Below are 144179 nucleotides of genomic sequence, written 5' to 3' on the forward strand. Positions count from 1 at the left end.
CACAAAATTCAGCCTCCCTTTTGAGGACCTCAGCTGGCATCATGGACTGTTTTTATGGATACAGGTCAGCTCTGTATCTGTAGATTTGCTACAAATACACCTCTGACTTCCTAATTTTAGGGACAAGGAGCTAGCCATCCTGAAAACCTTTGTTCTTGAATGTTGCTCCCTGCCATCAGGTGAGTGTGGCAGTCCTCCAAAAATTTCCAGCAGAAGTTGTCAATGGCACTGCTTAAGTTCTGCATCCAGAAGGTGACAATCTTTTATGACGAATAACAATAAAGACACAGAACAACAGATATCTGCACATCTTGGTTGCAGGAAAGAAACGTTAGCTCCATTAAAAGGTAGCTTTATGTCTCCCACACTCCAAGTCACATTTAATACTCTCACCAATGTGCTGCAGGCTTGGTGGTCTAGAGATTTATTCTCAAGAAAATACACCAAACCTGGGGGAAGAGGGGGCAGGTGAAGAATGCTACAGGGATAGCTAATGTTTTTCAGATGCAGAAGTTCCAAGAACAGTGTTATGATCCTTTTACTGGGCAAAGAGAAGCAATTTGAAGTTTTAACAGATCTGCCTGCAAAAGCAGTCATGTCTTGCACGGCCTCCCTGCTTCTTGGTGAATTTGCTGTCGGTTCTTCCCCAAGCAAAGGTGAATACCTACACAATCACCTCAAAGGGTACCAATCAGACTACCCTGGTCTGTCAACAAAACCCCCAGGGAGCCTTCCTTGTAATATCCTTGTAATATCAAGGTAATATCCTTGAGGAAAATAGAACACAAAATAAGGAACGACAGCCTACCTAGAAGATTTACATCGTAACAGTCATGATCTTAAGAGATTACATCTGTCCTTTATCCAAAATTCTCAGAAAAGTATTTCAAAAAGAACATTTTAAATTGTAGAAGGGTTTTGCTACAATAAGACTGATTCTCTTTTGGGAGTCATATACACTATGATATTTGCATTATTTAACTTAGCTTTGTTTTTCAGAGACGTAATGTGCTAGATGATATTTCAGCATAGACTATATGTAGTCTCAAACTCTGGAAGTAGAAACTGTGGAAAAATCTACAGAAGCTGAAGAATGGTGAGGCATGGCTGGTTAATGTATGAAAATCACTTCAGCAACACTGTTAAAATTATTAGCTAGATACTTTATAGATTTTAGGACTTGCATAAAAGTCTGATTCAGAATTTAAAAAAATCTCTCCTCCTTGCAGTAATTCTCATATGTCTCTCTGGATGTAGATGGCAGGATGGAAATAAGATGCAGAAGATCAGTCCCCAGGGAAAGCATTGATAATGGTGAGGCCATTCGGATTTCTAGACTTGGAGTCCAAGTTAAGAAGCCAGGAAAGCAGCCACTTTGAAAGCAGCCAGGAAAGGAGCCTGCTTTTTAACAGAATCAAGCCAGGACTCAGGAATGGGGAAAACAAAAATTGTATCATTCTTGGGAGATTAGACTACTTTGCAAAATTAACCTTCCACAGGCGAGCTGCCTGTAACTCAAATTCATCCTGAGATTCTTTTGGATCCCATCAGCAAAGCAATGCTCCCTTCCCCATACAGCATAGCCAAAATGAAAAGAGGGTTCTTTTCAAAACCCATCTAACAGATGATCTGCCCTGCATTTTGCTAACCTCACTTTACCTCCTTGCTCTTGACCGCTATGAAACAGTGCTTAGTTTCTTAGGAATCAATTCGCAACTCTCACCTGTTGAGATATAAACACCCTAGTAAAATATGAACTAAATCCATCAAGCTCAAACTGGTAATTTTCAAAAAACCAGGAACATGCTCTGATATGGAACATACCACTCTGAGCCCAGCTACAGCTGCCTAAATAAGGAGGGATAAAAGATCAACACCGACTGCCTGTGCTACTTCAAAAAAAGCAATGATATCTTTCTGTGGCTCAAGACAGCTGTAATTCATACAAGATTCAGGTACAGCTTCTACAGTTAATCCACAGTTTCTCCTCAGGAAGTGCAAATAAATTAGTCTGAATGGTGCTTGGCAACATCAAATTAGGGAATCTTACCTGTCATACATGCACTGTGGCTCGTCATACACTCACTTTGAAGAAGTGACCACACTGACCTGCTTCTCCTCCTCCTCACTGCTCTTCATAACGTTCCCGGTGACTCCTGGCCGTATGAAGAGAGCAGAATGTGGCGGTAAAGTCAGGAAGGACTCAAAACAAATAGTGAAAGGTGGAGGTGGATGTGAGAGGAAAAGGGTTTCTCCTAAAACATTCAGCATCAGGATTTCATCTACAAACTTCGTGTATTTCCTACAAATGCTGATAATATAGCAACTCATGTGAAAATGCTGATTATTTTCAGAGATTAACACTGGCTCTTAGGTGTAGTTTGATTGTGTATTGATTGGTGGTGGCCCTTTAAATTGAAGAAAAAGCCTTAAAAAAAAAAAAAAGCCACTGATCCAAGAGGGATCTGGTGTCAGTTCTGCAAAATGTAGCTGACAAAGCTTTGATTGTGTAGGACAAGGTGAGTGAACTTTCTGTGCACGCTGAAATCTTCCATTCTGCCTAAACAAACCCTTTTTCTGATTCAATTGTTTCTCTCCATCCTTGGCCTCAAGTTGTTTCTAAACTGAAATCCCTCCACCCCTCTTCTCAACAGCTGCAAATTAACTGCAGGGATCCCAGCACAGTCTGTAACAGGTGGCTCTGTGCCTCGTGCCGCAATTGGTGCGCTCAGGGCAAGGAATGCAGCACTGAATCCTGATGCTTTTCAAGTGCTCTCAGATTTACAATCACGTAGGAAGTGATGGGGTGAAACAGAGTATCCCAGAAAACACAGGAAAAGGACACGGAGGAGAGACATAGCTGTCCTAAAGATGCTTGCAAGTCTCCAAGATGCAAGACAGCAGAAAGAAGGAATAACATCAGGGAATTTTAGGGGCATTCAGAAATGCAGCAAAATTATGGCCATTGTGGTACTTTCCTTCTGAGAAAGGCACTATTCGTGTCAAACTTGTGGCAGAATTATGCTTTGGCTATGCCAAATACTTTTTATTAATTTGAAATGAGATATCATAAAAGGTATCTTAGTTCTAAGAGCAAAGCAGTTAACCTTTTCTTATCACTAGTAGGTAATCCAAATCCATTTGCAGTTTCCCTGTGTAGTATTTCCAGGAGCCCTGGGGGCTGCAGGTACCTTGATGCTGCAGAAGCAGGATAGATTCAGCAAGCTTGGCTGTGTTCCTGGAAGGGGAAGGAGGCGGTGGCAAGTGTGGGGTTTGTGAGAGCGGCAGCAGCTGGTGCCTCTCTAATCCCACACAGCACCACACACTCGTGCTGCTCTGCAGAGCTGGGGGCTGCTGCTCTGCCCAAGGTATTGAGCCCCTGAAACACCCTGAAACACAAGTGCATGGACGGGCAAGTGGCTGCATGGCACCAGTTCTGTGAGGCTGGATATGCATACTCCTCACTCCCCAGTGTTGCACATATTTGCATTATCCCAGATCCTCTGCTTTTCCATATCTAAAGGGGACGTGACTGTAAAATAACCCAAAATGGAGGCATATTAACCAGAAAACCTTTTCCATTTCTACTCAAAGTAGCTCATTTACATAGAAGTAAAAATCCAGGGTGATACTGTACATCCAGAACAAGAGGTATTGGGACATGAATATTTTTGTGTCTCACAGCTAAGAAACTGTAAAATAGTTCTCTCATCTCTCTCTTCATCTTCTCACAATTGGACCCCAAAAAGAACCTCAAGTTTAAGACACAAATACAACACACAAGGACTCTTCTCAAACAGTTTAATAGCAAATAAACAAAGGAAGGTACCACACTTGGCATATACAAAATGACTTGTTGTCGGTGTGTCTGTGCAATTAAAACAGCTTTAAGTTGCCCTTTGGGACAAAAAGAAAAAAAAAAACACACACACAAAAGGAAGAAAATTCCTTTAACACATACTCGCTTGTTCCAAACTTGTAACAAATCTTTTCATTTTTAAATCCACTACACAAACTCTGTGATCAGATCAGAAAAGCAACACGCGCTCCTCTGCTTTTTAAACCATTAAAGTAAAATCTGTAATTCTCTACAGAGTACAACACAATTTCACACAAAAAGACATTTTGTTTTGCAAATCAAAACAAGAAAAAAAGGAACAGCTCAAACAAGGTAAAGAAAAGCATTTCTACGACTGAACCACGACTTCGAGTTGATTAAATCCCGTTAACTGCAGAACAGACTCTACATTTGGTCATAGTGGCAATTTGTTTTCTCATCACATTGTGAATCACTTTACATTGTTTTCTAGTAGAAAAGGCAAAAAACTGTACAAAACCCCTAGTGTTAAATACAATGTTTGTACCAATAAAAAAGCCCACAGGTTTGTCTCCAAAATGTAAATTTTCTTTTTAAATTATTCACAAAAAGCAGCCAAAAATCAGAAAGGCAGCTGCTGCTCCACTGTCTCAAATCCATTAAAACCACCACAGAACAATTAAAACAACCAAAGGAAGAAAAGGAAAGAAGAAAGGAAAGAAACACCCAACATTTGGCATTTTGGTTTTCTTCAGATATTTTTCCACAGGTTTCCCCCAAGGTTCCTTACGGAACCAGATGCACACGTACAGAAACGTACTGGCAGTTCCTCCATACACTGCAGGGTATCAGCGCCCCCCAGCACACAGCCCTGTGCATTCAGACTGTGGGACTAACAGCAGCCAGCCCCCAACCCTACTTCCCAAATAAATGAGTCCCTACCCTTTTTCATTCAGCCTCACGATTCACTCCCAGGTACATGTACCATATTCAAATTGTTCTCTTTTGTAAGCAGATTAAGGACTGTCTACACGAGTCTGGCCAATACCTAGTGAGAATACAGTATCCTCAACCAATTCAGGAGTAAGATAGAAAACAATCTTTGCATCTTTACATTATCCCAAACACTGGACAAAATTAAGATTTCTATCCAATCAAACTCTACTTGTTTTCTCAGCAAAAACCCTTCTCCTGGAATTCCATTTCACATTATTTCAACTGTTAAGATACCTACACTAGCTTGCTGCTGCTTCTGACTGAAACTTCATCACAGCACACACTCTTCAGGTGCCTTCATCTAGAAGCTACTTCCCAGTTTCTACCTGTGCAGATGGTATGTAGGGCAGGGGAAGCCTGCTACCCAGAGAGCAGTAACCTGTTCTAGTTTATCCTGTAAGCCAGAAAAACTGCTCAGCTCATTACCCAATTAAAAACTAAACAAAAACTAAAAAATCTCCGCAGAGATTCCCCAGCTAAGGCCCTTGAAAAGAGAGCTGGGGATGGTACCCTGTTCAGGTAACAGCTTCAGAGGCTGTTGTATTGTGCTTGTCATTTGGGAAAAGAGCCAGCAGTTGTAGGACCAGTGTTACAAATGCTTTCTCTGGGATATTTAAAACACTTTATTTCATGAGCTAACCTAGATCCTTCCAGAATCCTGCCACCAAACTCTGATGGTGTTAGACTGGGGCTGGACTTCACAGAAACGTGCCCTGAGTTGTACAAAATGCTCAGTGTTTGAAATGAGCCCTAGCTTCAGATAGCTTTGGAAACAGCAACACTGTGAGCTCCCCCCACTTCCTGCTCCCAGCTATCTGCTTCCACCAACACTTCTGCTAGGGGAACAGTGTAACCAAGCACCCTCAGAGCTTCTGACAGCACTGGAGATGGAGCAAGGTCCAGGTGCTTTGTCAGGCAGACAGTCTAAGTGCACAGGTAGATGCCCTCAGGTGGCTTCTGATCAGATATTTGTCATACCGAAACCACCAATTTAAAGGATACCTTTGAAACCCATTAAATTGCTCAGTTTTTGCACAAACTATAGAAAACAGAGAGGTGAAGGTGATATATACGAGGGTGTGAAGAAAACAGCAGGAAACATGCACAACATTTCTGGGCACTATCTTAGTTTGAAAGATTAAAACAAAACCATCACATTTTGCTGAGGAGATTGTAGTTACAAAAAAACCAACCATGCCAGAGCTTAACAAAATACAACATCAACTTTGATCAAATTTTCACTGCAGACTGATAATCACACGGAAGCAGGGGAAAAATAAAAATAATAATAATTAAAAAAAATCAGTAAATGCCAGGGCAAAAATGTAGCTACAATCAGAGGAAAATGTAGTTCAAGTGTTTTCTGTTGACGCCACTTCAAGTCACAAGTTTGAACTCATAAAAGCACATGCTGTCTCCTCAAGCACAGAAACCAGATCAGCAAAATGTGACTAGGAAGTCTTCTGAAAGATTGAGTCACACCATATAATTGACTTTTTCTTTGAACTGTGTTTTTAAAACTAAGCACACAGAAAAAACTAAGCCTAGAAAGTGATTGGCTGTATGTTCACAGAAATACAAATACTCCACAAGGTATGCTAGCAAGGCTGCTCTGAAGACAAATTACAAAGAATCAGATTCACAAAATCAAGTGGTTATCTTACGAAGGTCTAGAAAAATAGAAATTCTTTTATATTCAAATGCAAGTTTAAATATTCCCCTTCAGCAGTCTTTCTAGCAAAACCAATTTGGCAGCACAAAAAAAAAAAAAAAGAAAAAAAAAAAGAAAAAAAAAAAGAAAGAAACAAACATAATAAAAATACACATCAGCATCAAAGGTCAACACAAGGTCAAAGGTGAGAGTTCAAGCATCAGAGAAGCTGAAGAGACAAGGATTTGGACGATGTACTTGAACGCCACATCGACATGCTTTAGGCACAACGATGAACAAACGGCAGGAATCTAGAAAAAAAAACAAACCAGAAAGAGGGAGACCCACTGAGTTACACAGAGCAGTACATCCAAACACGGAGAGAGAGAACAAGAATGGGCACTGTACAATGAGATCTCCTGGGGAAGGGAGTTGACAGGGAAGGGCAGCACATGCCAACGATGGACAAGTAAAAGTCAAGGTACATGAAGGACACCAAGTAAACATCAAACTGCCAGAAACCAAATGGAAGCAGAGGCCTGGATTTCCCTCTCAGCATTCCACAGCTGAGTGACACACCTTGCCCCGTGTCCAGTGTGTCTACTACCTCTGTTTAGGACAGAGTAAACTCCCTCCCCAGGAGACCGATTCCAAAAAATATGACTCCAGGGCAAACATTTGCCCACAGAGACTGAGACCATGAGAGACAAGACAGAGGACACAAGGGATTCACAGGTGGTTTGACATTTGAGACTTTTCTTGCACTCTAACATGGGAAGTTTTAGGCAGTAGTAGCCCAGCAAATCCACATTCTTTCCTTTAGATACAGTCTCTTCTTATTCCCTAGGAGCCCATGTAACTGGGGTTGGGTGATTTGGAAAAGGGAAAAAAAAAAGATTATACAAGACAAAAAGCCCACACATCAGAGAAGAATTCCTTAAGACTTGACTGCAAGTTAAGACTTGTCCTAGCTGAGCACTTGTCATACCATTAGACCTGCACAGGGATTTTCCATTCCCAACCTTTTATGTAACAGCCCTCAGCTCCCTGGCTTCATGAGGAGGAGATTCTGGGCTCTGAGAAGCTCTACAGTCACTGTTGCCAGTTTGATGAGCAGAAAATAATGTGTTTCCTGAAATTTTCTTGAAGAGTTTATAAAAAAATAATTCTTATATTAAGTGACATAAATACCTCTGTTCCCTGCCCTCCGCTTGTGAGCTGCAAGAGGCAAGGAATATTTTGGGATGAGAGTGGGAGGCAGAAGAGAGAGGAAGAGGTTTGTTTTCTTATTCTGCCTCCCCACACCCCCAACTCCCATTTAGCTCCTGTTTGTGGCCTTAATCTTCAGCACATCTCAAAGTTTCTGGTTACAGACTAAAACAAGGTGAGATTTGCATATTATTTAACACAATTTCAGATTAGCAAGTGTTGCATTCTCATTCCAAAGCAACAAGAAACGCATTGTCCACTAAATCAGCAATACTCCTCTTATTAGAGCTGCTGAGATTAATTTGCTTTCTATGCTTTCCAATAAAGGGAAAGGACTTTAGTATAGAGTTTAAACCAACTCCAGCAGAGTACAATGAACACTTGCACTTATTTCTACATTTCAAGAAATACTGTAGATTATTTGCAGATAGGTGCAAGAACTCACTCTTGAACCAGAAAAGCAAATTCATCATGAAATGAGGCATGAGAAACAACAAGAAGCATGAAATGAAGTGACATCTTAGCATGCATGACTGTGTGATTTGTCTGGAGATTTTCTTGATATGGATTTTTCAAATATTTCACTTAGCTATGTTGAGGGCAAAGACTGAGTTTTATCAAAGCCCTATGGAAAGACTGGCCTATAAAAACAGAACCAAGAGATACTGGACAAGGTCTTAATGACTTGGACAAAGTTATTCCAGTTTGTCTTTTTTTTATTCTTACAATAGTGATAATTCTGCCTTCTGTGTTTTATATTTTGTGGCAGGTATGCTAGGACTATCAATCATCTTTAGGTTTAAATGTCTGCAACAAGAAGCTTTCAAAGCATTTTACCTGTTCATAGTTGCACCCTTAATTTGCAATTTGCTTTATCCAATCTGTTTTTAGGTATTTCCAAATAAAATAGAAACGACTTCATTCTGCTTTGTTGTTCTTCCCTAACCCGCAGCCATTACCAGTTCAGTTAGATTGAGCTTGCATGACAGAATTATCATAATATGTGACTTTCAATATTCAGGTGAAAAGCTTTTTCCTGATAGATGCATTTTCCAGTGAGATTTTTCTGAGCTGGAATTTTTAAATAATGCCAGCTTTGTATTAAAAAAAAGTTAAACTACAAAGAGCTAACCTATTTTGGACCATTGAGTATCTAGGGGACTGAAGAAATGATGATTTAATTTACTGTGGTACTGACAATAAGCAGTGTCAGACTAACTCGTAATTCTTTCACCTTATTAGAGCAGTAAAATCAAATATCTCCTGAGAAAACGAATAACTCTATGAAGTAGACCATTTCCACCTTGTAAACTAAAAGTATTTTAAGTATTTCCTGGTGGCACACATAATAAGGAATTTTATTTCATCAGAAGTTCTTTTAGCTTTTCTTGTAGAAAATCACGTTCTTTGGTTTTAAGCATACAGCACACTTTGTCCATGTGGCTGCCTCAGCCAACCTTCTGCAGTTTATTTGAACTCTCCCAACTCTTATCTTACTCTCCAGGAAGTAAAGCATTTGACACTAATTTGATTTGCACTTGAATGAGAGCATGATATGAACTAAAAATTTAAAAGCCCCAAGTCCCCAGAATCCATACTTTCCTGCCACTAACTGAGGAAGAAAATTGGCTTAAGACTGAAGAGGCAAGAGCAGCCTAAATCCCCACAATCAGTGGCAGCCACCAAACAGATACAGAAATGTTGACTTTATCAGATCAGTTTTGTTATCAGAAAAAAAATCTGCCCAAGTCACAAACTTGATACATTTATTAACTTTGGCAACATACACATTGATACACCAAGAAAGGGAAATCTGAAACAAATAACACAAACAGGGCAACATCTTCAGCTGGTGAAAACGGATGCAGCTCTACTGCGTTCAGAGAGCTGAACTGCATTGATTCAAACCATCTGAGGATCACATCTTTTAAAATTTAACCTGCATAGATTACTTTCTTTTTCTTTTTGGCAATACTTAGAGTTACGCCAGTAAGGCACAAGAACTGGCCCAAGTTAGGTGTCTTAAGGTGATTATGTCTGGGAGGAGTCACTGATCAAACTAAGCCACAGTGTAAACTGGTGAGTCTCCTCAAGTTAATAGGAGTCGCACCTATTTGCAACAATGCCAAGCTTGATCTGTAAGTTACAGTACTGAGGACACACTATAGGATGAAGAAGCTAAAGTATCTAATTTTGGGCAACTGAAATGACTAGTAAACAGGCCAGAGCATCAGGTTAAAAGAAAAACAGGACAAAGGTCTTTGATAGTACAGTGGGGTAGGGTGCAAAGAAGGTAAGAGTGACTGTAGAGACCCCAGAGCACAGTGCTCTCCTCCACTGGTTCACAGCATTCATCTTCCTCATTTAGCAGTTGTTGGGCTGCAAACAGGCCACTGAAAATCAGTAGTTTCAGTCATGCACATCATTATGTGTGTAAAACAATCACATTCAGGATTCTACAAAACTCTGGCCTTTTTTTTCCAGTGAAATAATTTAGATAATAAATATTCTCCACCCTGGAGCGGTATAAAACTTCTATAAAAATAGAAACAACATTCTTGGTTACAGCAGGTTGCACTTGGAGCAGTTGCTCCCAACTACATTTTTTTAATGTTTTTTTTTCTTTTTTCCTTTTTTTGAAAAGTATATAATTTATATATATATATATATAAAAAAATCCCATAATCACCCTGGAGGCCTTCACACTCCAACACTCTTTTCTCAGAAAACCAGGACACATCTTTCCTATGGTGCAGAATTCAAGTGTACATGGTTCACTTCAGTGTATGTTTACGTTTCTAGAGAGGTTCAAATAATTAACATAGAAGGGTACCACATGCCAGCATAACTGGGAAATTTGGCAATCTGGCCTTTGAAACTTTGCCACCACAAAATTATTTAAATAATACTGACAGATTTACCTGTCTGCCATCAATTTGGACAGACTGACATCAACTGTTTGATTTTCAATCTAAGAAAGGAAAGGGCTCCCCTTGGATGTTACATATCAGGACTTGCAATTCTGAGGTTTGAGATCCCAGGGGGCCCAGTCCCTGGAAATGCCCAACATTCCCAACAGATCACCGCACACAAGTGGGGATTCGGACCGAGATCTCAGGTTTGATGGGTTTAGTGCTCCTCCTGCTGGAGCAGAACACAAAGTCCTGACCCCACATCTGACCCACACATTATTTAGCAGCTGGCTCCCAGACAGCAGTGTTAGCTGGAGCCCTGGGAAGCAGCTTTACAACCCAGGTTAACACAAAACAAGGAAAAGGAGATATTATGAGGTAAATCAAACTTGTGTTTAAGACACAGAAATTGTAAACTTCCTCTTGTGACAGAGGTGGATTTTGGTGGTTATAAAATGGAACTCTACACTGATTTCTTGAAACAGCTCAGGCCAGAGTGTCAAAAGTCCTTTGAGCCCCCTAAAACCAGTGAATATCAAAGGGCCTTAGCAATGCACTAGCAACTTCACTGGTGTGTAGAAAAACTGTGTGCTCAGTTAAGGGGTGTGTTCAATTTTCCTTCAGTATAAAAGGTAACAGCTTGTAGCAAAAGGCAGAAAAGACTGAAAGGCGCAATACTCTGGTTCCGTAGCTCCTGGTTTAGCCTTGTTTTGAGCTGGTACACAACCCCTTAAAGGAAAACTGCAGTAGAGAGATACACCTAATTACTAGACCAAGTCACTGCACGAGTTTTGTTCATTAAAAAGGAACCAACAAAAAAGGAAGTTATCATTTCAATAAACGATCAGCACTTACATTATGCTTATGAAAAGGAACTCATAGCAATCTCTGCAAAAAATGACATTATTCACAGAAATAGGGAATGTGATCAACTGTTAAGAAAAATTCTCAAAAATTTCTGCAGGTTACTGGGGATCTAAATTTTCTTGTTTCCAGACACAGATGTATTCATCCAGACTAAGCTGCCTCTACCTTTCCACAAAACCTAGATGAAGTACATAGGTTAAGTTTTCTTATACATGGAGAAATTCACTGCACTTCATTAATATTCCACTGTAGACAGAGAGTGAAATTTTCTGGGCAGAGACATTATCTAATAGTTTTATAAAGTGCTGTGTACATTCACACTGCTATATAAACACTAGTTTATATACAGCAAAGAAAAAAAAAAAAGAATCACTGCAGTTTTCCTTTGGCTTGTTAATGTGTTCACCCTTTTAGCCCATCTCCTGGTTTAGAGATGATTTAATAAATCCCTACTGTGCCATACAGTTAAGGAAATTTCAAAGAGTGGATGGGGCATGACAAAGGCTACATGGAGTCGGTTCTTTCTCACCTAGTTCTCTGTTCTCCTTGCCCATCTTTGTTTTCATCAGCTGTTCTGTGTTATATCTGCTTTCCCTTCTCCTCTCTACCCCAAGGCAGTGTGGTGTCAGTTTCTGCTGCTCCCTTTAACCTTCTCTCCCCACCCCCAAGGAGCTGGCATTGGTCCTTCTCAACACACACTGGTTACAAACACAGCAAACTTCAAATAAGGGAGGGGGAAAAAAAAAAACAAACCTAAACAAGAAAAAACCTCAGCGATATGGCACCTAAACTCCAAAGTAAAACACTGGAAACAAAAGCACAAACTTGTCCTCCATCCGAAGCGGGATTCTCAGCAGAGGCTGCAGCAGAGTCTTCAAGGGAAGATGTGCCAGATAGAAGGCATGGATCAGCTTCCAGGACTGTAAAAACACAGCCTTAGGGCTTCGAATCACTAAGTGCGCTCCTCTCCAACTTACCAGAAGATCCTTCTCACTCCAGTCCCGGAGGGGAGGGGTGCTCAGTATGGCTTGCTGTCGTTCTTGGAGCGCTTGAGCTGTACTTTCAGCCGCTTCATGCCGATCTGGAAGCCGTTCATTGACTGAATGGCAGCCTGCGCAGAGACAGGATTGTCGTAACTTACAAAACCTGAGGAGAGGAAAACACACAATTACCCCATGCCACAGCTGCCCCCGATGGCTGCTCACAGCTGGAAATGCAGGCACTCACAAGGTCACAGAGGCTTGCATGAAGTGCCATTTTCAGAAGCTCACAACTGTTTTAGACTCCTCATAATAACTTTTAAAGGCTCTCTAACAAAGCATTGCTTTCTGACATATGGAACTTTGGCCAGAAGATAAACACAGGTCAGGAAATTAACACTTTCTAGTCTATCAACAAAATAAGTACTGATACTTATAATAACACATACCTGGGAGGAAACCAAACCTGGAAAATGTTCATCCAGGTTCAAAAGCTCATTAAAGATACAAGACTGAAATCACCCTCATGACATAATAGGAGCAAATTTGTTTGGAGTGAAATAGCTGCCAAGGAAAGGTAGCACCAGCACCACTATTGTGTTTGGGTTGCTCTCAGATGGGAGGTTGCATATCATTCCTGGAAAAGATTATCCTAAAAATAAACTTTTCCAGTGTTTTGAAGGAGCCTATTTTAAATAACTCCATTCAATATCTGGACTGAGAATAACTCCCACTCCAGCCAATGGCTATGTGTCCATAACATGTAGGTGTTATAGCTGAATGATCAGCATATTTCTGTGTTCTCACAAAGCATCAGATTGTCCACATCTTTTGGCTCAAATAGGAAAAAAAATTCAGGATTTTATGTACACACAAAGCTATCAAAACCATAGAGAAAGGCTCACCTCTCCTATTCCATCACAAGAAATCTTCATCTATCAAAACAATCACAAGACCTTACAGCACTACAAAAATGCAATATGGTGCCCATAATAGCTATCTACAAATATTAATAGAAATAATTCATAATCATAATGTACTAACTAATACATACAAATTATTATTGAAATTATTGAAAAGACAGGAAGAGGCAAGAGGAAGAACTATCTCAGGATTACAGTCTGCAAACACAAATAATAATCACAGAACATTCTGAGTTAGAAGATATCCACAAGGATCAAGGAATCCAACTCTTAAGTGAATGGCCCATAAGGGGATTGAACCCATAACCTTGGCATTATTAAGCACTCTGCTCTAACCAACTGAGCTAATCTCAGGAAGAATTATCCAGGGCCAGAACACTATAATAGGGCACAATAGTATGAAATAGTGAAAAGCAAAAAGCCAAATTGAAAATCAGAAAAATACAGTTTATTGCTGGAAGTGTTTGGTTTATTTATTTTTTAGGAATACACAGAGATTCCCTACTAACTTAATATCTAGACTAGACAATATACTGAAAAAGAGATTACTATAAAAGCCACCTTTTTACAGATAAGTATTTATAGAATGAGAAAATATCCCGAGTTGGAACGGTTCCGCAAAGATCACTGAAGTCCCTGCACAGGACACCCTGAGAATCACACTTTATCTGAGAGCACTTTCCAAACACTTCTTCAACTCTGTCAGGCTGGTGCTGTGATCACTTCCCTGGGGAGCCTCCTCCAATGCCCATGCACCCTCTGGGTGAAAAACCTTTTCCTAATATCCAACCTAAACCTCCCCTAACTCAGCTTCAGGCCTTTATCTCAGGTTCTGTCATTGGTCACCAGAGACAAGAGATCAATGTCTGTCCCACTGCTTCCCCCTTGTAAGGAAGCTGTAGATCCAACATACCAAAACACTTGCTTAGATTGGTCTGCTTGTCAATGAAAACCTTGGCAGAGACGACATTTCCAAATGGCATGAACATCTGCAGCAGATCCTGATCCCCAAACTCCTGGGGAAGATGGTAGATAAATAGATTGGCTCCCTCTGGACCTTCAAACAAGTAGGAAAATAAATTCAGAAAGAGTATGGATACCACATACCCACTGCACAAAAAAAGGTGGAAGAGCCAGTCAAGAAAAAATTTCTAGATAAAAAAATGAAACTGCTATTTACAGTACTGCAGAGCACTTGATTCCAGAATAAATGAGCATGACCCTTTGCTGGAATTATCACTCAAATAATTCTAGGTCTTTCTGACCACTTTTGTTTGTACTTTATACCTTGTGCCAAAACTGGTTCACAGATATTTGATGCAATGACAGCTGAACATTAGGTTTGAGTGCTAGACGTTGACTGAACAAAAAATGGCTATGCAAAACTTGTGGTCCCAAAGCAACTAAGTAAATTTCCAAACAAAATACAATACAATCAGATTGCTTGTAATCTGACAGATTCTCTTTTAAACATGCTACATTCTGCTGAAAACTTACTCCTATATTCTACATTACTTTACCCTACATATTACATTTAACCTGAAGAGTGAAAAGACTGGTGTAAGTAGCTGTTGGAAGAGGTGAAGGACCCAGAAAACAACACTAACAAAACTATATCTGATTCTCTGACAGTGGGATATATCAGGCTGTAGATTCATATTCTCCTTCCCTCTGAGAACATGCAGGAGTATGATTAAGGAAGCGCTTAAGACTGGACAAGCCCCACGAGAAACATCCTGTATAAAAAATTACTTTGGGCAGCCCTTAGTAGAAAGCCCATAGACCTTTTTTATCTTCAGTAACTCCTGGATTCTAAAAAATGACACCAAATAAAAAAATCTACAGGTAAGGCAGGTGCAAGGCCTAAGCGTGCCCTTTTGAAAACGCCTTTCAAGTAATTTCTACAACTTTCTGCCTACCTTCTTTTTGACTTCCTGCTGCACCAATACTCTGCTGTGTTAAGAGACTCTGGTTATAGAGTGTGGGCAGTGCAGCAGCAGCATATTGCTGGATTCCAGAATAAGCCTGTGTGAGCGCTTCCATTGTGCTACCTGTCCCATTTGAGAGACCACCACTGCCAAGTCCTCCGTTTAAGGCTGCCATTCCTGTATAAGAAAGAGGAAATAAAAGATGACTGAGTACTTCCACTGAGCCAGACCAATAACCTTTCAAATGCTCTGCATGATTACAAAAAGCAGGGAGCAGAAAACATCACCCCAGCGACCTATCACAGGCTGAGGAATGATAATCTGCTATTCCCCCAAGGCACCACTACACATAACTTACCTGCTAAAGAGCTAACGTTGAGGCCTGCTGTAGCACCTGCCAGCGTCTGCAATGCTCCAAGAGAAGCCATTGGATTAACAGAGGAGCTGCTACTGGAACTAGGTGAGGAACCTGCTATTAAAATAAAACAATTAAACTTCAACTAATATTTTTTAGTCCTGATAATTCAATTTCTTCATTAAGTTATTCCAGTAGAAAAAACTAGTAAGGAACAGATTCAGGCAACACAGGATACTTTATGTAAAAAAAACAAACCCAAACCCACACAACTTGATTGATCATATTGCTTATACATTCTAAGCCCTTCCTACAATTTTTTTAGATTTCTACTTCATCATAACAGCTACTCTTTGTAGCAATAATAATGTCAGTAAGTGTAAGACATGTAAGATTGAGACATTATACAAATGTTGGCTAAACTATAAATCTCAACATAAGGTAACCAGCAGTGATGCCCCTGTTTCCTGCTGCCTAAAGTAAGAGTCACTTGCTATGTATAAACACATGTCCTTGAAACATCACTCAAGGTGAAAAAGACCTGCAACATAGATACTAGAGACATTAAAGAAGGCTGAACATACTGTTTTCCCATACTGCCAGAACAGGAACACCACATGCCCAGATTATTTTGATGCATTAAATAATTTTCTATTAAAAATCCTGCTGCTGCAGCTGGGGCTAGGAGTGAGAAAAGTCTTGAAATGTACATCCAAAAATAAATAGTCTGTCCTCTATTCCAGCAACATCTTCAACTACACTGGCTCAGTAAGAGAAGTCTACCAATACAGTACCTAGGACAATACAAAACCTAGGACAGCTTACATGGCCCACCAGATTCTACACCAGGTAGAGTTAGTTCTACTGAAGTCAACATCAAAATCATGAGAAAAATAAGTTTTCCAGGCTGGCATATTAAAAGAAAAAGAAGCTCACATTGAGGTCATCTACAAAGATTTATGGACATGATAAACCAAGAAATGCATATTTTTTATGATTATATAGCAGTGGTTTTTCTAATAGGTTTGTGCACTACTGCAGAAGAAAAGCTATGTGTATTGCTATGAACCAAGAAGTTTATATTTACTGCATAAGGTGCACTAGAAAATATTTATGGCTGCTAAAAATTAAAAGATACTGAAGACTGTTGCTGTAAAAGCATCTTGTAGTCTGCTTGCAAGAGGAATTTATCGATTTGACCAAGGTGGTAAAAGAAGAACTGAATTTGAGGCATTTTCAGTTTTCTTCATGTTTTTGTGATTCTCAATTATGCTGCATACATCCATTAAAACTTTTAAAATAATTGTTAGCATTTTTCAAGCAGTTCCACATGCACTACATATTTACCACTTCATGTTTGTGGCACAAAGTCTCTGCTGGGGTTGGATATTGGAACCATTTAAATGGAATACAGCCTAATAATCCCCTAACAAAAGTAGCTGTACCTAACCAAAGCTGCATGAGAACCAGAGAGCTGCACTTCATACCACTTTTTGTAATAACAGATGGAATGACAAATCTCCTCTAGTACACGTAAAGACAAACTCTCCTAATAAATCAAAAACTGAAAAACAATGTCCCAAACTATTTTAAGATGCTTACTCTGATGAAAAGGAGACACTTCCTGTCTTACTGTCAACAGCATATTAAATGCTGGGAAAACACAGAGAACAAGTTACAGTATAACCCTCAGGCTGGTAGAAAAATTAGCATACCTGGCTAAAGAAAAGCCAGAGTTCAGAAATCATACAGTTACCTTGATTTTAGAATATCACTTGTTTCTGCAACATTTCATTACTGATCTTTGTAATTCAAAAACACACTGTATTTGACAGATGAGAACCCCATTTAAAAACCCTTTCAAACCTATCCCCCCAAAAATAGCAGCAGCTAAGGAAAAAAAAGACTAGAGAGCAAAGTGAAAGAGAAAAATGTGTACCTTCCCTACTTTAAAAGCCTGTCATTTTAAGTAAGTTAAACCACTATAAAATGCTGATCACAGTTATTTTAGTTTACCTGCCTTTATCAGAAATTTCTTTAGGCAAAACAAGAAATGCTTTAGTACTGAAAATGCTAAGAAAACCAAAGACTTGTCTGTATTTTCTTTATCCTTATGTACGTAGGAATTGAAGACAGCATCCCATTTCTGATGATGACAAAAGGCAGATAAGTAACAGCAGAGCAGAAATATAGGGCAATTACAAAGGAATGCTTCCTGTGTATAACCTATATATCAACAGAGCCATCTGTGAATCTAGGATTTTTTCAGCCAAAGGCAAACGTCTTCGTAATAAAGTTACAATTTTCATTCATTACTTTCAGCGCAATGTGAAAACCAAATTGTTGGACTCTACTATGTTCTAAGACACAACTTCTGCAATTTAATCATGCACTATGCTAAGAAAAATCTGTTTATTTTTAAATTAGCAGATGACAACTTTACCTGATACCGTGCAATTCTATTCTTGAAATATCTAATGACTGTTTTTACCTTATTCATCTTCATCACAACAGTAATGTATTTGTAGGCTGTAATCATATCCTTCTCCCACAGTAGTCTTCTATTTTTCAGACTATTCCTAATACAGAAGGAGTTCCACTGTTCTAGTCATAATTTCTGTTTTTCTTGTGTTATATTTTAGATCAGAAAAAACCCCAAAGCAATGGGGATGGAAAATTAATATTGTTTTATATATGTTCTTCACTCCATTCCAAATTCTCAACATTGTTTCTGTGCAGTTTTTGGTGGGTTGTTGGGGTTTTTTCTTGTTACTAAGGTTATGTTTTCTTAGATCTATCTACTGAGTTATATCTAGTCAAAAAGGCTGACTCTAACAAAGTAGCTGAAAATACTTATCATCTAAGCTTTGCTGAACCTTTGAAGTTGCCTTTAGAAAGCAGAGATATGGAAATATACATCAGTGTTTGTAACCATTCTATTTTGCTCTGAAGCAGATAATTCTTACTGGTACTCAAGTCAAAAAGATGTCAGACAAGACACTCCTATCCTGAGATACTTCTGTAGTATTTTGTTGGATGTTCCTTTCACAAGCTAGCAGTGAGTTTATTTACGGCCATGGTCTCTGCAACAATGACTACATAACAGCAACAGACTGCTCTGTTCCAAGAGCTGATTTTCAGCAAGGTTGAAGGTTTTACTTCACCCCATTCTACATCAAAATACACAACTGTGATGGAACTATCTAAAGAAAATTGTCTGAAATGGGTAGGAAGGCAGCACAATAATACATAATGCCCCTGAGTTCCACCATTCTGATATGCAACACATCCATGGTCCATGGACTGCACTATGTAGACTTCCAAGTTCCCCAGACATAAATGGTATCAGTGCAGATTAAATAAAATCAAGAAGGGAACTATGCAGAAGGATTGTCTGGATTTTTCCACCAATTATGCAATTTGAGCAGAGATGTCCAAATAAACATCAGGTGAACATTTGGATGACAGATGGAGAGAAGTCAAGGAGTTAGTCATCTCATCTGCAGTTAGGTTTAAGAGGTTATCCCAGTAGATGTTGCCATATGTCCCTCAGACAAGGCAGGCACTTACTAACACATGGTACTGAACTGCTATATACAGTTTCTTCAAGGTCTGGATGTAGTTGAGGAGGGATAGATGTTTTCTGTGTGGAGCCCAACAGCTTTCTATGTGAATACAGACAGTGTGAATGCACACAGGAATATTAATCACAATAGAATTTCAAGTTTGCTTGAAGACTAAAGAGTTAAAAAGCTGTATAATTCCAGAAGTATCATGGGATTGAATGTGTCTGTACACATTGAGGCTTCCCCTCATCCCAGTCTGAGTGTAGTTTTAAAAGGTGAAGCATATTTATACCTCTAACAAAAAGCACTAGAACTGTTTCAGAATTTTATGTCAGTGACTACTTATAGACAACATGCCCTCCAAAACTTTTTATTTCTTTTGAACAAAGCTAATCTTTAGTCTTTAAAATTATACTTGAAATTAGGTTAAAAGAGCAATACAATAGTGCCTGCTGCATGTTACAAGCATGTGAAGAGTTAACTGATAAATCTGCATAGGATATTAATAAAAATGATCCATCATGATAACTGAACTTTTGACACACAAACATTTATTGATATTACTGATGATCAGAAGGTTATTTGAATTCAGCACCGAAAGTACTAGAAAATGGGCTGTTTCCCACCCCCTAGCTCCTCCACAAGCATGATAAAAAAAAAGAACAGAGTCCTGAAATATGTCTCTCATCAAGGAAAAAGTAACCTGCATAGTTCTGTGGAACAGCCAAAATTCACAGAGTGGAAGCCAATTCCAAGGATTACTCAATAGTAGCACAACTTCATTTGAAAGAGACCTCTGTGGATCATCCTGTCTAAAATTCTTCTCAGAGCTGATCTAACCTCTGAATTTGAAAAGGTCCTTTCCAATTGCATTCTCACGTCTCTGAAATGATGGAGATTTCAGAGCTCCTCTGGCACCTTTTTCCTGAGCTTGATCACTCTTGCCAATAATTTTATTTTTCTACCTAATCAGAATTTTCTCGACTGCAACTTGTGTCCATTGCCTTTGTCCTTTCACTGCACACTTTTGAGAAGGGGTTGTCTCTGCTTTTTCTAGCACATCTGACATTTGAGCTTCACAACCTGCCAGCCCTTCTTCACCTCAACAAAGAAGAACAAACTTGCTGCCGTCATCAGACAAGACAGTCAATACGCAAATCTTAGTTCTAAATGCCAGTCACAACAAATTGTAACCTGACAAAGCATGAAGAAATATAGGAGAAACTGTCAGAATAGTCACCTTCATGTTTTTAATTATAGAATAGGATACACAGCTGTGAGTCGAGATAAATTTTAAAATTTCAGTCTTTTAAGGATTACAGATCACAAAGTTTTAATGCAAAAATGTCCTGCAACAGAACACTATTTGGAGTAATTCCTTCTTGGGAATTTCTCTAAGTAGAAAACTGCAAAGTACCCATGGTTTAACTCCCAATCATGCGACAGAAGGTTTTCTAAACAGCTTTTCTTTGTAATCTCTTTATAATCTCTTAGTCTGGCTTCTTGGTTCTCCTGCGCAATTCAAAATCTACCTGTGGAAATTTAAAATCCCCTCCCTCCAACCCTCTTTGGTCTCTCACAATCACAAGTGAGGATGTCAACTCTGTAGGACAGCTGCTGGAAAACTGACACCCTGAAAATACAGAGTCTTCCTTCTCATGCCAGGATTTAGTAGTAACTCAAAATTGGATAGAAATAACTGAGTAGAATACTGATCCTTGTTTGTGATAAAAACTTAGTATGTCTGCCATAAGCACAATTGAATTTATTTTTAGTGCTTTGCTTGTTGCATTTAATGATCATATTTAACAATAAGGAAGCAAAAGAACACTGCTTGGACACTTTAGTATCTCTGGTTAACGTACATAACCTAAAGTTAAAAAACGCAAACAAACAAGACACAAAGAAGCCATGCAAAAGGAAGATACTAATTTTTATGTGCAATGCATACACTAAATTCTAGACAACTGCTTTCCAGTGCAAGTGCTAGGCACCGTTCATCTACTTTTATGAGGAAGTTATAATATCTTTGTCTTCATTAATGGAATATACACTGTTATAGTGCATAGAATACATTACACCATGCTAAAAGTATTTTCTGTTTCCGTATTGAGAGGAACAGGGTGTATTTACCACAGTGCCTGCCTAAAATCACAGATAAACCAAATATGTGATGAGATTGCAATAACATGACTGGAAGGAGGTCACCTACCTTTCTGCTTCTTAATGACCTCAAAAAATTCTTTTTACTCTATATTAATCTGATCATTTGGAGGAAGAGACACAGCAGGTAAAAAAGCTTTTGCTGGTGGCAAAGGTATCTACTAGTAAACTGTTTCTCCATTAAAGATCAACATGAAAGTGACAAAAGGGATAGACAGAAGAGGTGACATCTATCCTGAAAGGACTTCCAGGGCAATGGATATCAGGCTAGAGCACGGGCAGTCTCTTACCTGAGCTGGTGAGCACACTCAGGGGGCTGCTGGAGGAGGTGAGCGCAGCGGTGCCACTGGGCGTGTTCTGAGCCGCAGTGGCGGCAGCTGCCAACGCGGCCAGGTTCTGTAACTGCATCGCATTCAGTCCTGCAACACAGGGGACAATGCCGAGGTTCTCCTGTCAGAGCCACCATCACCCAAGTGTAACACATCCAGCAAGATCATCACAAGGGACAAGGGGAAGGAGCTTAAAAGCAACAGGCTTAATACCAGTTACCGATCTTTTCTACATTGCAATTCCTTGCTATAGTGGAAAATCATCTTCTTTGCCCAGATAGATGTGATTCAGGAAAAGGCCAGGTCGCATTATGCCAGATGGAGACTCCAAAGTACAGAAATTTTCAAGCAGCCTTCTCTCCAGTCAATGAAAGTGTAGGAGTTAAGTCAGGGTCTGAGAGCTCATGTGCAAGCTAGAAAACTTGCCTAGACACCAGGCCAGTAACTTCTCCCACTCTCATGTCCCTCCCACACTCTTTGTATGGGGACAGGAGGAACTGCAAAATTCTTTCACAAAGGCCTTACACCACAGAGGCCACAAAGTCATGGCTTCAACCTACCATCAGCTGAGCATCAGCATGTTTTGTTTGGTCCCCCTGGCAGCCAAGTAGCAACAGTCAATTGTGAGACAATTGTTAAGTGGCAACTTGTGACCACAGGATCAGCCAATGTATGTTTAGGCTGGCCAAACACACTGGCAAGGAAATCGGGAAACCTCAGGCATGTTGCGTAGGGAGCAAGGAATACTGCAGGGGGAGGAAAGGACCCCTGTGTTTATGAATTTTACTGGTCAATTTATTCATCTGACTCACCTTCATTTTGAACAACCGTTTTTGAATGAAACCACTTGGTCAGTATTGACTGTATTTTGCACTTTTTTTCTGCCAGAGAATCCATTAAAATGGATCTCCCTCCTGAATTCTGTATTTTAAGTATCCTTTAGTAGACCAGCTCCATTCTTCCAATTCTGCCTCCATTTTTCCCTTACTTTCCGTTTTCTGTCTCCTACCTTTGATTATTTTAACAATTCCTCCTCTCTTCATCTGACTTTAGACAATCTCTAATATTTATTCCCAACATAATTAAAACCAAAACCAAATTAATCACCCTTCATTTAACAACATCACAACATCCTAAACAAAGGTGGTATTTCATCTTTTGGATACTTAGCAAGACCTTGGGAGCAAAGCACACATCTCAAATAATTAAAACCTCAGTTTTGTAATTTAAGCACGTAAACAGACAACATAAGAATGTGACAATGCAGTATAAACTAATTATTTTCTAAAGTACTTCTAATACCTCTAGTACAGTTTGTTTGTTCTTTAATTGTTTTTCTGTTTGTGGCAATCTTTTCAATTGTTTTTCTGTTTGTGGCAGGATCTGTTTCCTTTGGCAAATTTAATTCCCAGAACAAGGGGATTCTACCTTTATTTAGATTCTCAAGATTCCATTGTAACATAAAAGCATGAAGTTAAAATCAAAAAGTTTTCTATTTTGCTTTTATTGTGCTACAGAGGGTTAAAAGTGCAAGTGTTGGAGCTAATGAAGAACAGGGCAGCTTGTTCCTTACTGAAGCAGTTTGTCATGTGCACACTGCACCTGTCCTCTTGTCATCACACTGTTTTCCCATCTGCTTTCAAACAGCGTTGAGATTAAATTTTGTCTGGAGAGTCTGATATAGTTTGGGATCTAATTACCTACTTAATTTTTCTTTCTATGAATTTCAAGAAAGGAGATCAGCTGAGATGTCATCAAGACCTTAAAACTACAATTTTTTTGGTAGAGAATCACATATTTAGAATAACCATGCAACATACTATTTATAGGTCCGGTTTCTAAATTTTTAAGGTTTTGTTGGTTAGTTGGTTTCTTGTTTTGTTGATTTTTTTAAAAATAGTGAAGACAGAACTACCCTGGAAACTTCTCAATCTCAGCCAGTTACCCCCTTTCCCTCTGCCCCAGTCCTTACTGCTGTACTTTCTTCTTTATTTCATCTTGTTTTTAAGAAGACACAAGAGGGGGAAAATGTCAGGATTGTGTGCATAACAAAATCCATTATAGATCACCTCCACATAGGATATTAGTGAAATGGTTTTTTTAAAAAAGGGCTTTTTCCACAAGAGTCTTAGATCTAAGAGCTCTGAAGAGGGCTAACATGAAAGAAGTCAACATAGGAAGCTGAATTTAGAATCAACTTCCAGTATAAATCAAAATTCTTACAAGTGAAATTACAACGATTTTCAAACGCTTGTAATTGTTACTGATGAGTGCACCAGCCAACACAAGTCAGATCTACAAAGACACTTTTGGACAAACTTCTGCACAGAAAGGGCACGTGACATTGGCAACTACCATATAACTCCAGGACCCAATTTGAAAAGTTCAAAGTCTTCAGTATTAAAATCAAAACTATAGATTTTTCTGCCAGCAGAAGAATTTGGAGAATGTGGTGAATGGAGTTGCTAACATGTTTTATTATTCTGAACTGTATGAAGGCAAAAGGAACAACCAATATACAGCCCCAGGACTGCTATACTCACTGAATATTCTGACTAGCAGTCCACAGCAAGGAATTTGGCTCATATTTATGAAGCTGATTTTCTCTAACAGTAATGGCATAATTAATTGTAATTCAAATGAATGAATAAAAGAATCTGAATGAAGCACTGGCTCACATTTCTAACAACTGGGTATTTCCAACTTAAATGCTTTGTTCTTAAATGCATTGAAAATGGGAAAACTAAGAATCCAGAATCACTGAAAACATCTGCGTTAGTGAGTGCCTATTTCAAAACAAAGTTCTTCATATATGCATCTGTTTGGATGAAAACAAATACAGAGAGTATTCTTTTTGCTACCCATAAGGGAAGATAATTTTAAATGCCAGAGGCTGGGGAGACACCACCACTTACCTTGGGGACAATAGTTAACTAAGATTAAGAAGGAACATCCACACTTGTAGCAGAGAATTCCTGTCATTTCAAAGGAGTAGGAAAACTCAGGACTACTTATCCAAATGAGATTAAAATGTTTTTTGGCTACTTTGTCTACCCTTGTTCTCTTTTAATTGGCACTGAATTTGTCTTCTGGTGGAAGAAAACTCACCTCCCATTGGGTGGAGGCTGCTCAGTGTGTTCAGGTTCCCAGATGAAGCAGCTGCTGTCTGCTGAAGGAGCTGCAAATAAAGCTAGACATTACACCAAAAAACAAAACAAGAGTGAGAGTGAGGGCTGGCTCTGCTTCTGGGAGAAACTGCATCACACCACAGCCAGAGCGCCGTCACAAATGAATTCCTGCAGCCCATGCAGCACATCACAGCAAAGCGTAAAGAGAATTCCCTCAGCACAGCCAGAGCACCACCACAGTGAAGCTCCACGTAGCCCATGCAGCACATTGAAGCCAAAGCAACAGCACACTGCTTTCCATACTCAACATCAGCAATGCTGAGGGAAAATTATAGCCAGTAAACCAAGACAAAACCAGCAGAATCAGTAGTGAGAGAGAATTCCTATTTAAAGCACCTAAGGCAGGACTGTCAACCCTAAGGATATGCTACCTCAAAACAGACTTTACAGCTGACACTGCCACCATAGGACAAATGGCAATGCCATACCAAAACCAAAGACCCATCAGGAGAGGGAACCTACTCTACTTTCCTTATGCACAGTAGACATAAGACATTTCAAGCTTCAACTCAGGTTTTTAGAAACTTTCAATTCCTTTTTACATTAACTAGCTGTTATAAAAAAAATTCCAATCTAACAAAACTACAAAAATAGTAAGAGAATTGCCCCATTTCAACTATACACCATACCAAGAATGAGATTAAACTTTCCTTTTCTGTTCCTCAGACTTTATATTGCATGAATGCAGTTGTCAGAACTACTCTCCCAATCCTCATGAGTCACAGCACATTAGTTTTTGAAAAGTTCATTCTTTAGGGACCTAGTAAAATCAACTTTGAATGAAGCTGCAGTCTACCCTCTGTTACATCATTTTTGCTAAAGAAAGTAGCTTCTCTCTATTTTCTGTAGGGTTTGCTTTTATTCAGTTGGTTGTTGTTTGGGTTTATTTACTCTGCTTCCAATCTGATCATCTTTTCTATTTAGACAGTATACCAAGTACTGTTCCGGGTTTCACTGGAAGAGGATGACAGAAATAAAGGAAAATGATAAAGGAATACAAGAACTATGTCATCAGATGGACAGGAAAAAGGACATTTACATGGTAAACGTTGAGGCAGTACTATATCAAGAAAAAGCACATTCTACAGAATGCAGGAGAAAAACCCGAAGGTTTCGGTAATTAGGGCTACTGTGGCTGGGGTTGAAATCCTCTCATAAAAGTATCCCAGCTAAATGAGAGCACATAATACAATTTCAGCCTTCTCATCCACAAAATGGGAATTAAGAACTCAGCTTCTATCTACCAGGAGCTTTATTAAACACTGCAAAACAGTCAGACACTCCAATCCCTGAAGAGATGATAAGAACCCAAATCAGAAACTCACTGCTAAGTACTGGGGTCCAAGTGTGTTGAGACCAGCCAGGTTTCCCCATATTGAGGCAGCACTGATCTGTTGCATTTGTTGCTGAAGTTGCTGAGCAATTCGTTTCTGCTCTTTGTCCTTCTGTGTGTCTGCAAATTTTACAACAATGGGAGAAGAGCAACCCTGCAAACAGCAATTCAAACAATTACATACTTGCTATCCCCAGCAGTCACAAAAACACTGAATTAAGACCCAGTCACTAGAAGCAGTCCCCTCCTCCTCCATGCATACATACAGACATATATATATGCATTCAAACAACACATTTCATCAAAGGCTCAAAATCTTGTTTGCTTTTAATTCTATTTTGTATTTTGGTATTTTCTTCACAAATGAAGTTTCTATCTCAAACTCTGAAAATAGAACAAAACAAACACAAAGGTCCAGGAGCAGTTTTTGTGAAGAAACACGTGACTGCACTTGTCCTTCTCTCTCCTTTCTAGTCCCTGAAACTCCATAGTGACTGCCTGAAAAATTACATCTGCTCCTGACACCCACTAACTCATTTTACCTCCATGGTTTGTGCTTGGTGCATTGCTTTGATTGCTGTTTGTGCCATGGCTCTTGTTGTAAAAGTCACAAATGCACAACCTGGGGAAAGAACAAAAAGGAATCAAGTTGTTCACTACCTCCACAATTATTGGGATGAATACAGGAATGAAAATGCTTAGTGGGCAGGGAGGGGATGTAGGTGGGAATCACAGAAAAAGCTCAAATGCCAGGTTGGGTTGCAAAAGGCAGCATCCAGCATCTTTGCTTACCTCGGCTCAGGCCATCCGGACCCCGTAATATCCTGCACTCTTCAATCTGCCCAAACGGGGAGAACATGACTCGAATATCATTTTCATTGCACTTCTTGGAGATCATTCCAATAAACAACTTCCTATCTTCTACTGCTAAGGAATTGAAAGATAAAGAGTATTACCAGCAAGATCTCAAGTCTTCTCCATTAACTGCAGTTATTTCCCTTGTATTTAGGATATGGGCTTATCAAAACCAGATTCCCAGTAATGTACTGTGTCTTCAATTTATGAAGATACATATGAGGTACTTCAATGAACCTGACAGATGTCTGTTTTATGATTTTATGCTTATGATTTACTATTTTTAGCTTGTGAAGTCTCTGAACAACAGGAATGTGAAGAAAAAGGTAAGAAGTATGTCAGATTCAGCACTGCCCTGTATCTCTTCAGTTCTAGGTGAGAGAAGGCTTGAATGTGGTTTATTGGACAATATTTTCATTGTCTTTCCTCTGCTTATTCTATCTTTAGACTACCAACATATACCTAACTGCATATAAACAAGCAAGTGAACTGCAGAAAGCTTTTTAGCCTCATGCCAATCACCTAATTTTAGATATGCCTATTTCCTCATGCTCTTCTCTCAACAGTGGAAGCAACAGCAGTTGCTAAAACAGAACACTTTTACTTCTGTTAGTGATACACCCATTCTGATCTGCACCAAAAGCACAAAAATGACACCTCAAATCAAACCACAAACTGCAGTACCATTTCTTGGCTCTAAATACTGATGCTATTGGATTTTTTAGAGTTGAAGAATACCTTTTAGTGTACATACATTTTAAAACAAATAGTTCAGAAAGACATTTCTCTTAACTTTTCAGTTAGTTGTTACTAATGTCAGCTAAAGGTCACTTGAGTGAGTGGAGTAATTTTGAATTCAGAGCAGAATTTTACACTCTCAATTTACTTATTTAAGGACGCTAATCACCTCTGAAACACTTTCTTTTAAAGGATGAAGTGAATTATTCAGAATATCACTTGAAAATATAAAACAGTTTAGATATACAACATTCATCACAATATAAATTATAGTATGGTGAAGGGTCTACCACATTTTGAAGCTTCAATAAAATCTTCTCCTATTCAGTATTATAGTGAGGGGAAATCAACTTATATGTTGAGTCTGCTATGACTCCAAACCATTCCAGCAGACATGATTTTAACTGGCCATTAAATCCTAATGTACCAAATTAATTTTTTGGTCTTAGAGCAGAAAGCTGCTTTCAAATCCTTTTAGCAGTCCATTTTAGTTCAAGAGATCCAGAATCACTTGTCTACGTGGCAAGTTCAAATACTTTAATAACTAATGCTTTCTTATTTATTGTTGTCCCCTTCACTTTTTATTAACACTCAGAGTTAATTAATAGCCTCAGAATTACCATCTTAAAATTACATTGAATACTTTTTTCACTTTCCATTATTTTCCCAGGATATTTCTATGTGTGTTTGTATGTAATGCAAGGTCAGTTTTAGTTTAGAAAACCTATTCTGTTCTCCTTCCAAAAATACTTCAAAAGAATGACTCCTTTCTAGATATATTTACACAGGAACATGTCCTGTATACCCGTGGAGGAATCTCCAGATGGAATAACTCCTACTATATGTTACCCATACATTCCATCTTCTGTTTTCAATTATATTAAGAGGTAAGCTTTCTCAAACCAGGACTATCTTCTCCATGATGCAACACAAACTACTGCAAATGAAGAAAATAATATTTGGCAGAGCTTAGAAAGGCTGAAACTACAGGATGCTTTCTTTGCTTAGGTGCAGCAATACAGATACATACATATTTGAACATGCATGTATGTATGTACATAAATTCACAAGGAAATGCATGGATAAATGATCATTTATCCAGTGGTAGATGCTAGATTCTTATTCCAACTGAAATGGGAAAAGTGCAGAAATACTCAGTTTTTCTTCTCTCCTGAACTGCTGTTAATTCTCAACCTCTCTTGTATGATACAAGAAGTATTTTTGACTCCCACCCTAGCTGCAACAGGCCTTGCTTCACATTGGGACTAACACATGAAAAAGCATTTATAGATTTCATAAAATCATAGAATAATTTGGTTTGGAAAGGACTTAAAGATCACCTAGTTCATTTGACTAGACCTGCTGCTTAATGCCTCATCCAGACAGGTCTTGAACACTTCCAAGGATGGGGCAGTTCCTCTGGGTAATGCATTCCAGTGTCTCACCATCTTCACAGTAAAGAACTTCTTCATAAAATCTAATCTAAATCTCTTCCAGTTTAATACTGTTATCCCCTGTGCTATCACTATACTCCAAGATAAACAAACCCTCCATATCCTCTTGTAGGCCCCCTCCAGGTACTGGAAGGCTGCTAGAAGGTCTTCCTGGAGCCTTCTCTCCTCCAGGCAGAACATCCCAACTGTCTCAGCCTGTCCTCACAGGGGAGATGTCCATCCCTCTGATTATCTTGATGACCCTTCCCTGAACATGCTTGAGTAGGTCCATGTCTTATGCTGGGGGCCCCAGAGCTGGATGCAGTACAACAGACAAGGTCTCATGACAGCAGAGAGGGAGAAGCACTCCCTGAACCTGTTATTCCGTCCTTTAGAGGCAGCCCAGGATATGATTGGCTTTTTGGGCTGCAAGTGCACACTTCCTGTTTATATTCATTTTTTTAGCCACCAAGTCCTTCTCAGGGCTGCTTTCAATCCACTCCACTCAGCCTCTATCCATTTTTGCAGGATCATGGACTTGCTGAACTTCATGAGGTTGGCAGAGCCCGACCTCTCCAGCCCATTATGGCTCCTCTGGATGCCTTCCTTTCCCTCTAAGGTATCAACCACAGCACTCAGCTTGACATCACCCATTAGCTTGCTGAGGATGCACTCAATCCCACTGTCCATGTCCCCAACAAAGATTTAAACCACCTTAGTACAAAGAAGAACTCACTGGATGTTTCCCTGACTGACAACATGGTTCTACCACAAGCAGCAGCAGGGAGATACTCTGAGTCATGGAATTTGAGAGACATCACTGACACTATCTATTATTGAAAACACACCTTTCTGTTTTCAGCTTTTTTTCTTTTAAAAAAACAGGCCTCCAATTCCAGATTTCATTAGAACTTCTTAAGCAAAAGGGAAATCCTCAACCTTCCTGACTAGCACAAACGATGACACCAAACTGGGACTCTAGTAAGGCTTACCATTACTCTTTTCACTGTCAGCTGGTTTCATCTGGATAGGATGGTGCATCTAAAATGTAAAAAGATTATTTAATCTCAGATATATTCACTTCATTCTATATAAAATACATCCCATAAGAATTGTGAAAGAAATTATAACCTAAATTGCCTCTAGAGAGGTGTGTATGTAACACTACAAAAATTCCAAGAAGAAAGGCTTTCCTAATTATATGCCATGATTCCTCCTCAGAGTATTATAAAAGCCATGCCCACCCACATCACTGCCGTATCATTCCTTTAAATACTCCAAAATTCCTATAGGATCTGTTATTGTATAGATCTCATAACACTGATCTTTTGAATAGTTTTTTTCAACATTATTTTAGGGCAACATAATGTATTTGTGCTTCAGTGGTGCTGGAGCTCAGAGAAACAAGACAGACTTGTGAAGAAAGCAGGGCTTTGGTCTTACCCCTGGGAGGATCTTCATGTTGTGAAGAGCATTCTGCGCTTCTAGTGCAGCTTTACGGGTATAAAATGTAACAAAACAGCACCCTGCAATTGAAACAAAATATTAGCCAGGAAAGAACACTCCAGTGCAAAATGTATGATAAGTAGAAGAGGTTAGGCACTGAAATAGGTAGGTGCTACTGTTTGTGAAGTTTAAAAAAGATTTCCAAGTGTAATAAAATAGAGTATGTTCAGAACTGACCCAACAACTCTATGCATTAAAACAAACACTTAGACACATCTATTGACTACTATTTCAAACTCAATTATTTCCTAGTACCAAAATCCTACCACCAAAATCCTACCTAGCTTCACAGGAAATATTGCATACAACTGAACTGCAAATCCAGGCAAAAAATCTAGCAAGGATTTAATATTTACAAGTATTTGATGAACGACTAAAACCCCAATTTCATATTTATCTGAAACTGTGTCCCATCCAGCAACATTTTGATCATATCACAGCATCACAGTGGTGCTCTGGAGCAACACAGTATTACTGGATGTTCTGCTTTGCAATTATAATCCATACTCCTCAAGCATCTCCATCACTGCTGAGCTCTAAAAGAAATTATGATTTTTCTGAGCTCAGGTAATGACTGGATCACAGTTAAAGCATAATTAGACAAACATACTTAAAGACTGGGATGCACACCTGGTCACACAGAGCTCCTACAGGTTGTTTGAATAAGCACACAGCTAAGACTGCAACTATGTGAAAATGGCTGAAACCCCAAATATCACAAGAGAAGTTCAGAAGTTCTCACCTTTGCTTTGAGGAGGGTTTTGGCTCCTGTCCCGCAAGACATTGATTTCATAGACAGCACCATACTGTTCAAAAAGTTCTCTTAAATCCTTCTCACACCAGCTCCGTGGGACTTGACCCACAAACATTTTGATAGCATCTAGATCTGGTTGGTCTGGGTGATCCAGTGTGCCATTCATTTTCTTTGAGCTACAAAAAACAAGTAGGAATTTCTGGTTTATATCTTCCTTCAGATTCTAGACAAAAGCATGCTTACAGTAAAATTAAAGTAATTTTCTACACATATATAAATGTATATGATGAAAATATACATATAAAAAGAAAACTCTTGCACATTCCCATTATGCATACCAGAGTACATTCACATTCATTGGCAAGCTGTATACTTGGAAACCAAGCACACTCTACACAGCTGTTTAAAACTCTGTTCCCATAATGTAGTCAACATCTGGGCTTCAAGATATAAATCTGCTGAGATAACTGAAAAATATCACCAGTGCAACCGTGTAAAATTTTACAGAAGAAAAAAACAGAACTGTAAGGAACCTAAGCTCAGTCCACCTACCAAAGTTATCAGTAATCACTGAAAATGAAAGAATGTTATTACAGTGTTTTAATGAGACTAATCGTAACTGTTTCCCAAGGTGAAGAGGCATCTTAAAACAGAAACAGAATTAACTGATCCAACGGTAAGTTTCTTTAAAGATTTACAAGGCAATAATTCTTTGTGCAACTAGGGAGCTTTCAACAATAATTGGCAAAAAAACAGGCTTAGATTGTACATGAAAAGGCTGGGATTGGACAATCCAGTTAGCCACAGACTGAATCAGGTTCAATAATGTCATGATTCTAACACACAAAAAAAGGTCAGTCCTTAGACTACAACACCGAAGTTTTGAGTACGGGAATCCTCAAGAGGTTTCAAGGCATTCTGTTTAGCCATAAGAGCAGTTAATGAAAGTTGTGTTATGTTCCAGCCAGCCAGCTGACAAGTCCTACACTGCTCACTGTATTGTCTCCTCATTATTTGTTAGGTGCAGAGTGATGTCTGTTATCAGTATTCCCAGCCTGGTACACCAGAGCACCTCTCCCTGCAGAAATCTGACTGTAATGACATCCTATTGTAGCTATACTGATTAGCTGGTTAAAATAGCTGACCAATCCCTGCATAATCTAGAAAGGACATGGGGGGTGGAACAGCAACTATACAATGATTCCCCCCCACCCCCAAACTCTTTGTTGAAGAATACAGGTGGGTCTTCTTCCAGAGTAGCCAGTTCTCTTCATCTCTGCTTTGTTCTTTTAAAGATAGTTTGAATGGTTTATTAATTGCACATGATAGTAAACACTATTCCTCTCACTGTCCATCTGAAACTGTATTCCCACCTGAAAATAATTTAAAAAAATAAAATCTAAGCCCGGAACTGTTTAGTATTTTTCCCCATCAATACACTGCTGGTCAGAGCTTAAGGAAAAACTGATGTTAGGGAAAGATCATAATTTTATAGCTCCTCAAAAACAACAAAGCTTTTTCCTAGAAGGGAAGGGAATCATCATAAATCCTTTCACTCCTCTCCACTTTTCCACTCAGTAAGGGTCAGCACCTCTCCAAATAGCCAAGAGAAACAACGTATTTTACAAAGATGTAAACTAGCTCTTTTCATTTCAGTTAAGAACAATTGGAAATTGTTTACCCTCTCCAACAATAATTTTCAGAACTGCCTTCCATGGGTAGCTTCAAGAGCACAACATGGCTCCTGTTAACTGGGCAACTCTTTATATGATCTCAACAGTATGCAAGGAATATTTTATTCCTAGTTAAAAGGTTCAGTCTGGAATCAGGAAAAACAGAAACAGTTCTTCCCACAAGTGATTTCAGGAATCCATTTTAAAATATCAGCAGCTGTAGCATACTATAAATGATATCATCAAACAGCTGTATTCCTCCTTAGTCCTTATCACCACAATTATCAGACCTCTTTTCCCCCCATCTAGAAACCAACATCAATCTTCCATGACCACCAGGATTTCTTCAAGAAAACAAACTGCAGGCTCTCCTGTCTCTCGTTCCTGTCCCTCTTTGTGCCAACAGATAGCAGGGGCTTGAGACACCAAATCCAACTATCATTTTAGTTATAATTTAGACACAAAGAGAAAATACTTACACAGGGCTTGCATTCAAGGAGCAATGGTCCACCATCATCTCTGGGAGGAAATCCAACTTGAACGCGGCCATCACCTCAGTCTATGACAAACTACTAACACTAAATCAATGTACTGCCTAACCCCCAAACAACACCACTTCCAAAAGTCCTGCAGGTCTTAACACTCAGCCACACAAAAACCACTCAAACCACAGAAACAGAAGCTCAGGGAGACCAGCAATAGACACCACAGAAACAGGCTGGACTGGGAAAGGGACATGGAATCCCAGATTAAAAAGGGGATGTGACCATGTGAAGGGAGGCTCAGCTTAATACACAATGAAAATGCTGATGCACTGGGCTTGTTTTGTGCAATTTTCCCTGGCGAAGCAGTACTGAGTGCACTGTCAGATAAACAGAGTGTCAGATCCATGAAGATAGCAATGGGTAACAGAGCAGAAAGAATACAAACTCCAGTCTTTCCACCCTCAACTAACTCCTTGTCTCCCAAAATGGCAGACCAAGGTCTTGAAGTTCAGACAAGCACTTCCCAAATCAGCAATACTAAGAGGTGTGAAGTCAAGAGGTTCCTTCACCATAAACATTTTTAAAAGCTGATTTCACTCTCTTCACCTTGTGCTCTACTACTGACACTCTCAACTTCTATGGCAAAAAATGCCAGAAATATTTTTTCTCAAAACCTGCCAAAAAAAAGAAAACTAGGAAGATCTGATTATTCAAAAGTTCCTTAACAACCACAGAACATCAAAAGTGATTCCTTTTATAGAAGCAAAACATACACTGTTCAGGAAACAATACTTTGTCTAAAAATTCAGATACACAGAATCTATAAATGACCAAGAAAGGTAAAAAACCCAGTGATTTATTGAAAACCATTTTATAATCTTCGAGAACACTGATCAGAACACGTCAGCTGCTTCAGCATTAAAACAGACATAGCATGTTGATCAAGGAACTGTGAACTGAAGTTATATATGCAGTACAGGCTTCTTGTTGAATCTCCAATACCCAAACGAATGGGGAGATAATCTGGATAAAACTGGATGTTTAGCAGAGGCAGCTGGGTGTGTTGGAGCACTCCAGGAGGAATGGTTAATTGGAGTCTAATATGAGACCAGAAACCCTTATATATGGTCAAATAACCACAAAATAACCTCTCAGAGCATCAAGAACTGCAGTCTGGAGCAGCTGTGATCACATCTTTCTCCTCTGACAATGACTGCAATATGTACTTGCAGTTGTTCTGACCAGCTAGTATACACAGCTTTATTTAAGCTTGCACAGTTACAGTATGCCAATAGTTTTTTCATAAATAATGTTTCCAACCTCTGAAAAAACATTTTAAAAAGAGAACATCTCTTTTGCCAGCAGTGAGGTTAATTAAAAGGAGCTAGGCCATGTAATACAAAGAGATATGCATAGACTGCAAAATAAGAGAGGATGTAAATTTCTCACACATCAGATGCTCAACAGTAACTACTTCCTGCATGCTCTTACTATGTGATAAATGCAAGAAAGCTGTCTCCTTGAAAAAGGTGTAAGCTATCTGCTAAGCACCATTCTTAGGAACATGCAAATAGGCACTAGGGAGCACAGGTCAATTTTTCAGCTTTCACTAAATTAAATTGTTCTATCTACCTTTAGACATATTACAGGCTTCTCACTTGAAAAATGCCATGTTGAGTAAAGCCCATTATATTCATCATATTCAAATGTTAAATAGATCCTAGAACCCATTTCATGCATTTATCTAAAATGAGACTGCAGAGAAAAACTCTTCAGATTTGTATGATTAGACAACAGATTACAGGGTGTGATTCCTTGATGACATGAATCTATAGACCAACACAGTCAATTCTGGCCTTATCCAGGAAGACCAGAACTCATTCTTTCTGGTCTTTCACTCATCTTTAGCTTTTTCCAGCAATCAGTAAAATGTCCCAGCTGCCATGCTCACTGTAGGTTTGATGAAAGACAATGCTGGCAACACATGGTCTAGAAAGTGGGTTTTTAAAATGTTATTGAGATTGATTAGTTTACTGAAGAAAATCACTACACCATTACAATTTGATCCTTTGCCCACCCTTTCCCACATCTCTCTGCTCCTCAAAATCAAAGTCCTGTCTTCTTGTTCCATTAAGACAAAAATGCAATGTTATAGGCACAATTTGTTGGAAAGGAATAATCAATACTAGAATGGTGAATAAATACCTGAAGGTATGTTACCCAAGACTCAGTGCCTCTGGGTGCCATACTTCTGAAGTAACGATGGCAACTTCAGTGACAAAACAGTGCACCCAAAACAGGTTTGGTTTAGTGTTATTTAGCTGAAGGCTTCAAGCTAGAGAAATTAAAAGACTTACAGACTTCACTTGTGAAAATATCAGAAAGAGTGGAAAAAGATGGTATTTCACTACTGCACAGAAATAAGAACTAAATGAGGAAAAAGTGTTTCCTTAAAATTGGAAAAAACAAAACTCATCCTAATCATTTCTCACAAAGAAAGGAAAAAAAGGGAGCTAAACACACTTATGTTTTGCTCAGATGTCAAATTCCTGCTGACTTCCAGATCCATTCTTTGACTGTTTCTATTCAAAGGATAACAGAAACAATGTCTGAAATTCCAAGCCCCATGGACTGTAGCTACACATTTAAATGTGGTGATCTGACAATATGAACATTAAAATCTTCTACATACTACACATTAGAACTCAATTTTTACACATCTGAAGCCCTAGATGATGCTGCAGAATGTATCATTATATCTGTTTCTCACAGACTGCAGAGTACAAATGCTGAAAGTTTTTTGCTTTTAAGTTTACAGAATTACATCATATCCTAGGGCAAAAAAATCCCAGAAACTCACCACTAAACCAAAAATCCTGTATAATATTTTTTTTCTAAGAAAGCCTAGTTCTAATGAGCAATTAACTCTGAAAGCTGAAGATAATACCATCTTTTATTTTATGCATTCTGTACTCAGACAGCATACACAAATTCGAAGCTGAAGGACTACTGGTATGGTGAGAGCAAGCTATGGGAAAGGATGTAGGCTATGGGGAAATCAGACACTGTGAAGCTCTGAAGGAGACAGGTCCTAGAATAAACATCCCCTGGTATTATCTGTGCATATCCAGATTCTTACAGTGCTGCTGAATCGCAGTTTTGCTTTTAAACTGATAACCCCTAGGTTACATGCATCAAAACACAGTAGCTGCTTGTCAATATTTTGTTGTTTCATTGCTGAGCGTGTAAGCATGTGGTCAGAATGTTTTCTGCCTGTGTTGAAATCCAAACTGTCTCCTATGCCTCATTGGGTACAAAAAGCCCCCTACCTACTCGCCAAAACTGCAGTTTCTTCCTCTGCCAATCTCTCTGACTGTTATGCACTGTGAGTACACAAATCTGACACACTGAGAATATTGAATTGACCATCAAAATACATCAAGTTTTTGGGCTGCCTAAAATTCAGATTAAATTAAATTAAGAGCGTTTTATTTATATGAACTTTTATAGAAGTTCTCAGGTGGAGAAGAGGGATAGGAGGGGAAGACAACCGCCTTTACCTTGGAAATACCAAAGTTTCAAGGTGCTCCCTCTTCTGCTTTTATCTGAGAGCAGGCAAATGAGATCTAGACACAGAAGAATTTTTACAAACTAGGTGAGTAAATTTAATTCTAAAAGTAGATCCTACTATAAGCTTTCCCCCCCCTCCCCTTCCTCAAAATATTTCTGGGGAAAAATTTTTGAGGTCCATCAATACATTCTTGATCTACGTCTCTGTCTTGTGAAGGAAGTCCTATAGCTTCTACTTCAATTAATTCTGTGAAAGCTCAAAAGGTATGAATTATGAACTTTTGCCTGACTGAAGAATCCCCAGGACTCCCAGCTCTCTGCCAGCAGATGAAACAGCAAGTCACCCAGCCTTCTGGCTTACAGAACAAAGCTTTTTTTGCCTAAGTACTCTTAGAAAGAGAAAAAATGAATCAGCAGCTGAACATACTTTTTTTTTGATAATAAAGACAAATTATAGCAGTAAATTATATAAAGTTTATTTTGAGAAGTTAGGGAATTATTTTTCCTGAAAAAGGAGATGAAACTTTGCACTGAAGTGAACAAATTTATTTTTCTAATTAATTCTAAACAGTGAAGCTTATAAAAAGATAGACACAAAACCCATATAGGTACTTTTTCTCTGAAATTATTTATGGGCCTCCTCAAATACACAGGCTTATCTGTTCTTCCTGCTACGCAACATTCACTTCACACAGAATCTCCTTCCCCACAATTCACAAAGCAGCTGGAGTTTCCCATGTTCACGGGAATAAAGCAGGAGTCAAGCAAAGGCAAACTGAAACTGTTAAGAGGGAACACTTCTTACCAAATTAATAGACAAATATTTAGTGGTGGTGACTTCTGTAATCCTGTCAAAACTTGACAAGGCTTGAACACAATTGGATGTATGCAGGGATATTTTTTCCCACTTTTATTTACTGCACATATATAAAAATCCCAACTATTTTTTTAGCAGATTAACCCATGGATTATCTGCCTCAAAATACTGCATATATGAATTACACCTTCTAGTTAACATTAAGAAGGAACAACTAAGTAACCTCTTTAAACACAGCCTAATCAATAAAGATTTAGACCCATTTGTCTAATGCACATAGTACTAGGCATTATCAGAAAGAAATCAAAAACCAGAATATGTCCAGTCTGGCAGTTCTCAATGTCCCCAGTCACAACTTTTTATCTTTCTAAATCAATAAATGCGGCGTAAGTTCTTCATATGAAAATAGATAAGGAAGACAATGTTTGAATTAACCACACAAAAGTTACTGCTTCTCTGTAGCCACTGATGCCACAACTATGAGGTGGCAAAGCAGTATATAAAATCCTATACCTCCGTAAGCCTGTTGGATAAAGAGGTTCTGAACTAAGCTGGTCAGGAAAGACCTATTGCTTGAAAATGGTATTTCAGAGAGAAATCAAAGTACTGAAAGCTGCGGTAGAAGAGAAGGCTTTGTTCCCAGCTATGTACCAACTCAATGCAAAACTCCAGACAACTTCCCTTAGCTTTTCAATTTCCAGATTGACAAACCAGGAGGCAAGCGATGCTTTCCTGGAGGACTAAGAACTGAGAATAGTTTCCTATACAATAAACCCACACTAGAGAGGTGACCCTTAACACAAATATGTCAATACATACCAAAAGCAGAATTAAAAAAAAAAAAAAAAAATCTCTTCCTATGGATATGTTGTACCTTCTTAGACTAAATCCCATATATCTCAAGATCCTTCAGTGACTTTCAGTGACTTCAGTTTATTTATGTGTAGACCACAGCCAACAGCCAGACCAGTTCACAGCTACTTGCACATTGCTGGGAAAAGAGTAAGAGCTGAATGTTCTGTTTTCACTTCCCCTTCACTTAATGCTAAATTATTAGGAACTTAATGCCTTGACACATTTATTGGTCTGACAAATTAATTTGAATATGAACAGCGGATTCAAGTGTTTTCAAGAAGGAATTCTTCTTAATTACAGAATCATAGATGTGCTTGAGTTGGAATGGACCTTAAAACTCAGTTATTTCCAACACCTCTTACCATGGACTGGAACACCTCTCACTGCAACAAGTTGCTCAGAGCCTGATCCAACCTGGCCTTGAACATCTCCAAGGATGGAGCATCCACAAATTCTCTTTGCAACTTGTTCCAGTACCTCACCACTCTCATACTAAAGATTTTTTTCCTAACATCCAATCTAAACCTACTCTCAGTTTGAAGCCATTCCCGCTCATTCTGTCACTACATCCCCTGGTAAGCAGTCTCCCATATTTCTTCCAGGCTCCCTTTGGGAACTGGTGATGCCAAACAGTTATGCTGTGACTGCTATACATTTATTGATCTGAACAGTCCAGGTGTGTCCCTCTTACTTCAAACAACAAGCAGTGAAGTGAATGCACATGACAGCACAAATTGTTAAAGAGCACGTGTGGCATTACCTCAGGCAGGTTGTATCTCCAAACCAACTTTTCAAATGACAGCTAAGAAAGCAAAATCCTACTGACTGATACAACAGCATTTCTCCTCTGAGAAAGAATGATGTATTTTACAGGTTAGTACCTGTAAATGATGTATTACACAGGTTAGTACCTTTTTGGAACTCCTTGGCAGGATAGTGCAGATGCAACAAACTTATGTGAGTGGAAGAAGAGATTAGACAAATACCTGGAAGAGATCCAACAGAGGCTACCAGGCAAACCACAACAGGTGAGGTTCTGAGCTTAAAACAGAGGCTGAGAGACCACTGAGTCAGTTCTGTGGTGATAACAAACACTGGAGGTTATTAGCCTCTATGAATGGCAACAATAGGCCTAGAACATGCCAAAGAGCAGGAATTTGCCTATGCATTTATGTTAGGACAAAACAAACCATACTGTGTTAAAAAAAAAAAAAATGTCCTTTTAAAGCTACTCAAGAATTGAACTATACACATATGATGTAAATGCTCATTAAAAATATCTGCACTATATTCAGTTGCTTTAGCAACACAAAACCCTCCCCAACAGCTCCCCCAACACCACAAACCACACAACAAAAACCACAAACCCCACACCTCTGGACTTCAGCAAATGTGACAGCACAGACAGAAACCAGTATACACATTTTCCCTTCTTTTTAAAATGCCTTGCAATTGCTTTCACTATGCCACCACATAACTGATGAACAAATTCAATCTGTGATGTACTCAATATCTGGCTCACTCCCGAGGACAACCAAATGGCAGACAGTAGCTCTGCAATATGAGAGCTTATCTACCAGGAAACAGGTTACAACATCTGCTCAAATCCGAGAAGTCAAAAAAACCCTTATCCAAATTGCAACTAGGTCCTGCTCTGCCAGCAACTGCTACTGACAGCACAAACAAGAACTTGGAAGCTGAATTACCAGTCTTAGGACCCTCTTATAACACAAAAATGAAGTCCACAAAGTTTAAGGCAATGGCCTACAAATTTGTTCAATTTTCCTCTCATCTTCTGATACATTGACTCTTCATCTGCCTGCCCGACAGAGGATGCAGGATTGTGCTGTGAATATCCTGATGGGGCTTGTGGGTACTGGAATTCTGCGATGTGAGCAACCCACAGCTCTGCAGACAATGATCTGCTTCTCTAGGAAAGAACAGCTGCATGATGCTACCCTGAGCTTCACTTTCTCAGAGCACAGCTACCAGCTAACACAGCAGCATGAGGTTGCTAACCCAGTGCTTGACCCGCTGCAGCTGTGTCTGCTGCTCCAGTGATGATGCTACAAAGGCTTACACAGGCTTTACCAAAGAGAGGAAAACTGAATAGCCTGGCCATGAGACTACCTCCTGACCGGGACCTGAAACACCCATCTCTGACCATAAAATTTCTCATTACTCTGTTGTCAATGGGGAATATGAAAGCTGACAGCTTTCACAGCATTACCGCAAGGTATATCACAACTATTCTTTCCAGAACCTGTAGTTATTTCTTTCTTTTACATAAAAAAAATCTCTAAAGACTTTCAAATATCTTAGTCTGCTGTAATGCTATGTACAGAGTGACAGACAACTTCAGTTAGTATATGTGGATTTTTTCAAAGGCACACAGTACATACTCACCCTGTTTTCAAGGAGAGTACTTGTGCAGCACTAGGACAGTAGACTACTACATTAGCCCAGTGAAATAAGGAAAAAATATGCCTATATGTAAGTAAAATCCTCAAATTATGACAGTTTCCTAGAAACTTAATCTTCTTTTTAGTGTTTAATTATCTCCTTCATATACCTGTTCCCAATGATATATTACATGCTTACATTAATCTTCACAGAAATATAAGAAGAGGTACCTGGATTGTTTTCTTTTCCTTAGATTGTAATATATTTTCTTTTGCTAGCTTTAATTTTGTAATTAAAGTTCTCTCAATTGTTGCCTTTGGAATAGTGATCTGAAATTTATGTTACATTGCTGTCTTTCCCTGATACATTTTGTTCATTTTGCAGATTTCCTTGTCTTTTTCTGACTATGGGAATGCAGAGAGAGACAAATCATACTTGTGAATTTAAAACTAAGGCACAGGATACAAGAAAACTTCCTGTAATGCAAAGAAGACAACAAAGGTCTGATTGAGAAGACACTGTATTAAAGGTACCAGACACAAAGCATATAAGCAAACAAACTGCTTAAAGACCAAATAATGAATTTGAAGCAATTAATGCAGGACACTCCCTTAGAGCACCAGTACCTGTAGAAGAGATAAGAACAAGCCATAATGCACATTTCCGAGAAAAATTAATTTTGTCAGATCACGGACAAGGAGTAAACATCACTTGCTTAACCCTCTTTGCAAGACATTTTACAATTAATAATTGATATTAGGAAAAAGCATTGATGTATCCCATGGCAATTGCTTTTAAAGCAGACATGTACAGGTTTCTTCCCCTCATTCTAGTATACTAAAGACAACAGTAACAGAAACAAAATAAATAAATCTCTTCATCCTTACCTCTAGATTCTGGTGTTTTTTTTTTTTTTTTGTAAATAGATATGAAATATTTATTTCAGATACTGCTTAAGCTACATATAGTAAGGTATGTAAAAGAAAATTTCACTTTAAAATTGTATTTTTTTTAACATATGGAAACATTCCAGTAGTTTGATTTTGAGAAGCGTTTTGAATTTTTATAATCACAGTGCTAGAACATAAAAATGCTTTCACTTTGCAAGAGACAAAAAATGATGGAAACCTTAAGTACCTAAGAGAGATCAGAAAGACCTGTAGACACTTTGGCACTGCAGACAGAAAAAACTTCTTGAGAAAGTAGGAAAAGTGGCTTGGTCACAACAATAGTAAGAGGAAATTAAGGCAGCTGTATGACACAAGAGACAAAGCAGGAAATGAGTATAAGAAGAGAGGACACACATTTCTACCCTGTGGAACGACAGGGGACAGGATGGAACATTTAAGGCAGTGGCAAGGTTTGAATTTCCCCTTGCATCCTTTCTTTTTGTTTATTGACTGAATTCAGACCCTGAGACACAGAAATATAGAGGACAAATCACATTTGCACTACAGTGCTCAAATCTTTACTGCAAGAGAGTAAGAATATAATGCTTGCAAGCAATCTTGTGCTGAAGGCAAGGTACAGATCTCACATAAGACTGTCTTTGCCCTCTTTCCTTCCCCTAAACATTGCCTCTGAGTTTGGTGTGGTTTTACGTTTGTTTGTTTGTTTGTTTAAAGACAGAAATAGCTGAAAGTAAACTTCTGGCCATCTTTTTGTGCAAGAAACAATCCTGCAAGCAATTCTATGGAACAGAAAACTTTAAATATGTTTCAACTTTTTTCCCTTGTCAATACAAACACAGTACCTATAAATCTGGTTTCAAATATCTCTGTATTTTCCTGTCCTTTCCTGTATGACTTGAATCTGCAGCTCTGTACTTAGTCAAAAGGATACACTGGAAAAAAACATTTTGCAATCTTTACAATATTCACCAGATTTTTAAGGACTCATCTATACATTTTAGGACAGTCTTCTGAAACAGAGCCAGAAATTATTCCTCTAGTAAGGACCAAGTCATTTTTGGAAAGCTCTCAACAGTCTGCTTGTCCTCAACCCAAACACGCCATGAAGCATTACAGCAGGCCAAGCAACTACATTTACAGAGAAGGCTGTGTGGTTGCATACTGGACCCAAGGGAAACAACAGAACCAGCTAGACAATTCCATGACAATACTATGTACAAAGGTTTTCATATTTTTATATTATTTACATTAACTTGCAGGAGGCTAACCTCTGAATCAAAAACACCTTTAAGTTTATGGCAAGCAACACATCTTGTGCACATGTTAACTAAAACCTTAAAGTAAGAACTGGCCAGAGTCACTTTTTTTTACTTAAGAAATGTAATATGTTATCTTAACTCAAAGGAACAAACTACAAATTATTATTCTCCTTACTGAAATGTCTTAGAAAGGAGGGTGGAATGGAAGTGGGATGTGGTGTCCCTGAAAAGACAAACAATTCAACCTACCACACACATTGTGAGGTAAAACCAGAAGCAATGAGAAATTCCAGGATCACTCCTGGTACAGAAGAAATGAGATTGATTAAGTTGTTATTTTGTCTCCTTATCAAAGCTGGGAGTCCTGCTGCCTATTTTGGATAAGCAGCCATCTGCAAAACTTCACTAGCTTTTAAGTTACTCAGGACCACAATCTAAGTGCCAGAGAGTGTATTTCTGAAAAAAATAAACTCTAGAGTCAAAAGAGAATCAGTATGATATATGTATCTCAGTTTTTCTAATCAACTATGAAAATACAGCCATGTACAACATTTACTCTTTAATGAGGTCTAAATAACTATTAGATACTGTAGTAAGTTTCAACTTCAGGAAGAGCTAAGCCCAGAAAGAATGAAGAATACTACTCTGATCCAGTTCCTTCAAACAAACAAATAATTCTATCATCAAATAAATTTGTATCTACTTTCCTAAACTATAAACAGCTTCAGAAGTATTGAGGAAGAATTAACTTTTACAGAAGAAGAGCCAAAATGCCTTTTAAGTTTCACGCAGGAATTACAGTTTCTCTACCCGAAAAGGCAGCAGGATTGATAGCCCAACTGAAGTGCATCTACACCAACACACACAGCTGGGACAAATCTCGCCTTTGTTCTTGTGGAGGACTTCCACTTACCAGATGTTCGCTGGAAATACAACACAGCAGAGAGGAAACAGTCCAGGAAATTCTTGGAGTGTGCGGATGGTAGCTTCCTGACACAGACAGTGAGGGAGCCAGTAGGGAAAGCATCCTAATGAACCTGCTGTTTATGAACAGGGAAGGACTGGTGGGTGATGCTGGAAGCTGCCTTGGGCATCACAATATGATAGTTTTTGACTCTTGGAGAAGTAAGGAGGTAATGCCAGCAGAACTGCCATCCTGGATATCTAGAGGGTAGACTTTGGCCTGAGGAGGAGACTGGTGGATGGAATCCCTCGGGAGGCAGTCCTGAGAGACAAAGGAGTCCAGGAGGGCTGGATGTGCTTTAAGAAGGAAATTCTAAAGGCTCAGGAGCAGGCCTACGTGCTGAAAGATGAGCCAGCAAGGTAGGAGACCAGGCTGACTGAACAGAGAGCTTTGGTTGGAACTCAGTTGGGGAAGGAAAGAGTGTATCACCTTTGGAACAGGAGCAGGCAACTTGGAAGGACTACAAAGATGTCCTGATGTTATGCAGGAAGCAAATTAGAAGGGCCAAAACCCAGCTAGAACTTAATTTGGCTATTGCAATAAAAGACAACAAGAAAGGTTTTTCAAAATGCATTAGCAACAAAAGGAGGGCTAAGGAAAATCTCCTTCTAGTTTCACAAGGAAACATAGTGAAAAAGGATGAGGAAAAGGCAGAGGTACTTACAGCCTTTTTTGCCTTAGCCTTTGATAACAAGTCCAGTTTTTCTCAAGGTACCCAGATCCCTGAGATGGAAGACAGAGATGGGGAGCGTAATCTAGGAAGAAAGGGTTAGAGACTTGCTTAAGTCCGTGGGACCTAATGGCATCCACCCATGGATACTGAGAGAGCTGATGAAAAAGCTAGCCAAGTCACTTTCCACCATTTACCACCAACCCTGTTTAACCACACAGGTCCCAGTTGATTGGAAGTTCGCAAATGTTACACCCCATGTACAGGGAGGGTTGAAAGGAGGATCTGGGGAACAACTGATGCCTGGAGAGGCTACCTGGAACAGAGGCTAGACAGTGTTAAAGGGATAAAATAGGTATTTATTAAAAAGCCTTCAAAGGATTCACCTTGGGCAGCACAAGAGCCTGGTTGTGGCTCTACCCAAGATGGACAACAGGTCATGAGTTTTCACACTTTTATAAGTTTTGGTCCAATTGCCTATTGGCGTTAATTGTCCAGTTACAGCTTCAGGTTATGAAGTCCCATCCTCCCAGATTGCTCTCCTCAATTTGCCACTGTTTATACCTTTTTTGGGCCTGAAGCTGCAAGGGTGTCCTTGGTTCCCAGGCTGGTAAAGGATTGTTTTGTCTAACTAAATTGTGAAGAGAACTTGCTAACACTTTATCTGAAGTTCAGAGTTATATACTAATGCAGTACAGAATCTGAAAAACATGAAAGCTAAAACTTAAGGCATCACCACAGGCCTGTGAGCCTGACCTCTGGGATGGGGAAGGTCATGGAGCAGATCATCCTGAGTGCCATCACACAACAGACAGAGAACAAGCAGGGGATAAGGCCCAGACAGCAGGGGTTTCTGAAAGGCAGGTCCTGCTTTACCAACCTGATCTCCTGTGTCAAGGTGACCTGCTGGGTGGATGAGGGAAAGGCTTTTGATGTTGTCTACCTGAACTTCAATAATGCCTTTGACATTGTTTCCCACAGCATCCTCCTGGACAAAGTGACTTCCCATGATGGTGTACTCTTTGCTGGGTAAAATCTGGCTGGATTGCTGGGCCTAGAGAGTGGTGGTGACTGGAGTTACATCCAGCTGATGGTCAGTCATCAGTGGTGATCCCTAGATCTCAGTACTGGGGCCAGTCCTGTTTAGTTTCTTTATCAATAGTCTGAATGAAGGGATCAAGTGCATCCTCAGCCAAGTGTGCAGGCAACACCAAGTTGTGTGGGAGTGTTGATCTGCCAGAGGACAGGAAGGCTCTGCAGAGGGATCAGGGCAGGCTGGATCAACGGACTGAGGCCAACTGTGCATCTCAACAAGGCTCAGTGCCAGGTCCTGTACTTGGGCCACAACAACCCCAGGCAGCACTACAGGCTGATGGAAGTGGGGCTGGAAAGCTGCACAGCAGAGTAGGACTTAAGAAGGTTGGCTGACAACAGCTGAACATGAGCCAGCAGTGCCCATAAGGCCAGTGGCATCCTGGCCTGTATCAGCAGTAGTGTGGCCAGCAGGACCAGGCAGAGATTGTCCCCCTGAACTTTGCACTGGTGAGGCCACACCTCAAGTGTCCAATTTTAGGCTCCTCAGTACAAGAAGGACACTGAGGGGCTGGAGTGTGTCCAGAGGAGGGTAATGAAGGGTCTGGAGTCTTACAGGGAGAACTTGAATGAGCTGGGGTTGTTTAGCCTGGAGAAAAGGAGGCTGAAGGGAGACCTTATTCTCTTTACAACTACCTAAAAGGAATCTGTGCTGAGGTGGGGGGTCAGTTTTTTCTCCCAAGTAACAAGAGCAGATAAAATGGCCTGAAGTCACACCAGAAGAAGTTTAGATTGGATATTAGGAAGAATTTCTTCATTGAAATGGTTCTCAAGCAATGGAAAAGGCTGCCCAGAAAAGTGTTAGAATCTCCACCCCTTGAGGTACTTGAAAAATATGTAGATGTGCTGCTTAGGGACAGGTTTAGTGACAGACATGGCAGTGTTAAGTTAATGGTTGAACTCTGTGATCTTAAGAGTCTTCTCCAACCTTAAAGATTCCATGATTATCATTCGACAATCTACAATCTTTTAATGCCCATTTTTATCTCCATGGAAGTGTCAAAGGCTTCCATTTTAGAAGGGGCTTGTATCTGCCCAAATTTTATTTGAACATAGACATGTTTCAGCATTGTAAATGTGTATATGACAAGAGTCAATACTGATGATCAGTATTCTCTCTTTCCAATCTTCTGTATGGTCCTAATGGACAGCAAAGGAGCAGGAAGCACGAACGACAGAGCACCAGTCATTAGAAAAGAGGTTGAGTCTTTTCCAACCCACACAATGCCTGGAGACAAATGCCCTTTAAACTGGTACTTCCAAACACAGAGGAAGTTTCTTTATCTTCTTCTTATCAATCACCAATTTTTCTCTAAAAAATCACTTGAAAATGAAGGTATTCCTGGATTTCTTAAACCAACTTTAGATCTTTCTACCCTGATGAGTAACATATGGAGAGACAGGATATCCTGCACTTTAAAGACAAATTTCTTTTTCTTTGTGATATAGACATAACTAAATCCTTCTCAATGTATTTATAAAAACTGCAGCAAATGTCTGCCCACAGCAGAAAACAAATCTTTCCTCAAGACAATATAAAAATTCAATTCTCCCTGGCTGTCTACAGACCAAAGCACACCTTAAATATTTCTGCCATAGCAGAGGTAATTCACTGCAAGAACAAAATTCACCAAACTTTGGTTGTGGTGATACTGATAGTGTTACTTAACACAGCAGTTACAGGTCAATTGTCTCAGAAGTGAATCGAAACTATTGAGGTGCACAGTACTAACAGTCTGGTATGTTCTTTTGTACTCCTCTGACCACACAGTAAATCATTCCAACTTCCTAAACCAGAGAAAAAACTAGATCACAGAATAGCTTTTTACTTTGACAAACTGACTCTGTCTATAATGCAAGCTACCATGAGAACCAAACATAACTAAAGGATCCAGCACTAAACTCTTGCCTGGAAACTGAGAAGGGGCAATTGTCTCTGTCACATGAAACTACACCCTTACTGGACTTCAAGCACTAAGGAAATTGCACCAGAAGATCCTCACATTTGACTCCATGTATTTTCATATTAGACTATGTTCCCATTCTGCTGCACATAATAAAACCTGTCTCAGCCCAGAAGGAGTTTTCCACTAATACTCACCTTTAGGGTTTCATGTAGTACAGAATACTGCAGATTTGTTCTGGTCAATAAATTACTGTGAAGACATGCATTTCTAATTTGCAGTTATGTTTCTAAAATTATTAAATTATAGATGGAGTTAAAGATGTCTATTGACTCAGTACTCACAGTCCTGAACTGTTCACACTCCCAACCCCCTTTGGCAGTACAAAGGCAGGAAACTGCAGAGTTTAAGGTTCAGGGAGCACTGCTCACTGCAGTGGAAAATGACTGCTTTCATCACTGAATGTAAAAACAACATCTCTCTAAACCTTTGAAAGGAAGCTCTACTACACAACTGAGGGATACAAGCTTTAGTTGGTTCATACCTGCAGCTACACGCCTCCCTCCAGCCGTTCCAGTCTTCACTCTAAAAGATAAGGAAAAACACACATTGAGGACTCCAGAGCTAACATTAGGTAATAACAATCATTACATGAACTCCACCTGGGGTAAAGCACTGAGGACTGGCAAAGCGAAGCATATTTCCAATAACAGAACTCATCATGAGGTTGTAACGACCCTAGACAAGAGTCAAAACTGAAGTTGCACATTTCAAATAAACAGGGTAAATGAAAGGGTGCACAAAAACGGACTGCAAACACAACATGGCTGAAGACAGAAGTCTTAGAGCTTCCTAGCAATGTTCAGTGGACTTATGCCACCTATCTGGCTTTTTGGCTGTCACAGAAGCAGATACCAACTGCAGTAGCCAAAATCCTAAACTGATGTTATTTTGACAAGCTGCAGCACTAAGAGATGACCACGAACCTGCAGAGGGGAACTCTAATGTATGACTGCATAAATAGAAAGGTATCAAAAAGAACTGAAATAGGGAACACAAAATTGAACAACACAAGGAAAAATGTTATTTCTACATCTTAAGCAAATGATCAGATTTTCTGTACTAGCATCTCATAAACTGGAGATGCTATGTCATGATTCAGAGTTCTCTTTTTGCAAACTCAGTAACAGACTCTCAACACAAGCCAGTCCACATTTAAAAACCAACTTGGGATTTTTTATTTGTGAGGTTTCTTGACCTTTCTTCCCCCTCAAATAATTTATTCTCTGCCTCCTCCTGGGTTATTTTGCAGAACTACACTCACGTCAGTCTAGCAGCATTTTACAGAAAATTCAAATCTATTTACTTACCTATAGTTACCAAATTAAAAACTGCATCCACCAGCAAGGAGAAAAATTATACAGAGCTATCTAAATTTTTTTTAGTAAGTGAGAATAAGTGAGCCACAACCTCTTCTAACTTGACATGTAATATACTTGGTTATTTATCACATGCACTTGTGCCCTCTTTTTCAAAGGGAGATCTCTTGAGAATTTTCAATACTTCTAAATTCTTCCTATTTGTTCAATTTATTTAACAAAGGACTAAAGCCTCTAAAGGAACAAAGAATCTTAAGAACAAAATTAATTTTCTTATAATATTTACTGAAAACAAAACCCAATCCATGAATCCTGACAAACATAACGCAGTTATATGAAATGTGCATTTTCAAAATTACGAATTTTGCTTTCCTAAAATATTACTCAAAACTGACTATTGTTCATGAACACTTTACACATTTATTTCTGTTCTGTTTCACAACAACATTCTGGATTATGAAGCTCCAATCAGAGATTAAGGCAAATGTTACCTTAAAACACTTCTTCCACCTCAGCCAGATTCCTCTGCTTTTCTGAAGTTTAATTACAAAATATTTGTTTATGGACAAAAAAATGGTCTCAGATTCCTGCTAACAGACCTTCTTCATGCCTAACTTTTAATGTCTTCAAAACAACATGCAACATGAATTTTTTGCTTACATGTTAAGTTATACTCCTTTGATAATCAGCTTTCAGAAAAAAAAAAATGAAATACACAGTTACTTGATTTTGTGAATGCTTAGGAATATCTATATAAACAACTTTTTGATGTTAAAAAGAAAATCTTCACTTTGCACATGTAACTGTAACCCTAGTGAATTAATTTAAAAACTTCAAAGAAACCAAAAGTGAAGGAAACATAGCCAGAGGAACCCATAACTCTTGGATACCTTTGGGGAAAAGTATACACTTCACTGAATCAAAGGCAAAATCCAAGACAATAAAAACTTTAAAAAAACAAGCAGCAAATCTGACAATTATGTGTACAAAGCCTGGGAGAGTGCTCTTAAATCACAAATTGTTTTAGTATGGTTTATTTAATTGCATGCAGAACATAAATACCCTGAATAATTTATTCAAGTTTATGCATCAGACAAACCTGGCCCAAAGGCCAAAGAATCTGACAACTTTTTCTCAGGAAAAATTGGTTCTTAGATCCCTCAGATTAAGGTTTAGACATATATACAGCTGAGTGCTGCTAGCCATGTGTGCAGCACAGTCACTTCTGTAATTAACTGATGGGGCAGTAAGGTCTTGTGCAAAGTAGGTTCTCTCCAGCCAGCATTTGATGCTGATAGCCAGCTGGTTTCCTAACTGCATGAGTGTTCTTAGTGCAGTCAGCAAAACAATTAATGGGGTAAATTCAGATCTCTCATCATAGCTTTTATAAAAATTTTCCTGAAGTTGTCCCCTGACTAAGGTGTGGCAGCTGAGTACAGTTGTCACTTTCAACTACTGCACAAAGCTGGGAGGAACTACTGTGACCTACCTGAGTATTCCACACAGAAAAACAGTTTTAATGCTTAGATTTAATGGCCCTGCCAGATCTAAAGGTGACAAAATATACTCTCACTGATGAACAGTTGCAACTTTTGATATGCAATATAATATAAATAGAACTGCAGCTGATAAAGAAAACAAGTGGCTCTATCCACTAAGTACTAGACAAAGGATATGAGCCCAATAAATCTAGTAATACTGCTTTTCTACTAAGTAGTAAAACTTCTGTCTCACCAGCGGCTCAGACCATCTAAGAGAATATCAGATCATTTAATGGATTCTGATCAATAAAATTACTGTCACGGTCAGCACTTTGTCTAGACCAGTTAGTTCTGATTTCTCATTACACTTTCCAGGAACTAATATTTAAGGGATGTCAAGGCTACCATTGGCAATTAAAGAGGCCAACAGATCAAACAGACCACATAGCTCAACCTCAGGTACATCCTGGCGTCAACAGTCTCTCACATAAATCAGCATTCGGTCTGGACTCACTGCAGAATTACATACTTTTAGGAACCCATTTGACCAATAATGAAAATTTGAAAATATAGCAAGAACTAGTTCTTTGGAACAAGTACAGGAGGGAGATAACAAGGCATCAAAGAGCGATGGAGCAAGTGCAGGACACAGACGACGAACCCAACCGAGAGTCCCACACAAACCAGAGAAGTTTCAATCACTGCACAGCTCAGGACAAAACACACTGAAAGCATCACACACAACAGAGAGAGCAAGGGGAAACTCCTATGGTATAAAAACCTTACCAGAGAAGGAGATGTACTTTTTTATCTGAGAAGTGCCCTTCTACTGCAACCTTTATGCCACCCAAACCTCTCAGCACCAGAAGCTACTTGTTCAGTGTGAGGCCACAGCTCAGTCACTACGCTTGCTCAGTTTGTTTTGGCAGACAGAGTCAAACACTGTTTTTCTCAGGGCTGCCAGCACAAATACTAAAGGGTACACAGGGTAGCAGACAAACTTTACAGTTAGCAAGTTGAATTACTCATGACAGTATGTTCTACTACAAGAATGTAAGTTTTTAACTTTAGATGTAATAGGAAGAACAGAATGAAGAATAGAAGAGGTGCATACTCTGGGACCACTGCAGATAAAGACAAAAATACAGGAAAACCTTTAAAATGCTATGCTTCAAGTTACTCTAACCAGGTAATCATAAAATATTTAAGATTTGGGATGTTGATCTTATTTGCAATGTCTGTTCCATTTACAGCCCAAACACCTCCAAGACTGATCATTAAGTCTTAAAATCCCAAATGAAAGTGTCAAAGACACACTTGAACAATGCAAACCAATCCTAAGATCTACTGTTGAAAACATGGGACTAGGGCTTAGAATACATAATTTCTATGATTAACTATGTGGCTGAATAGTAACTTTTTGGTCCCAGGAGTTTCCATTTGTACAATATGGACAAATATGTACAAAGAAATAATAATATTTTTTTTTTGTGAAAAGGTATTTTGAAAACTAGTGACAGAATGTATTTAATCAGTGGCAGGAATATCATGACAACTGTGATGTTTACAGTTGCATCTCAACTTCACAAAAAAAATTTCTACAAAACATCCATCTGTTAATAAAATCCAAAGAATCTCACCAACAAAAGATTTTAGCTTGCTATCTCTCGTCAGATTATGGTATTAAGGGTCTCTCAAAATATACCAGGAATTGCAAATTGAGAAGGTACAAACTAAATCAAGATTTCATTTGCTTTTTGAATGAAGGTCAGAAAGCCTGCATTCATGTTTTGCTGTATGGAGACCCTACATGCCACAGGAAGACCTGTCACATACAGGAGAGTTTGGTCCTCTTTTGGGTAAAAGACTGAGTTTTAATGAACACAAACAACATTCTCAATTTAACCACTAAGCTTACTCCTAGAAGCAACTGAACTTTAGCTGAACTTTAACAATCTCATCCATCTCAGCCACAAGATTCAAACACTAACACTTTTGATTTACCTATCTTTAAAGGCAAGGTAAAAAAACCTCAGTGGGGAAACCACCCCTGCGCAATGTTTAGACAGACACAGCTTGCATGGCTGTGTTAAAAATTCAAGATACTTACACACCTTTTTCTGATTGTACAAAAGGGAATAGATTCAAAAGCAGACAGAGAACAAGGATGTATTGCAGCTCCCTCACAAAGATCTTCAAATGCAATCACTATTCTGTATTGCCACACCTAAAATGCCAAAGGAGGACACAGTGTACATGGCTGTTTCCAGCATCTACTGCTAGCTTCAGGAGGAAAATAATTTTGAGGTGTTGTCCCAATTTTGAAAGATCAGAATTGAATGTTATACAAAATTCTGAGTAGGTCTGAAATTCTGTATTTGCAAAATGTTGAAGTATAAACATTTTTATTTTATTTCAAAGAAGCACAGCTAAGAAAGACTGATTTACCTGAAGCTTGTATGTGTCTTGCTTGGCTTATATTAGACAAATACTTGCCATGAACTCTACCGTGCAGAATCTGCCATTGCCACGCCTGCAAACCAAAGAGTAAAAATATGCTCAATTATTTTTATCTTCATTTTGTAACAGGCACACGGTAAATCCTTTGCAGAAGTAAATGGATTCAAATTACACTAATTTACATCTGCAAAGAACTGGAGTTACTGCTCTGTTATAAGCAATGAATATTGATTCAAATCACTTTTAGCAGCAAATAGTTTTCATTAACACTTGAAGAGATTTAATATTGGGTGTATAAAGCTGAAGCTTTAAAAAATATTTCATACTATTTCTTTTTCTCCATCAGAGGCAAATGCTGGCATTACTGTGGGAACATTGACTTAGGAATGGCCCACTTCTGCTCTAAAACACAAATTTAATAAAATGTAACCATTTCACCATAAAGCAGTTCTTACTAAACTTCTAGTCCAGATCTCTGAAGGCTTCTCATTTGTCATCATTTGTATACACTTTGATTTCTTTTTTGTACAATTTACTTCCCTCTTTGGTATCTTTATATAGTATCTGAAACATACAACTGTAAATGATACAGAAAAACTGTATTTTTAAAAAAAATCTGCATTCATTTATGATCTACTGAAAACATGAATACATGAACACGTGCCATGAAGCATCATTTTTGTGTCTACCAATCACAAATGTAATGCTGGATGTGTGGAGAAGTGTCAATGTACTTTGTTTGCCAAGAGCTAGAGGGTCAGTACTTGCTTCAAGTCTTATACATGTATTTTCAGATTCACTTACACACTTATCCATCAATCCATTTCCATTCACTTTTACTGGAAGGCGCAGTATGACATCTTCTAGGAGTCTTCCAGTACTAGCAGGAAGAGACTCCATGGACTTTATGGCAAAAACAAGTGCTATAATACTTTGGTTGCATGAGCATGCAGAACAGACATAAAATAAATATCTTTCTGGATTCTCTATACCTCATGCCTAGATTTTGGAGGCACCTTATACTTCCAAAACCTTACAATCTATGTGGCACATAATTTTCTCTCTGCGCTCATATCAGAAAAGCCCACCAATTTCTTCCCAAATGAACAGCAGGCTTTCTATACAGCAGTATCAAACACAGCATGTACCAAATACTGCATTCATTAGGAAATATGCTAAGACAACATTTAGGACTTCCCTGTCTAGAACCAAATTACATGTGCCCCAGCAGGCAACATAGGCAAACAATACTCACTATTTTCAGGTTATACAACTGAGAAGACTGGATATGAGCTTTCCATAAACATTGAGTAGAAACGGGGAAGAAATACAAAGGAATAGATTGAGATACTCTTGCTATAGATCCAACTTAAGCTAGTGCTCTTGCCAAAAGAATAGTGCACAACTCTTTTGTCACCAACTGTCCATCCCCACCTCCGTGTACAAGCCTGAGAAAGGAAACGGTCAAAGTGTGATCTTGTCCACCACCACAAACAGGAAAATAATGGTTTTAATCCAGACATGCTCTGAGATCCAATTCACTGCACAAGCACAGAGATGCTCTTGGTAGCACAAAGGAAAGGAAAAATGCACAAAAAATGGCACAAGCCTCTTTAGGAGCAATACTGGCAAGTGCTCATTTAAATTACCCATGGAACTAGATCATCAGATTTAGGTACTGAATTTCACACAGTTAAATCTCTACTGATTGATCCTTTTTAAAGGCCTCAAGTGATAAACAAGGGTTCCATCACTTCTGTTAAGAAATCACTGTGCTTGTAAGAACTATATACATGTCCTTCCATATAAACATCTTCACTGTTCCACTTCTTTGCCAGTGGACAGCCTCAGATATTAGAGACATGTCACTCCGTATTCTTGATTAAACAATATGATTTAACTTCTTAACATCACAAGTAAATGTTTTTTCCAACTTTCATTTATTCTTCCTGGAGCTTAATACCTGTAATTACTTTACAATAGCAGTTTTAAGTTCCATCAATTTGAAATGCACACTGGAATTAATTCAAAATTCCTGTAATCTTTCCATATGTCCACTCTTAACCTAACATTATTATTTAACTGTATAATTATAATATTTTTAAATATAAATATAAAAAATTTTAAAGGGCTTATTTTTGTAAAAAAAATGAAAAAATAGCAGAAGGGCAAGAAGAAAATAAAAAATTATGCCTTCCTATGGTATTTCATTACCTTCAAAGGGCATCAGACAAAGTTAATTTGTCTCCCATCCTGATTAAATCTTTTCTGCAGACAGGGTAGCACAGTCAAGACAGAACGGATTATGTGGTATTCTCCCTTAAACACAAAAGTATATACAGCAAACAAGATTTCCTGTCTTGACAGCTTGGCTTAGCTCTGAACAATGTCACTTTCCCATATATTGCCTTTAGGAAGATTCTAACAAAATGGTATGACTGAAATTCCCCAGTGCCATGCCACTACTCAAATGCCCTTGCTGCACATGTATTTATTATTTATTCAGAGTTCTGTCCATTTATCATGGCATCTTTCACAGTACAGAACATGCAATAGTGTACACTTCCAAGAGGCCTTTGAAACTGCCTTAATCATATTCCTGCTCCACAAGACTACTTGGAAGAAAAGGTGAGTATGCTACAAGAAAACACTTGAAAGCCAAGGAGTCATAAAACTCCAATCACTGGGCTCAAACAGTACCAAGATTTACTTTCAACTGGTAACTTGTATAAAAGAAAGGTTATCTCTAGGGAGTCAGCAATTGGAGAAGTGGGAAGACAGGTGGGCAGACGACCTAATTCTAGCAGAGGATGTCAGAATTAGGCAAAATACCAAGACATTTCAGGTAACAAGCTTAACATTCCACAGGCTGCATATTTACAACAAATTCCATAGGTTTTCCACACGAAGATGAAAAAAACTACTGCAGTGTGTTCCTGTTAAACAGAATGATCAGAAAACAGCCACACAACTAAACTGCTTGAGTTCAATCAGTTCAAGAAGATGGCTCTCTGTCACACCTCAATCACAGGTTCCTGCCTGCAGACATCAGTACAATCCAGACATTGCCAGACAGCTGAGATGCACCAATTTGCCTCCAAAATGTCCTTCCAAATTCAAGAGGCACACAGCTTTCTCAGGAGAAAATACACTGAAGATACTGCAGTGGTAGGAAAGAAAAATAATTAAAACTGAGTTTATGGAATGTGATCCTCAAGTAAAAAGGCAGACTCTTCCTAAAATCAATTTCACAACTGAAACAATGTTTTCCTCTCTCAAATTCCAGAAACAAAAGGCTGATACCTATTTGCACAGATATTCAAAAGACAGCAGAATTTTTAAGGAGACAGTATTTCTTAAAATTCAGAAGTACCCTATAAACAATTGCCCTCTTTCTCCATCTTAGAAAATTATTGCCACAGTTAATGGTGTATTCAATTGCTGCCACTATTTTGACCACCTTTCTGCTACTCAAATAAGATTGTATCAACAATTTACTACAGTGTAGCAGCTAACAGACTTTCTGCACTATTTGTTCATCTGATCTACTATTTAAAAAAGCAATTGTGAATGGTCATCCCACTGTGTGCAGGGCCTTAATACAAAGTTTACGCAAGAACACAGACCGGGAAGTCTTAGCTGCAAGTTTGCAGCCCTTCCTAACAAGGTATTTCCTACAAGGCCCATCCCTGAACACCAACTCCCAATTCCAAACTAGGCAGGCCAGGGTCTAGCTCCTCATTAATCCCCATTGCCCATAACAAGCAAAGACACACTCAGATCTTCCAGGACAGGATCTAGCTTTCATTAATCTTCAAGGCAGACAGTGACAACAGACCTTTTATGGAAGGATACAGGCCTTGGCTAATCACTCCCCAAAGCAGGAAGGGAGGTTAAAATCCTCACCTCAGAAGACAGCAGCTTTTTTGGAGAGATTAAATCCGTGTCTTTCTGATGTCACTGCCACCCACTACAAACTGTCCCTGCAAGACAATTCCTCCATTTCCAGTCCCTAGAGTACCAAACTTGGATAAACTACATTTTACAAAAAACCCAACGTCCACAAACAGATCACCTTTCACTTGGAACACCAGCCATTCCTAGAGACAGACAGACAGACAGACGGATGTAACAGAGACTATAAGCCGTGGCTCTCAATTGTGCTCAGCAAATGCCCACCAGGCCAGCCACACTGCCTGGTGAGCCAGTGTGCTCTGCTGGACAAATATAGAAAGCAGAAAGTGGAACAACCCTTTCAGCAGAAGAGATTCTGCTCAGCTCCCCGAGAGGGAGGAGCAGGAGCTGAACCAGCCAAACTGCTTTACCCATACATGGTCTCTGAAAGAGCCCATTGCTAAGACAAGTTCCTTTACACATGCACACCCTCATTCACTGTCACACCGTGCAAGGAAAGAAAACAATTAAAGTGTACAAGCCTAAAGGAGTTACTGTTTTGAAAGGAGTTCCAACTCCACTTTGCTTGTGCCCACCTTAATAACACACAAACTTCTAATACTGTTCACCAACAAAATTTGGGCAGCAACCCAGAAACAAGACAAAAATATTCCTGCTAGGGAATCCCCACATCCACCAGCATTTCAATTAACTACTGAACTAGTAAAGTCTTCCTTATTGCTTTTGGACACACACATCCACATATAAAGTTCTTGGTTTGACCTTCTCCCCTCTCTAGCCCAAATTGAATTACAGGAATCTTTTTAAACCCTTCTCCCTTTTCAAGTATTGTCCTAGACCAAGAAGCATGACCTTTCTCATTGGTTGATACTAATTACTATGGTGACCTGCTGCTTCTTGTCTACTTTCCCTGTAGTCCTTTTTGCCAGTGTTTAAACACTAAACCTTTTCCTATGCATTCTTCTTAAAACCAGAAAAAATGCACTTCTGTGCAGCATCCTCTTCTCTCCCACCCACCCCACCTCTTTCACATTCTGGTGCAGAAAGAGCAGAGTAAGTGTAATTGGAGACCCAAATCCCTAGGTCTTCACAGAAACAAACAAACAAACAAACAAACAAACAAACAAACAAACAAAAAAAACCGCACCCAAAAACCCCACAACTTTAAAGAAATGGCAATCTATTTCTTTTCTAGTACAAAACTAAAACAGTTTTCAAACTCAAAAGCAGCATCATTTATATAAAAAAAGCATAATTTTTTATGAGTGATTTATTTCCATATGCTGCTGCCTATTGCTTCTCCTTGGTGTATCCCACATTTATGTGGTGATACCAAACTACTTTACAGGAGCTACCAGGAAAGTTCTTTCATACAAGTAAGTGGAAGCTGCAACTTCCAGCTGTATCAGGAACGCAGCAGCCAATTTAGAACTCAGAGAAGCACACTAGTCAGGTAGCTTTGTTAATGCCATGTGCAAGTAGATACAAAATTCCAACCAATAATCCTGATATTTTTTCAATTTTCTTATTACTGAGATAATGGTTTAGGCTCCCTGCAAATTCAAGAAGACAAGAGCATACACATTATTAGCTCTACACTTAAACACAGCCTAAATTACATTCCTTACAATAAAGGATCAAGACTGTGTGTCCTATCTTGCTTCCCAAGAAATGCTTATTAAACATAGTCTTGAATGAAAAAAATAATTGTAAACCCAAAGAAATTCCAAAGCAAATTCTGCATTAGACAAATAGTGTCACAGCAGCTTCTACACTGTGAAATACAGACAGTACTACCTACAGCCCCTCTCTGACAGTGATCATATTCTGGAAGTGAATGCGTAATCCAGAGTGTAACATGGGTGGCTTTAGTCCATAAATATCAGAATATTCTCACCTAACTTTTCCTAAGTCTCCAATGCATATAATCATAGATTTCTGAGCAGTCAAAACTGCTTTAGAAAAGTAAATATACAATCCTTTTTCTCCCCAAAAAGATTTTGCATATTGATATTTTCAAAGGTATCACTTCTAATATCACTTAGGACCATGCGAAGAATTTTTACTGTTTCAACTCATGCTCAATTGTGCTGCACATTTGCACAGTCATTGAACAATCGTGCAAGAAAAAACAACCAACAAAACACCATGAAGAAATACAACTCATCACTAAGCTGACCTGTCATCCAAGTATTTTTTTTAATTCAGAATTTTAAATGGAGAACAGAAAATTTTTGAAGATAAATAACAAAGAAATACAGGTAAGTAGGCAAAAAGTATTTTCAGATGGTGCTCTGCTTTGGAATACAAAACTATAAATTAGAGAATTACATCTACATTGTATTGTGCCTACACAAAATGCAAAAGCTAAATGTGATGTTCAAAATACATTCTCTCTTCCTGAAAGATCAATGTCATTGCCTTCTGAAGAAACATTTATCAAAACTCTATCTTGTCAGATTTTGCAGAGATACTAAGATGCCTGGTGTCCATCCTGCAAATCTCTACATATATTAAGAAAGATGCTATTGGTTTTGTATGTACAGTCGGACATTGTCTGCTAAGTGCCTGATTTGAATTACAAACTCCTCTGCTTTGGAAAAGGCAGACATGAATATTCCCTTTCCAACAGAGTCTAAAAAATTTGTGGATTGCATGCCTACATTGGAATATCTTTTGAACTGCATAGTTTGGGACAAAAATAGCAAAGAATATGCAAGGCTTCAGTGAAAGCCTGAATTTTAAGTGGTAAGACGTTTGAAGGACAACAGTTTTACTTTGACATGTGAAATACTGAAATCTAGTGGATAACAGCTGCATAATTTTTGTGAAAGGTGCCACACAAAACAGCCTGCAGACAGGAGCGAAAGCCACCTGAAAGAACAGTTTTGATAGTGGTGTAAAAAAGAAGCCAAGGTTCTGAAAAACTCCAATTAATTTAAAGTAAAAACAATGTAAGACAGTCACTGAGTTCTTATATGAATTGAGAGAGCATTCAGTTCTGAGAGAATACAGAACATGCAAGCATTAAAGAAAATGCTCTGCAAAGGAAAGCCACCAGCATGACATCAGATATTCAACCAACATCCATCCTCTCATCCACATGCTCATTCAAGATCTCCTTGAGGTGTCCTGCTGCAAAGGACTAAGAACCCAAACTGCCTGCTCATTTGCATGGATTTCAGCAACACTCAAGCTTGTTATTCCACACTATATTACAATTTAGTCAAACCAATGTAAAAATCCCAGAGCAATACAGTTTCAAGCCCAGTTTACATAATCTTAAATTTACCTGGGGGTTTACCACTGCAAGCCAAGCCATTAAATCAGTTATAAATCTACTCTAAATTGGTAAATACTCATTATCAAAACTCGCTGTTTGTCAGTTTGCCACTAATACTCTGCCTCTAACAGAGCAGCCCATAAGCCAGCACACCTTTTCTAAAATCAAAATAAAAAGATAGACCATGCTATATACTAAGTATACTGAAGATACAAGGGTAACATGCATACTTGAGACAGACAAGACAGCTTGTGGACAAGGATTTCTCTTCTGGCATAAGGCTTTCACTATATGTGTGACACAAACTGCATCATCTAAACTGAAATTCTTCACTAAGAGTTGAAAACCACTGAAGATTTCTGTTCAACCATGCAGTTGCTCATTGCTCATCCTGAATTCACCTGGCAATGATGCATTTTCTTTAGCACAGAGCTAAGACAGCTGGAAGTTTGAAGCTATTCCAGATGTCAAAGATTACTTCCTTTCCTTGGGATGATGGCTGTGCTGCACTCCATTGCTGTCACACAAATAAGCCTGCTCTGTCCATCACTGTTCAGACTCGTGAGCTATTCCTCCCTACAGCAAAGCACTTGCAGACTAAGTGGCACTGCAGCTTCGACCCAATGTGTATTTTAGTTCTACTTGCTTGAGTCGCACATCAGGTGCAAACGAGTTGATATTCAGTTGATGTTTGGGAAATCTCCTCTTGAAGTGTGAATGCTAAAGCTCTCTCTTTTCATTTCTACATCCCAAACACAAAATGCCTTGGCATCTTTGTAAAACAGGTTGTAGAGCAATAGCAGAAAATGTGGTACCTTGCATTCTTGCATTTATTCATATAACAAGTATCTCTGATGACTGGAAGAAGGGCACTAAAACTACTGGTTACTTTTCCCAATCAAGATAACCTCTCTTGCCTCAAGAAATCTTGTAACAGGATCACTGAAGCTCCTGTGCTGTGATACTTTGAGAAATACCCATTAGAGGTCCAAGATAACTTTTCTCAATTTATAATTCCCATTCTAATAAATACTGAAATATTTTAGTCTTCTTTTCTTCTATACTACTTTTTCTCCTGCCAAATATCTGATCAATGGATAAAAATCATACCTCCTTGCCTGAAGGCAGTTACCAAGGCAGTGAATAACTCTGCACATAGTCTTGAAGAACAAGCAATACTAACCATGACCAGATTGAAATAAAACATTTCAGACATTCATGGCAAGGCTGAAAAATCAAAAAGCAGAAATATAGATCTGAGTCCACTTGACTATTGCAGCTGTCTCAGTAACCAAACTAACGTTATGACTTGGAAAACTGGACATATTCACTTAAGAATACTCTCTAGTTCAAGAGCCAGAACAGTGGGTTCTTGGATCTCAGTGCTAAAGACTAATAACCAGGAAATCTCAAAAACTATGAGAATTTGTCTCACTTCCCACCTACTCTAAAATAGGCACTAAAGGAAAAATCAGAGTGGGCATTCTGAAGAGATTTGTGGCAGATGACTCAGTAACTGATAATCAGTAGCCACATGCCAGAAAAACATGCAAGAAATAGTTAAGGAGCCACCTGCTCACAGCAAAGTTTCCCAGTAAGTTCAGTTAGATAATGGATTTCAGGCAGAATCTTACTTAACTCCAAGTGAATCTAAATATTTAAGAATCACATAAGCATCTACCTTTTATGAAATTCAACCAATTCAGGATACTGTTAGTGATTTTAGAAGAAAATTTACACAACATTATAAACATTTCCTTCATTTCAAACATATTTTGTTTCAACCAATGACTCTTCAACTGATGTGCAGGTTACTTGGCAAGGAATGGATTTATTATTAATGAGATAGACAATTATAGTATATCGATGATCCTGCCACATTTCCTGCTTTCCTCTTTAGAGAAGTAGTGCCAGGGAGCACTAATGTTTTCAGAATCCCTACTTGTAGCAGAAGAACTAAAAGAACCTTCCCCCTACCATGCAAAGATAATCCTAAAAGGGTATCAAGTTTTGGAGGCCTAGCAGAAACATGGATATAGAGTACACAGCAGTGCTACCATGGATTTCTTTACCCCATAGTGAAAGATGGGTATGTTCTTCTCACTTTGTAGGTCATTTACTTTCTAAACAAAACTACCTAACACATAAATCTTTATGCTCCAGTGTTCATGGCTATAAAATAGTCACTTTTCAATCATCTGCTTTTCTACAGATGCTGTGTTCCTGCTTTCTTTTGCAAGTAAACAGAATGTCCTAGGCCTCCATCAATTATTTTGTTACCTATTAAAAAAACCCCAGAAGATACAAAAGAGGAAACATGTAACCCAGCAGTCAGGATAAGGCATTGATTTTTCCCCAATGTAACATTAGAAACTTAGACAGGGAAAGGAAAACCAGAAAAAACACAGCCATGCAAAAATGATCACTCAGAAAGGGTGAAAACACTCCTCAGAACAGCACACACCTTCCCAAAATAAGCATCAGCAATAATTTTGACTGTGAGCAGAGGCTGAAAGAGAACAGTAAGCACCTAAAGAAAAAACAATTCTTTACATCACTGTATTTAAAATTTTCTTTTAAGGAATTTTTGCAGTATATACATTAGCACCCACGTCTCTGAGTAGATATAAGATTTGTGCTCCTGTCCTGGGGGCTCTTCAGCAGGAATACAACTGAACATATTAAGCTGCTAGATGCAAGCTGTAGCCACTCTATCATTTCCTAGCTCAGTCTAAAGACATATGGATTAATTTTAAACATCTATCACAGCAGCAGTATTTCCAACAATGCTGCTTCTTCAAGACTTAGGTCCAGACACAATTCTAGGAGAATACAGTATCTCATTTTATGCAGAGATCCCAAGAACATAGCCGAGGGGAATGGAAAAAAGAATAAAAATGTGATAGGTTTATTATGGCTGTGCAATGCCAAGTCAGTGCAGTAAAATCTCTCTGATGAACTAACCTAGAGAAAAACAATAGAGGAGACAACAAAAGACACTAGGAGGGAGTTCAGCAAATTTGTGATCTCTGGTACAAAGAGTAAGACTGAAAGGACAGACATACACAAAAAATAAAAAAAACAAATTCAAGATAGTCAGAAAATGCAAGCTCTTGTAAACCAGAAGTCAAGCGTGCTCCATGATATAAATCCCCACCAAATACTTTTCTAAATCCATTGAACTGGTGAAACACACCCAACGACCACACTCAAGCAGGACATACAAGAAAGCTGCAATGCTTGAAAAATGTTCCCCGACAACTTCTGGCAGAAGAGAATGCCTGTGCCTTAGAGGTGAAAATGTCTGGGCCAGAATTCCTCAGGAATTTAAAGGAGTGTATTCTAAGGTTGCCTCTCAACTTCCTTCTCGTAACAGCCCTATTAAACAAGCATGCTGTTATCAACCTTTAGTGCTTCTTCATGTATTTATCACTCATTTTACGCTCCGTCTCTTCTGGTTTTTATATTCCTCTTCCTACTTCATTCCAGCAGTGCCTGTCGGGCCTTCTCGTACGTGAGGACCGCAAATCCTCACGCCGCGCTGAACTCCAGTTTCCCTGCCCGTACTTCTCATACGCCTGACTCGCCTCCACCCCCTGGCGCCCCAGCGCACATTTCCCTGCTCGGGCGGACAGACCCCACCGCACCGACGGCGACACCAACCGCACCCCATGTTCCTCTAAGCGCCCGGGGCTCGCAGCCCGGCCGGCTGACGGCGGCCGAGCCCGGGGAGCCGCTCTCCCGCCGCGGGGTCCGCCCGGCCTCGCCGCAGCCCCCGCTCCCCTCCCCGAATGGCGGCGCGGCCCCGCGGGCTGGGCTCGCTCCCGCAGCGCCGCCGCCGCCGCCCGCAGCGCTGTCAGCGCCCGGATCAGATACGACACCCGGCACCTCCGGCTGCGGGCCCCGAGGGGCTCCCGGCGGGGCGGCGCCGCCCCGGGATGGCGCGCAGGGGGCGGCGGCGGCGGCGGCTCCCCCGCGGGCGGGAGCGGAGCGGCCCGAGCGGCCTCGCGGCGGGACCGGGCACCGGGGGCAGGGGCACGGAGCCGTTACCTGCGCGAGACGGATCGCGCTTCCCGCCGGCTCGGCCCGGCCCGGCCCCGCTCGGCCCCGCGCCGCGCCGTTCCTGCCGCGCCGTTCCTGCCGTGCCGTGCCGTGCCGTGCGCGGCCCGAGCTCCTCCCGGCGGCGCCGCCCTCACCTGCCCCGAGATCCGCCCGCGCCCCGCTCCGCTCCGCTCCCTGCGCCGCCTCGGGCCGGCTCCGCAAGATGGCGGCGCTTCCGGGAGAGACCACGGCGGGCGCGGCGTGGGGGGGCCGGGGCGGTGCGCCCGCCCCCCCCGCGCCGCCGGCCCCGCCTGGCCCCGCCCGGCCCCGCCCCGCGCCGGGCCCCGACCCCGCGGCCGGCCCTCCCTCCGGCCAAACCTCCGGCGCCGCTCCGTGCGCGCCCCCGCCGCGCTCTCCCGCCCATCCGCCCCGGCGCGGCGCGGCCCCGGCGCGCATGGGGGTGGTGGAGGCGCTGGGCGCCGGCGCGGCGCGGCTCTTCTTCTACCCGTCGCTGCTGTACACGGTGGCGCGGGCGCGCCTGCCCGGCTCCCGCCGGCCCTGGTTCCACCGCATCGACCAGGCCGTGCTGCTCGGGGCGCTGCCGCTCCGGGGCCGCATCCGCAGGGTAAGGCGGGCGCGGCGGGGCGGGCCGGGCCGGGCCGGGAGGAACGGAGGTCGCTGACGGTGCCTGTGCCCGCAGCTGGTGGCGGAGGAGAACGTGCGCGGCGTGGTCACCCTCACCGAGGACTACGAGACCCGGTTCCTCTGTTTTTCCCCCCAGGTGAGCCCCGGGATTGCTGTATCCCCCCCACCCCGGCCGGGTCTCCCGTCGCTCCCTGTCCCGGCACAGTTGGGGCTTTGGCCGCCTCCTGCCGGCAGCGACGCCAAGTCCCCTGGCAGTAAAGACGGGACTACTCCTTCCTAATCCGACTTTAAAACTATGCGACAAACCAGTAAAGCGTAAAGGTGCGAGTGAACTGCAGCTGCAGTGGCAAGGAAAGGAAGGGAGCATACAACCTACATCACTATACAGGAATCCCTTTGGGTTGGGGAGAGATCCCAACCTCCCTCTTCTCCTTTAGCTGAAACACGTTTTTTCAGTCCCTTTTAACTACTACCTTCTGATGGCCAGCACTGAGTTTTCATACATCTAGTCTGAAGGATTGACATTCAAAGCCTCTCTGAATTTCTCAATTGTCTCAACAGGTTCTGAGTTTCCTTCAATAAAAAAACCGACCCGGTTCACTGACCGAATCTGCTGTGTCTGTTACAGGAATGGGAGGCAATGGGAGTGGAGCAACTGCGTCTGGGCACTGTGGATCTAACTGGAGTCCCCACCTTGGAAAACCTGCACAAGGGGGTGGAGTTCATCCTGAGACACCGAGCCCGCGGTAACAGCGTCTATGTGCACTGCAAGGCAGGGCGCTCCCGCAGTGCCACCATGGTGGCAGCATACCTAATACAGGTCAGGAAGCTCTGCTAAATGGGGTTCATTTTCATAAAAAAATGGAAATAAAACGCAGACAACCTTTGCAGTTAACTCTCACTCAGGAAACATGAGGATGTACAGGTTAATTTCCATGATTTTACACAGCTTGGACACCTATTTTAAGAGAGGCCTCAAACTTACCTCGCTGTTTTGAATGCAAATGCAAATTTTGAATTATTCTGCTTTTCTTAATTCTTTCTGTGATTGAAGTGGGAATAACAAGTCATTCATGAGCGTAGGTTCACTGAGCAGATAAACATCCATTTTTGTTGTTCATATTTTCTCCTTGGTTCACTTGCCTGGTGAGCCATCCTACACTTTTCTATAAATACAATTCAGGATCAAGAGAACTGACTTGTTTTCTGAGTTCCTCTACCAACCCAACTGGGGAAGCCAGCACTAAGAACAAAATCCCACCTGTGGATTCTTCCCTTGGTGTTATTAAGCGCTCCCTGGAAAATTTTCCATTAGTGTTGAAGAGAAAAATTTCTCACTAAGTGCTGAAATGCAATGAAAGTACCAGTAGAGATAAAAAAAAAAAATAAATTAAAAAGCAAGCTGCAGTTTTCCTCTGGTCTAGTGGGGCTAGGACAGGAAACTAATCACAATACGAAGGAAGAGTGAGCGAGACGGAAAGTGGGGGGCGCAGGCAGCAACCATTCCTCTTTTACTGAGGGACTCATTTCACAGATGTGTGACTTGCAGGCCTCTCTGAGAAGAACATCTAGTAAACCTAAGGGGCAAAGCAGCAGCAAACTTTCTAACACCTCTAATATTGCCCATAGCCTCCAGGAGGGTTCCATTAACTGGTGCAAAGATGGAATGGATTTTCACTTGCTGGTTTCTGCCTTTTCAGCTGCATCACTGGAGCCCTCAGGAAGCAATAGAGGCCATTGCCAAGATTCGTCCCCACATCCTCATTCGACACAAGCAAGTCCAGGTCCTGGAGAAATTTCACAGGAACATAATGACCGAAAGGACTGCATGACTTAGTGGGAACTATCAAAATCCTCATCTCGGCTGCTATTAAAAAAGTTTTTATGATCTAACAAAAGCTTAAGCATTTTCATTCTTGACCATCAACAAAGAGCAGTTTTACAGTAAAGGGGAAATAGGGCTGTTTCATTAAAGCTTTCTTTCCTTATGGCTAATATCCTAGATCTCTTGGAGCCCCATAGTTCTTTTCCACACATCAGTGCTGAGTGAACTGCAATCCACAGGAAGTTCAAAAACATTTGTATTTGAAGCAAAGAGAAAAAACCAAAATACTTTGTCTCAGTGGAGACTTTATTCAGATTTTTACCCAAAGGGTTACAGTGCCAACAGAGAGGGGTAGGAGGAAGTGGTCTTATTTCTCTCTTTTCACCAACACTATGTTATAATTACAGGTGGGGATTTCCTGTACAGTAAAGGAAGCCAATGCTCTAAAAATGATCTCCCTCTTTATACTAGGTGATGACAGAGCAGTAAGCAAGTACTCAGTTGGTTACCACTCCTCTAGGAGAAGTGCTGAATGTAACCTAAGGGTCCTGGGATCAGTTCTGGAATCTGTCTGCCAGGCCCTCCTTCTGCAATAGGACACAGAAATGTTTAAATGGGGGCATCCCTGGGGGACACAGTGCACGTCTAAGTCTGTGACTGACACAGCAGCAACACGCAGTCTCCTAGACAGTTAAAATTAGCAGTCTGGGCCAAGGAGAATGCTCTCCATATGCCACAGGATTTTTTAGTGGTGGATTGGTTCCAGGCTAAAATAGCCATTTGCTGTTGTTTGGGCCTCAAACGCAAGCAGCTTATCATCAAGCAATCAAAGTAATAGTATTTAGTCCATCTGAAATCTAAGATACAACAGTTCAATACAGTTTCAACAGTGCTATGTAAAAGAACAGGCCCACAGTCAGAAAGCCTCTACTTCCTCTGCACAGGTACAGAGGATGGGGTCTTTACTGTATGTTGTGAGCTTGAAGTAATTGGGACTGGTGCTGAGGGTCATAGGTGTCTTCAAGCTGCACAGCAAGACACTTGCTGTTTTCTATCACCAGGCCTGCTTAGGCCAGGACAAACTGCAGGTTAGTGAGCAGCACTTTGATGCCACTTGTGACTGTTACAACAGAGGTGGCTGGGTTAAGTTTAAAAGTATTCGCGTCACCCTTTTTATAGCGGTCACGAAAGACATAGATGCTGCCATTGCAGCTGGCAATTTTCCAGAGGGATGGTACTGAGCTCCAGGCATCTGGGAGGCATAGCCGGGTGAAGCTATCCAGCAGGGGATTGTAGCAGAGCAGTGAATCCCCCTCGGCCACAATGAACACCACATCCTTGTGCACAGCAGCGTGCATGCGCCCTGCGAAAGGCAGTACGTATGGCTTCACGTGGCATTTCTCCGTGTTGGTATCATAGCACTGGATGAGCCGAGAGGGCTTGGTGAAGAAGTCTAAATCGTTTTCCTCCCCACCCAGCAGGTAAATGACACCATTAAGGTTCACCCCTGCAGCTCCAGAGACTGCCACTTCCAACTGGCTGGTCTCTGTCCAGACGTTGTCTCGTACTCTGTAATATATGACAGCATTAGAGAGAGTGTCCTGTAGAGTTTTCCCCCCCAGTGAATATATTGCATCCTTGCTTGGCACGGAAACGAGGGTGTGCTGGAGCCGGTCGCGGGGCAGAGGAGCACACCATTCCCAATCTATAGTTGCATTGTTGCATTTCCACATGCGTCGTGGAATGGAGCCACCGACGACGTACAGGTCGCTGCCGTGCTTGCAGGCCGCGGTGATCTGGTGACACAGGCTGTTCTGGCCACTCACACTGATGGAGTCATCGTCAGCACAGTGCAGAGAGACAGCGAGGGAATGTGTACGTGATGACTCCTTTCCAATCAGGTAGATGTGAACGTTTTCTCCAATCACCTGAGCAAAAGAGAAGTGTGTCAGCATAATTACATCTGTTCACACAAACATCAGTGATGCTCGAGACTGAATTTTTCAGTTTACAACTCACCGGTGGGCCTGAGGTGTATAACCTCCTTCCCAAGTCCTGCTACACTAGAACATTCAGGATTCAGAGCCTCAAGGCCTTTTCAAGATACCATTCATATCTGACACAGTAAAATAGCCACATATGTCACTGGAACACAAGTGTTCATGGTTTAGGTAAGGGCCAGTTACATCACTGACGGAGTACAGTTGCTACAAGGGGAACGCCAAACATGGATTTCTGAACAGTTTAGTTGATAACTGAGGTGAAATAAGTTATTTGTGGCACTGCTCCAATCACCAGTGAAAGCAGCCTCAGGTTAAATGAAAAAAAGCAGTCAGTGGGGTTGCTATTTATGACACTGAGTATTCTCTCACAAGCACCATGAATTTCAATGACATTTGTGTTCTGTGACTTTCAAGCCACACCTGTGAGCAGAATACCCTGCCCTGAGAAGTGTGAAACCAGCAAGTGCTACATCAGCCCCAGAACATAAGGTCTTTTTATACCTTCAGACTCGATCGCAGAGTCTCTGAAAAGCCCGCTCGCTCCTCCTTGTTGAAGTTGATCCAGGTTTCTATGGCAACTGCTGGATTCTGAGAACATGGAACGCCATCTGCAGTTCGGGGACAGAAAGGCAGTTATGATATCTAGACAAAAGTGCATGAACTCAAAACACTTCTTCCTGTGGCTGCCTCCCCCCACTCCCACCACAAACCCTGCTTTCTAGAGAGAAAAAACAGACACAGGTGTTTACAGATTTTGCCAGGCATGATCAGCACTGCCGGCCAGCCAACTACATGAAATTAATTTGGGTTACTATAATAAGACAGAGCTGTCAGATCTTAAGCACTTTGGATGATTCAGCAATCTATTCAGGAATCTATGTCCAAGGGAAAGAGGACAGGAAAGAGAACTTATGCTGTGTGACGATGACAAATACTTTCTTATTTAATCATCCAGGCAAAAAGATTCTGTTATTGAAAATCTCAGCACCTGCCTTTCTTTCTGGCTGGTCCTAGAAACCTGTCTAGCAAAAGTCACCTACAAAACGTGTCTGAGCACTGTCAGGCAGCTGACATTCATGCCTGAACATCTGGTGTTGCTGCTATCCTCTTAACATTTGGAAATCCCCAATGAGCTATTAGAGCTTTTCTTAGCTGTGTGACAGTAGGAAATACTCCACAGGCTGCATCAGATTTAAATCTCTTTCCAGACATATCTGGAAGTTTTGGTTAAGCCACAAAGTCTTCCATCATCATCATCAGTACATTACCTAAAAGATTTTAGGTATTTCCTTCCAGTTTGAAAGCCAGCAATTATGCCTGTGTTCATTGAGAAGCTTCCCTATGAAGACTCTCTCATTTTGCAGTCTATTCTCATGACAAGCTCTGAATTCAATGATGCTGAAGGCACCAGACAAATTCCAATGATTTTCTCTATAGTGGAAGGGAGCAGAAAGAGTGTGGCACAAAAGCAGGTATTTCAACTCTGTTTAAAAGGATTCCCATAAGCTAACCATTACAGGTAGTGCTTAAATGGAAAAAAAAATGGTTTTGAAATTGGTGCTAGAGTGCAACGGAAGGTAAAGTTAATAAATTACTATTTCATTAAATTAATTTTAATCCTTGCTACTGAACATTTCCACTATTTAATTCTCCATTAACTAAACAAAGATGCAGGAAAGGCAAAATAAAAGGATTTTTCCTACCAGCAGTAGGGAAATATTTCAGATTTTAATCCATTTTATGGATTAAAAAAGTTGCGGCATAAATGCTGAATAATGTGATTCTACATATGAAAATAGATGATGCATGGAAAAAAGTTATAATGAGCAATTGTTTTAATTTAGGACCACAAGCGTTAAAGTCCATAGTCCTAAAACTGGTTGTTATGTGGAATCCCTAGGAAATTAAACATGATTGACCTCTACAGTTTTATTTCATGATTTTAGAGGTTTTTTTAGATGAACTTACTTTAAGAATTTTAGCTGGATAGTTATCAAAATCACTCAAAGTTTATCACAGTTTTTCAGCTATCAGTACATATATTCAATAGGTTCTTGACTGTAAATTTCTTTAGATGCAATAGAGATAATTTAATGCAATATCTGTAGAGACTCTTGTACGCATAGTATCAACTTTAAAGGCTAGTTTAAATCTTTTGGATAGATTTGCCAGTGTTCCAAAGAGGCCAGCCAGCTAGGTTTATTTTTGCAACTGCATATAAAACACATGACACACAAAGTCTAGTTACTTACTCAGTTACAAAGAGTAATTAAAAGCAAGAAAGATGCACATTTGGACATATGAGCTGCTTCTACATTCTTGCTTCCTCTAGCAATGATACATAACTGCAGAAGAATGGACTGCAGCACCCTGGTGAGGTAACAAGTACTGACTGTACCTCCTAGGGCAGCAGATCTTTAAGGATTGGTGGAAACTGGACTAAGTTGTTTATGTGTTGACATGTCCTTCACAACTCTGAGTCACGGCATCCATTACTGTGGAAGGCTATTACCTTTACATTAAGGGTAATTACTGTATTACTCAAGATGTTACAATGCCTCTATTTCAGTCAGTTGAGTGCCTAAGTAATCCTAACAATTATATACAATTGTAAATAACACTAAAATAGTCTAAAAATATGTACTCAAGCCTTCATACAGATGTTGAGTTATTGTGTTACTATGTTAAATTATTATGAGCTAAAGGGATAAAAAAGACTTTCATCAGATGTGGACCTCTGGCAAGCCTTCTTTTACTTTTAATGCAAACAAAAATACAACAAATCGTTGGACATTGTGTTTAAAAAATGTGAAACACTTCTAACCTGTTGATTCAGGAACTGCTGTGAATTTCTGGCATACTGTATGTCCCTTTGCTATAGTTCAGATGTTTCATGTCCAGTAACAATTCATAGTTTGGGGCTTCTTCTGATAAAGGTATCCAGAATATTTTGCTCTGCCTTGCTTAGCTAAGTCTCTGAATAGACAGTGATTACGAAAGTTTGTATCTTTCCTTCTATTTCATTCACTTCTTGACCAGACTCTAAGTCTCTTTCTACAGCCACATCCTAGGTAGTTTCAAGAACTTCTCACCTGTAAGGATGTCTGTCAGCAGGCGTAGAGGCAGGTGTAGGAACTCCTCTGTCTCCTGCAGCTGAGACAAATGTGACTTTGCACAGTGTTTGGCAGCTGTGTAGAGCTCCATGTCACTGTGCTGATCTGCCAACCACATGACCTGCAGACAGTTTCTAACCTGCACCGTACGGGCCAGAAAACGGGAGCACTCTTCAAAAAGGGCAGTCAGCTGGTACATGTCTGCCACTTCATAGGTTTCCTGCAACTCCTCTGCCCTCAGCTTTACAGTTCCATGGTAAATATAGTCCACAAGGAGCTGAAAGACACTCTCGCTAACATCCTGCAGCTCAATCACCCGGTTGTGGGCCTCCTTTAGGTTGGAAGTGAACATGGAACGAAAAAAGCAGCTCTGAGCTGAGAGAACCAAACGGTGCAGCTGGAATTCTTTGCCTTCCACTGATATTGTAACATCAGCAAAGAGCTCATCCTCCAAGCACAATTTCATAATACCCTGGGCCACACGGCCTGAGTGGGAGCGGTCGGTGAAGGTGTAGTTCACAAAGTAGTTTTCTTCTGCAGAGGAGCCTCCAGTCTCTTCTGATGACTCCATTGTGCTGCACAAATCAGACCTCCAGCAATCTGTAAAATCACAATAATTATACGGCTTTCTCTCACCACTAACAAGATTATGCAGTACTTCAGGGTATGGGGAAAAATCAAACATATTGGTAAGAGTCCATCATATTTTAGACTGAACATAAATAGCACAGCCAGAAACTCGTGCTTGAGCTTCAGAATCTCACATAGCAAATGAGTAGTTGGCATAATTAAAATTATAATATATACCAAACTTCCAGTACAGTGAACATCACATCCCAGCAGGGCTGGGAGGCACGCAGATCTTTTCACCGCTCATTTCACTGACACAAAGAAATGCAGCAAGTTATTCAAGTGGAAAGTCCGGCAACTGCCCTGGGAAACTTGCAAAGCCAAAAGAAGTGGCAGCAGCATAGCTGGACTAGATGTGAAAATGATTCAAGTATCATACTAAAAAAGAGCACAGGCAGCAGTTCATATGATCAGGAGGTGTTAATTACTGTCCAAACCCAATGATGAATCTGTATCAAGGTGAATTTGTTTTTACCAAAAAGATGCATGAGATGTCTGCCCAGTGTAGCCAGCGGTCCTTCAAGCTAACCAAATGAGATAACTGATGGTTATGCTGTTTGTTAATGTGCCAGTCAACTTCAGCATGCAAACCAACACGTAAGATGTTGTTAGTCACTGCCTCCCAAGTGGAAAGGGGAGAAAAATTTGAAAGAAAACACCTCTTAGTAGGTACCATGGATGTTTGCAGAGCTCCAGGTAGTTTGTAGGTCAGAAAAGTTTCTGAAACACAGAAGGGCTACTACAGCAAGGAGCTCTTCTTTACCATGGCTCTGACAGCATTGGGAACAGTTGCCTATCTGCATTCACTTCAGATGCATTTTTATAATTGAACTACCAGCTATGATGTCTGATATCAGAAATTTCTTCCATTAACAATGAACATTATTTCAAGTACAATGTTTCACAAAGATGTGATTTGTTTTCTCGAACAGATTTATAGTTACTCTTCCAGGATTTATCGTGTCAAACATGCATTTTCTTACAATTACTCTGCTTGAGCAGGAGGGCTCCTAAGTTCTTTGCTCAAATTATGTCCATGGGAAGTAGTGTCTACATCCCTAATTGGATGGAGAAGCCCATCTCATCTCTGGTGATAGCCTGCCTTAATTACACTCTTATCTCGATTTTACAGTAGTTCTGGTCTGTCTGAAAAGTACCCATCCATTAGTCTGTAAGAGACTGAGGAACTGCAGCCAGAACACGTCAGTACTATTTTTCCAAGCTTTACGAGGTATGAGCCTATCCTGCAAATTGGCTTCCACTTCAGTTAAAGCTCTTTATCCTTACAGTCAAGGTGCTTAGGAGCTTCAGCCCAGAATGCAGAAGAGACCCCGCAGAGCACCAGGCTATGGACAGATGAACCACTCTGCCCCCTTGGCACGGCAGAACCAGCTGCCCACATGGCCCTGCACAGCTCCCAGAGGACGGATGCCAAGACACAAAAGACATGCCAAGAAGCGGCTAAAAACTATGCAAATCTCACATCTTCCTTGCAGACACCCAGACAAAGCTCCGCTTTGTGGTGTCTCTGCTACAAAGAAAGAGGCATGCAGGACAGTTAACTTAAGTTGGAAAATCCTCTGAGACCATCGAGGCCAACCTGTGGCCGAACACCACCATGTCAACCAAACCACGGCACTGAGTGCCACATACAGTCTTTCCTGAAACAGCAACACCACCACCTCCCCGGGCAGTCAATTCCAGTCTCTAGTCATCCTTCCCGTGAAGAAATTCTTCCTCATGTCCAGCCTAAACCTGGCCTACTGCAGCTTAACCCTGTGTTCTCTCGCTGCCTGGGAGAAGGGGCCAACCCCCACCTGGCTACACCCTCCTTCCAGGCACTTGGAGAAGGTGATAAGGTCATCTTTGAGCCTTCTTTTCTCCAGGCTAAGCAAACCCAGCTCCCTCAGGCGCTCCTCACAGGACCTGTGCTCCAGCTTCCTTCTTTCCCTGCTCCTGACAGTGTGGCGGGTGCCACGGCGGCGCCCGGGATGGGGGAACCCCTAAGCACGACTGACAGCGACCCCACGGTCCGAGGCGGGGAGAAGGAAAGCAGGGAGGGAGGCTGATCCTGGAGAAAGGCAGATTGCCCCAGGGCGGCACTGATGCCGTGCACGGCTCAGCCTGGTGTCCGCCGCCCTCCCCGCCCACGGCTCCCGCCGCTGTGCCCCGTCCCCGGGCCGCCCCGCCCCGCGGCACCCACCTGCGGCGCCTCCCTTCATGCCGCCGCCCCGGGCTGCCCCAGCGGCCGCTCCCAGCCCTCACCCTGCGCCAGGCGCCGCCGGGCACTCTCCGATTCCGCCCGCCGACCCGGAGCCGTCCCCGGGAAGCTCTTGGCGCGCTTCCGGCCCCGGGGGCAGCGCGGCGGCGGCGGCGCTTTCCGCTTCCGGCCCGTGCCCTTGCCCGGCCGTGTCCCGGCGGGATGTGGGCGGCGGCGGCGCGGGGCCTGGCGCGGGCCGCGCTCCGAGGTGAGGCCGCGGGGGCTCGGGGGCTCTACCGGGGATGTGCCGGGGCCGTGCCGGGGCCGGGCCGGGGCCGCGGGCCGGGGCGGGCGGTTGGCGGCGGTCGGTGAGACGTGTCCGTTTCTCTCCGCAGCTGGCGCGGCACCGGCGGCGGCGCGGGCCCGGCTGGCGGGGAGCTCCGCCGCGGACACTCGCCGTAAGTGCGGGGCCGGTTCGGGGCGGGGGGCCCAGGGGGGCCGAGGCGTTCGGTTGTGCCGCTCCCAGCCGGCGGGAGGGCCCCGAACCGGCCCACGGACCTGCCCGGCAGCGGAACCGCGTTAGTGAGCTGTCGGGAAAGGGCTGGTCCGGTCACTCGAAACACCAATTGCGCAGAAAAGTGTGTGATAACCGTGCTTGCTCTGGGATCCTGTCTGCAGCCTTTCTCAGATGCAGAGCCAAGCCTGCTTTATCTGCAAAGCTGCCTGGGCAACAGCTTCATAGCCCCTCATCGCCCTGACTCTTAAAGGCCTTTAGTCGTAACGGTGAAAAAACCCACCCCAGCAACGTGGCGTATTGTGATTACCTGGGGCCTGCCTCGATGTTGGCACATCTAGAAAAACAAGGCCCTTTCTAGACCCAGGTTGAATGACACGAATGGTTCCTAAGGTCAGATTGTTCTGTCATCTCTGCTGCTCTCTTTTTCATCTGGCTATTTATTTCTCTATCATCTTATTGGCTAATTCGTGCTGCTCTTTAGAGTTAACAAAATTTTAGCAGTGACACAAATTTCCTTCATTATCCAAGTGTCCAGTTCCACCTTCTGTGTAACACAAGTGTGTTGCTATGGTGTAGTCTCTGACTGACAACTAGACTGGTTAAAGGGACTTACTATCCTCTTTCTGTAGCTTTCTGTATTCCTTGTCATAATTTTGGAAACTTTATTTTTCCCCTTTAGCTACTGTCAGACCAAAAAATGAGGTAGAACACAAGCAGCTCTGTGCTTTTGGGGAGTATGTGGCTGAGATTCTGCCCAAGTATATCCAGCAAGTACAGGTAGGTGCTGTTCAAGAAATTGTTCTTGTGGCAGGACATGATCCAATGAACATGCCACTTTGTTACCTGTTCAGAGAAGTTGTTTTGGGGAAGAAAAATGGTCAGAATTAAATGGAAAGTACTGCTGTTGTTCAGCCCCATTAAAAGCCCCTTGCCATTTTGTCTCTGCTGTGTCTCTTTGTTTGAGTATTTTGCTGAAAGCACCATCGTGTTCAGTCCTGATGGTGTTTGTACTCATGCCCTTCCCACTGTTCTGTTTTCATCAGGTGACCTGTTTCAATGAGCTGGAACTTTTGATCCATCCAGATGGGATCATTCCTGTCCTGACCTTCCTTCGTGATCACACCAATGCCCAGTTCAAATCTTTGGCTGACCTGACTGCTGTTGATGTCCCGTCTCGGCAGTACCGCTTTGAGGTAGGAACTGCTCAGAGGGTGCTTGGAGAGCTACACAAGTGCTGATGGCCTGTGGGTGCTGTTGCAGCTCTGACCCCTTTCTTTGGTTTCTGGCAGTGAGAAAAAAATTTCAAGAGCTGCAGATACAATTCTTTAGGTCAAAGGCATCCAGTTGCTGAAGAAGTGGAATATTTTTTTAATTCAATATTTTTCTTTCAAAAATTAAGGTAGTAGATTCATAGAAATAATAAAAATATAGACCCTAATTTATTCATGCTTTCCAGTCACCAAGGCAGTATCAAACAAGGCTTTAAAATTCCTTACAGATTTCTGGGATCTTTTTTTCAGTCTGCTTGTAATACGTATTTCTTCTCCAGAGATTATAATAATCTTCATAAATAGCCTTTGTACTAGACTTCATCACCATAGAAGTTGGAAACTTCTGGTTTCTGGTGTTCCTGGTGTCTAGCTCGCTTACTGAAAATTACGTGTATTTTTTCTTACCTTTCTCCCACTGCTAGTAATTGCAAGAGTGATTGATGGCCATTTTCTTTGAGATAGACCATTGTCAAGTGTTTCCATCCCTCCAGTAGTCTCTCTTTTAAGATTTGGTATCTCTGTTTACTTCTTTGTCATCAGTCACAATGTCTAAGTCTCTTCTAACTTTGGTCACACTTTTAAGGACCAAAGTGATAAGATACTGGAAACTCAGTCGATGGAGTGTCTTTTAGTGGCCAGCTCTGAAGTGCTGTATATGATCCTGCTCATAAAGAGTATTTGAAATAGTCCTTGTGTGGCTTTGCCTAGGCAGTGGTGTACTGCAAAGAGATGCATAAATTCTGCCTGTTCCTCTGCTTCAGATTGTGTACAACCTCTTGTCGCTGCGGTTCAACAGCCGGATCCGTGTGAAGACATACACCGATGAGCTGACACCTGTCGACTCAGCAGTGCCTGTGCACAAGGCAGCAAACTGGTATGAAAGAGAGGTGAGTGCTGGAGTGCTTGGGAACAGAGTCTTTGTGGAGAGAGGCTATATTTTCCCAATTAAAGTGGTTCCCCAACACTCTCAGGAAGAAAGAGAGAAGTGTTTCCCTGGCTGCCTTTTCAGAGTAGGAGATAAACTGGTGTTTGATTTGCTTTTGAATGAATTCCTGCATCAGTTTTGCTTGCACTGTACAAAGCCAGGTGTGTAACTGAAATTTAATGGACATAATGCATGCAGGTTTTTGGGTATTTTTTTTTCTTTTTTCAAATACAGTTCAACTAACTTGGCTCCCTTTCATTTAGGTTTGGGACATGTATGGTGTTTTCTTTGCCAACCACCCTGATCTAAGGCGAATCCTCACAGATTATGGGTTTGAGGGCCATCCATTCCGGAAGGACTTCCCACTCTCTGGTTATGTGGAGGTAGGAGATACAGTAATGACTAAAGTTACCAAGTCTCTCCAATGCTCTTTTCTGAGTTCCAGTACAAAGATGCAACTGCTTTACAATCACTTGTCTGTATTCCAGAGGAGTTGTATAAATCTGCATAGAGAATTGAATTATCACAAAAAATATCATCCATAATAAGGCAGCCTAAGACTGGAGAAATGGAGTAAATGTTATGTGCTGTATACCAAAGATACTTGTCAGGCAGAGACAGTACTCCTGCTTTCAGCACATTTTCTGGAAGATTAAAGTTTTCACTGCAAAACTGAGATGTGTAGAATGATAAAGGACTGAACTGTTTTTGATTCGGTTGGAACTTCACTTTGTTGAGGGTTTGTAGGCCCAGATTATAAAACTCTTGATTAAACTGACTCTTGGTGTTTGTTGTTTGCCTCTGTATGCCAGCCACGGGTGAAATGAGAGTGTTTGGTATCTGTCTAGTTTCAAATGACTGCCCTGCAGAAGCAGGTGTATTTGGTGCAGTGTTAAGACTGAGTTGAGTCTCAGAAGGAAACAGTGAAGTTCTGCAAATAAAAGGCTGTTTAAGAAATGTAGAAATAACAAAATCCTGTAAGCAAGGATAAGGCAGCATCTGCTGAGCTGGGGTTGAGATCCAGAGTGGCACAGTGAGGATAAAACAAGCCAATCAGAAGTGTCTGGTACTCACCTCTATTCCATCCTGGTTGTCTTTTTCTCCCCTTGTTCTGAGTGTTACGCTAAAAATTAGAACAACTAAAACCACAGAAATGCTATATTATAAAGATTCATGAATGTAGTCCTCAGCCATGCACGCCCAAGATGGGCCATCTTATTTCAGTGACTTGGGAGAAATTCCTTTGTCAAATGACAAATTAAACATGTACTGAATTTCATGTGGACTGTTAGGGTGAGTGCTCCTAATTCTGGGTGCTTAGTCATGACACCTGAGGGCATGGTAGAAAAGCAAAGAGGAGGAGGGTTTTCTTGGACACTCCAGAGATGTCAGTAGCATCTGGAGAGCTCTTAGTAGTGAGAACTGAAGCTGTGGTAGAGGCCTGTGGGCCTGTGGTTTTTCCAGGGATAAGAAGTAGAGTTGTCTGCACAGAGGGTGGTCTGGGTGGTCACTGGGTCATTGTGCACAGCAGACATGCTGCAGGAGCAGGGTGAGAATGACTGGCCTGTGCCCTTTGTGCTGTTCCAGGTGCGGTATGATGATGAAGTCAAACGGGTGGTGGCAGAGCCCGTGGAGCTGGCTCAGGAATTCCGCAAATTCGACCTGAACAGCCCGTGGGAGGCATTTCCTGCCTATCGGCCAGCTCCAGAGCCCCTGAAAATAGAAGCAGGGGCCAAGAAAGAAGATGCCAAATAGCAGCAGAAGGAAGCGGATGTGCAGCACCATCCTTTCTGTTCTAATATAGTATTTATAATAATAAAAATTGATATGAGGAACTTGCCTGTTGTGATCTCGTAATGTTTTCAAACTAGATGAAAAGCACAAGGCCCGGAATGCTAATTTACAATCTTATGATTCAAATGGTAGATGTTTATCTGGTGCTTTGAGTTGTAAAACGGGGGATTTGTCTTTTTGGTTTGCAAATTGAACAGAGTGCAGGCATTGCCTGTGGCTAAGTGTTTCCTGAACACTACAACTGCCAGCTGTCCCTGCAGGTAAAAATCAGAACCTGAACACTCCCTAGGAGACTGCACTGAAGCAGCTGTGGAGTTTGAGCAATGGGTTTCTTAGTTCCAGATGGGAAGATGATAATAACACGGCAAAAAGGCAAAGCCTGTGTAAATGGTTCTAATACAGTTCCTGTCAGGACAACACAAATGTACATGGGTCCAGACCAAAACAATTATGGAAGTCTCTATTGCTTCCATGGGAACTAGATCAGTCTCTTTTCTCCCAACATGAATTGGAGGTAACTTCTGATGTTACACTCCCTCAATTCTGGCTTTTTCTTCACAATCAAGCAGTCTTTATTTTCCCTGGAATCTTTAGAGTGTGCTTTTATTTTCCTGCAGCCAAAACTATACCTCTTCCTTGTCTCATAGACAAGAGTGTTTCTTTTTGTCAGTCTTCCAACTATTTTGAGCTCTATGATACAATAGCATTACCACTTTCTTTGCTCTTGTGGAGAATCTCTTTTTTTTCCAAAAAAGCTGATGAATGCTGTAGTTCTAGTCCACCCACCACCTGTTTGAATAGGATTGCATTACAGTAGTCATCAATTAATAATGTCCCTTGTCTTTGGTCCAGAAAATGCATAATGCTGTTCTGCATCAGAAAGCTGACTAACTTCATTAAGATCTGAAAATTATTGTATAAGAGATTTCATAAAATAATTCACAAGGGGTTTGTGGAGATTCCTTGAATGAATACTTAAGCTTTTTAATTGTAAAAGCACTAATTAAAATAGGGGTTTGGGGGACGCGAGGGTATGGGATGGAGGAAGGGATACAACAACAGTAAATTCAATTAAGGAAAAAACCCGACTTGCTGTGACTAGAATGTGATCTCTTTTCAAGAATAAAGACTGAGCTGTATTCTAAGAATAGGGTTTTATATTTGTTTCTGCCCCAGCCTTGTAAGCATGGGCTGGTTAATTTTTTTTAAAATTTATTTTTAAAATTTTGTTTCAGCTGCTGTGGCCAGCAGTGTTTGGGATGTGACTTAACAGCGTTTTCTGGGTAAAATAAATAGCATTTTCCTCTCACCTTAAAAGTCACAGCTCTACATGGAAAGGAGAAGTGAACACAGATCAGCAGTTTGGGGTTTTATACAATTCTTAGCTTTCTTTTGGATCTGTCTTTAATCAAGCCGATTAAATATGGAATAAACTTTTAGTTCTTCCTACAAGATACTCCACAGCTGGTTGTTTTCTTTGCACTGGCTCTCATAGCATGCTGATGCTTATTGTGCAAGACAGAACAATTCCTGGTGCCACTTCTATCACCTTGAAAATTCTTTGTAAATCTCATTTCCTCTCCATATTCTTCTTCATCCCAGGTTGCTTGAGACACCACATCAAGACTTATGGTCTGTATATTAGAAAAAATAGGTATTTCCCAGTACAATAAGTCAGACTGATGGTAACAGGAATACTAGGAAATTTGCCTTTTAAAATTAATGTTTGTGCAGAGGAAGAATTTGATGGACATCAAGAAATGTCAGATATGATGCCTGTCAAGTTAGACAATATGCAAGGTTTGCTCACGAATGTGTGTACTCAAAAAGTAGCCAGCCCTGTGGGAACAGGGATTGGCTCCAGCAGGTCTTTAATATGAGGAATCATTACAAGTGGACCTGAATCTCTTCTCATTAGTGAAGCTTGGGAAATCAGGAAGGCTGCAATTTACTCACCTAGGCTCATTATCTCAGGGCACAAGAGGTTGCACAGCCTCACAGAATATTTGTGCACTTTGCTTCCTTCACTGCTCCTGAGCTCCAGAGGCCATTTTCCTCATGGAGCCTGTTCACTCTGGGTTCCTTGTGGCTGGTGGACACTTGCTTCGTGGTCTTCCAAATCCTCTGTCCCTGCCTGCTGCATTCTGCCAGCTTCTGCAGGGTTTGTTTACCTGGGTTGGATTCCCCAACAGCAGAAGGATGTGGGATGAGATGTAAGTCAGATGTAGCTGACTTATAGACACACTATACAGAAGAGAGATTTTCTGCTACTGAAGGGACAGATTGACTTTAGACGATGACTCACAGTCACCATGTTGAGCTTCTCCAGCTGAGTAGGTTTTGCTGGTGTTTTCCAAAACTCTGGCATTTCTCCCTACAGCCAGGCAAGCAGACTGTCCTCCCTGAGGATGTGGTTATTATTGACGGTGTCAGGGTGTTCATCCACTTCATGTGCAGTAGGTGCAGTGGGATGGGCTCTCCCTGTCACTTTTACACAGCTCATTACTCCTTCAAGCGGTAGATGCTGCTCACAAACTGAAACAAAAAGACAAGCAAAGCATCCTTGTAAGGACAGGCAGCACCATACCTGGAAAATACCAGTATTACACAGTGGTCTTGTCTGGTTACAGTCAGTGCTTCACTCCTGCTTCCCTCAAGGTTTTCTTGCTTCTTCCAGTAAGTTACTCCAGTAATTCAAACACCACCCTTTCTGGGAGCCCCATATGTCCTTCTTCCTTCCCCTCTTTCTTCAATCTTCTTCCTTCCCTGAGCATCTGCCAGAGAGCCCCAGGCTGGGGAATAATCTCCCCAAGTTCTGGGCAAGATGATCGAAGGCAGTGATTTCTTCAATTCTGTAAGCAGTATTTCCCTTTTATGAATATGCTATCTCCCTGAAGTCCTACTTAAAAGAAAATTCCATCCAGAAGAGGCTCTTCTGGTGCCACACCTTGTGCCTCAATCAGCATCCACCCAGTTCCTGCAGTTTTTGACCCCTCTTGTCTTGTCTCATTTCCCATGCTCCTGCTTCAGGAAGTCATGGTGAAAAAGAAGAAACCAGTCAAGGTGTCCCTGCATAAACCTGGCTTGTGACATTTTGAAAGTGCTCCAACAACAGACGGTATGGCCAGGGGAGTGCAGAGTGGCAGGGCTGTGCTCAGCTGTGAGTACCTGGCAAGGACAAAACCCTTCAGGAAGAGCAAGTGCACCGCCCAACATTGCAGTCGTACATGCAGGGACTCTGTGCAGCTGTCAGAAACTCAGCCTTGTTTCTGTGCAAGTATTGCTGCTGTACAGACAGCTAAGGAATATGTACGTCACTCTGAAATTGCCTTTTTTTGGGGGATAGTGAGGTAATTCAACAAAATTCCCCTAGCTCAAGGCAGCATCCACACTGAAGCTTGTCCCTCATCTGCCACTGTGTCACTGAGCACAGCCCTCAAGCCTCTTCTCCCTCCCACCAACGTGGCTGTCATCCTCTAGGCACTTCAGCTGCAAGCTGTTCCTAGGAAATTCTCCTGTTGACAAAATCATGTGTCGCTCCTACAGATGTTGGCCAAAATCCTGTTCGGCAATCCTCTTCATGGCATGTGCTGCAAGTTAAAGGGAGGCTGTTTCATGGCCCATGAAACACAGGGGTTTTTCCACAGCGGCTTCTAGACAAAGTCATGTGTACACTCTGGCCTAAAAGGGACTCTGGCACAAAGCAGAAGGCACATCAATCTCACTGCACAGATGGGCCATTAGTGTCTGCCTCTTGGGTAGCTTGTGATTCAGTTTAATAAAAGAAGAAAGGGATGCAACTGAAGAGTAAGCAGCAGAAAATAGTGAAAAGCAAAAGCAGCACAGTGTGACTTGAAGATACCTAAGGCTATGACAGAAACACAGGTCTTGCTTTGAATCCAAACTGAGGGGAAGAGTGGTTCTGGATATTGTGGGCCTCTCTGTGACTCTTCCATCATGTGCTGCTTCTCTTGGCTGGTGTGAGTCCGGGTAATGCCAGGTACAGCTACAGATCCTGAAAGTTTCAGAAGATTTGGTCCTTTGCACACAGACAACTTACCAACTGGGACATCATCCCAGCCCTTAGTTCACTATCTGGTGATATTATGTTCTGACTGATGTCCTGTAACTTGCTGAGTGAGGGATGCATTTCAGTTCTTCTCTCTTTTCTAGGCAGACTTCTTTCTTCCTTTAACCTGAGGGAGATGATATTAGTCTTTATTTATACATATTACTGCATATTGGTATAACCCTGGCATCACACACTGTGCCATGCAGAGTAGAAATACAGAACAGTTTGACTGGGAACTTGGCACTAATAAATGTGTAAATATGTCTAGAGAACAGATACTTGCTGCAAAGTGAATCAAATGAAGTTTTGTCTACGAAATTCAGAATATCTAAGGCAGACTGTACTCATTGTAACCCAGAAGTCCACCCACAGGAGAGGATGATGAGGTGCTAAAGCCTGAGCCACTCTGATACTTGGTGTTTGTTAGGTCACTGTACTCACTGTACTGAGTTCTTCCTCCAGGGGGTTTGATACAGAACTGAACCAGTGATATTTCTTCTGCCTGCTTGTATGTTTTGGCTGCTGCTGCCCTTCCATGAATCTGCAGTCTGCTAGCTTTATCTGTTTGTGACATTCCAGGATTGTTTTCAGATTTTCAAACCCAGGAAAAAGGAAAACTGAATGAAGCCAAGGAAGCGAGCAGAAGTGTCGCAGTATGTGACAGAGGCACTGTGCAGAGATGGAAGGGACTAGGGGGTCCTCCCTTCTTAAGAGGGAAACATATGTAGTGGAATTTCTTGCAACTCACAGCTTCCTAGAATCATTACAGCAGAAAGTCAGCCTTTGAAAAGGATGCTTAAACAATTCTGCCAAGAACATCACAACAAAGTTTTCCAAGTTTCCAAAATATGATGGAAAATATCCTCCGGGGTCAGCAAATTGAACTGCAAGCCCTTCCCAGGGCTGTGACCAGAAACACAGAAAGATGGATCCATTCCAGGAGAGGCTGCTGGGATCCGAAGCAGCAGGGGAAGACGCCCCAGAGAACTGCTGTGGCTTCTGCCACGGCGCTGTCGCAGAGCGAGTGGCAGCTGCTCCGGCAGTGCTGCCATGGCCCAGGCACAGCTCAGCTCCTGGCTGCTCCTGTGTGTGTTTGCTGCATCCCAGAAAACGACAGGTAGGGAGCACATCTGTTAGCGACACAGCTCCTTGGCTTGGCAAACCTTTGTGCAAAGCCATTTGTGCGATGCTTTTGCCGCTCCTTCAAATGTGGCCCGAGGGCTCAGGCAGCTGCACTGGCACGGGAGAGAGCTGGAGTCCAGCTGGGGGGGTTTGCTGGTGGGGGCACTTGCAGGTTGAAGACCTGCTGCTGTGTTTGGTGGCAAGGGGAGAATTTTCTTGGGTCTCCACTGAAAAAATAATCTCTTGCAATACTGTTTGTGGATTTTCTATATGTTTTTGGGAAACAAAACCCCACCCAACCCTGCTGAGTGATAAAATTAGTACGCATTTTCCCTTCCGCGGAGGGTATTTATGTTATCATTTCAATACATTATTTGTTATGCTTGGTTAAATTTTTCTCTACTCGAAAATCTACCGCTGTGTATATTTATGAGTTACTAATAATGGCAATTTGGCACCTATTCAACAAATGCGCTGAATTTGCAGCCAGCCAGACATTTCTCATGAGAGGGATATGTGAACCTAGAGGATCAGTTACTAGCGACAAAACCAGCAAAGAAATTTTCAGATGATATAATGCTTTCACCTGAGATAAAAGCCTTGCTGGTACATCTGTGAAAGAGTAGGAAAGAGAAGCAACATCCCTGCTCACATTCCAAAGCCACAGCTGGCTTGGATCACAGAGCCTGCAGCTGTGCAGAGAAACAAACCTCTGCAGCCTGCGGGCTGGCAGTGTATGTTCCAGGCAGCTCGTACCTCTCCCTGAAAAGGTCTAATCAAAAATGGAGATTTGAAAGTGATTTTTTATATGCACCTGGTGACTTTAACTCTGGAGTATTCAATGTAAATCCTCACCTTTTTTAAAACATATATAAAAAAACTGCCATGCATTTAAAAATTAAAGAAAAAAAACCATAAATGTATCAGAGAGCTTACTATTTTATATGGGCTTTTCCTATTTCATGTTTCTTAACATCTTAGGATGATCATGTAAGAAGTAGAAGAGGGTCTTGGCTACCTCATGACACTGATTACACAGAGGAGGGAGGGGATGCAGCCTCTGTCTCACAGTCCTGGATCAAGATTGCCTGTGTCTCCTTTTTCACACACGCACAAAAAGAAATAAAACAAATGCAGTCAGTTAAAGCACTGTAAGTATTAGGAAATGAAAATCAAACAATTCTTAGGATTAATGTTACTTGCATATTCGAAAACTGCCATTCCTCTGGTCTCATATTCATTTTCCCCAGATTCCATGATGTCACATGTCCTAGCAAGTAATTAGCCGGACATCAAATGAGCCATAATGGATCTGACAAGGTGTCTTTTATCCTCACACTCTTCCAGCAGCAGAAGCTTAGGGAAGAAGTAGAAAACCAGGATAAGCATCAGTTTACGTTTCTAGCAGCAGCTTGAGGGGCCTGCCAGCACCCTCCTTTGGTTGGACAGCATAACTATCTACAGCAAAAACTGCCAACCAGCCAAACTCCATCTGTTCAAACCCCATCCCTTCTCAGTGTGAGAGGCTTCCTTGCTGCCTGTCAAAGCAGTGCCTTTGCTGCTGTATGCTTTAGCTCTGTTGGCAGGACTAAGGCCCGTGATATCCAAAACCTCGCCTCAATCACTGCTGCTTCTCTTAAAAAGCTTGTTTTGCTTATCAAAATCCCGTGGTCAGCATCTGTCATATTTGGCAAGCTGAGTGGTAGCTCAAGAATGTTGAAGACGTTATTGACAATCAAATGGCAAAAACAGTAAACAGGAAGGTCTTGTGCTACCGAGCTGTGTCTGATGTTTTCCAGATGAACATCCTCAGAGCGGCACCAACACAGCCCGTCGTGGCCCAGAGGACGCCGGCATCATGTTAGAGGTCTCCTGAGCACTGAGGGAGCGGGATGGGCTGTGCTGGGCCCTCCATGACAAGGCTGCTCCTCTCTTCCAGATGCTCTGGGGAAGGCTGGATATCCAGGCCAACGGGACAGTCCAGCTGTGGGACGAAGAGCTGGCCTCCCTACGCCCGGCACGGCGGTTCCTGCGGATTTTAGAGGAGGAAGTTCCCAAAACACCGACAGAGATCGAGCAGCATCTGAGATATTATTCATTGACTGACACACCCCTGTCTCCGACAGAGTTTGACCGTCTCCTTTTCACCGGTGTTTACAGTGCCTATCAGGTTCGCTCCATGCAGGGCCTGGATAAAACCCCCTGGATTGGCTTTTTCTCTCAGCTGGTTGATGAAATCTTTCGTGACCTATGCAAGGGGCTCTGCCCTGCAAACACCACTCTCCTCCAGGCTTCCTGGCCTTGGGAGGAGAAGCCTTCCCATTTAGCATCCCTGAAACATTTCTATCGCTCTAACCTGGCCAGGACCAAGAGAGACACCTAGTGAGGGAACCCCCCATAGGAGAGGACACACCTGGCTTCAGCCACATCCTTAGTGATTTTCAATGCTTTCCACAGTGTGCAGGACTTAGTATAAACATGCCACACCTTTTTGTCCTGCTTTCTGCTGGCAACCCTCTCAGGATTTATGCACAAGCTTTTATTTTTAAATGAAAAAAAGGACGAAACTGTAAAGTGCATTTCTCTCTTTCCTGATTTTTTTTGCTAAGTGGGCTGTGTGAAGGGGGCAGTGCTATTTAGATGTCTTATCTATCTTGATCACTGATGCTTAGGAGAGATGGTTTGGAAGTATTTTTCCAGGATATTATGCTGGTGTCATAGCTGACTTCATTTCAAATAATTCAGTTCACTCTCCTTATATTCTCCCTGTGGTATCAGGCAAATACAAGATCTTTTCTCCTTCCCAGTACCAGCTAAGCAGGTTTTGTTGTATTTCATGATATAGGTCACATATTTAATTTTGTTTTTCTCCTCATGTGGCATCATATTTTATGCGTCAACAGCAATTCCCCATCTCATGTATTCATTTTTCTTTAGAAAGCAACCTGAAAATGTATGTATTCCATGAAGCTTTCTAGTATTTGCATATCATATTTACACATATACACAGCTTTGTTTCAGTTATTATTTTGGAATATACTTTCTGAAATCTCATTTAAATTCTGAAGGATCCTGACCTAGTTATTTCTTCAGCAGATTTTGCCTCTCTTCTATAGTTTTTTTTTTTTTTTTTTTTTGTACAACTGTGGCATATTACAAGCCAAACATAATAAATACGTAATCTCTGTCCTCAAAATCAGGAATATCATTATTTTACAGAAAGACATCATTAACATTTGTCTGTCATAAACACTGTGGCGTGGAACTAAATAAATGTAATTATCTCCTCAGGAGGGTTTTGATTTTGGTTCTTGTTGTTTCTACCAGATTTCCTGCTGCCACTATAGGTACATCAATTTTGGACATTCATTGCATGTGCTTAGACAATGGGATTCATAATTCCCTTTCTATCAATGCAATTTTTTTCATGTTCAAAAAAAGAGGCATGTGTGACCTTCAAAGTGGGCACTGCTAGCTTCTGACCTAGTTAATATTTTTCCAAGCCACTGTAGCCCAACAGATGGAGAGGAGAAATGGTAAGGCAGGAACAAGAAGCCTGGAAGCAAGACGCCACAGACAGTGGTTTTAGAGGTCAGCTTAGGGTTATGACAGAAGGACATAGATTGTTTGTTGCTGGGTTTTTGTTTTGTGTGTTTGTTTCATTTTGGTTTGTGCTTTGGGGTTCTTTTTGTTTATTTCATTATTTGTTTTTCATCCCAAAGAATATACAAGTTAAAATTAGAATTTCGTTTGAAGTAAAACGTCTTGTCTCACCTAATGTTCTATTATTCTTATGCTGTTTTTACATACTTCCAATCATTATCCTTCACGCTCTTGCCAAATACAGCCCCAGTCTTTTATGTCTAGGACATGTATGGAGCAACAGAGGCAGTGTCTGGCTGCATTCAAGTCCAGTTTGAGCAGAGTATCCTCCAAAAGCTGAGCTGAGATGGCACTAGTTCATGAAAATACTGTCTTGCTGGAGAATATACAGCCTGAGCCATATGAATATATGGGAAAAGGCTGAGTGGGTTGGCTTGTGACTCAGATGCCACCACACTGCTTTGAACTCAGGATTTTGTCAGGAGCAGTTTTAGAGCATTGCTGCCTGTTGAGCGGACTATAAAGTACACTGAAGTGATGTCATGAAGCTTTGTACATGCTTAAGATGCACTTTACATATTTTGGGATACAAACCAGGGTTTAGCTCAACTGAAACAGCACCAGTGGTGCTACGATGAAGCCTCCTGTGCTCCCCCCACCTCCACAGCGGATCCCGCTGGTCGCCCGTCCGTCTGTTTGTCGGGACACAGCAGTGTCCTCTAGAGCCACAGTGTCCTCTCCCCAGGACAAACTCTCGGTGGAACTCGGCACGTACGAAACGCTGGAACACGGATGCTGAAAGCATCACCTGGCGGTGCCTCTGACCCCACCTGCAGGAGGCTGTCAGTGCAGCACATGGCGGGTTGGCAGCACCCTTGCATTCCAGGGGCTCATTTCTGGGGAAAGTAACGCCCCTGCGGTCAGCAGTGCCACTTGTGTGGTGTGCTACTACTCACACTTAGTGTTATGTGCCTGCTCCTGATCCAAATCTTTAGAGATTTAAAAATACATATCTTATTCTTCTTACTTCCCTTGGTTCTGGGCTTTCAGAGCATGGTCTATTCACAGATTTGGGCCCTTATCTTTCACTACAAGAAGCCATCTCTTTTGTTTGTTTCTAAATGTATTCTTTACATTAAATGGAAGCTGAAATTCTCAACCACAGCTTATTGACTCCATCTACATCAGATAAAGAAAAGCACAAACAACTGTAAAACTTTCAATAAAATCATAAGAGGTAAATAAAATCATAACCCTTCACACACACAAACAATTAAAAAGAGTGTACACAGACAGATTGTCTCAGTAACACATCCTCAGCTCACTTAAGATGCTTCTCTCTCACCTGGGCTGGTACCTCAGCCAATGACAAGCACACAAGTCTCACAAAGTAGCATAAATTCCAAACTGAGAACATTCACATCTTTTGTATTTTTATTACATTCATTTTCGTTACATTAATTCCCTCCCCAGATAAACAAGGAAAGTCACCACACCCTTTGCTCTCTGGATGCTGGAGATCTGCAGTAACGTGACTGCAGTAGTTCTCTGATCCTCAGCATTTCACTACACTGCCCCACCCCCTGCCCCCAAACTACCTCATGCTTTATGTTAACACCAACACAGGACACACAGCTACAGCCTGAAAGGGCTCTCTAGGGATGAATGGCACACACAGCAGTGGCCCTGCAGACAGGGCACAAGCGTGCAGTGTAAGGAAAGCACCAGACACATGACAGCATGCTTGAAGTAGAGGATGATGTTCAGAGAAGCTATACCCCAGTTCATGGCTCTTGGCTCTTCTTACGCTCCTTTCACATCTGCGTTTAATTGTTTGACCCTTGAGGTGAGCTGGCACCTGGAAGCCACTTTGGCTGAGCCTCTGAATAGATGAGGAAGCCTGTGAAGGTGATGTACTTGCCGTGGTTGCTGTAGGCACCATAGCCATCATGCTGATGGCTGTAGAGCCAAACAGTGTCCCCGTATTGCAGAGGCAGCATGATGCTCTGGCTCTGCATCTCCCGCCTCTTGGAGTGGTTGTCATCATAGATCATGGCCTGTACCTCATTGTGGTTCTTCATCAGTTTCACTGACATGGTCTTAAAGGGCATTTTGCCAATGGTGAAGGAGAAATAGTATGCACCAGGTATACGACACGTGAAGATGCCAGTGGAGGAATTGAAATCTTTTCCAATATTCACGAACTCTGTATCAAATGTGATTGGCTCATGCTGAGTTTGCTTCTCATCTGTCCCCAGGAGACTTTGTGAGCGGGCAACAGAAAACGCAGAGCGAGGGTCTTGTACCCTGCTTGGTTGGTCAGACAACACGTGTCGCTGGGAAGCTTCGTTTTGCTCTCTGTGAAGTTGCTGAATTGTGTGAGGGTGTGGCTCGAGCTCTTGAGAGCTAAGAGCATTCTGGAAGAAGGCAGAAGTGTCTGGATAGATCAGGTAGCCATTGAAAGTTGTATAGGGGCCCACATTGCTGTAAAGAGCATACTTGGGATCTCCATGTAAACGCAGCCAAACTGTGTCCCCATAGTCAAGCTGCAACATGGCACTCTGGCTGGCCACCTTCCGTTCCTTGCGGTGATGTTCGTCATACACAATTACCTGCACCTCATTCTTGTTTCTCATCAGCATGACAGACAAGTTTTTCTTTGGGTATTTCCCAACAGTGAAAGAGAAGTAGTAGGCTCCCGGGATCCGGCAGCGGAACAATCCAGTCTTGGGGTCAAAATCATTGCCAATGTTCACATACACTTTGTCAAAGGTAATCACCATCTCAGAGCTCCCTTCCATGCTGCTGGTTCTGGCCACAGAGAAAGCAGAGCGAAATTCGGCACTGGTGTCTGCTGGGAAGCCATCTGTAGGAAGAAAAATCATGCAGCAAAGGAGGCCACAGATAATCTGAATGTTCAGAGTCATCATTGTATCTGGAAGAAAAAAGAAGCATATTTTAGCCAGAATAGCATTAATTTACAGCTCATACACCAGCTGAAATCCAGACCTGAATATTGCTAAATAAACATGAAGATCTATGTCCAAATTTTGAGAAATTTCCAGTGTGTTCTCTGACCAGTGTATGGGACCACACCATAGTTCAGATCCCAGCACCACTTTAGTATTTTTGTAATTTTTGTAAAACCTTTTTTAACCTGTACTCATGGAAAGAAAAAGAATCTTCTCCTTTGAAAGCCCAACTATCCTACAGCTTGTCTGCAAAACAGCATGTTGCTCACACTGCAGAGGGATCTCAGAGCTTGCTGGGGCTTTGCCAGAGCTCCCTTTTGTTGTGCCTTTTTTTATTTGTAAGACCAAGGATAAAACAAAGCCCTACACAAACCCTGTATTATACAACTGAGACACAGCTGAGGGGCAGGGAGAAGAGGACATATGCTCTAGAGATTCCCTTGCAGATGCCATTGCCTTGCAGTGCAGTAGCTGTTTCACAGGATGTGGAAGCTGGAAGCCAAGTAAATTGTTAGATCTCATTATTCCAACATGAATCTGTGAAAAGTACAAAGAAAGATGATGAAGAAGGAATGTTTAGGAAAGGAAGACAATTGAGAAAATTACTGAAATAATAAATAAAAAAAAGGAAAACAAAATGGTAAGTAAAAAGAAAGTCTCCTAAAGTGTACAATTCCTGACAGAGAACTGAAATACCAAAAATGGGAAAACAACTCCATAAATGGGTAACAGACCAGACCAAAAAACTTCTTTGACCCCTAAAAAAGTTAGGAGCTAATAGGATTTTCTGCTTCTATTTTCTGTGAATGTCTTTTTTTTGGACCGAGGCCAAAAATTATCTATTAGTGCTTTCAGGCTGGAAACAAAACTGCCAGTCATTCCAGTGAGAAGCTTCTCTTTCTGTCACCTCTCTGTGCTTATTAAAATATCACTCATACTAGGAGGCAAATGCCTGGTTTGCAGTCTGCTCCATCTGTCACCCCAAAACTGGTGCCTTGCCAGCCTGCAAACAATGAATTCACAGACCAGCAGAACAGAAGCAAAACATGCAACTCATTGTGGGGCTGGGGGGGGGGGGGGGGGGGAGGGTTGAAGACAAATCCTGCATTAAAAAGGATAAAGGGGTAAATATTTGAATCATCTGAGATGGCCTAGTAAGGCAGACAGAATGCATATAGACTGTGAGGTGGCAATGGGATCCTGCTTTTGGCAAGACATAATACCTAGAATCACTCGTCAGCAGGAATTCAGCTTGATCCCTGCTCTTTCACACTTGAGAATAAAACTGAAATCTGAGGATTTAATACACAAGAACCCAAGAATAGATTCTCAATTACATGAAAATGCCACACTAGCAAAGACTAAAAGAAATATCCATCCATGTCCCAATTTCACCTTAGGTCACTTCTCCCGCAGACATCTGTAGCAGGGCTCTCAGCTTAAGCAGGCTTATAAATTTGTTGGTGAAGGGCTGAACAAGGAGAGCTTGCTGTTCAGCAGAGCAAGGACGGGCTGCTGATCAGTGACAACACTGAGCAAGGATAACACTGCTCTTCTTAGTGCTGAAGAATGCTGAGACCAGCTTGATCAAACTCTCTGGACATGCAAGACTGAGGGTCCCTGACTGAGGCTGGGAGCGGCAAGGATGTGCAGGTCCTGATTTGGAAGTGAGGGTCAGAAGTGTTGAAGAGAAGAAATGAAAAAGCTGCCAACACATTTTTCAGCAGAAAGCATGTTTTGCTGAGTAAGCCTGAGAACACATAGTCTAAAAAATGCCAATTTTGAATGCATATTAAAGTCAACCACTTTATACTATAAAAGGCCAGTGTCACTTTTGCACAGCAAAGATTTCTAGCATACCTCCCTAAGGTGTATTAAGATCCTTCCTTTCAGTGAGGACACTCCTCAAGGTTATTCCTTGAGGCTGAACAAAAGAGATTTTCCCAGTTGTTGGTGTGGATAAGTAACATTAATCTCTGCTTCACAATTATTCTGCTACCTTGAATATAATTGCTTTAATAAAATTGCTTCAAAAACAGTGCACTAAATCAGTAGTAACAGCAATCCACACTGTGTAGTAAATATTTCTGATTAAGGTTTTTTCTCCTAATCATTATTGCAATAGCTTTAAATAAATAAATAATGTTATTTATATTAATATATCTGGTTTGCCATCCTTAATTCTGCAGGACGAAGTTGTATAAAAGCTCAATTACACCTGTGTAACTCTTTAGAGATAAATCATTGACTAACTCTGGGGGCCAAGATTGTACCCAGCTGTACCTCAGCTCCTCTCAGAAAGAATTTAAAAAGTAAGAGAGTTCTTTCTGTACCTTGTGGCTTCTGTTTGTGAAGGGAGGGTTTCTCTAAGAAACTTTGTCTGAAGTTCTCACTCTGCCTGCAACGTCTCGATATTTCCCTCCATGCCCGTGAATTCAGAATGTTTTTCCTGACCTAGCCCGCTCCTCCAGGCCCCCATGAAGGTTGCTGAGACAGAGCTGACTGATATAATTTTGAGGTCACTCTCTATCATCTTTGAAAGGTGATGGAGATCAGAGGAGGTCCCTGGTGACTGGAGAAAGGTAAATATGGCACCCATCTTCAGAAAGGACAAGTGACACTACCTGAGAAACTACAGGGTGGTTGACCAGTTCGCCCCTCGCTTTGGTCCCTGGGAAAATCATGGGATCTTCTTTTTAGAACATATTTTTAGTCAAAGGACATGTAATTCAGCAGACGTTATTTAATCGAGCATAGACTAATCAAGCTGATTGCCTTCTTGTGGGAAGAGTTCAGTGGATGTCACATGCATTTTAGCAAGGCTTTTGTTTCAGTTTCCCAGAGCATTCCTCTATCCAAATTGTGATGTTACATACATGGATTACTAGAAAAGTGAAAAACTGACTCGATTATCAGGCTTGAGAACTAGTGTTTAATGTTTATTTTCAGATGTCCTCTTCAATACTATTTATCAATGTCCTGAGAAGCAGAAAGAATACCCACTGATCAAGACTGCAGATGACACCAAAACAGATGGTTGACCAATATACTTGGAGGCACAGCTGCTGTTCAGAGGGACCCAGACAGATTGGCGGAACGGACTGAAAAGAAATTCAGTGATGATAAATGCAAAATACTGTACCTGAATGGACTAAACTGTGTGTTGGTACAGACTGGTGACTAACTAGTTGGAAGTCTGCCTGAAAAGGATCTGAAAAGGATCTAGGGGTCTCCATTCTTGGAAATTTACCAACAAGACTGGATTAAGCTGTGAGCAACCTGGTCTGCACTCAGTGTTGGCCTTGCTTTCAGCAGGAACTTGGCCTAGAGACTTCCTAAGTCATGATTCCTGATTCTGTAACTGAATCCCATAGCTACTGCCTTCTCACAGTTAAAATTCACTCCCTAGTAAACCTAGCCATGGCACTTACATGTAACTAACCAGCTAACAGCAAGTCTAACAGACAGATTATTTTCCATCCAGCAAATTGAAGCATTTTCAATGAAACTATTAATCCATTGCTAAGTGTCAGGCATCTGCCTCCATGCTGTGTTTATTTTTCCTGACTTTGCAGTTTATGTGTTCCTCAGGGCAATGGCTGTCTCTCTTCTCATGCCTGTACAGCATTTGGCTACTGCTGCCATTTAAACAATACTAATAGACCCTAATATCCCACCAAGAACTAAATCCCAAACTGTCACGCTCCTGAGCTCAGCCTCTGGTTCAGCAGTATTATTTTTGCAGAGTGCTACATCTAGCATGGCAGTCCCATTCCAGCTTCCAGCTCAGAAAACCAAGCCCTAAAGGCAAACTTAAAAGGGCTATTAGATGTTCCTGATTCATACTCATTCATTGTTATTCCAGTGATCACTATGGTGTGGCTGCATGGAGAACCAGGATGGCTGTGACATGGCTGCCTGCTCTTGAGATAACAAGTGACAGGAAAGGATTTGGCATTTGCATTTTTAACAACAAGCCTGCTTCTCTGAAATGCTGCCTGTGCTCCAGACCTTGTTCAGCATATCCAGGAGTCAGGGGGGTACTGAAAGCACATCACTGCTGGCCAAAAAGCACAGAAAGACAAAATAGACAAAGCTTAATAAAGTGTGTAGTGAACCTGACCTTATGATCCTTCAAATGACCACTATTCTTGTTTCTGTTTGAAAGCTAATTTCTCTGTAATAAGGTCACTTATTAAACATTGGATCACTCAGTACAGTTGCAAAGACCCTCTGCTGCTGCTGTCCCTTATTTATCAGCTCTTTCCAAAAGCAAGCCATTTAAATAAGGCAGTTAATTATGCTGCACTTCCATTAGCAAGTTGTTTCCTTGACAGCTCCCACTCACCACTTTAAGCACTATTTAGGTTCCTTTAAAAATAATTTAGAAAGTATCTAATAACACTCTCACACTAAACCAGTCTAAGAATAATTTGCCAATCATTAGGAAGACACATCCAGCTACAGGGATGCCACAAACAGAGGCCACTCGTGACAACTTTTGGACTTGAGTATTGTCATAGTAATTCTGAAAGATAAAGCTGCCAAAATGCTCTGTTCCCCAAAAAAAATTTTTTTCTGGTTCCCAAGTCTCTTTTACTGGTATAGTTTTCTTCTGGCAGAGAAGAGATGGCACTGAGGATGTGAAGCTGGCCATGGACACTGGCATTAGCCTTGAGTTCATGCTATGATCAAAGTTTTAAAACTGAAGAGTGAGGTGAAAGACCCAGGCTATAGATGGAAAATGGGTCTTCAGCATGTGGCAGCTGTGTTATTCTCATTACATTTACGCACAAATCAGGGCCCTTTCTCCCCTACCCTGCCATTCCTTATTGTCCCAACAGCACAGAAACATGGAATGAAGCTAAGCAGACCCAAGGGATAAATTAGGTAGGCTACTGTTTTTACTTTAGGCAGTACCACCAGGGACAGCATCCCACAGAGAAGTCAAGAAACTAATTTTGGAATAGGAGGCACAAACACATGACACAGCTAAACAATTCTAGAAGACACTGGCATTAAATTAGTGACCTGAAAAAAAGGGACTAAAGTGGTACTGACTCACATAGTAGAAAAAGAGCTGCAAAACTTTCTTGAAAAGAAAGTCAGAACTCACCATTTGCATGACCCAGGAAATTTTAATAGCTTTGAGTTTGCTGGAGGTGATTTTTCTGTCCTGGAACAGAATCAATCCACCAGTGAAAAGACAATTAGTTTTATTCTTCTATTGAGACACATGGATTTAAAAAAGGACATTCAACAATAGAAAGGTCACCCCATTTCTACACTTGCAGGACAGACCTACTTGTGATACCCACAAGGGTTTTCTTTTTATTCCAAAATATTAATTATCCAGATTCCCTAGTCCTACCTTATGCAAGAGTCCTTTGATTTCAGTGGGAGTTTTGCCAGGAATATCACTGAAGAATGAGATATGAAACAAAATTGAAGCAGTACAGTTGGATCAGCTGTTACTAAAAGGTTTTTTAAATCCTGTAAGCTGCAAGAGCAAAGCCCTTCTCCCTAGCTCTCACCCTAATATTTAAGGACAGCTGCAAATGTTTCAATTATTTGAATCAGTGAAACTCTGTGTAATGAACATCCTTCTTGGACTATAGTTAGCAAGATTTCTTTTCCCAAGATACCACATACTGTCTGTTCCACTCATCCAATACAGATTAAGAGCATCAGATAATGATGCAAATGCATCAGTTCTTCCAGCATCAAAGAGAAATTAATTGTAGCACATCCTCAAAAGCAAAATCTGTATAAGGGTACATGAGTAACAAAATCAGTGATTCACTTATGGCTCTGGCTTTTCTCTGCTTGTGATGAATATGGTTATTTTTTTTAACTCTGGCACAATCCTGGGAGGTAAAACATTGTCTGAAGCATTCAGGATGCCTTTTGGAAACCATATGTCACGCCTCAAATAACAGACATGTATTATGGCATTAATATAGAAAGTGCTTAATTTTGAATGTTTCCTTGAGTCAAGGGAGGGTCCTTTAACATAATAAATCAGCTTCTGTGTACTCAAAGATCTGTGGAAAGGCAAAAATTATTTTCAAGTGCCTCAACTCCAGCCATACTCAGGAAAAGGAAGAGTTATTGGAGAGACCTTTTTGGCAGAAGCCACTACTGTTACTTTGCATTTCAGGATATGATTAAACCTGCTGTTTCAAATGAAGCCCTAACAACTTTGTTTAAGCTAAAATGATGTTATGTGAAATGATGTAAATTCACTGACCAAAATGAAAACGCGATAGTTCTGACATTATGATTTTTCTTCTTTATCATCATTTAAGAAAATCTGTCATACACATATGAAGTGCCAGGGTAACACATTGCATCTGCCTTTTTGGCTATCATTATAATTTAAAATATATTAATTTAGACAAAATGGTGTTTTAGTAGAGAATATGGCTGAATAAATCCTAGGTGGAAGCAAGGAGTTATTCCAGCAAACTAATGCTTTAAGATGTAATGATTTTTTATATCCTTTCCTAAATGAACACATTGCACAAATCCAACTCTCCACCATGTACACACTGCTCAAGAAAACAGGACTAAAACTTCAAAGCAAAGAAACATACTTTAATATTGGCCAGAACTGGAAGAACAGAAAACATTGCTAGAGCATTTGAGTTTAAACTGTAGTTCATAAAGCAACTTGAGTATTGTAAAGTTGTTGTGCACATGCAGTTAAGTCAACTGTTGATCAGCAATCACTGAAATTACACCAGCAATAAACAGTGAAAAAAACCAGCCACTGATGGGAAGGAGTTCAGTGACAAACAGCTTCTGTGAAAGCAGAGGCCAGAGGAGCCTGGAAACCACATCTTGAGAAAACCGAAAGTCTGTTGCTGTACAGTGTTTATTTAATACTGCTACCTTTAGACATATAAAACTGAGACTATTTCAAGAGTTGGAATTTTCCCATGGATCCCATTACAGTTACAGTAATGCTAAAGTTAAACCATCTCTTTTCTCACCTCCAAACATAATTTCCTTTCTTAACCTGGTTTATCTGTGCATTTCTTTTTCCTGGTGTGCACTTCTTTTTCCTGGTGCGCAAGAGATGCTGAGACAGTGGAATAAGGGTTTATTGCCTTCCAGGCAACAGAGTATTTAATTTCTCCAAGCAGGAATCATATTGCTGCAGCACCAGAAGGCAGATCACACTGGCATAAAGGATTAACAAAGAGTCTGGCCCGGAATACCAGGAGGTATTTTGATAGGCAAAATAAAATATCTGACACCTTTGCAGCAACTATCATAAAGATCTCAGTTAAGAGAGTGAGAGAGGAAGGCTTCAAAGGCAGACTGCACACTGCAACCAAGTTCTAGAGAGAGAGGACTCAGAGAACTCAGAGGCTGGAGTAGAGGGCAATTTCCTTGCTCCAGGTAGCTGGGCTAGAAGCCATGTTGCAGGAGGACTTTCCCACAAAAGTCCTGGGTTTTTTTTGTCTGTGAAGATAAAACCATACGAAACAAATGACACTGCCAGAGAGACTGTACCAGCAACAGACCTACTGGGGTGATAGACAATTTATGAGAAAGAATGCTGAGTACAAGCAGTGCAATTCAGGCTATTCCTGAATTTATTCTTTAAAAATGAACAAGACTTATTTACAGGGTTTTTGTTGTAAACTTCTCATCTGGCTTAAGATACTTAAAATCATGGATGTTGATATTAAAGACATTTGTGTGAGTCCAGAGGGCTACAAAGATAACCAGAGGGCTGTAGTATCTCTCCTATGAAGACTGGCTGAGAGAGCTGGATTTGTTCAATCCAACTTCAAATCCAGTCTTCTCAATTTTAGAGAAGAGAAGGCCTCAGGGTGACCTCATTGCAGCCTTCCAGTACCTAAAGGGCTACAAGAAAGCAGAAGACAGGGGACATGGGGGAATGGCTTTATAGGACAAGGGGGAATGGCTTTAAACTGAAAGAAGGTAGGTTTAGATTCAATACTGAGAAAAAGATCTTTCCTGTGAGGGTGGTAAAGTACTGGAACAGGCTGCCCAGAGATGAGAGTTGTGGATGAGAGCTGTGGAACATCCCTGGAAGTGTTCAAGGCTGGATTGGATGGGGCTTGGAGCAACCTGCTCTAGTGGAAGGTGTCCCTGCTCATGAGGGGAGGTTGGAACTAAATGAGCTCTAACATCCCTTCCAACCTAAACCATTACATGATTCTATGATTCTGTGAAATAAAATGGTTTTATCTCATCATGTGACAAAAGAAGAAAGTGAAAAGGAAGGCAATGACTATACAAATGAGAGACTCTTAGAGGCAATGAGGAAGAAAGTTTAGAAGTGTTTACAAAAGACTGTTCTAGGTTGGAAATAAAAACTGGGAACCTAAGGAAAGTGCAGATGGGCTCAGCATCCCAGACTACTGTTGAAATTTCTCTCTTTTAGTAAGAGTTTATACAGGAAAAAGATAAAGAATTTTCCCCAGTAACATATGACGCATGGGGACTTTATACACACAGAAAGAAAAACTGTTTGGACAGCCTCACTGATCACAAGGCTTTCCTGAAGTGTCAGGATAATTCAAATCCTTAGGGACATTTGAAAAAAAAAAATAATAATCTCTGCTTTAAACTCAGTTGGGTAAACTGAGCTGTGAGTGACAAAGTGGAAACACTGGGGAGGGAGGCAGAATGACACTGGAATCAGTACTCTGGAATCAACTCGAATTCTAACCCCTTTATTATTTCTGTTTTATTGATACACATCATAGCTTTTTCTGGCAGTTTTTCTCAACTACTTCCTTCCAGTTAAGTAAAGTTTAGCTATCAGGAAAATCTCCACTCCCTCTGCTAACAAATGAAAGTCCAGGAACAGTTGAGAGACCATCAGTAGGTGTTTACTATAGGTAAATATACCTACAGTATAGGCAGACATTTGACTTTTTTTGAACCACACTTTCCTCTATGGACCCAAGCAATAGATTGCTTCAGTGCAGCTGAATTAATATTTTCATCCTCCAGTCATGGTCACCAGAAGATAAGGTGTCTGCTATTCTCAGAGTTGATGCTGTATTTGTCAATTTTCTTTTAATCCTTAGTTGTAACAAATACTTAGAGACATTAAAGGTCATCAAGATGATAGTAAATATTCCAGTTAAACACAGGCTGTATAGGTTTTCCTTCCTGTTCCCTGTTGCCTTTCACTTTCATTCACATTCCCAGTCATCCAGCAGCACACTATGGCACCATCAGTTGGGCAAAATCTTGCAGTGATTCTTTCATGTTCTTCTCTCATTTCCTCACTAAGAATGAAACAACTGTGAATAGTAGGTTTATTTGTCCAGACACTAATAGGAACCTGTGGAACCTGAGCCCCACAAAGATGTAACAAATAGGAAAGCAATTTTGACTGTCTATACATTACAGGAGTAGCAACTTTTGTGTTACACCTTCCTGTTGAAAACTGTTGTCCTGGAAATTGTGATGATGTTACAAGAGATACTGGAACCTTGTGGTGTGCTCTTAAGGCTTGTTCATTGTCCTCCCTGTAATGGTTTTATGTCCTCAATTTTCCTTCTGCGATTTTGTGCTCCTGCACTTTGTATCAGCCAATATATGATTTTAGTTTAACTGCAATGTAGGGTCTTAATCAAACAAAGAACAAGTTTTAGATTTTTCTTTTCTGTTTCCTTTTACAGCTGCATAGCCACATCTGCTCTCTCTTTCTCACTTCAGTGGGCAAACAATCATCATTTTTTTCCTGGAACTCTGCACCTGCAGAAGTTGTTTTCAAACCCTTCCCCCACTCACTGGAATGCTGCCCTCCAGTCATTTCTCTAAGACCTGCCATATCACCCACCTGAGTAAAAGCTAGAGGGGATATGCTGGTTCTTTCTGGTTAATTGTCAAATCTCAAGTTAGAATAAACCTGTGGAGCCCAGCAGTGGTCCCCTACGGGAACTAATGGACAGCTGAGTGCCAGCTGGGATTACATGTCATAACAACAAAAACCATTTTTGTATCATCGTTATGTCTGAACTCACTGTCTGCTATGAGCTGATTTAGCAATCCAAAGATTTTCACAAGTTGGGTAAATCTGGTCTCCATCCTGACTACCTGCAGTAAACAGAAAACTTCCAGAAAGGATGAGATTAGTTTTACTTTGCTTGATAAATCAACCTCTAATGCTATGTTTTACCAATGGAAACACTGCTTTGGTAATTTTATCCATCAGAGGCTACACTAAACATACTTTGAGAAAACGTCACATGCTACTGACTACTGTTTTCTGACAGCAGGCTTTGCAAATCTATCTGAAAAAACTCTCCATGTACTGGGGCATTTTCCTAAAGGAATGCTGTTTTCCTTGTGAGTTTTTTAGCATGTCTTGACAGGTAAGTAAGGAAAACATGCTGTCTTTTAACATCTGTCATCACACTCAGCCAAAACCCCACATTAATTTCTTTTCATGCCCTGCTGTTTCATTACTGTGAAGAAACTCAGAGAATGCTGAATTGCACTGCAGTGCTGGTCTACACTGTCAACATGCGGCAACATCTCAATTTGGAAATTCACTGAGCTCTAGTTTAGTGAAGAAGGTGATAATAAGCATTAAGATCCATGTATCTTTCATCTCTGCCCGGGCACTTTAATTTCTGCCCCTCTTCCTGCTGGGTCAGGACACAGACCTGGAGCCAGAGGACAAGCATCATGCAATCAACAGAGGTCAGTATTATTCTAGAATGAAAACTCTGTGTGGGGAAAAAGGGGTGTCAGCCAAAGTCCACATATGCCAATAGGTTCTTTTTCTGGTCCTGTTCTCCAACAGTCCACCTGGATCATAGAATCATAGAATGCTTTAGGTTGGAAGAGACCTTAAAGATTACCTAGTTCCAACCCTCCGCCATGGGCAGGGACACCTTCCATTAGACCAGGTTGCTCAGACTCCAATCAACCTGGCCTTGAACACTTCCAAGGAAGGACATTTTCAGCCTTGTTGGGAAACCTGTTCCAGTGCTTCATCACCCTCACAGGAAAGAATTTCTTCTGATATCCATGATAACCCTGTTGCTTTTGTACCCAGTGAATTGGTAGACAGATCAAGAAACAATCATTAAAAGAATAATCACTGCCTGAGACTACTACTGTAACCAGACAGTCAAGATACCTTGAGATAGATTCTTCCCTGGGTATGGAACAGAAGTTCTTGATGAACATTGAAATTCTTCAATACCTATAATGACCTTCAATATCAATTGCTTTTAATGAATCAGGTTTATCCAGTACTTGGCCCACTAGCACTCCTTCTTTTATATCTACAGATAAACAATTAAAAGCAGCAAAATAAATCAGCAGGGTTAGTAATTGTCATGCTTGTTAATACTGACACTTCACAACCAGCAATGTGTAGTCCCCATGTTCAGTGGTCTTATCTGCCAAATCCTTTGTGACCAGACCTCTCTGAGGAAGATTTATAGACAGCTGGAACCTGAGCTCTTTCAAATTTTTAGCAATTTTACTAGCAATTATTTCTCAGAAGGCCATAGCTGTTGGAAATAAGGCAACCCAAGGCTGTGAATTGGTATTTGATATCTTCAGGAAAACCATAGTTTCTGCTTCCACTTTTAAAACATTGAGTATATTTTGGTCAATTGATTTAATCAGCTTGTCATCTTTTTCAACAGGGAACTGTGAAGTTCCTCCCCAACACCCTGCATAAATCCAGTTTTCACTTCACAAGTTTTTGAACCTGGATTTTTCTGTGACAATCTGACACAGAGGTGCTGCCGCCTACAAGACAGACTCTAAGGAGGCCCTGGATGGAGGGACAGAGAGAAGCATTCCTGAACAATGCCCTCAGCACACATATACCTTTACAAGGTTTTCCCAATATCTGCTTTCTAGCTTTATATTGCTTCCAGTATTTAAAAAATGTCAGTCCCCTCATAATGGCAGCAGAAATGCTTGTGTGACCATTTCTGTACAACTCCATCTGCACTGAGGAGCTGCTGGAGAAAGGTTTTGGCATTGCCATCGGAAAGCGCTGCTGGGCACTGCTGTTCACTCATCAGCTCCTCATTCACAGAGAGGAAGCGCTCAGCGCCTGTCAAGTGCTCGCAGATCCCCGGCTCATCTCCACGACCAGCCAGTTTCCTCCCAGGCAAAATTGCCTTTGACAGTTTGAAGCTGATGCCTCTGATTTTGCTTATAGGAAAATAATTTTGTTAAAATACTGAAATAACAACTGCAGCAATGCACTGGCAGATTTTACCGGACTTTTAGATTCTAGTTGGACATAATATAAAGAACATGAAGGATATGGCTGCTCTGAATCCTGCTATGCAGATGCTTCATTTAAAGCAGGCTTGGATAGCATTACTTTGCTATTAAATATGCAGCTCATACTGAAAGAAGGGCCATTTGCAACAGCCTACACAATTTCCTCACAGCCACACTGAGAAATTCCAGTCATGCACCCTAAACCCAAACATTCATATTCAGTTTGTATTTCAAGACAGTGCTTCCTCTATTCAAATTTTTTCAGTCCCCTACCTTCCTTGTAGCTACTTCTGTCTAACACCTCTCCTTTTCAAGATAATTACCAACATTTTCCACCAGGAGAAACATTTACCATCTGCAGAACCCCCTCCAGCATGTTCAGTGTTTTTCTGCACAGCCTGTCTCAGATTTCCTCACAAGTTTTCCGGAGAATAACCCCCTTACCTTGTTGTCTCCTCCTAGTAGTAAAAATAGGATTCTTTTACATTAGCTATATTTGCTTTATCTCCTTCCAGAACCACCTTGTTCAAGGCTAAATTTCCTTTAGCACTGGATCACAGTAAGCCTTCTTTTGGATACCCTTTGTGCCTCTCAAATAAAGACTGTTTCATACACTCATCTGAGAAGTAAAGACAGCAAGGATGGGAAGAGGAATGATGAAATAAACTCAGGCAAAGCAGTACAAGCTGATGTCAAGCACTGCTCAGTCCTTGGGTGGAAGGGATGTGAATTCACTTTGAAATATCTGGGGCATCAAGTGGCTGGCTTTCTAGGCACATAATTATTTTTCCCAAGGTGTTCCAGCAGTAATGGAAGATGGGGGGAGGGGGAAAATCCATCACTGCTTATATAGTGTCCCAGTTTGTGCTCATGTGTCCCAGAGTAAATAAAAAATGAGGATTGCCATCAATTTATGGATATTCCAATGTAAAAGTGTTTGAATCACAAGAGATTATCATGCTAATATGTTCACTGAGCAACAGCCCCATGAAAACAGGCTACTAAAAAGTGCAGCTGAACTCTTCATTTTCTCCTTGTCTTGTTCATTCAACACAGATTCTTTCCAGCAGTTGCTTTACAGCCTTTCAGTCCTAGAGAGTACCTGTTTTCACAGAAAAAATTCCCTATTGCCTGCTTGGTATAAAAACACTTCCACTCCTCCCAGTGTGTCTTTAACTTCTTTAAGAGCTTTTCTTTTTGTCTGAGTGAAAAGGTCTAAAGCCTGAGGAGAGAGAAAAATCCCTCTCCCTTTAGAGGATTAAAAAATTATTTGGTTGGACTCAGAATGTGTTCTGTTCAGGATCTTATGTGCAGCCCACCACTTCAGCATCTGAAAGTGTTGATCATTGCTCTCTTTTTTCTTTCTGCCTCACAGAGATCCAGGATTTTTCACCATGCACAGGGGACTGTCTGTTCCATTTATATTAAACAATATATGTTAAATCATGAATACTACAGGACCTAGATTTTCTCTCCCTGGATAAATGCCTAAGAATATGAATCACAGAACTATGATTTATTTTATTCCGATTCTGAATTCCATTATTTTATTTCATTTTACCTCTAAAAACCATTTTTGGACTATACTCTTTCATTCAAGGAATAAAATACTAGAAGAGTTTGTATTTTCAGTTCAGATAATTTTACTACTGCTAATCTTGATTAATTTTTCTTCTTCCATAGTATTGTTTTCAGCATTCATAGACTCAATCGGGCATCTGCTCCCAGGAAATCAGAATGTGCCATTCCTTCCCTTTTCTTCCAAAAAGAGAGACCTCTTCTAACTGTCTTCTAGTAAGCTCTTACTCTTCTTTCAGGGTCTTTTCAGAAAGAGCTGGGCTGTTGTCTCAGTGCTGTGCTATGCCTGGATATCAGATAAACTCCTGAACAGGGCCAGCAGATTTCTATTACATTCACATGAAATGATTGCCTTCAGAAAATGATAGAAGAATGGTTTAGAGGAGAACTTAAGACATTAAACAGTCCAAGGTGCTTTATTATTACAGGATCACTAGCCTTATTTGATTCTTCACAGATAATTGTCTAACCTGTTCTTAAAATGTCTTCAGAACCTCCCTATATCAAATATTTGACTGTTTTTATTATTCTAGGTTTTAGAAAATTATTTTTCTAGTTTAAACTAATCACCCTTTCTGATGCTTTTTGCTTTCTGTTCCATCCACCATGAGCCCAAAGAAAAGGTTTTCCCTGCTCTATTTTTTATCTGAAATCTGTTATATACCCCTGTCAAATTTCTGGTCCAAAAATTACAGTTATTTCAAATCATCTTGCAGGTCACATCCTTCTGACCTTTGATGAGTCCTGCTGCCTTCCTCTGGACTCCCTCTGATTGAATTGCACCTGTCTCAAAGTGCAACAACCAAAACTTAGCACAGCCCCCAAGATGAGGCTTTGGCCTCAGAGTAAAAGGATTGCTTCATATCTTCCAGTTTTTTACATATCCGAGCAAGATGTTTGCCTTTATTTGCAACAGCATGACATTGACTCATGTTCAGCTTGTGATCTATCATTACAGATTCTTTTCTGTGGAGTTGCAACCTAGTCATTTACTTCTGGCTTGTGTTTATCTGGCCGGTAATTTCTGCCTTATTGTAGTACCTTGTATTTATCCCTACTGAATTTCATTCAGATCTTTTCCTAGAAGGTCTTCCAATTTATTGGAAAAATTTTGAATTCTAGTATTTTCCTCCAGCATATTTCAAGTGTCACAGTTTTATGTCCCTGGAAAATGGGAAATACCCACTCCTTACATTACCATTCAGGTCCTCTAAGAAAACATTGAAGAAAAGCAGATCCAGGACACCCCAATGCAGCCACTGTGTTAGAGTTAAACAACTTGTGGCCTCTTGGAAGGACTGGCACATACTAAAAGCATATGAGCATATGAGCTCTGAATCTTCTGACATTTAAAGAAGATCTGCCTGTTCAGATAATCATGTTTACCCAGTTTACAGCCTCCTTCACCTGCTATGCCCCATGCCTCACCAAAACAAATATTTGCCATTAATGTGCAACCATAGTCAAGAATCTCAACTTTTACATTAAAAAACCCACAACCCAAGTGAAATCTCTCATTCTTTTTTTAAAAGTAGCCTCTAATATGTAAACTGAACAGAAGCAAATTCTTTTAGAACCGGCTGGAATACTGACAAAATAATTGGGAAAAAATGTGACCATTTCTCTTCATAGATTTAGGGATATGGTAGCAATGTCCTAATTTATTACATTCACAGTAGTTACACAGCAGCATAGGCTTGAAGGGCAGCACCAAAGCAGCTGCTTGATTTCAATGGACTGAACATCTCCTTTGCTCTTGGCCAATGACTGCAGGATCTTTTCCTTGGAGCTTAAACACCAGCCATGACAGTCACAAGCAGGCACATCACAGACAGTAAGCCTTTGTGTACATTGGAATAAAGATGATCTGATATTCCTCCTGACAACAGAGGCTTAACTCTCTCGTCTAGCCCTGACTCTTATTCCTGTAGTCATTACCACTGTGCCCCCAGATTCCTTAACCCAATATAGACAGTTTTCCTTGCACTGTGACTGAGGCCCCAGCACAGCAGAAAACATGTGTGGTGTGAATTAACCAGCTGGAGGGTAAAGAAGGAGAAATTATAAATTCTCCCTGTTTCCCAATGGGGCCCTAGTAATCAGTTATTAGCCCCTGGAGTAGTCACTTACTGCTTGCTCTGTGATCATCTGATTCTGGCAGTGTTACCTCTGCTGGAAACCTCAGACCTTTGATTAGATGCAGCAGGAATTCCTCCTTTGTTCTCTAACCTGTCTGGAGGAAGCATGCAACTAGCAAGAAGCTTTACAGGGACAAGAAAGAACTCAGGGGTAGACTTGGTATTCACAGAGCACCAGCAGCTCAGCAGTTGTGTAGTACTGGCTTATCTCATTTGAACATCACACAAATTTCCTTATCTAGGAGAGGGTCAAAGCAAAAGATAGAGAAAAGCTGAAAAGAAAAACAAAGTCCTGACTTCTGCTTGGATTTGTTGGCCAACAGGATCTATACTAAATTTCTGAGTGCCAAATGAGAAGTGAGAGGCTTTTAATTTCTATTGGGTGAAAATCAGAGCCAGTATTTCAAATATTGTAAGGTGAACTATCAAATTGCCAAGCCTTAATGTGTCTTCCAAAACAGTACAAAGAACCTCACCCCTATAGGCTAGTCAGTAGACTGTAATTCAGTGGAACATAATTTTCCTTAACTGTGCACCTTGGAGTAGAATTCATGCTTCACACTTTGGTGATTTAAAAAGGTAGCTGCATGGAAGAGCTCAGGAGTAAAACCCACCAAATCCTAACATCTGACCTCAGATGCTGATAACAAAGCCCTAGACTTCAGCATTAGTATGACTTTAGCAATTTTAGACCCTATTTTTTTCTCTATTCTTTTGCCTAAAAGTCAATGCAGAGAGGAGTATCTCTTGGAGGGAGACATTTCTCAGCGGAAAATATTATATTTTCAGAGGTACTCACCTCCTTGGAAATCTACTGTCACTACCAGGACCAGTTCATTTCATTGCTTTCTGCCTTCACCATAAGAAGGGGTGAAGTTCTGGCACAATGACAGGGATCACTCAGAGGCTCAGTGCCTGTCCACTTTCTGCCAGCATTGGCCTCTTTTTCTTTTGGTCTTTGTATTACAGGGCGCTCTGCAGAGAAGGTTAAAACTGTCTTGTCTGTTTACACCTTTGACATATCATTTTTCTCTGTGTGCCTGTCTTCATTTAGGTTACTATTTTATACAAGAGTAAGTCTTCCAAGAGCTGGTGATGAATAGGCAGCCTTGCTGCTCTTCCAAAATACACCTTTTATTAAAATGGAGACTATAAAAGCTATCATACACTACATGACTACAGGTCACAGGATAGTTACTGGTATAGCTGCTGCCATTGTGGGCCTGCTTAGCCTTCTGTATTTGGAAAATAGGAAAGGTTCACAGTTTATGAATGGAGAGCACAGCACAATGGATAGATGATTGCACGAGTAAAATATAAATAACAACACAACTAAAACATAAATAACAACAAAGGGTTCTGAGTTTTGGCGCCAAATCTCTGGTTCCAATGTATTTTATTTCTGCATCTGTTTCTTCATCTACAAAACAGCAAATGTCTATAACACCAACAAATTATCAGATTTAAACCAATTCTAGATCGAAGCTATGGGTTCCCCATTATGGTGACCAAATGCCCTCTGAAGGCATTGCTTCTTTCAGACAGAAAATACAAAACTCATCTGTAGAGCCTAGTCATGAACCATTCAGCACTTTGAATTATATCTTTTCAGAGAGAAACAGAAGGAATGCACAGGGTAATGCTGCTCTACTGGGAATCCTCATTCTTCCTTGACATGCCTCCTAGTGCTACAAATTAACCCTTAAAAATGGCTAGACAAGCAAACAGCTGCCATATGCCAAGACAGAATTGCAGCCTCACTGGCGAAGTGTTTCAAACTCCTGTTACACATCATGTCCCTGGAGAAGAGAAACTGCAGAAGGTTGCAATAGCATCAGAATGAATAATTGAAGCTCGGCTCATTCAGTATGTGCACAAACGGAAGGGTCACAGTGCTGCCTTCTAGTCGGCCGGCAGTGCAGGAACTCACCAGTGTCTAATAGAAACATCATCTGGAGATACTGACCTACTTCTCTGGGAGCTTTTGCAGAGTGGGCTGAGGAGACGACAGTGGGATGGCCAAGTACACAGAGGATTAAATCATATTATCTAACAGAAAACCGCACACAACAGAATCGATTGCATATGCTACTCTTGGAAAAACCCTCGGGACTTTGTTCCACCGAGAAACCAGAGATCCATGCAAGATTAATGCTATTCCCCCACCTGAGAAACTATCCCTGTGGGAATTCGCCAGGATGCTCTTCACCATGGCCAGTCCTTGGGAGGTTTTCCTACCTCGCCTCCATGACAAGTGGGGCCAAAATTTTATAACCGTTCCCACATAAACTCTACAGCCATTTATGACAGGTGTGAGGGAGGGTAACTCGGGCATTTCCCGCTATTGTCCGGCCGCTCGGTGGGAAGGTAGGGAGCGCATCCCGCCCACGCCCTGCCCGCCGCCCCGGGGCCCCGGGCTGGGTCACCGCAGGTGCCCCGAGCACAGCCCGCCTTCTCCAGGACGGCCAGAGCCCCGACGGTCCCTCCGCTCCGCTCCCCGCCCGGGCAGCCCTCAGGAGCAGCCGGGGCCCGGCCCGCCCGCGGCCCCGCTCCCCTCGCCCCTGTCCGAGCGCGGGATCCCCCCTCACGGCCCGGCCCCGCAGGTGCAGCCCGGCCCCAGCGGGGGCTCCCCCGGCCCGGTACCTGCTGCGCCCCGCGGCGGCGGCTGGGCTGGGCTCGGTTCGGCGGGGGCAGTGAGCGGTGCGGAGCGCGGAGCGGAGCGGGGCCGCGGCGCTGACAGCCTGCGCACTGACAGCTCGGCAGCCGCGGCGGGGGCCGGGGCCGGGGCTGGGAGGGGGCCGCGGGCACCCGGGGCTCCGGCGCCGAATCAGGGACGGGAGGAGGGCCCGGGGGCGGGCGGGAACGGGGAAGGGGAGGGGGCGGCGGGGCGAGGGGCTCGGAGCCCTGTCACCGCCGCGGCCCGGGCGGCCTGCGGGAGGCGCCCGCTGAGGGCCGGGGGGCTGTGGGCGCCCTCAAGGACAGCGGTGACCGAGAGGCGCGGCGCTGTGAGACAGCCCGGCCGGCTCCCCGCCGCCTGCCCGGGAGGAGAGGGCGCTGGGGACGGGTGCCGCGGGGTGCTGCCCTTCACTCGGCACGGCGGCGGCTGAGCGGGGCACAGGGCGGGCTCCCTCCCCGCCCGGGGCACAGGGCACAGGCCAGCGGGCCGGGCCCGCCCGGAGCAGCGCCCTCCATCCCCGGGCTGAGCAGCCGGGACGGGGTCAGGCCCATGAGCTCCAGGCCCATGAGGGACAACAAACAGCCTTAGCTAGACCAAAGGATGTGCCTGCGGTAAGAGACAGGCTTCTGGCTATCCAAGATCATGTTCATGTCTGATCTTCTTCTCTGGAGATCTGTGAGTCCCAAAGCGTGTCTATAGACTAACTGTGTTATTTGGTTTATCCAAAGCTTGTATCTCTCTCTCTTGCCTTAGATCATCACCTAACAACAACAAGGTTACTACCCGTTCCTTTGAAGGCTGGCATTTTGCTGACAGCAAAATAGTAGGCTTTTCACTTTCCTGATCTGAGCTGAAGAGCAAATTTGGGGTTTTGTAAAGCACGTTTATTGTTAACCCTGTTGTTGACTTCCAAAAAGAAGATTTTAAGGTGTGGATGTTTAAAAACTGTTCTGGCTCCCCAACAGTAAAGTTCTTTTACCCTCCAACACCCAGTTGCTTATGGGAGGAATTTAAATGCCAGTGCACTCACTCAGAGTACAGATGGGGCACGTAGTAATGATTCCCCTGGTGGATTGTCCAGCCTTTGTTGCCCTGTGTTGGCATGCTCTGCTTTCCAATCTCCATCTGCACTTACCCTCTTGTGGCAGACACCAGGACTTTCTCCTGTTGCAGCAGCAGACACATTTGAGTCAGTTTTCACATAAGACATGAACCAGTCACAAGGCTCATTCCTACAGTAGACAGAAAATGGAAAAAAAAAAAAAAAAGAAACCAAAAAGCTTTCTTCCGAGAGGAAGAGGACTGACAGATGGGATGACCATAAAGTAATTTACTCTTTGATGCAAGGATGCAATTTATGGCATAACAAGGACTTCCTACTGCTCAATATCTTGTCTAACATGGTGTGCATATCATATTAAATACCTGCCACCCTGCAAATCTTCCCTAGCTCTGTACCCACCAGGCACTGCATTGTTCCTGTGTTATATCTTTTTCCTTCCCTCCTACAGAGCGAAACAAAGGCGTCAATGACAGGCAGAATGAGACATGAGAGAGTTAGAGACTAACCTGCATGTGGGTCTCGCAGCTGAGCAGTGTATGTACTGGATGGGCTCACATCCAGCTGGTACTGCTGGCTAAACATATTTTGTGCTCTCTTAACAGCTTCTTTACACATTTCAAAGGACAGATTACTCAACACTCAATTCACTGCTTCTGGAGGGATGAATGGACCACTGACTCCCAGGATGTGAGAATGCTCATCTTGGACATAAACTAGACAAATGTATTCCTTTTAATCATCTAGCAATGATAGCAGTGATGAGTAATTATCAACAGTATGATAAACTAGCCTCTACATATCTGTGTTGCCACTGGGGTCAAAGTGATTGAGTACCAAGATACTACAGTATTATAAAATAGATATGTATTTTCCATTGTCCTGTGCAGTCCAGATGAGCTGTGCTCTGTTCTGTCTCTGTCAGACAGTTTTTCTTTCTACATGGGGCAATGCTAGGACATGCCTCCTCTGCCTCAGCTGAGGAAAGGCAGAGAGCTGCAAAGAGAACTGTATTTCCACCCAGTAGCAACTAGTGGATTTACTACATCTCCTTGGAAAAGTGCTAAAACAGAGCAGAGCTGCCTTATCTGTGGGTTCCCAGGGAAGAGGCAGGAGAAGATAGTGGTTTTGTGGGGGGAAAGGAGCACACTTCCCAAAAATGGGGAGTGGAAAAAGACCTTCTAGTCCCACCTCATACTGCCGCCTTCACTGCAGCTGATAGTCCCCCCCGCAAGGACATGGGTGCATTGGAATGCTTTCTCTGAGTTAGTATTCTGAAAATTCTCATGGCATAACTCATTAATAAATGGCAGCCTTGGAAGTATAAGAATCAGTGTTATAAAGTTCAAGACTGTGGAAGAGGACACCTATAATTATTTTAAATGAAACTGATGTCAGTCACTTGCAGCCATTCACTCTTATTTCACTCATTCACTCATACTCACAAGCACCAAGATGTGTGTGTGGTCTGCTCAGGACTCTGTGTGTGTATGTGACACAGAGGACAGGGGACAGTAGCTCCTGAGTCCTTGGGATGCCTCTTAGGTTTGTCTTGATCAGGCACAAGAAACCACAAATTTGACAAGCTATTTTATTGACCCTTGGGGGTCAAGATGTCATGGCAGGACTGTGATCTCAGTTTTGCATTTTTCATCCTCCTAATTTTTAGGCAAGGCTGCTGCCCATCATCTTTATTTTCTCATTCTGGATATTTTTATTGCTGCCTTCCTGTTGAGAGAAAAGGGATGGGTTATGATGGGTTATTATGGGTTATACAGTCTTTGATATGACTGTATCAGAGCACAGACCTTTTGGTCTTGATGTATGCATATTCCTTATAACCTGCTTTATTGCTGTTGCTTGTACCTTTGTTAAAAAAAAATATGTGCTGTATTTTTAAGCTTTGATTTTTATTGTATCACTATAAAGATAAAAAATGACAAAGTAAGTAGTGATTCAAACAAGCCTAAGGATTAAATAGAATATTAATATGTAAACCAACTTATAGTGGGACAGTATAAGGCTAAAAGAAATAAACCTCTGTGGTCCATGTATCAAAAATCCTGCATTAGGCTGCTGCTCCTTACTTATTTATTATGAACCTGGAACTGGAATGATCAGTTATTAGCAGATGTTATCACTTGACTTACGGTGAAGTCTCTTAACAGCAAAGGACATAATTAATGACTATCATGGGTGAATAACTAAAATTTTTTTTTGAGACTCCATAAAATGGTTTTTTTTTTTGAGACCTCACCTGCAAATACTGTTCTTGGAAATGAAGGGATTTGGTGAGCTTTGTTTTGGTTTGTTTCTTTTCATGGTCTGGGTTTCTATGATTTTGAATAGCCTACTTAAGAGAGATATGTGTACCATTTCCCTTAGAAGAATTTAAAGCTTGAGCCTTGAGGGTCGTTGATCATATCAGGTGTCTGGAGTGTGTTTTAATGGCAGAAAACCAAGTGTAGAGAAATTTTCTGTTGAAATTTGGAGTATCTCCATCTAGAAAGGTGGTCAACTATGATCACATTTCTAGAGGGGTAATTCTGTGCCACGTTCATAAATGAGGAGGGAACAACAGCTGTGATCAGTGCTGGATGTGCTGTTTTCCTTTTCTTACCAGTTGAGAGAGATGCTGGCTGTGCATGGTGCGTACCAGCAGAAATGCAGTGTAAGTTATGCTCATGTGGTTGAAGTGCAATTCTGTGTACAGTGAGAGGAGCAGACTAATATTGCTTGAAAGACTACATTGGGAATCACTGAGAAAATAGCACCAGGAAAATGTAGAAAGGCAGAAACCTTTGTGACTGATTGGGAAAAAAAAAAAAAAAGAAAAAAAAAAAAAGAAAAAAAAAAAAAAAAAAAAGAAAAAAAAAAAAAGCAGCTGGTAAACACTCAACTTATTGAATGGGTGTTAGACTCCCAGCCAGACACTCATTGAGGAGCTTGTCTGGCAATATATAACAGAAAATTTCAGAAGATATCTGATGGAAGTTCTTGCAAGAAGGTGAGCAATAGCTGCTGGTGACTTCATGAAAAAAAGGACATGGGAAGCCAACAGCACAGTGATAATAGGGCAGAATGCTGCAATTTTAATGCACTTGACAGATAAAAATGCTGATCTTTCCACCAGAGAAGCAGCCAGGAACACAAAAAATTGACAGTAGAAGAGTGTAGAAAAATATATTTTGAACTCAGTGTATGGAACACAATAAGGCGTGAAAGAATTTAGAGAAATATTTCACTTGTTTGTCTCCTAGAACCTGAGAAGAAAAATAATAAAATACAATTCTTGATGATAAAGAGAATTTTGATATAACTGACAACACAGGACTGTCAGAATGATTCTCTGACTAGAATCTTGAGGGTTCACATAACCTGTGTGGGAAGGAAGGTGTGGTATAATTCCCTGAAACTTAAAGTTCTGACAAGCATTTCACAATGACCAAACATGAAAAGAATGTCAAAACTCTCCCGGAAGAAATGAAGCATTTTCCCTTGTATTTGAAGAAGTTGACATATGTCAGAGAGAGGTACAACTCTGAATTCCACTGGGACACCTGCAGACACATATATAGGCCTAGTATAAACTCAACAAGAGATTGCTTGACACCACGATCAAATCTATCTCACCCAGTTAGGAGAAACAAGCAAGCAAGCAAGCAAACAGACAAAAAGAAACCCAAACAACAAGCACTTCAAAACAGCTTGCCTAACAACAAGTTAGTTCCTGTCCAACTACCAAAGAAGTAAACCATCTTTACAGGTATAAGCTTTCTCTTACAATCTTTGTCCTTTCTCCTTACAAATATTCTGGAAAATTTAGTTCTTTCACATATCAATAGGATACAAGTTGAATATCATAACTAAGACTTTAATGTCTATATTCAATAATACTGACCCAGCTTCTAAAGATAAAGATCAGTTAGCATATATAAGCAGGAAGCCTTAACAATACCATTGTAATTGGATCCATTCAGAATACCAAATAAAACCCTCAAATTTGTAGATGGCAGCTGCATAAGCAGAGAAGCAATTATTTCCTTAATGCATAAATATTTTAACTAAAATGATAGCCACTGACAGCTAAGTTCAATTTTTTTTTAGTGATAATAAAATTTGCCTATTAAAACTCACTGATTTTTTTATAAACTATCTTTCATATCCAAATGAAGACAGCATAATTTCCTATTTTAGCTCATAATAAAACCATTTTGAAGTCTTTCTTTCTACAGTGTGTACCTATATCTCTGTATCACTGGTTTTACTGCATGTCCCTTGAATAATTCTGAATTATGTGGGCATTTACTTACAACAGCTAAAATTACTTTTCATCTCTGAGCTGTGTTCCTAAAAAATCTGAATATTAAACCCTCATCCTCACTCCAAGAGACTAATCAGAACATGTGTCAAAGCTGAGAAAAATCCTTACAGGGTTGATCAATCTTTTCAGTAACTAAGTTCTTCAATGTTTCAATTTGAAAATGTGCATATTTTCAGAATTCCAACATATTCCTCATTTCTATGTGCATCTGAGTTTTCATATTTTTCAAATTCCGTAAATTGAGGCATTTTTATTAGTATCAGCTCTCTTTTAGGGATCCTTGAGATTTAAGAACTCTCCTTATTAGTTGAAATTATGGAACAAACATGTTGCCAAGGTATTTTTACCAATTTAAGCATGCTTGGAAATTCTGAACCTCTGTGAATATAACTGAAAAAATGTAAACAGCACTGATTTGAGCCGTAACCTCTAACCTTTTGCATTTTTTTTCTTGCTTCTCAATTGTGTTCTTAGATGTTTCTGAATGAGTACATAGACTGCCATGTGGTAATCCACATTAGGAAATGGATATGTCCCAAAAATAGCCAAAGAAGAAAAGAAAATGCAATTTATCATTTGGATGAGGTTCCTGGTCCTGTTCATTGCACATTTCCACAAACCATTGTCCTGGCATCTGGCAGAAATTGGATATGGGCAAGGACAGCCTAAGGCAGTAGAAGAAATATTTGTCAACCAGCATCCTCAAGCACACACACAGCCTGCTGCAAAGCATGTTAAGTCTCTTCACAGGGTCTATACAAACCTGGCTGTGCTTAAGTAATTCCTTCAGATGTCTTCGATGTCAGTAAAATCCCCCTTTCTCTAAGTCTGAGCACAGGCCAATAATCATATATAAACACCCCAGCTCTTCAAGATAGCCTTTTTCACTTCCATGGTTCTCAATTTAGCACTTAACTATGTCTGTCGAAATAAGCTACCAGTCTGCATGTGTGATAAGTCACATTATTTTGAGAGAATTATGACACAACAGAAGTGTCTGCAATAAATCACCCATCTACACTACCCTGCCCACTCAACAGAACACAGCCATAAAGTCTCATTTCTTGAGTGATGATTTCTTCACTATTTTTTTTTATTTCAAACAGTGCTGGAAAATAGCAGTCTCCTATTTTCATTCCCTGTTAAAGCCAACTTTGATTGAAGCCCAGATCTTCATAACAAAGTCCAAGCTGTTTACTACATGTATGTTTCTGAAAAGAATCAATGATCAGAGAGCAGCAGTGTCCTCAACTCATTAAAAAAAAGAAATGAACAGCATATATTTTGAAGACAACTTCTACACTTGGAAACCACCTTCCCTGTCACTCTTGAGACAGGTGCTATGGAAGATGGCTTCAAGTTGGTTTTATCACTCAAAAGTATTTTTCCTTCAAAAAATTTCCTGCCGAACTGCCATCTGTGTTAAGTTATACATATAGAACTCAACAGACAGAAGAAGGTACTTTTGTCTTTCCATCTGTGCCAGGTCCTTTGTTGGCTAACAATGAGCTTTGCTGTTTGAATAAAAATATTTTCCTGATACTCACATGTCTAATTAAAATTATAGTTTGAATATAATGCACATTCAATTCATTATAATATGAGCAAATTTCTTTTCTTGTTTCATCTTGAAGCAGAAATACTGATGTACAAAACTGTTTTCCATTTTCTTCTAAATACCATACATACCTGGACAGAAACTCTTATCACGCCCTACTTTCTTTGCAGCTCTGTCCCCATTCCTTGCTTCTCTATAGGAAAAGTAAATTTGATCAGATTTCTACTATTTGGTAGTTTCTAACTCTGTAAATTCTCTTTCCTTGCGTTAAGCTGTTTAGAAAATTTACAGTTCTTCTTGAGATTCCAAATGTTCACAATCTAATGTGTAACTTCTTATCCAGTATGCTCCAATTCCCCTGAAATCTCACGAGTGAATCATGCAGCCTTGGATTGCTAGCTGTACAATTTGCTAAGTAATTTAGGCATGCAGAGATTGCATACAAAAGCAAGTGATAGAAATTAAAGTTTTTGTTCTTTTATTGTGCACTGTTCAAAGTGACAAGGAACCTGGTATTCCTTTGGAATGCTAAGTACTTAATATTGAATGTAAGCCTTGCAAGCCTTTTTCTCAGTAAAAATTCAGTTTCTCCTAAAGAAATAACTAATACCTTGAAAGAAAATCCTTCCACATTATGGCTATTCTAGATAACACCTCTTGGATATCTCCACTCCTGCTAATTTGGAAAATAATTTTATTTCCCATTACCTATCTTTTTTGGATGCATCTTTATTATACCTGGAGGTTCCTCCAGACCCAGGCATTCAGCCCAAAAATTCATGCTTGTATACCCTAAAGCTGAAGCATTTTAAGGCAAAATTGTTCTACTAAACTAAAAAATACCCAACTTAATGCATACAATGCAGTGCACATGCAAAGCTCTGCATATTACTTCAACCACATCTTTATGAAGGCTGACTACAACATTTCTTCCTGATGATCAACACACACTAAACCTAGCTTCCCTTTAATACTTCGAATTATTGTTCCAAATTACTTTAATATGATGGCCCATAAAGCTCATCCTCTTAACCTAAATGTATTCAGTGAATTAAAAACAGTCCCCACAGTAGCAATCAAAGGTCTCCTGTGCCTACTCATCACAGGAAGCAAAGTCATTCTTGATGAATTCTATCAAGCTAAGCTACAGCAACCAGCAGCTTATTTCCCATCATCCAGCTGTACTTCTACGTTAAAATCCCTGTCAGTTACACAAAAAAGTCTGCCCCTCTCCAGGGTGTAGGTGTATCAAAATTCAAATTAAAAGAAAACACATCCAGTTAGTTAATATTTGTCTTCCCCGTTCTATGGCTGAAGGCAACCTCCCTCTGTGTTTTCTCATTCCCCTTTCTTTCAGATTTCAATAAAATGTTTTTTTACATCTCTTCTTCACAGAGGCAATCACTGAACTGCAGAACCCAAATACTTCTATTAAGCCCTCCAGCTCTCTGCCTAACAGGACATTGTGGTAGGACCTTACTTAGGTGTTTAGAGATAAGTGTTCAACACTTATTCTGTACTTCAGTGATTTACCTCTAGCATTAGTATAATATCTTTGCTACACTTGCATGAAGTTCAGGACTCGCACATCACAAAACCAGATTTCAGGCAGGTTTCTGGCCAAGCAAGTGGTTCTTCTTCAGGGGAAAGGAAGTGTCACTGGCTGAAGCATTATTCTTTCTCTTTTCCCCTCTCACTTCCTCCTCTTCTCCTTACACATGGTGCTGAAAGTGTGTTTATTGATGCCAGGGAAACAGAAAATGCTCGTGTGACTCCTGTGTGATCTTTGTTCTATTTGCCCGCCCACTGATTTCATGTTTTCCTTCACTTTAATGACTATAAAACAACCAACCACACAATTATGCCCCTATGATTTACAAGACTAAATAGGCTTCTGATGAAGGGTTTTGTGCTGATTTACTTGTAACAACTTTCCCCCCAGTTGGTAGCGTCAGACACACAAGTCCTAAGGTCTACACCTTGAATATCCTGTCTACTTCATGCCCCAGATGATTGTTGGGCAGCCTATTCTTAGATCTCCTCTATGCTGCCAAACTCTTGCAATACAATTATCAGTAATGGGTTTTGCCTGTCCTTGAGCCTGCTGCAGAGTGACACTAGAAGCTTCAACTTTCGCATATAACTCGGCCCTCCTGGGGGGAAAAAAGTATAAGAAAAGCCAAATGGTCTAATTAGTCTCAGACTCACAGTCTGGAAAGGACCGACGTCAGCCCTCTGCACTGCAGGAAGCAAGATGGTTCTTTTTCCTTCTCCTCAGGGGCCCATACTTTTCCCAAAGGAGCAGAGTTAAAAAAAGAAAGAGACAGAAAAAGAAGTAAAGGCCAAAGAAAGACAGCTCAATTTCATCTTTTCTAGTTTTTATTTTCTCCTCAGAAGTTGAGATGTGGTCCTCTTGGCCCATCTCCTAGTAGTGCAGTAATTCAGCAGGCAGGTAACAATGGCTGGAAGGACCACAGGTGCTGGTCTGCTAGTCACTAGTGCCCAGCTTCTGGAAAGGGCTGGCTACAATTGCACCACTTTAGAGAATGAGGTCAAGACTGAGCATGCAAAGAAAATCCAAATTTTTTCCCCTGCAACCGTCTTGGAAAACCTGTTCTTTATAACCTATGTTCCTTTTAGCAGCAAAATGTAAACAATATCTATGAATGCTATGCAGGCACTGTCACTCTGAAAAATCTTGGGCTTTGATATATATGATTAGTAGCCTTCACTCTGCAAGTAATTCCAAATGCATCTGTGGAGGCTTCTTGTGAAATTAGAGCAAGTCTCATTGAGTAAGAAAATCAGAATACATCACAAAGTAGAAGCGATTATAAAGCTTCCTTTCATAGTCTATAATTTAAATATGGATTTAGATTAGAAAGCCGAGTATCCTGGAAGATTAATGAAAACTCAGTTCTACCTTTCTCATTCATATACACAAATGGTTTATCTCCTCTTCTAGTTTTTGTCTCTTTAGTGCAAGGATTTGACTTCACTTGTTTACTGCAGTCTGAAGCCAGGAATAAAGGCTTGACACAGCAGAAAACCTTATGCTATATGTCACAAAAATGAGTAAAAAGAAGAAAAATATAGCCAAGGAACTTCTGAAAATGGTCAAACATATATCAAACACACTGGAATGTCAGAGGGTTATGAAAGATTGGTAGGTTGCTACTTGAAAAGGTCAACTTTGAGTAACAAAAATTTTTCAAAAAACTCACCTCATCCTCACACAGAGACTCACACATTTTAGAAAAGAGAAGAATTAAAAAGGACAATTAAAAAAAATTTAAAATGCCTGGCATGTGACAGGACTACATCTTGTCGTTGGACATCTTTCCTCTGACTAAAATTGAGCAGAGAACAGTTTGTAATACATTAGCATCATCTGCTGGATAGTGCAGGGAATACACTTTGGAAACTGCAATACTAAGTATGATACATACCATTATTGTATTTGGCAAGCCATGCAGAATAGGCAGAACAGAAAATAGTTCAGACTCTTTCTTTTTTTGAACATTTCACATTTTATTTTATTTCTGGAATGTTTTCCTCTGGTAAAACCTAGGCATTTCTGCCTAAAAAGACCTAGCTTCATAGCACAAAGTGATGTGTGATAACTGTAGGAATAGGATATTGCTACAGAATATTGATATTTAATTACAAATGTAACATTTACAAAGAGGGGCTTAATTATTTTAGCCATAGAACAATTTGAACATCTTTACAATAAAAACCAAAAAAGAACTTACAGTCCACAGGCAGCAGTCCAAGTTACCTTAAAGAGGAAATACGAATTAGGGTTGTGCCAGAAAAACATATAGCACAGTGGGAAATCAAAGTCTTGGATGTCTTGGCTGTAAGAGATGCCAGACATTAATTTGGCAGAATGGGATGCATGGAAAAGGCTGTTCAAAAATTACATCAGCAGTACTCTACAGTGATTGTTCTAAATCTCTCCAAAACTGAACAGACGTTGAGAATCATGAACAGCTATAATGACACAGATGAGTTACTGTTTAATTTACTCCTGGCTCCATTTTTCTGCGAGGGCGGTGCTGGGCTCTGAGCAGAGGCCCAGTCCTGCAGCAGGGCAGCCGTGCTGGGGGCTGGACAAGAGCTCCCACCCTGGGTGTTGCCTGCCTCACTGGAGCAGCCACTGCATGAGCTGGGCCTGCTGCACCATGAGGGTCTGCTGATACTACAGAGGAGCCCCAGGACTGCTCGTTCTCTGCATTAACCACCTGTCTAAAATCAGGAAATTCTGAAGGATGTAGCATTTTCCAAGAGCTGCTTAGAACTGAGAAGCTTTTCCTTTGACTTCTCCTCATGCCCATATTGTGAGGGCTCATGGATCTTCAGAGAAAGAAATACATCATTTCAGGAACACAGGGTTGTTGCCACGGAACAGATGAGGTTATTTTTAGTCTACTATCCTCTGTGACAGAAGACAATCAGAATTGCTATATTTTATACTGGGATTGCATCTAGTATGTCCTACAAGGTGTAAAAAAAAACCCTACAAAGCAAGTATTTATTTGAAATAATCTGCTTTCTAAACAGAGGAAAAAAAAGGAAACCTATAAATACTGGAAAGGAAAATGACATCTTACAAAGTCATAAAGTTGCATTATATAACACTGCACCACAAACCCAGCTAGTGATCAGCTGTTTCTCGAGAAAAAGTGCTTTGGTCCTTTTAAATGCTTATGAATATACATAAACAAATGCACTGCCTTTTTCTGCATCTTGTAGCAGGAAGTTTGAATATATAAATATACTGTGCTGTAGTAAATGGTTTTTGGTATGGTTTTAACTTTTATTTCTAGTAATGTTTTTTTATCTTTGATGTGTTTATTTGTATTTATGTATGCTGTTACTAGGAGCTAAAACCACAATATGTAGGAGCTGAGAATGGTGGGTATCCAGGTTCTGGTCCTTTAATAAAGTCCAACACAGATCCTTGTAAGCCTCTCCAGTCTTGACTGGCTTAAAGAATTGCTCCTTTTCAGCATTTTTGCTGCTCCTTCTATTTATACCTTCCTTGTAAAATTCACAGAGCTGTTTATATACAGCAGTATAGCAGGCACACAGTCCCAGTCTTGAAACACCTAAAGGCTGCAAGGTTCCACCCATAAGGGTAAGGCAGCTCCAAGGTTTGTAGTTGCTCATGGTCAAAAGGAACAACAAAAGTTAAAGGGTCTAACCTAACACTAACCCTAACCCTAATGTTAGTCCCTAACCTGCTACATAAGCACATGGCAGTGGGTTTTGCATTAGGCTAAGATGAAAGGGAAGAGAGAAGGAAAGAAGGAAAGAAAAAAGGAAAGAAAGAAGGAAAGAAAGAAGGAAGGAAAGAAAGATCACCAGTCCTGGTTCCAGTACCAGTCCAGCTGATGGGATGTCCAGCATGCTGGAGTGTGCACCCAGGCTTGGTGAGGTTACCATTTTATGGATAACTTTTCCCACCCTGAAGACAGGTTTCTTGCTTTCTCTTCAAATTAGTTATCATGCACAGACCATTCTTTCAGACCTTTCTGGAAATATGTCAGATGGCTTCAAAAATCTTTGGTGGTCTTAGCGGCCCCGCACCCCCCCCCCCCCCCGCCTCCGCCCCCCCCAGACCATTCCAATTTCTCAGCCTCATTCCTGTGCTGTTGTAATGTGCTGTGCTTATCTCCAGTAACAAGAACAAGGACTTTTGTTGCAGAAATTTTTACCCTACTTCTGCATGGACCCTTCTCCAATCACAGCATGTTATTACCAACAATCCCCTGGTTCTTGCCAACAGTCCTTGTCTGTTTTGCCAGTGGTCCTTGGTTGGCTCCACAGTCATCCAGCTACCAGTGTTTGGGACATACATATTGTATTCTGGGATTCTGCAGAGCCCTTTTGACAATGCAGACTGACAATCCAAAAATGGATTCAACTAACAATTGGTCAGAGGTGAAGAGTAAGGAAGGTTAAGTAATAATAGCATGAGCACATTCTGGTGATTGCCTGGGATTCTGTGCAGTTTTCTATTTTCCTAAATGTACTTGGATGCTGACATGTAAGGTGTGTCATAGTTTCAGCTGGGGTAGAGATAATTTTCTTCCTGGTAGCTGGTGCAGTGCTGTGTTCTGGATTTCATATGAGAATAATGTTGATAACACACCGATGCTTTAGTTGTTGTTGAGTAGTGCTTAGCCTAAGGCAAGGACTTTTCAGTTTCCCAGGCTCTGTGAGTAAGGAGCTGCACAAGTTTCTGGGAGAGAGCAGCTGACCTGTAATAAGGAAGATTCTGCACCATGGAACATCATATTCAGTCTATAAAATGAGTTTATATACTGGAGTTGTCTGGGGCCCTGCAGATTGATGCTCAGGGATGGGCTGGGCATCAGTCAGCAGGTGATGTGCAATTGTATTGTGAGGACATGGGAGATTTTTGAGACCCTGAGATGAAAACATGCAACAATTAAAAGAGGTGGTATTCTGGAAAAGGATAGTTTTGGATAACAGTTGAAAAAAAAGGAAAGGAGAAAAATTATTCATGTGATTCAGACTACAAACTAGCAGGAGGAATCATTAGAGAAGTAAATTAAGGTGAACAAGGGATGGCAGGATTTCAAGAAGAAGGGAACAGAAGTCTTAAAGATTCAAGATAAGAAGAATGGGGTAGGAGTTGAGTTGATACCCCAAGATTTCCTTAGGACAGTTGATCATTTGAGGCTAGAACACAAGGGCTTCACTTAAGCATCAACTGACACCTTTCTATCTTTTCAGAGGGCATGACCTAACCATTCAGTCCTTCCTTTTCTTTGGAAAGGAAATTAGCTTGAGAGAACAAAAAGAAAAATAGCTAAAAATATACAGTGAATCATGGAAAATTATATCTACTAAATTTCACAGTGTACTGCAATTGCCATAGTAACCCTGGTTGGTAGATTACTGCAAGCTGTTTCTCTGCTAAATTTTCCTGGAAGCTTTGCCAATTCTCAGTTTGGTTTTAACATGAAGTTTAGTAAAGAGTATCTCTGAGACCTCACATTGTCTCCTTTTATTTCTCTTTTGCCATCTTCCCCTTTTATTCCTCTTTGTAAGAGACAAGTCCTTTAGGGAAGAATTTTCAAAGGCATCTTTTACCAAAGTTGTAAGTGGAATTATAGTAGGATTTGTGCAGTATGTTATGTTTCTGGTTCTTGATTTCCAAATCAGGGAAATGTAATTCTTTGTTGGAAAATGAAGTATTACTTATTGCTGCTTTCTTGGTTGTTTTTCTCATTCCATCTAACAGAAAAGTCCAGCTGATCAGTGATACAGCACCATATATCACAAAACAAGAAAGTAAAAAACAGCTTGAGAAGAAAAACATGAAAAGGGACTTTACCTCTTTGTCCTACTTTCTGAAACTAACAGTTTCCAACTGTGATAACAATCCCAAACCTGAGAGAAGGGTAGGAACTATAAAGAAAGAAGGCAACTCAACCAATGGATTTATTTGGTGAGAGTTTCTTTCTCAGATATTGCAGAGCTACATTTCATGTGTGCTTTGAGAAGCAGAGCTTTGTATTCTGCCTCCAGGTATGTATAGCTAGTCTCCTTTTTCTCTCTTGTGTAGACTTCAGAAAACGAGGATAAATAATTTACAATACCACAATAGAAGATGAGCTGACTAAATTTATTGGGAAAACACTATGAGTTAAGTTCATCATTGCTTTTGATGACTACTTGGTCATGCACAATGAAAAACCCAGTGTCATTCTTGCAGAACAATGCTGTTGGCCTTTTCCATACAGAAGAGGAAACATGTCTAAAAAATCGAATCCTTCTGGCAGATGTAAAGGATCATGAACATGTGGTGTCCTATAATTGTCATTCTTTGGCCAATGAGTCATGAAACCATGATGGGCAGAATGGATCACAATTTAGATTTTGGAAGCACACAGATGATTGCTTTCTCCATCTGATTTAGCTTATTAAAATGTAAAAACTTCCTTCTTTCAAGAGGAAAAATAGCATAATTGCAGACATCTAGAAGGATGGATTATATACTCCTGGAAGAATAAAACCAGTTAGGGGAAAAGTCTTGTGACAATTGAAATACCAGCTTGTTAGAGACAAGGGGAAAAAACTTCTGGTGTGTAAACAGGACGTTCCTGTTTGGCTTGATTCTTGAGCATTTCAAGCCAAAGGCTGACTAGTCAAAGAAACAACTTTATGAGTCGTCAGCTGCAGAAAGAAACTTTCATGCTTGCCATCACCAAACACAAAAAAGTAAGAAGGATGCACAAGGGTCATGCAACCTCTTTTGCTTTGAGACAAAAAGAATACTAAGTTAAAAATAAAGCTTAGGGCAATACTTCTGGTACAAAAAGCTTTTCTAGAGTCAAAGCTCTTAACCTCTTAAAATATGATGCAGTCCTCTACATAAACTTATCTTGGGCAATACAAATTTAATTCTTGCTGCTGCATCAGTCCTTAGATGACCCTGTGGTTAAGTTATAAACTACTGTGTTTCATCTACAAAACAGGTCAGTAATTTCCTTTTGTTGCTGCTCCCTCCTTCTGGATGGTAAAGAGGAACTCAGTAGGTTCTCTGAAAATGGAGATGTATTTTCTTTTTAATAAAACACACTGACCTTTACAAGAAATGAGTATCAGGGAAGACTGGCAGAATCAATGAGTGTAAAATAAAACAGGAGGGGGGAGCAGTTGTATAAAATAAATGTGTAGTGTCCCTTGAAATATTATCTATTCAGTGCTTCTTTTGGTGAGAGAATTGTTATCACCATGCAGGTGTACAACTGTAGATTGAGAGAAACAACAGAGAGTAGGAGTGTTATTGGAGACTGACAGAGCTCTGGGACATTAATAAAATACTGAAAAGATTTAAAAAAAGAAGTCAAAAGTTGTAAGCAAAAAGCATATTCAAGTAAGCTCTTTTGAGGGGGAAGCATGGTACAGACACAAGTAGGTCAGCTCTGAATCACTAAATTAATCGTACTGGGTAAGGAAAAAAAAAAATCACATCTTATATTTTTACAAATCTCTGCCTAAACATATACAAGTTGGTTTGGGATGAGCTATCTCAAATTTCTCAAAGAAAGTTCAAGTACCCTTGAGCAGTTGATATACATCGGTTTATTGTTCCAGTGCCTACACACTGGTTCTCTCCTGGGAATAAAGCCTAAGAAACACCTTAAGATAGAAATCTGAAATGAGTCATCTTTGCTTCATATAAGGAAATTGGAGAAACATGTCAGATGCTAATATTTCATATCCTATTAGAAGTGAAAGACCAAGATTCTCTCACATTTTGGTAGTCTGTGCCTTCTTATCCCGTGCAGACACATAAAATTCTTGCAATCTCTCACACATATTAATAAATATTTCTCCTCAAACTATGTGGCCAGATGATACACAGTGTGCTGTAAAAGAAAAGGAATGTTTTCAAGACAATTATCAACATTCCTTCTTTGTCTTTTAGAACTGTGGTGACTTTGAGGGGGAAATCCTATTTATGTAAATGATAGGATAATAACACTTCTCAAATCACACACTGTGAGTGTTATGAAGGACAGAAATGAGGGCTTGCCTTATCGGAATTATCCCTATCATAACCCAAATCTAAAACAGTGTGGTAATTTTCCCTACAATTAACTGGAAAGGGACAAAATAGAGCACCAGTAATGTTTCTGCATTTGACACAACAGGGCCAAATCCCAAAGAATTTCAAATAGAAGCCTCCAACTTAGTGACTGCTTTGGATTTTTTAATCTGGTTTTCTTATGCAACAAAGATCACGTGGTTGTGAGGAGAGACACATTTAAGAGGTGTTAGCTAGCCAGGAAGAGAGCCTGGAGATCCTGAGCAGACAGTGGGCACAAATGTAATTGCAAACCAGTAACCCAGCAAAGCATGCTGCCCTTTGTGCAGCCAAGCAAGTAAAAACTGGAGGAGCAATTGATCTGGAGCTACTGACACAGTGGAAGAAAGGAGGCAAATCTAGGGACACAGTTCTGTAGGTCACTAGGGCCCATTATTTCTGCTACTGGTTAAACAACCAATTTGCTAAAAAGATAGCAAGCCAAGGGACTTTCTTGGCGCTTCTCTCACATTTTAGAGTTCTTTGTTGCAGAGGAGAGAGTAGAATTGCAAAGCATGTTCTGTGCTTAATTGATGGCCCTTACTGACATCCAAAACCATGTAGAAATCCCAAAGCAACCAGATTACCTCTTGAACTGCAGGTCAATTACCATGAACTACCTCTGACTTGCAACTTGTGGTTTTTTCCTTTTCAGTCCTCCACTACCTTGGGTTGCAAATATATGAGACTTGACCTGTTTCAAAATGCTTCCAGCATTAGAGGACAGCACTACTTTCATGCAGACATATTTGCACGGACATACACACTCTATTGCAGCATTAACAAATATTTACTGTTTTAATACTGATTAACAAACATTGTTCATGTTTGAATTTCATCCACAAAAACAAAGCAGCAGCTGACTTCTGAATTATATTATAATTTTTATCATGCTGGTGGGCTTTAAATAGATTTTCCTAGTAGTGACCACTTCCCAATTAAATAAAATTAGTCAATAGGTCTTAAGACAAGTTTCAACAATACTTCTTGAATTGCTATTAATTTTAAGCAGATACAGAATTTACAGGATTTATTATCAGGTCTGATTAAATGCATGAAATACTGAAATTTTAAGAACAGTATGGAAAAGGAAGCCTATAATTACTAAAATTTAGTATAAGAAACTTTAACCTGGAGAGGGTTTTGCAAGTTTGGGTGTTAGAAATTATTCAGAATTCAATTTCTCACATAGTAACTCATTTAATTAGCAAAAGTCTGCTGTTAACCTACTATCTAAAATTTATTCTGAAATGCCATTTCATGGGGAAGAGTATTCAAAGTATAGAGGAAACTGGGACATAAGAAAGTCTAATTTTTTCATCTTTCTTACTCTTGAGAGAACTGTAGCTTGTTCTTAGGATTTTCTGACAAGGCCATGAGCAATAGCAAAGACTTGATGGACCTTAAGTCCTTTTGTGTCCTATGCACATAGGAATCTCATTTTGCCAGAGCAAAAAATGGAGCCTTCAACAGAGTCTACTCTCAACCCAGGGAGGACTACATCTGTAGCTGTAGCCACTTTTTCTATAAATTGATTCCTTAGGGGATGTAGTCAGTCAAAATATATTAAAATTTCCCCACAGACTTGGAGCAAGTTTTTAGAGGAGGCACTTGTAGCAGAACAACTGATGCCAATAGGCATCACTGAGCATTTCCATTATATTTAGTGTAATGCAATTTAACAAAAGGCTAGGGGAGAATTTTCTGATCTCTGAGTTGAAGAAATCAAGCTGTAAGTTGAAGGAAGAATCATAGAATGGTTTGGATTGGAAGGCACCGCAAACTTTATTTCTTTGGACTTCAGAAGGGAAGTGCCGATTTCCCTCATTCCCTGTCTGGAAGGGGCAGGCCCAGCTGGACTACAAAAAATTGTTAAAATAAATCCTGGTTGCCTAAGGCAAACACTTTTTTTTTTTTTTTTTTTTTTTTTTTTTTTTTTTTTTTAATATATATATATATATAGTGTGAGTGTAAATAGTACACAGATGTTGTCTTCTTTACTAAAAATAAAATTCACTGGGGCAATGGTTTCTGAACTAAACAGTGCTAAGTGATCTTACAGGTGCTTCCTTTAGTAGCTGACGCATTTTGAAAACTGATAGCGTGCAACATGAATCTTGGTTTGAGCAGTGTTTCTGAAATTAAACTTCATCAGCTTGCTGAACAAAAGAAGCAGACTTCACCTGTGTGCTCTCTGCCTTCAGTGCCAAAAAGAAGAGACATGGCTGTTAGCAGCCTCACTACACCAAAGGCTCTCTATGTTCTGCCCTCAGGACATCTTTGTCCAGACTTCACCACTAATCACAGTGGGGTGCAGATGAGGTGCAATCAGTCTGCAAAGCTTTGATCCATGAGCATAATCCAAGGTGACTGCTGTTCTCCCTAGGACTTGTGCAGCCTTACAGTGGACATTTTTTTACCCTTTGTCAGCCTGTACATGGTTTCACTCAAGCTGCATCTTGCATCAGAGTACCAGAGTGACTCTGATGCACTGAATGAAGGATACACTGGAAAGCGATTTCCTGAATATAAAGAGGTGAGGAGAATATGTCGTGCAGGATATTTAAGCTTTGAAAGTGTTAGAAATTTGGGACTATATCTGTTACATGGAACTGTCAGCAAATACACTTTGCAAGGTTTTCACATTTCTATGCTGCATTCCCTGCACCATGCAGTAGATGGCAGGAGCCAATAAAAAGATTTCAATGCAATTTTTGTAGAAGTTGATCAGACTTCTCTTTGTTGGATTCTCATGTTTAATTTAAAAGAATTTAAGAGCAGCCTTTTTACTTTTATGGACATTATTAATACACATAATATTTCTCCTGTTGTAAGGTTTATTTCTTTATAATGTAACTTGTATTATTAAGTGATTAGTCTTTCAAAATGGTGTTGATATTTCAGATTTTTTAATGAGGTCAGAGATTTACTAGACAACTTTCATAAGTTTCTTAACTTAAATTATACTTTAGGTTCTGTTTCTGTGACATGTGAAATATTTACTTCCATGTTACTTGCATTTGAACACATCAGTCATACTACAAGCACATGCTTTAGGCATTAAAAAAAAAGGAAATAAAACCCATATCAGAATTAATCAAAACAAGCCTAGGTTCAAATATTCAGTTGCAAGGATGACCCTTCCTTCCTAAATTACTCCTTCCAAGTTTAATAAAAAAGAAAATATTTTACTTTGACTATCAATCAAGACTTCTTATGAAATATTTAATAACTTTTTTTTTAAGTGCTGAGATAAATTTTAACTATGAGAGACATAACATTCTGTTGTCAGAATTAGTTGCTCACTACATCTTACAATCCAAAGGGACCTAGCAGACAAATATAAGCAAGCATTATGAGAATTTCTTCTTTGAATTCAGCATGGTCCAGCCCATATCTGCTTCCTAAGAGGAGACAAGTATCTGTTTGATAGTGTGCGCTCTTTGTCCAACCAGCTGAACATCTCAGTTTGTGCTTGCAGAAGTCAGGGGCTTTAAGACTGAAATTCCATAGCAGAAGAAAGATGGGCTGCAGCCATGCCTCCTCTCCTATAGGGGCGTGTCTTGGCACTTACCAACCCTGTGTGTAACGGCTGCCTGTCCTGTGTTGCTGGAGGAAGTGAAGCATATGGCTTTAAGATATCAGAGAACAGACAGTTAATTGTGCAAATGTTGAACCAGGCAAGTATTGTTACTTGAACTGTTTTTGGAAGTCCTGTAGCTCCACTATTTCCAGCTATCACTGTCTGGAATATCAATTATCTCAGGTATGACTCGTAAACATCTGGCTAAAAGGAAGAGCTACCACCACAACTTTTTTTCTGTGATTAAAAAATGTTCCCATCAAAGTGGATCACTTGGGGATAGACCATTACTGTAAATTTGTCAATGCAAGTTTAACTGATAAATCTGGTTTAATGTGAATGAGGCACACAAAACAAGTTTGACCTCTATTAAACGTACTTGCAACCCTTGTAGATAAGCAAACCTCATCAGCCCTTCTGAGCTTCAGTTGTCAGAGCCCTGGGCAGTCTTTCTGTGCTATGAGGACTTTGGCTGCCTGTGCTGCGGTCAGTCCTGATTCCTGCACCTGTAACCAGGAGTGAGGCTGCTGTGCGAGGAGCTCAATGTGAGTGGGGGCTTCGGGGAGCCTCCCTGGGGGCATCCTCTTAGGCTCCAGCCCTTCCACAGTCCTGTCTGAGTTATGTTGCTGTTCTGTAGTCTGGCCATGTTCCTTCCTGAGCCAGATCCCCTGATCTCAATGTCTGGGTTGCCTTTGATCTGCTACATCCCTGAAGACTTCTCTGGCAAGCCCTGGATTGTCCTCTGACCCTGTGTAGTGTCACCAGACCTGCTCAGGTAGGGTGGGACTTCACCCTTGTTGCTGAGGGCATTGCCCTGCTGTGACCCTTGGCTCCCAGTTAACCTTGCTTTGCAGAGCAGCTCTCCTCTGCTCCCTCTCACCAGGTCACTGGAGCCACTTCTTAAGTAAGGATCTTTTCTAGTGGGCCAGTGAAATGCAAATATGAACCCAGACCCTTTGAGAAAATGTAGTAAGTTATATCTAACAGCTGGCATATTTTCAACAGTGCAGCAGAGCAAATTGATGTTAGTAAAAAGCTTGAGAAGCTAACAGTGGTCATCTTAGGCTGAGTCTGCTAAATCCCCATGATAAACTGAAAAACTCTGGACTGTATTGTTTTCCAACCAAAACCCCAGTATTGTTTTGGTTATTTTTCAGCTGCTGAAGGCAGAAATATAATTCATTAACACTCTGGCATACGAAGGTACCTCATTCATATCCTTTAAAGAAGTAATATATTTCATCAAGGCAAAGGACAACAAAATACGAATATTTGAAGGCATGATTACTCTTCTTTTAACCTTACTGGGTGTGGAAAGAGCCTTTTATTTAAATCCCTAATGATAAATTTATTACTTCTGCCATGTACTATTTGCAGAATTAGCTTTACAAGAGAATATATGCAAATTTGGAAGATGAGAGAGTGATTTGAGGAAGAATTGATAACAGCATAATACAGTGGAGTAGAACTGAAGGTGGACCTCAAATAGTGATGGTATTTCCTCTGGGACACATAATCAGTGACAGACCTGCTTACTGTTCTGTTAAACTTCAATTAATTTTTGAATTACTTGTCAGCTCAGGAAGCTTCTGGCCACTGCCTGGTACACTGAGTTGTACAGGCAGGCACTAGTTAGAAGGGACTTCTCTCAGGTCTTCAGCTCCTCTGTTCTCGTGAAGCTGTACATGTCTCTGGCTATAGTACTTTCAAACTCTAGAGCTTATCCATCAAAGTCAAGCAAATATATACCTGTTCCCTTGTGGTCTCTTCAAACATGGGATCCATCTCCATAAAAACCTCACTATTGCTCACATTGTGTAGTAGCATTGGATCTACAGCAAGAGTAACCGTGTAACTGAGGCCATTAAGGTGGGAGCACCTGCTGAACTGAGACACTGTGAAGTCTCAGAACTCCAACCAGGCTGTTCACCTGCGGACAGCTAAAGTCCAAGCACATATCAAACTTGTTAGATAAGTCTTCAGACTGTGAATGGCCCAATGCCATTTGGGCTTGGGGACCACTGCCTTGGTTCTTATTTTTCAAGATTAAGATAGTCTGGATTGAGAGCTGTTTGATGTGTTCCCCAGGGGTTGCATTGGGACCGGCACTGTTGAACACCTTTGTCAGTGACATGGACAGTGGCACTGAGCACACCCTCAGCAAGGCTGCTGACAGCACCAGGCTGTGTGCTGTGACTGATACTCTGGAGGGAAGGGATGACATCCAGAGGGACCTTGGCAGGCTTGAGAGATGGGTCTGTGGGAACCTCATGAAGTTCCACAGGCGAAGTGCAAGGTCTTGCACCTGGCTTGGGGCAATCCCAATTACAAACACAGGTTTGTCCAAAGGGTAAAGAATGGATTGAGAACAGTCCTGAGGAGAAGGACATGGGGGGTTGGTGTATAAGAACCTCCACATGAGCCAGCAATTTGCAGTCCAGAAAGCCAGCCATGTCCTGGGCTGCACCGTAAGTAGTGTGGCCAATAGAGTAAGAGAAAGAATTCTCTCCCTCATCTCTCTTCTCATGAGATGCCACCTGTGTACTATGCCCAGCTCTGTGGTCCCCAGCATAAAAAGGATATGTACCTGTTGGGCTGGGTTCAAAGGGAGGGATCTCAAAAAATGAACAGGGAGCTGAAGCATCAGCTGTGAAGACCAGCTGAGAGAGTTGGGATTGTTCATCCTGAAGAAGAGAAGACTGCGGGAAAGCCATACAGATGCCTTTCAGTACCTAAAGTGGACCTACAAGGATAGGGAGAAGTTGCTTGTTGGGGACCCTTAGGGATAGCGTAAAAGATAATGGTATTAAACTGAAAGGGAGTAGATTTAGATTAGATATTAGAGAGAAATTCTTTACTGTGAGTGTGGTGAGACACTGAAAAAGGTGAGAACTAAGGGATATTTAAGGTCCTTTCCAACACAAACCATTCTATGATTCCACGAGGAATGCTAGAAGTGAAGTGAACATCTCGTGCCAACCACTAGAACCGGGTGGCTGGCTGGTTGTCAGCCCTTCAGCATGTGTTGGGGTGAATGTGATCCAAAGGGTTATTTCCTCTCACAAGAAGAAGCCAGCCCACTTTGGCCTGGCCAGATGCTAACTGTTTGCAGGCTTAGTGCCAGTTGTCTGATGCCTTCTAATAATTGCAGACTGGGTACTGTTACCTCAGCTTTACTATTTTATGCAACAATATCAAGCAAATAGATATTTCAAAACATTTTGTTTCCTGAACTAAACCAAGCACTCTTGTGGTGTGATTTGCTGTAAGACAAATACAGTGTTCCACAAACAGGCGTTTTTATGTTACAGATCCTCCCCAAACCCCATAAATACATATTTAATTTCCTTCCTTTGACACTGTGAAATACTCTCTACTCTACACTTTCTTCTCCCACTGCTTTCCCAAAACTACATTTGCCTAGACATAAGATATATTTTTAAAAAGCTTTTCAAAGCTCTTAGCTTCCCAAAGCCCTAGTGGAAGTGATGGAAACTGTTTTTAATGAGTCCTGAAGGCAGCCTAGAGGCTGCACTGACTGAAACACCACGTTTTTAACAGAACTTACTTCCTTAGTACAGCTGTGATCTCTTTCTCCATCCTAAACCTTCCTCACCTATACTCTTTCTCCCTCCCCACCTTAATCTACCTTCATAGTTCCATTCACTTTTCGTAGCAAAACAATAGCTACTAATTTAGCCTGATAGCTACAATTTTGTATTGAACAGCCTATTATAACAGTTTTATGTCAGACTGACAGCATTTCTAGCCTTACATCATAAGATCTACTGGAAAATCCTAAAAACTTAGGAAGATATTATTTTGGGGGTTTGTGAGTCATTAAGTATGGCTCCAGTCCTGTGAGCATTGAGGAAAAAAAAAAAAGAAAGCAGGGTCATGTGCAATCTGTTGGTATCACTGATTATACACAGAACTTTGTAGAAGCAAAACTGAAATACACTACATTATTTTCTGACAAAAGTATTTGGTTTAAAATAATTTCTTAAATCTCTTTCTACAAAACTGAAGGTCTAGAGGATAAATTTTACCTTATGCTTCCATCAGGTGACTGCTATTCACACAGAAAGAGAATGAATAGAAGACTGACTATCTTGACTTCAGACGTTTTTGTATTTCTAAACTGTCATTAAAATGTCACAATTCCACTGCAGTCCTGTTCACTTCAGGATTTTCTCTCTTATCACAGCAGTCAGTCGGTTTGGGCTCTTTGCTTTTCTTGCCATTGTGCACAATTTAATACCACCATCAGAGGAGGATAATGATGGCACATCACAGAAAGTTTTTGTGTTTTCAGCTGCATATGCCGGGGTGTAACTGAACCTGTTGATGATTTAAATTGTTCCTGTAACTTTTTGAGGTTTCAAAATGCTGCCTGCTCTTCCTCCAATAATTACAGGCTATGGCGAATCAGTTGACTTTCTCTGAGTGGGCCAGAAAAACCATATTGACAGACAAATACAAGAGAGAAAGGACTGATAAATTTCTGTTAAATGTTCACACCTCAGTACTCAGAAAAGTCACTGCCCAAATTCTAAATTGAAACACATCATTGAAGTTGGTATTAATAAGTCATATATCATCCCCTGACAGAGGCCAGAAACTTAACAGATCTTGGAGAACAAACTTCTTTCATGCTCCTACAGGTGGTCTCTCTAGATCAGTGCAAAAGCTTAGTAAGACTGGTGTGGAGACTTTCTATCCCAAAGGCCAAAGAGAATAACCTGGGAGATATCTGGGCAGGCATATTCAGTGAAACTACATGTACCAATATGAAATTCAAGTAGGAGCATCCAGAATAATTTTAAGGAACTGGGAGATACTTGCTTAAACTTTCCTTATGCCATTATCTTGCCTTGGAACTCAGAAGACATTAGACATCTTCTCAACACCAAGGTGGCAGGGACCATTCAGAAGACTTCAGTACTTATTTCAAGATTTGTAGGTGCTGTTTTGACATGATGAGACAGGAATCTTCCAGATGTTTCTCTGCCCTTTGGAGGAAATGGGAAGTCCATGCTATATCGTGCTATAGACCTCCTGTTTACAAGCAGGGAAGGGCTGGTGGTAGATGTGGTGGTTGGAGGCTGTCTAGGGTACAATGACCATGAAATAATAGTTTTCAATATGTGGTCAAACAAAGAGGGGCATCAACAAAACTTCTACACTGGACTTCTAGAAAACTCATCACCAGTTCTGTTATGATAATGATGTGGAGGTTTACTTTCATTTATGTTCTACTTCAAATTCCAAGCTCTAACTGATCTCTCACAAAACCTTTAGATACCTAATTAGATGCAAACCATGTCTGTTTGCTTTCTGATACAAAGCTCCACATTGTCAATTGGATTATTCTTAGAGTTCTGGGTAATGGAAGGAACCCTCTAGGGTTCCTTTACAGCAGTCACTGTCCACAGTTTAGACTGTGACTCCTCCACAGTGAATGCCTGTAGTATGAAGGTGAAGTGACCTCTAGCAAGTTGACATTTGTTTCCTGTAAGCTGATTACTGAAACCCTGATTACTCAAAAAGCCCCTTTATTCTTTCCATCCTTCTCAAACACTCATCTCACATCAAATGAGTTTATTTACTTCCAAAGCCTCAGGACTAAAGCCCCAGCTCTACAAGGATCTGGTTCAACAAACTCTTTTACAAGCGTTATTTATCCAAAGGGTTTGATATAAATGCATGCACTGCAATGGACACCATCCCCTTTCCTTTTCCTCCACCAAGTAGCAACTTAACAAAATGGTACAGATCAACCTCTTCCTGTACATTTTTTTTTCCTTCATACTTCCTGCTCACACAGACAAATGGGGCCATTTAATTTTTTCTGCTTATATTTAAGGACACATTTACTTCCTTAATTAAGCTGTTATTTTATTTTAAGAGGATGCCATCACCATAAAAGATCATAATAAAGTGTTAAAGTTACCATCTACTACTGAAAGAATGAAAATTATTTGTTTATTATTATTAGCAGTGTTTGGTTAATCACTCTTTTTGGACATGCATACTGAAAACAGATCAGAAAGTTTCACTTCTGCTTAAGACTTTTTTGTATTAGAACAAGACCACTTTGAATAAGCTGCAAATACAGCAGAAAATTATATTCACATTAGATTCTCCATGGAATTACAGAATAAGGGTTAGTTCCCAAAGACTGTTCCATATATTTTGGATTTTACAGAACCAAAGACTTGGCGTTCTACCAGAAAATTGAGGTTTAAATTATCATCCAAATAGTGCAGCCAGCTGCCTGTAGCTATTTTTTTTATTGTACACAAGGAAAGAAAACAAAGGTAAAGATATTATAAAATTCTCTTTGATTTCTTGTATGTGTCTGAATCATGAGATTGAGTGTCTACATAAGAAGTTCCTGTTTCTTTAGATGCTACGGAGTACAAGCTTGTACCTCATTTAGAATAATCTCTGCCTTAATCCATGTTGGTATTAATTATACTTTTTATCTGGCTTGCAGATGTTAAACCTTGAGTGGCAGCTTGGCTGTAGAGTAGGGGTTTATCCAGACAAGTAAACCAAGTGGCATTAACACCTGTGTGCTTTGGGCTCTTATAAATGGCTCATTAAATGTTGAAATACATTTCTGATCTTAAGAAAGGGATGGGACAAAGACTGGTGTTACAGGTGTAGATTTGATCCAGGGCTGACTGTACCAAGGGCTGCCTGGAGCAGCATCTCTTCTCTTACATCTGCTGGCTGATCTTTGCTTGCTGTGAAGGAAAAAAAACCGGAATGTTGCAGATAAGAGAAATCTTTTCCTCTGATTTGTTAATTTTGTACATCTGCTCACTTTCAACCTGCCCTGTCCCTTGGCTGGCCTTGACATCTTTGTTGCTGAGTTGCTTCTCACCACAAAACCTGTTTTGAATCATCTCCATTCAAGCATAGTCACTCAAGTGCCCATGGAATCCAGGGAAAAAAAAGTAGCTTAAAAAACATCCATGTAGTGGTCAGCAACTAAACCCCTTGGTGCTCAAAAACGTCTACTTGTGAATATGAAAATCCCCTCACAATAGAAATATTAAAACAAGTTTGTCCATATGGGGCTTTCTGTGATCTTAGCAAAAATAATGACCTCACAAGGCATTTAAACCAGTGATGAGAAACTCTTCCTTCTCATTTTTTTCCCTGCTAAGAATATGTGTTTGCCCTCCCATAGGCTACTGGAAGAATAAGATGACTTACCTGACCCATCTTATGAACTGTATTTTCAAAAGCACATTTAATAAATTAATTCTTCATTTCCTTGTGTAGAATGAAGTCATTGCATACTGTATTAGGAGCTTTGTTGATACTGAGAATCAAATGTAAGATTTACTTAACACAGACAATCAGCAAATGCAAAAGATCTGCTCCTGATAGGTTAATTTTCAGCACAGGCAGAAATACAGACTTGAGTGTCCTCACAAACAATCACTTGTATATTCCCAGAGATCTCATTTTCTGTGGCAGAAAATACTTCTAATTTAAAAATGAATTTGTTAGAACTGATTCCAGTAAGGGTGTTTGAAGTGTACCTATCAAGCCTGCAAGAGTTCCAGATTTGCTCACATTGTAGAAACTTTTCTGTTTACTACCAGCTAAAGTTGCGCATCTAATCCTGGAGCTACAGGGACAAGAATTTTCTGTAGAATATAAATAAGGGAGGAAATATGGATTTCTTGTGTAGGGTGATAAACAGATCAATACTACATGAAAGAGATATCGATGAGTATGAAACTTATGTAGTGAAGCATGCTCCTTTTATAATTTCAAAATTAAGAAAATTTTACACTGGAAGTTACATAGGATTTCTTTTAGCATAAGCTGGAATTGCACAAGGATGGTTGGAAGAATGCAGAGATTTAGAGCACAATGTCAGCACTTTAGGAAAGAATTTATTAAGATGGGCGTTTTACTAATAGAAGAGTGAGTGATTATCCCAGTAGCACAGAGAAAGAAGTATCTGCTGACATATAAACTAGCCATCTAGGAAAAGAAAAATATAACCAAATGAGAAGCAGTATTTCGTTCCACTTGGAAGGAACATTTAGATAAGATACAGGGGAATTCAATATGATACACATAATTGCTTCTGAAGAGAATAAGCAAAGAACTGATCTATAGTAATGTATACATACACAAATCAAAGGAAAATGTGGGGGGAGGGAGAGAGGGGAGTGGGAGGAGGAGCTTTATTTTGAATACGACAAAGAAAAGTATCTATGCTTAATAAAATTATATTCAAAAGTCTCAAAGCTGTCAAAGAGATTGAATGCTGACTTCTGGGATAAAGTTAAAGTTTGCACTGCAGGAAAACTCAAAAGTTCTGAGGACTGACAGTGAGTACCAACTCTCAGGCACACTTTTAGACATGCAGTAAAATCTGCCAGTTCCAGCAGAGGCTTTCCTTATTGAAGTAGCCTAATAATAATGAGAAAGCTGAGAGAAATGCCACTGGAAGAAAACTAGACATGACAATATAAAATTCAGATTTACTGCTGTGTAGATCTGCAAGATGAAGGAAGATTTTACTTTGCAAGAGGCCTAAAAATACTAAATGTGAACATAAAAATGAAAAGAAGAAGACACAAAAAATCTTATCTGGCAGATACACCAAACCTTTAGCAAAATGCAGAATTAGAATAAGTTTTTCCAAGACATACAGAATAAGTAGGGTAAGCCTAATTTCTCATGGATGTATGATTTGTACCCCTAAGTGCTATCAATCTCTTCTCCCAGCAATAGGCCTAGATGTCCCTGAGGTCTGTGTCTGTTCAGAGACTGGCTGACTTTGAGCCATTTGTTGAGAAACAGAATGTACAACAGTTCACTTCTGCCTCTCCCCTGGGTTTTACCTGCCTAGCACAAAACACATAGAAAGCTAATTATCCTTAATACCTCCACCGTATTTTATAATTTAGATGATATCAAACCTGAGTCCCACCTTATGTAATTGGTGGGAGATGGGTTAAAAGGCCATTCCCTAAACAGCTTAGGGAAGGAGTTGAAAAAAATGTTGGATCATCATAAATATTGTAACGTCAGCTATTGTTCCTGTCGTTAATTGAGAATGTCAAGGATTATTAGGTACCCAGGGAATAAGAATTGATTCCTCAGATTCCTGACTGTAGGAAAAATCCAACAACCCACTCTGCAAATTCCTGAGATTCTTGGAACAGATTGTAGGAACAGCAGTGAAAATGCTTACTATATAACTGCGTAACGATATGAAAAGCTATAAGTGCCAATGGCTTGTGTTTGTCTTTTTGCATGCTTGCCAAAGATCATTTTTCACTTCAAGGGCATTTCTGAAAAATGTTGACTATGAATCTTAAGTCTGTACAGGTATTGCTCAGAGGAACAGGCAGAGTAGGAAAGGAGTTTAAAGGAGTTTAACAGAATCAGTTAATGTCTTGGCTGTTACTCCTACAGAAATTTAAGGAATTTTGTAGTGGGATGCATGCATCCCTTTCATAACATTGCCAGACTGACCAAGAACTTGTTCCAATAAATAGATTTTATGTTGCTTAACTTTCAGTTATGTTGTGGGCTGTTTCAACTTAAATGAATTTTCAGGATGTCAAATATCATGTTAATAAATTACAGTTCTTCTGCCCACAGAGCTGTACTTGTGAATCTTTTACAGCTGATTCAGTTTCTTGGTTTTTTTTTTTTTTTTAACTGAAGAAGTCTTTTCTATTGCTTCTGAATTCCCCTTAAAAAAAATAAAAAATTTCAGGATTTACCAGGTGTGTCACCAGTGAACAACATAAAGAAGTTCACAACTGGTTAACATTGTACAGTGGAGAGACATTGGTATTAAAATCTTCAACCAGTAGTAGTTTGCATTAATGAGGGACCCTGATACCAGAGTTGATAAAGGGCTGGTCCCAGGCAGATTTTGTAGTGGCAATGTATGTATTTTTTGATGTCTTGCCATATATCACACAGCTAAGCTTTGTATTTCAGGAGCTGGATTTTGACTTTGCAATTGCACAGGTGTTAGTAAATCATTGCTTGTCTTCTCCAGAGAGACATAGAGATGACAGGCACCATGGGATGAGGAAAAGCCTACTCTGTGTTACTTGTAGTGAATGTAAACTGCTTTGAAAAGTGCTTGAGTGGTGCAGGTACTTTTCATTCCAATGTTTTACAAAGAATGGTTAATCTATAAATGAAATATCATGAGATGTTAAAATCTAGAATCACAGAATCACTGAGCTTGGAAAAGACCTCCAAGAACATCAAGTCCAATCTTTGAATGACTACCATCATGCCCACTAATCCATATCTCAAAGTGCCACATTCACTTATTTTTTGAACACTTCTAGGGATGGTGATTCCACTACTTCCCTGGGCAGCCTGTTCCAATGCTTAACCACTCTTTCAGTGAAGAATCTTTTCCCTAATATCCAGCCTAAACCTCCGTTGGCAGAACTTGAGACTGTTTCCTCTTGTCCTGTTGCTGGTTGCCCGAGACAAGACTCCAATCCCAACCTGGCTAAAACCTCCTTTCAGGCTGGAAACAGCAGTGAGGTCCCTCCTGAGCCTCCTTTTCTCCAGACTAGACAGCCCCTACTCCCTGAGCCACTCCTCATCAGACTAGTGCTCCAGACCCTTCGCCACCTCCATTGCCCTTCTGTGGATCTGCTCCAGCACCTCAATATCTTTATTGTAGTGAGGCCCCCAAAACTGAACTCACCAGTGTCAAGTACAGAGGGACAATCACTGCCCTGACCCTGCTGGCCACTATTCTTCATGGTCTTCTTGGCTACTTTTTCATGTTCAGCTGCTGTTGACAAGTACCCCCAGGTCCTTTTCTGCTGGGCAGCTTTACAGCCACACTTCCCCCAGCCTATAGCAGTGCACAGGGTTGTTGTGACCCAAAGGCAGGACATTCACTTTGTTGAAGCTCATGCAATTGGCCTTGACCCATGATCCACCTCTGCAGAGCCTTGCTGTCCTCCAGCAGATCAACACTCCCACCCAACTTGTAGTCTGCAAACAACAATAAAATCAGCAATTAGAGCAGGCTGCCTATGTACCCTATAAAACAAAGTTAAAAAGTGATTTGGAACTTCCAGAGTCTGCAAAGGGTACCCACCCGATGTGACACAGCTAGGCCTGGCTGTGAGAGAGAATCCCCTTGCAAATGAAGGCCATTGTGTTGCTTACAGCCTGAAAAAGGGATTCCCCATGCTTGGAAAATACATAATTAAAAAAGCCTCCAACAATAAATGTCAAATACTGATAAAGAGTTGCTACTGTCTATATTTTCACTGGAACAGTGCAATCCAGAGCATGGTGGTGAGAGATGAGGGTGGCAGGGCTCTACTCACAGATGAGAACCACAGCTAACATAGTATAAGCCCTTGCCATGTACTCATGAGACCAAGCCATGCCAGTCTGTCTATGGCACTTCCTCATAGTGGACCTTTTCTATTCCTCCCAGCTGTCCAAATTCCTTGAGTTTATGCTGTGCTGATCCCAAATTCTTTTGTATCACTTGGCACAGTGATTCACAATGTGCTGACAAATCAAACCGTTTTTCCCTCTGTCCTCCCCATTGTCTGCTTAATGTCCATGATGCACCTCATGAACCCTGTTCCACTTGCCATCACTGTGGTGGGGTGTCACCCTCCTCAGGCTCATCTGTAGAGCTGGCTGGGGTGGGAGTGAGGGAGGGGAGTGAGCTGTGTGGTGTTGTGAGGGTAGGAAGAGGTATGGATGCAGAGGCAATGCGACAGGGAGAAGAGCCAACTCCTTTTTACCAGAGGAGAGAGAAGGAAGCACTCCCTCAACCAACATGGCAGGTTCTGCTCCCCTTCTCTCACTCCTCTGCCATATGGGGAGCAGGGAGGCCTGGCAGGGCTGGAGCAAGGACAGATCCCTGCAGAAATGGTAAGAGCTCTGTCTTGCTCATGGAGACATCTAGTGAAAGCTGATGTGTGCACACTGTGCCCCTTCTCTTAGGAGGCTGGGGTGGCAGGAGGGGAAAAGTCACCTCCTGGACCCTCCATGCAGCTCCCTACCTCATTTAGACTCCTGACCCCTTTCCTTCCCAGCAGATCTGAAACCCTTTCCTCTGCAAAGATCACAGAGAAAGAGAGGGATGGACATAATTAAAGAAAAAAAAAATCCATTGCTGTTTCTCCCCTCTCTGCAATTTTCCTGGAGCAGCTGTCTCTGAGGAAAGCTTGAAAACCAGACATGCCTGGCCATACTCCTGCCTTTGAAGAGTGGCTTGCAGGTTACTTCTGGGAACCAGGATTTTCACTTCAGAAATTCTGAGGACATTAGTTTTCATTGCTAGCCCTGAGACAATGTGACCAATATAGTGTCCTTGCTCCTGCAGCTTGTAGCAGGAGAGCTGTGTCTGGCTGAAACAGGTCCCCTCTCTCCTGGCTGCTGCTGAGTGCACTGGGTCAGCATTAAAGGAGCTCCATTAATTCAGTGTGGCAGGCACCTCTCCCCAGCTATGAAGAAAACAGAAGTGTGCTATTGTAAGTTGTGCAAAGAAAGAGGTTCTCTGAATGGCCAAGAGTGGGTAGAGATTTTGGACTTGATTGGGTTGTTGTAAATCTGTGAATAAAATGAGGCCCAGTGAGAGAGTTGTTCCAAATAATGTGAGTTTAGAGAGGTAGTTACTTCTTACGAAATGAATTTCTGTAAAAAAAATTTGTCATCTGTTTTCTGCTGCTTTCCTACTGAGAGGGAAATGTGGCAGTGTTATGGTAAAAGCAAAAAAAATGTTTCCTGACCTAGCTCAAGGTTTGATTGCCAGCTCTGTGCAGCTGATTGGTGCAGACAAGCAAAAACATGCTTAGCACTGTGTTAGCAAAAACCAGGCAATTGATGATTTACTACACAGATCCAGCCTGTCAGCACAATTTACTTATTTACTTTGCTTGCAACTTCATCCCTAATACCTCTTTCCTGAGGATTCTTTGCCCCACCTTATGGAGATGTGCACCCAGTTGGCACAAACACATAAGGACATGGATGTGAGTGCTGGTCTTGTGGATGGGTTATGTCTGGACTGTGTTCAATGTGCTGTAGACATCTATGGTGTGGGAAGATTGGCTTTTAGCCAGAGATGGGAGAGTCTTATATTGATGCCCATTGGTAGAGGCTAGTAATTTCACTATCTGTTCCAGCAAAAAGACATGAAACACTTAAGGCATCTTGTGTCTGTTTAAGTCTACATTTGTCTTTGGGTTTCAGCTTTCCTTTCAGTTGAGCTGCAGGCACATATTTAGTTATTTGTGGGGGAGAAGGGGAAATCAAAGATGACTGGACAAGCTGGTAGCTAAAACTGTCTCTTGTGTGCTATTGGCTGTAAAAACTAGTGTGTCTCCACTATTACACTGCTTGGGCACAGAATGTCCCTCCAAAGATGACAAACAAGTAGATTATGACCTCATTTGAGCCTACGCTGATGAACATTCATGTCTTACACATCTGACAATTTAGTGAAATTTTTAGAATTATCTCGAAAAATGCAAAGTCTGTGAGGCACTGTGGAGAGTGAATTGCTTTCTTGCCTCTGAAACTACTTATGTCAAATGACAGGTGAGGTTCTCTGAGGGGGGCAAATTTAGCCTCCCGTACTTCCTGCTGTGACTAGAAGCCTGCAATCTCAATTATTTTATTCCTGTATTGTTGATTGCAATGAGCTTGCTCTGTGTGGGCACAGGAAGACTTTACCGTCTGTGCCGGTTTGAGTTGGGATAGAGTTAAGTTTTCTTCCCAGTAGCTGGTATGGGGCTGTGTTTGGATTTGTGCTGCACACAGTGTTGATAACAGGGATGGCTTCATTACTGCTGAGCAGTGCTCACACAAATCCAAGGGTTTTTCTACTCTGCACTCCACCTCACCAGTGAGGAGGGCAGGGGTGCACAAGTTAGGTGGGAGAGGACACAGCCAGGACAGCTGAGCCCAGCTGACCAAAGGGATATCCCACACCACATGGCAATGTGCTCAGCACATAAAAG

General features: G+C 41.0%; 6 protein-coding genes across 16 annotated transcripts; 3 read left to right on the forward strand and 3 right to left on the reverse strand.

The window, feature by feature from the left end:
• Positions 1–3789: 3789 nt before the first annotated feature.
• CELF1 (CUGBP Elav-like family member 1) lies at positions 3790–64890 on the reverse strand. Of its 9 annotated transcripts, none has more exons than XM_083862934.1 (15): positions 64821–64890; positions 48651–48691; positions 31492–31679; positions 30687–30769; positions 30236–30284; positions 27010–27141; positions 26760–26839; positions 26210–26371; positions 24805–24874; positions 21658–21786; positions 15642–15752; positions 15275–15460; positions 14269–14412; positions 12430–12598; positions 3790–6775 (listed from the first exon to the last, which is right to left on the reverse strand). In XM_083862934.1, the coding sequence occupies exons 3-14, from the start codon at positions 31667–31669 to the stop codon at positions 12471–12473; spliced, it is 1452 nt and encodes a 483-aa protein (XP_083719060.1). In that variant the 5' UTR covers positions 31670–31679; positions 48651–48691; positions 64821–64890; the 3' UTR covers positions 3790–6775; positions 12430–12470. The 9 variants fall into 9 exon arrangements, with proteins under 9 accessions (XP_083719060.1, XP_083719059.1, XP_083719058.1 ...); XM_083862933.1 differs by having other exon boundaries at positions 27010–27144; XM_083862932.1 differs by having other exon boundaries at positions 15642–15755; positions 27010–27144.
• Positions 64891–65119: 229 nt separating this feature from the next.
• Positions 65120–67273, forward strand: PTPMT1 (protein tyrosine phosphatase mitochondrial 1; the record flags this gene model as incomplete). The annotated part of the gene is made up of 4 exons (XM_083863828.1): positions 65120–65290; positions 65366–65446; positions 65939–66130; positions 67011–67273. 4 exons carry the CDS (start codon positions 65120–65122, stop codon positions 67140–67142), a joined length of 576 nt encoding a protein of 191 aa, XP_083719954.1. The 3' UTR covers positions 67143–67273.
• A 164-nt stretch (positions 67274–67437) lies between these two features.
• On the reverse strand, positions 67438–75269 carry KBTBD4 (kelch repeat and BTB domain containing 4). Of its 2 annotated transcripts, none has more exons than XM_083864198.1 (4): positions 75085–75269; positions 72231–72851; positions 69640–69746; positions 67438–69063 (listed from the first exon to the last, which is right to left on the reverse strand). In XM_083864198.1, the coding sequence occupies exons 1-4, from the start codon at positions 75101–75103 to the stop codon at positions 68203–68205; spliced, it is 1608 nt and encodes a 535-aa protein (XP_083720324.1). In that variant the 5' UTR covers positions 75104–75269; the 3' UTR covers positions 67438–68202. The 2 variants fall into 2 exon arrangements, with proteins under 2 accessions (XP_083720324.1, XP_083720325.1); XM_083864199.1 differs by having other exon boundaries at positions 75147–75238.
• Positions 75270–75284: 15 nt separating this feature from the next.
• On the forward strand, positions 75285–79634 carry NDUFS3 (NADH:ubiquinone oxidoreductase core subunit S3). Its single transcript, XM_083864200.1, has 7 exons — positions 75285–75349; positions 75477–75539; positions 76278–76375; positions 76642–76791; positions 77631–77756; positions 78058–78177; positions 79382–79634. The coding sequence occupies exons 1-7, from the start codon at positions 75304–75306 to the stop codon at positions 79547–79549; spliced, it is 771 nt and encodes a 256-aa protein (XP_083720326.1). The 5' UTR covers positions 75285–75303; the 3' UTR covers positions 79550–79634.
• Positions 79635–84303: 4669 nt separating this feature from the next.
• FAM180B (family with sequence similarity 180 member B) lies at positions 84304–88643 on the forward strand. 2 transcript variants are annotated; one of them, XM_083862583.1, is made up of 3 exons: positions 84603–84777; positions 86582–86649; positions 86722–88643. In XM_083862583.1, exons 1-3 carry the CDS (start codon positions 84711–84713, stop codon positions 87163–87165), a joined length of 579 nt encoding a protein of 192 aa, XP_083718709.1. In that variant the 5' UTR covers positions 84603–84710; the 3' UTR covers positions 87166–88643. The 2 variants fall into 2 exon arrangements, with proteins under 2 accessions (XP_083718708.1, XP_083718709.1); XM_083862582.1 differs by lacking the exon at positions 86582–86649 and having other exon boundaries at positions 84304–84777.
• A 1185-nt stretch (positions 88644–89828) lies between these two features.
• Positions 89829–110123, reverse strand: C1QTNF4 (C1q and TNF related 4). The gene is made up of 2 exons (XM_083864409.1): positions 109972–110123; positions 89829–91320 (listed from the first exon to the last, which is right to left on the reverse strand). The coding sequence occupies exon 2, from the start codon at positions 91313–91315 to the stop codon at positions 90212–90214; it is 1104 nt and encodes a 367-aa protein (XP_083720535.1). The 5' UTR covers positions 91316–91320; positions 109972–110123; the 3' UTR covers positions 89829–90211.
• Between the last annotated feature and the right edge of the window lie 34056 nt (positions 110124–144179).

This window comes from Zosterops lateralis (assembly GCF_965231275.1).
Source record: "Zosterops lateralis genome assembly, chromosome: 6".
Lineage (NCBI taxonomy): Eukaryota > Metazoa > Chordata > Aves > Passeriformes > Zosteropidae > Zosterops > Zosterops lateralis.

Coding starts and splice junctions, on each gene's coding strand:
- CELF1 (XM_083862931.1), bottom strand. CDS start 31,669: ATGAATGGCACACTGGATCACCCAGACCAACCAGATCTAGATGCTATC. Junction 14,413..15,274: donor AGCAGGAAGTCAAAAAGAAG/GTAGGCAGAAAG, acceptor ACTTGTTTGAAG/GTCCAGAGGGAGCCAATCTA. Junction 12,599..14,268: donor CAATCTAAGCAAGTGTTTTG/GTATGTTGGATC, acceptor TCCTCTCCTCAG/GTTTTGTAAGTTACGACAAT.
- KBTBD4 (XM_083864198.1), bottom strand. Junction 69,747..72,230: donor GCTGACAGACATCCTTACAG/GTGAGAAGTTCT, acceptor CCCGAACTGCAG/ATGGCGTTCCATGTTCTCAG. Junction 69,064..69,639: donor CTCTGCGATCGAGTCTGAAG/GTATAAAAAGAC, acceptor TCTTTTGCTCAG/GTGATTGGAGAAAACGTTCA.
- NDUFS3 (XM_083864200.1), top strand. CDS start 75,304: ATGTGGGCGGCGGCGGCGCGGGGCCTGGCGCGGGCCGCGCTCCGAG. Junction 75,350..75,476: donor GGCGCGGGCCGCGCTCCGAG/GTGAGGCCGCGG, acceptor TTCTCTCCGCAG/CTGGCGCGGCACCGGCGGCG. Junction 78,178..79,381: donor CACTCTCTGGTTATGTGGAG/GTAGGAGATACA, acceptor GTGCTGTTCCAG/GTGCGGTATGATGATGAAGT.
- FAM180B (XM_083862582.1), top strand. CDS start 84,586: ATGGATCCATTCCAGGAGAGGCTGCTGGGATCCGAAGCAGCAGGGGAA. Junction 84,778..86,721: donor TGCATCCCAGAAAACGACAG/GTAGGGAGCACA, acceptor CCTCTCTTCCAG/ATGCTCTGGGGAAGGCTGGA.
- C1QTNF4 (XM_083864409.1), bottom strand. CDS start 91,315: ATGATGACTCTGAACATTCAGATTATCTGTGGCCTCCTTTGCTGCATG.